This window comes from Hemicordylus capensis, chromosome 1, assembly GCF_027244095.1.
Source record: "Hemicordylus capensis ecotype Gifberg chromosome 1, rHemCap1.1.pri, whole genome shotgun sequence".
In the NCBI taxonomy this organism is placed as follows: domain Eukaryota; kingdom Metazoa; phylum Chordata; class Lepidosauria; order Squamata; family Cordylidae; genus Hemicordylus; species Hemicordylus capensis.
The window spans coordinates 323,070,932-323,215,110 of record NC_069657.1 but is presented as its reverse complement, the minus strand read 5'-3'; the positions used below and the strand labels follow the sequence as shown (position 1 = coordinate 323,215,110).

Sequence of the window (144,179 nt, the reverse complement as noted above, 5' to 3'; positions counted from 1 at the left end):
CTTATATCCGAGCTCTTGTGTTGTTATTGTTGCTGCACTGTACATTAGTTGGTTTGTTTCTTGTAAATTATTGGTTGTTATTTCTGCAAGTGCAGCATTGACATCTTTTAATGCCTGAGTGAGTTGTTTTTTGGCAACTGTTTTTAGAGCTGGAAGTCGAAACCTGGTGGTTTTTTGGTTCATGTGCTCAGTTATTTTTTGCTTTAGTTCTTGTTGCTTTCCTGTTAAATGGCATTTGGATTTTTGAGGTGAAGGCAAAGGGGCGGTTGCCTGGTTTTGATTTTGAAACAGTTCAGTATCAGTGGCATCCTCGATTTCCAACACCTCCTCCACCTGCGCCTGAGCAACCTTTTCAATTGGTGGTAATTCTTCTTCCATATCTTGAGCCTGTGTTGCTCTTTGCAGTTCTTCCAGCTCAACTCCTGTGAATACTTTATTTCTGATTATGTATCTTCTCTGGTCTGCTAGCCTTTGTTCTGTTATTTCTGTATCTGGATGCTTCTCTTTCCAAATTTGGTACATTCTTTTTAAATAACCTCTTCTAGTTGGACTAGACTTGTAATAGCAGATCATTATTTCCTTGTTGGCAGTTTTCGTATTTTTTTTTTGGTTAAGCGACGTTTCTTCCAGTAACTTTGCAGTCTCCAGCCCTGGTTGCTCAACTGAAGATCCTGAGTCCTGTTGCCCACTTGCCACCAGATGTCCAGGGACTCTAGCACCTGGCGCGGTCCTTGTTGACCTGGGCGACGACCGATCTGGTATAGATTTATTAAAGTTACATCTCACCATATTGTTGATGGGAGAGGCACTCTTTGTCTGGCTCCTCTGGTGAGACCTGTCCAGTATGGTTGGACCTCTGGCATAGCTCTCACCTTCCTCAGAGCACACAAGCCCCACAACCATGCCAAGGTAGTGCCTCACTGGGGGTTGTTGTTGTTGTTGTTGTTGTTGTTGTTGTTGTTGTTGTTGTTATTTCGATTTCTATACCACCCTTCCAAAAATAGCTCAGGGCAGTTTACAAAGAGAAACAATAAATAAATAAGATGGCTCCCTGTCCCCAAAGGGCTCACATTCTAAAACAAAACATAAGATAGACACCAGCAACAGTCACTAGAAGTACTAGGGGCTGGATAGGGCCAGTTACTCTCCCCCTGCTAAATAAAGAGAATCACCATGGTAAAAGTTGCCTCTTTGCCCAGTTAGCAGGCATGGACATTCCTCCCTCAGGTCTCAGGAGCATCCCCCTCATTAGGATTGGTTATCTTCACGGGTGGCTGTCTTCTCAGGATTTGTTACCATTTCTGGATGCTCTGGAGTATGTCATATCTAGTGGTTCAATCTTGGGGTGCACCCTGCCTCATGTTCTGACATGTTTCTCCTTGAGGCAGTTCCCACGATCAGTGGGAACTGCCGAGATGGGGTTTGCAAGGAGCGTAGGCTTAGCTTAGAATCTTTCCCTGAGTATACGGTTTGTCTCCTCAGACATATATAGTATTTGGATCCAGAGGGGTTGGAGCTGAAGAACATATCAGGGGAGGGCTGGGGCTTTCCAGCATGCTTGTGTGGATGCTGTAACCTAGATACAGCAGCCTACATGATGAGGGAAACGACTCAAAATAGTCCCATTGAAATTAAAAGGCCAAATTATGTATTGCCTACCTTGTCCTTTTATTTTTAATGGGACTACTTTGAGTAATTTTCCACCTAATGTCAGCCAACATCCATAAAGATCTGTAACATCTGACTAGGGCTAAAAGTGTGGACTCTGAAAACAAATTTTGTATAATGGCTCTTTAAGAATGAGCTGAGAAACATATTTTTATATCCTATATACTTACTCTATGAATTATCTCTTTTTTTCCTATACGCTCTTTTTATTTTTGTACTTTTTAAGTTTTGCCAACCAGTGTGTCAACTCAGTGGTGATGGTAGGGTGGCTAGCAGGCAAGATAGCACTGCATAGATTACATATGTAGCCTGTAGTCAGATAACAGGGTGTGTCCCCCCCCCCCCCGAAGAGGGCTATAGAAGCTACTAGATCAGTGGTGAAAATGCATTCAGCTGGCAACAGTATATGGACTAAATTTTATAATGCTGTAAAGAGCCATTTTTAGACATTTTGATCATACCTGAAAATGGGTATTCTGTATTTTTATCCTTTTCATGAAATGTATCTGTTTAAATAAAATAGTAATACATTATGCTTTATTGTTGAACCTATTTCTGAAAGAATTACAGTACTTCTTTCTTTTTTCCCCTCTTTCTCCCATAGTTGTATGAATATTGCAATATAAGAAGCTGCTGAACATTTTACAGGCAGAGCACTAGCCTCTTATTTGTGCTAATTGTTATTCATGCATTAGCACCCATTAGTCTGCACTTTTTTGTGGAGGTGGGGGAAGGAGGTGAAATCAATCAGCATTCCAATCTTGTTTTCTTAGCAGGATGTCATTATTGTGGTTTTCAAAATCTGGCAAAAAGCCCAAGAAGGGACCCTTTTTGCCACCCGGACTGTCTAATCCAGACATCATTATTGATCAAACTGACATACACCTGCCAAAGTTGGTTGGAACTGCATTACATAAAAGACAGGGATCTGGAGCTGACTACTTTCCCTCAGAATCCTTATCAGCAACAATAATGGGGAAATCTGAATATGAAATCTAGAGAGCAAGAATACAGTCAGTAGTATACAGATACATCTAAGGTATGAATCTGAGTGACAACTGACAAGGGAACTGGAAAAGTGAATTTCAAACAAAAATGAATACAATCACATTCATTTATTTATCAAGGATTTATATTGACGGGCTAATTTTTAATCACTTATTTCCTACTAATCAATAATATATTCCTTCATAATATATGCTTAGGAAAATGTTAAAAATACATTTTTATAGCCTAGGAAATGAGATTTTAAAAGAGCAGACTGGAGCTAAAAAAGATGCTGCACTACACACATGGTTACCACTGAAAAGAGTTGCGGTGTGATTAGCTCCTTCTCTGTGACATTAGTAGAATTTACTTCATGTTGTAATATTAACTGCCTTTGGCTTGAGAGCAGCAACAATATGCAGAACGTGATGAGCTAACACCTTTTTCTTGTGGTGCATAGTTCAGCCTTATTTTGATTGTGAAGGAACACACCAGAAGACAGAGCATTACTTCTCCTAGACTAGAGCTGGATCTGTACCTAAACTGTGGACTGTATTTCCTTCCGAATATAAAGGCGATTCTAACCAAATCATAAGTTTATTGTTCCATGCAATTTGCATGATCATGCAATTTGCGTAGTTACACAAATGGCCTTCATGCATGTGCGGAGGTTTCTATACTGTTATTCAGCCTGACTCTGAATAACAAAAACTGTTTTGGGTTTGTTTGTTATTTTGTTTGTTTGTTTGTAATGTGATTCCAATTGGTTTGTTGGGGACCAAGGGCAGGGCCTTTTCGGTTGTGGCCCCTTGACTTTAGAATACCCTCCTAGAAGAGCATTGCCAGGTTCCCTCATATAGGATTTTTTAAAAAAAAGAATTTGAAGAATCTCCCATTTAGGTTTTAATCTTGGATTTAATTGTATGTCCGTTTTTAGCCTTATGTTTCCTTCTGATTTGTTCCCTAATTGTGCTATTTATTCAGTGATCTGTTCTTATACTGTTATGCTACCTATTCAGTGATCTGCTGTTGTTGTGAGCCAACCCAAACAGCACTGTGCTAGAACTGAGGGTAGAAATCTTTTAAATAAATAAATTATAACAACAGTAGTGAGAGCCAGTGTGGTGTAGTGGTTTAGCACTGGACTAGGACCAGAGAGATCTGGGTTCAAGCCCCCACTCAGCCATTAGGTGGCTGAGGGCCAGTCATTCAGCCTGATATACTTCACAGGGTTCTTAAGGTGATGGTAAAATAGGGGTGGAGGAATAACATTGTATGCTGCCCCGAGCTCTTTAGAGGAGTCAGTAACAGATAAAATTGTTTTTAAAAACTGCTTTAGACATTTCAAATACTCTAAGCAGGCACTACAAAAGGAAGTGGATTGCCAATTCGAACTGTGGTACAGAGTAATTATGAAACATAATTACATACAAATAATAAAAAGAGAAGGTGTATCTAAAATAAAATATACATGAGTGTGAGTGTGGCACTTCAGAAGTCAGATTTCTTTTGTGCATGAAACAGAAGTGTTGTTCTAATGGAGTAGTTAAACATAGAGTTTTGTGTTAGCTCACAATGGCACAGACTCAAAGGAAAAGAGAGAAGCAGGTATGTATCAAGACTGCATTACTTGCTATTTGCATGGTAACCCGCTTCTCCTCCTCAGAGTAGCTGCAATTTCTCTGCCTAGCCAGCTGCAATGGCTTTATTTTACAGGGCATCAAGTTACCCTGTGAGTATCACTATTTTAAGTTTCCTTTCAGTCTATTCCAAAACCCAAATGAGGCTAAGTTTAAACCTTTAAGTCTTTCTCTGTGTGGACAAAGCACCTATGCACAGTGGATGCCCCACAGAACATAAGAGACTGGAGCCCTGTTTTCCATCCGATGGTTCTCCAAGCATATCACTAGCCAATTATGAGCAAAAGGAATACTGCTCACATGTCAGATCCACATCTAGCCCACCCTCCTCTTAGTCAAGGAGTACACACAAAGGAGGGGTGGGGGGAGGAAGGCACAGGGCTCTTTTATGCACCAAAAGGATACCTCTATCCACAGATGATGCACCCATGCACTGAACGATTGTGCCCTTTGATACATTAAATGGAAGTAATACCTTGATCTCAAACACAGATACTTAGAAATAAATTCCACTGATTTCAAGAGAATTCACGTCCAGCGGAGTTGTTCAGGGTTGTGAGGGGATTAGTATCTGCCCCCCCTCCCTTGAAGCAGAATTTGGAGTCATCCGTTACCCGCTGTGATATGTTTAAAAAGTTTTTCGCAGATAAAATCCCTCGGATTCGGGCCGACCTAGATGGAGACTCCACAATTAATTTGATGTCTGAGCTGGAGGTGCCCAACGACTCCTCTTATGTGATTCGACTGGATCATTTTCAGTTTTATGACTCCTGAGGATGTGGACAAGCTGCTTGGATCAGTGAGACCTACCACTTGTTCTCTTGACCCTTGTCCAACATGGCTTGTTCGATCTAGCAGGGAGGTTGTAAACAGCCTGGTGAATATCATAAATGCTTCTCTGAGGGAGGGCAGGATCCTTGTCTTAAGGAGGCAATCATTAGACCTCTTCTAAAGAAGCCTGCATTAGATCCCTCGGAGTTGAGCAATTATAGGCCTGTTTCCAACCTCCCATGGCTGGGCAAGATAATTGAGAGGGTGGTGGCCTCTCAACTCCAGGCGGTCTTGGAGGAAACTGATTATCTAGAACCATTTCAAACTGGTTTTTGGGTGGGCTATGGGGTGGAGACTGCCTTGGTCGGCTCGATGGATGATCTCCAATTGGCAATTGACAGAGGAAATGTGACTCTGTTGGTCCTTTTGGATCTCTCGGTGGCTTTCGATACTATTGACCATAGTATCCTTCTGGAACGTCTGAGGGTGTTGGGGGTGGGAGGCACTGTTCTACAGTGGTTCCGCTCCTACCTCTTGGATAGATTCCAGATGGTGTCAATTGGAGACTGTTGCTCTTCAAAATCTGAGCTTAAGTATGGTGTCCCTCAAGGCTCTGTACTTCTCCAATGCTTTTTAACATCTACATGAAACCGCTGGGAGAGATCATCAGGGGATTTGGAGCTGGGTGTTACCAGTATGCTGATGACACCCAGATCTACTTCTCCTTGTCAACTTCTTTAGGAGCTGGCATATCCTACCTAAATGCCTGTCTGGAAGCAGTAATGGGCTGGATAAGGGAGAATAAACTGAAGCTGAATCCAAATAAGACGGAGGTACTTATTGTGCGGGGTCAGAACTCTAGAGAAAATTTGTATCTCCCTGTTCTAGATGGGGTCACACTTCCCCAAAAGGAACAGGTTCGCAGTTTGGGAGTACTTCTGGATTCACACATCTCCCTGGTTTCTCAGGTTGAGGCGATTGCCAGGGGTGCTTTCTATCAGTTCTGGCTGATATGCCAGCTGCGCCCGTTTCTCAAGATCAATGACCTCAGAACTGTGGTACATCTGCTAGTAACCTCCAGAATTGACTTTTGTAATGTGCTCTACGTGGGGCTGCCTTTGTACATAGTCCGGAAACTTCAGTTGGTTCAGAATGCAGCAGCCAGGTTGGTCTCTGGGTCATCTCGGAGAGACCATGTTACTCCTTTACTGATGGAGTTACACTGGCTGCCAATAGGTTTCCGGACAAAATACAAAGTGCTAGTTATAACTTACAAAGCCCTAAGCAGCTTAGGCCCTGGGTACCTAAGAGAGTGTCTTCTTTGTCATGAGCCCCACCGCCCATTGAGGTCATCTGAGGAGGTCCATCTCCAGTTACTGCCAACTCGTTTGGTGGCTACACAGAGATGGGCCTTCTCGGTCACTGCCCCGAGATTGTAGAATCCGCTCCCTGCTGAGATACAATCGCCCCCATCTCTTGCAATTTTCAAAAAACACCTGAAAACCCTTCTTTTCACCCAAGCTTTCTCAGCTTCCTAAATTGTGGGGGGTTTAATTTCTGGTTTATTTTAAAATTCAAAACCCGATTTCAGGGTTTTTAATCACTGTAATTGTTTAATTGTTGTTTTAAAATGTTTTTAAATTGTTAATTGTTATATTGTTTTTTAAATTTGTTTTAGCTCTTTACTGTTTTAGTGGTGTGTTTTAATTTTAAACCTCCCTGAGCCATTTTGGAAGGGCGGTATACAAATCAAATCAAATCAAATCAAATCAAATCAAATCAATCAATCAGTCAATCAATCAATAAAAATAAACCACCTTCTCTAAAAATGGGATTAAGACTGAACTGTATGGTGGTGTAGCTAGCTTAATGTTTTAGGCTGTACTGGCCTCGGTTCTAGACACACGTATGTAGATTTGCCACAGAAATCAGTGAGATGCTTCCTCCTCAGCATTGCAATTCAGTCATCTTAGGGCCACAGAGCTCCAATGAACACACGGAATTCCCAGAGATTCCCCATTCATTTCACTGAACAAATCAGAATTATCTGAAGGGATAATGTTTGTGCAGAGTTGCCTGCTGAATAAATGAGGAAGGCCTTTAGGTGTTTGAAGTTGGCGAGCAGAAGTAGTCTTAAGGGCCCATGGAGAGCAGATGCTGCTATGAGGCAGATGCTGGTTTGGGACAGATGCTGGTTTGTTATGTGCCTGCTTGCTCCCTGTCTGTTCAATCTATGCAGCTGTAAATAAGCAGAGATTACAAAATACCACAGCCTCCAGTACATTCTTCACCAAAGGAAACTGTCCTTTGCTGTCTTAGAAGGTACCACCACTTGGGGAAGCAGTACATAGTGCAGAAGGACAATATTGTAATTCAACAGTTTTCTTAGAACAAAAATATATCCAGGCTTAGTGGAGGAACACAGTCCCATTAATGTCAATGATGATAAATGACATTTATTATTATTGGCATGAAAAAAAATTAAAGCTCAGTGAATAAATCTTTTCAGTGGTACTCCTTTCTTTCTATGCCTCATTCACTCCTTTCATTTGCTGCTGCTCTAGTTGCGTTTTGTTTTATCTTAGACATCTGCCCCAATCCAGTGATTTCTTATTGGTACTAGTTCTGATGCACATACAACACTCCCCTGCCTGCAAAGGCTCTCACATTATTCTCACAGAGGAACCAGACTGACATATGCACTCACTGCACACACAAAATGCTTCCTTCACTGAAGCGAATGGGGCAAGCCATATAAGCAAGGATTCATATAAAGGAAAATGAGGTCTTCATAGGCTTCTCCTTTAGATATCTTCAGTTCCATTCCTCACCTAAGATGGCATGTTCAAAATGAGAATAGCTCTTTCTGCTACTATAAGGAGTAGTACTGTATATAACCCTATTCACACATTATGTTCAATGCACCTACAATCTGTGTGCAGTGTACATGTCTACAGATCTGTGTGCTAGTTGCACAGTTCTTTACATACTATGCTGAATGCACATACAGCAGTTGATTTCCTAACTGGTCCATGAACTTGCGCTTTGGACAGTATTAAAATATGATAGATAGATAGATAGATAGATAGATAGATAGATAGATAGATAGATAGATTTAAGGATACTTGTATCCAGGTTAACTTTTAAAATGAACACATGTTCATTTTACACACAAATACTGTATACATGTGTACAGACACCTGCATGCAGTTACAGCATAATGTGTGAATAGAACATCTGTGCATGTTAAAAATAATTGCCAACATTCTAGTACACTCTCTCAATATTCTATCACTTTAGTATGACTGAGGCTGCATAAAGTCACGTATGCAAATACGTGACTTTATGGGTGCAGGATGTTCCTGATCTGAGGTAAACTCCGTTTTTTCAACTTTATTGTTCAAGTAGTATATGGTAGAGTCTTTGAATCAAAGACTGATTGCCTTTTCTTCACTCCTCACAAGTTCAGGAGAGCTGTTTGCTTGGTTGTTTAAATACCTTGGATATTTATCTGACTCAATGAGGCTGTTCACACAAACAGCCCTACCCAGGCTTGGGCAGTGCTACCTGGGTGGGACGGCTCATGTGAAGTACTAGGACTGAGGTCAATCCGAGCGCTGCCCTCCTGGGTAGTGCAGGATTTTTACCCAGCTGTTTACTTGGGTAAACTTGGGCTGCATGAAGTCCAAGCAAACACAGAGTCAGCCGCCTAGAGCACCCAACTCATGGTGGGATCTCTCAATGCACCGTACTCGGCACACAGTGCATTGTGGGATACCTAGAGGTCGGGACGCATTTTCCTGGCCTCCAGAATGCCATGCAGCTCACAAAAGCACCATTCATGTGGGCACACAAGCGCGCAGCCTGAAGCCATGCTGGGTCATCTGGGAGAGGGAAAGGTAAGTGCTATTCTGCCCCCTCCCCACCCTCCCCAGTGCTCTCAAAGGTCGCGTGAATGACCTCATCATTTGTTTGATGCTTCATTAGTGTTATTCTTTAGTCTTTTAAAACACACACACACAAATTCTCCTTAAGGCGGTGGCTGCTTCAAAACTGACACAAGAGTCAGCCAGTCAGTGCTATGCACAACCTCTTTGGCTGCAAACTAGTGGGAAAAACATTCCCCTCAATTTGATCCAGGGAAGAAGGTTAGTTGGTTATGCCAGGCCAAAACATGAGTGCACTTAGAATACAGATTATGTAAATCTTTACATATTCTGCAAAACACAAACATGGATGATGCAAAGAAAGAAAGAAAGAAAGAAAGAAAGGGAGGGAGGGAGGGAGGGAGGTGATTGGGCACTTTGTTGTGGTGACAGCAAATCAGCTGACAATGCATATCCTAGCCCTTATTGATAGGGACCCTGAAACTTGTGGTATCCAAATCCAGGGTATTTTCGAACCATACAATTCTCACTTTCACACCACACCCATCAAAACAACAAGCTTATTGATATTAAATTGATATTCAAGTCTTTTTTTTTCTGGGTCTTTAAAACCTCTCACACAGTACTGCTATTTCATTCTTATCCTTTCAGTTGTTGTTGTCCTTACCATTATTATAATTGTTACTGCTGCTACATTGGCCCAGATAGGAAGAAGAACAAACAGAAGGAAAATGCCCCTTATGAGTACAACATCTTAGCCTGAAAAGATTAAACAAGCCCCACTAGCCAGTCATTAAATCAAATAAGAGCATTTCTTGTACTTTTAAAGCTCAAATTTACAGTCAGGCAAATTGTGTAAAAAGGCTGGTAAAACTGTGACGTCCAATGCCACTGGGCTTTAGAAAGCTGATAGTTGCTTTAAAATAGTCATTAAACAACCTCTAGGAGAGACTCATCAGCAGATGCCCCCAGGTGAAGGAGAGAGAAAGCTGAGAGAATGAAGGAGAATCTAATATTTTAGCATGACTGAATTAAACAGAGCGTATTATGTTGATTTCCAGAGTCAGCCCAGTAATTTAATTTTCATAGTGATTCCTTTGATTGTAACAACCATTTTATGAAACATTAATATTTTTATGTTGCACACATGCCTTTTCCATTTCATTAAGGGGGAAAAACCCAACATTTACAAATCAGCTGACCATTAGTTCTGTAAACGACAGAAATGGTCTCTCTGCATTGTTTTTAATACAAAAACACTGTAGCAAGTAGGCTCTGCTTGTCTTAATGCAAACAGGAAAATATATTTATAAAATGAGAACTATCCATATGCAGTAATGTAAATCTTAAACCGCTTCTACTAATATATGTTTGTGCATACATTCTTCTTTGGGTGCTTCATATGTGCGTGAATGTTGCAAGACAGAAACAAACGTTATTTTCTGCGGTTTGAAGAGCAGAGACCTGCAAGTAGCAGGGAACTCTTCAGAGCCGCTAAAGAATCCTGCTGAGAGCTGCCAACATCAAGGGAATCTTCAGAAGGAGCTTCAGTGCTGCCAAAAGAAGGTGAAAAATGGGCTCCAGAGGGGCTTTCAGAACTGTTTTCAGCACCTGAGAGCAGTGTTTCCTCTAAGGCGTGCGCACGTGCACAAGTTTTTTTATGTCCAGTTAATTTTAGATCCCATTCAGACTGAACCAGGAAGGTCCCACTCTGAATATATATGCACACACACTGCCTTGATACTGGCACCCAGAACAAATCTCATTCCACACACAGATGAAAAAAGTTAGAGCGAACACTGCCTGAGAGCATCAGATGGAATTAGGGGTGGCGCGAGACTTTGTCTGAAGAGAGCTTGAAATACAGACTCCCTTTGCTCAAAAGTGATTTAGCTGTACTGGGGAATTAGGGCTTGTGGATTTCATTAAAGCCTCCTCACCTCTTCCCCCATAACTGGAGCACGTCACTCTTTGCATAACTGTCGGTGCAACACTCTTGTACCACTCTTGTGCATATACCTAAGGCAAAGTGTATATATTCTATATATTAGGCACATTTGTGAATTGCCCTGAGCTATTCTGTAAGGGCAGTCTAGAAATCAATCAATCAAACAAACAAACAAATAAATGATCCATACAAAGGACTGAACACGTGGGCCCGGTTCATACATGACCAGAACCCGGAGGTCCTTTCACCTCCGGTTCCCGAACCTAAACGTATGGACTGGGGAATTACAGTTACAAAACAAACAAACAAAAAAGGACCCACTGTTTCCCTCCCAAAACTGCACTTTGTCCCCTTCAGTTCTCTCTAAGTTTCATCTGCTTGGCCTCCGGTTTGCCATGTCACATAAGAACACTGGCACTCAGTTTCACCTCTCTAAAACCAGAATTAAGGGAGGAAGCTCCTCCCTTACTCAGGCTCCTATTGACTGCACAGGCTATCCTTCAGGAAAGAAGAAAGTCCACACAGTCAGCTACACCGTCTCTCTGCAGTTTTGCTGAATAATAATAATAATAATAATAATAATAATAATAATAATTCAATTTCTATACCGCTCTTCCAAAAATGGCTCAGGGCGGTTTACAAAGAGAAATAAAACAAATAAGATGGCTCCCTGTCCCCAAAGGACTCACATTCTAAAAAGAAACATAAGACACACACCAGCAACAGTCACTGGAAGTACTGTGCTGGGGGTGGATAGGGCCAGTTACTCTCCCCCTGCTAAATAAAGAGAATCACCACGGTAAAAGGTGCCTCTTTGCCCAGTTAGCAAGGGGGATTGCAGAGAGAGTGCTCTCCCAAAAGTACAAACACATATGGGAGACCGGGGGTGGGTATGATCCACGCCATGGGGAGCTAATTCATAAAATCTCCCCACCCCACCCCTTTTCTTGAGAGAGAAGAATCGTGTTAACGTGCATGTGGTACAAGGCCTTCTCAGTTATTGCCCCCAGACCTTGGAATGCTCTCCTGGTGAGCATCCACTCCTCAGTCTCTATCACAGTTTTTAGAAAGCAAGTGGAATCTTGGCTTTTTACTCAGGCTTTTTAATGAATGTGTTTGCTGCTGCTATTCTATATTTTATGGTCATACTGTGTATATTTTTTAAAACTTTAGATTGTATTTTTATATTCCAGTTTAACATTTGTATTCTGTAACTGTTTTGTAAACCACCTTGAGATTGTTCTAATGAAAGGCAGTATAAAAACGTAACGATAAACAAACAAACAAACAAATGGTGAAGGGGTAAGCATGCCCAATCTCCTTCATGCAACAGGATTGTCAGCCTTGTAAGTATGTGAACCAGCCCTCCGTCAGTAGGGAAATCAATATATGACATGTATTAATTGAGGCAAAAAGGCTATGCACATGACCACTGGGGGGTGGTGGTGGTGGTGGTGGGAGACTGCACGAAACTTACTTCCCCCCCAGACAATCCTTCCTCGCTGGTAGGAAAACTCCCACACAATCCATGCTTGGAGCAGCATGTATCTGCAGAGGCCATGACAATGTATCCTGACCTCTGGATATCCCACAGTGTACCACGCAATGAGTGTGGTGCACTGGAAGAATCCCCGGGAGCAGAGCCGTAACTATAGGGGGGGCAGGGGGGGCACGTGCCCCGGGCGCCATCTTTTCTGGTCACGTGGGGGGCGCCGCCATGACCAATTTTCTTTTAATTTTTTTTTTAAATTTTGTTAATACAAATGTTTCCTGCTCAGTGCTGCAGTGCTGCAGCAGTCAAGGGAGCGCATCAGTGCCCCCTTCCCCACGAGCGGTCCCTTCCGCACTGCCTGCACCCCCCCCCATTGCTTTGCTGGCACCTGGCAGCCAGTCAGTGGCCTAGCTTGGCGGCGGCGGCGGGCGCTTGTGAGGAAAAACCTAAGTATAATGTGGTACGTTGGGGGGGCAGGGGGGCACATGGGGGGGGGCGCCATTTCAGTGCTTGCCCCGGGCACCGTTTTCCCTAGTTACGGCTCTGCCCGGGAGACAGGCACTCTAGGTGCCTGACTCTGTGTATGCTTATGACACACATGACCCTGGCACACATGACCCTGGCACCGGGGTTAAGGGCACGCTTGTACTCATAACTCTGGCTAACGGCCAGGGTGAAAAGCAGGAGTTGATGCTGCGGCAGCACCAGGATCGCTCCCCATCCTGGCACTGCACACAAGGAGCCTGAACCAGCCTGGGCTGCCTTCACGTAAATAGCCCTAAAATCTTTTGTGTTAAAAGGGTCACTCAAATTCAATTGTTCCCCTCACATTTACCAAACAAATAAAGGCAATATCCTTTATAAACTGCAATATCTTAGCCTCAAATGGTTCTGAAGCAATATTGTTCATAATAATTACCTGTATCATTGCACTGGTGAGAGAATAGAATATACGTATATACACACGCGTATGTGTGTTTTAAAGTTCAGTTGGTATATAGACTATAATCGTAATTGTAATCGCAACTTTCCTCTTAGGACAGTCGCTGCCTGTTTAAGCAACCTCTGCAATGAGCTACACTTTCTGACTTCATTAACCATATCCCTCTTCAGGATAATTGCTTTCCCATAGAACAATCTCAGCCAAATACATATCAGTTCAACATATACAGGTGGTAGAGCAACCTCTTGCATAGAAAGCATCTAGCGGTCTAGGCCTAGCAACATTATGATTTCAAAGCAGGCCTTATCACACTTCAGCTATGTGAGGCAGTTCCAGTCCCGAAACAAAGCTGTGCGATCTAATCTACAAGTAGTAAAGGAAAGGAAGTAAACTTCTTGTGAAGGTGGGATACTTATCAACCTCCCCCCAACCCTTAATAGTCCTACTACTATTTTAAATGCTGGAGTTATGAATACGTTCACTGGACCTGAAAATGACTAGTCTTAAATCTTTTGGTCCAGAGTAATAAATAATTGAAGCTGATAAGAGTAAACATAGACCCTAAACTCGAAAATCACAATTACCTTAAATCCCAATTATTTCAGTGAGTCTTAAATGCAACTAACTTTCTTTGGATTGAGTGCCTTGTCTATGGGAAATTCAAACAGTATTTACATAAAGTTTTTCCACCTGACAAACTTGGGTACATCCTCTAATTACATCAAACACATTAACCCTTTATCTTCCATTTTAATTAGTGGATTTAATTAGTAAACCAAATTGATTTCCCCATAAGTAAATTAGAAAATTCACACTGCAGTCTATAAAGCTGTAACACTTTTGCAAATGAGAGCAAAGCAAATGTTGTGAAAGCCATTTAAATGTGGAGAGTATATTCAGAATGAAGAATAACACAGATGGGATCCCTCTTCAAATGGGAAATTCTGAATAGAGATTCTTCTTTACATAAAATTATGTTCCTTGCTTGACTTGGGTAATGCCACTTTTTTTAAAAAAATTAAACAAATGATGTGAAACTTAGTTTTTTCTTCTTTGATTTATGGTTGATCTTTTATATGTATGTTTTAAAAAGAGGTACAAAATATAAATAAATACAAATATCATAATGTTCAGAACAATTAAACAATGGAAAAACTAATAACCGTAACCAATGCAGGTCCCCTAATCTTTACAAAGTGCATTGAGCCTCAATGCTAAACAATAAACAGTATTTATCATCAAGATAAGCTATATTTGAGATAGTCAGTGAAAATTGACTTCGTATTTGATTTTAGGCATAATGCTACCGTTTCATAATACACAATTGTGAAGTTTAAATTCTACTGAAATCAATGTGCTGAACTGTAACAATAACATGGAAGCGCCACTGAAATGAATAATGTTTCAGCTTCGACATATTGTGTTGGGGATGTCAGTTTTCTTATGCCAAGTTCTCGTCTTTCCTTTCCATGGGTAACAAAATGAGTAAGTCCTAATGCCAGGAAGTCAGTTGCTGGGCTCTGCTTTCTCTCAAGTTTGCTGGTTTGCTGGTTGCATATACACACACACACACACACACACATCTGCTGGCCTCAGTATTTTCTTGCGGCATTATTTTTGATCGAAAACTTTGTGGATGTTTGTGATACTGCTGAGAGCCTATTGGCAGATGAGCATCTCTTGCTGTAGTCTCCATCATTATTTGCCTGTCTTGTCTATTAACGAGCACTATCATCCCATCGTAGGATGACAGCTGCAACACGTACTCAGGCGCAATAAACAGCTAAATGAGGCGCACAGCAATTTCACTTGTCACCAGAGCCCTCGGCACGACTGGCTGCACAGCTTGATGCATAAATTCATGAGGCTGTTGCGTATGATGGAGTACGCCTGGCTGAAAGAGGTGATGGATAGCAGGGCAGCTAAAAATGGCCATCACCTTGACTGTGTCAGGACATTTTTTAAAACTACCCCATCAGCTCTCTTGCATTCTTACTTGTACACTACCCCCAAGCTAAATGCTTCCTTAGGGACTGATCAGTGACTTTCCCTTAATATAAGCCTTAAAAAAAGTCCAGAGTCAAGTTTCTTCTAGCCACAGACTGAGTCCAGTCAGGCCAGCTCATAATAAGACGTTTCAGTTATGATGATGAAACATTTATTTGATTTTCTTCCAGGCAAATCAAGCATAAAGCCGAGTCCAAAGGTTGCTGGACAGTCACAATTGAATGTGTCTCTAATTTGCAGTGTGTGTCTGTGTGTCTGTGTGTGAATGAAATGAGGAAAACAGTTAGCTTCAAAACAAAGAGAATCAGAAATTTAACAAAATTGAGAGATTCAATATGAAATGTTGCTTTTTTGTCATTTAGAATCACACAGTTCTAAAGGACACAATTCTAAAGGGCACAGTTAAATAGACATTGTATAATTATACAGGAACTTGTACTAGAAATTTTGAATTTTAAGCATCTTAGATATCCTGATAGCAGCAGTAAACCTTCTAAATAACACATTGGTGGATAAAGGTATTTATTTTATATTTATTGTATGTATTTATATCAGCATTTACAGGCTACCTTTCTGCTCCCTCCCTCATAAGAGCCTCATGGCTGCTATAAAATATAACAATGAACACAGTAGTAGTAGTAGTAGTAGTAGTAGTAGTAGTAGTAGTAGTAGTTTATTTATTTATTTATTTTATTATTAACATTTTATATCCTGCTCTTCCTCCAAAGAGCCCAGAGCGGTGTACTACATACTTAAGTTTCTCCTCACAACAACCCTGTGAAGTAGGCTAGGCTGAGAGAGAGGTGTCTGGCCCAGAGTCACCCAGCAAGTCTCATGGCTGAATGGGGATTTGAAATCGGATCTCCCTGGTCCTAGTCCAGTACACTAACCACTACATGTTGTTGTTGTTGTTGTTGTTGTTGTTTTGCCCTATCTCATGGTATGTGTAAAATATATGTAAAAGCAATATAAAATCTTGATTTTATAACAACGTATTCAGAAATGTGTTAAATTTTAAAACAATTCTTTGTGTGTTTAATCATGGCCTTAAGCAATACAGCCTCAATCTCAGAATTGTGAGGAATTCCTGGAAGCGCTCCCTGCAAACCAGAAGTGGGTCCTCAGGGGCCCACTTCTGGGTCATGTTGCAGGGAGGGCTACCAGGGTTGGGGAAAATCAGCTAAAATGCACCAGGGGGCGGTCCAAGTCTTTTTGCTGCCCAAAGCAAAGGACGAGATTATGCCCCCCCCCCCGGTCTGTGGGCAGGTGCTTACTATTCTCAGGCTATGCTGCTGAGGCAATGGCACAAGCACTCTCAGACCATGCCACCAAACCAGGAAGTGGCAGCAGGGGCATTCCCAGCTCACATTAGGGGGGAGGAGAAGGTAAGAAGAGGTATGTCCCAGCAGAGCAAGGAGGGGAAAATGGACAACATGCCTCAGTGATGTGACCCCAGTGGGGAAAAGGTGGCAGTATGAGCCTGTAAAGTGGCACCTGTGGTGGTGGGGCTTGGTGGCTGCTGCCCCTGCACCGATCCTCACAGATGCACCAGAAGCAACCACCTTGTCTCATGGAAGGGCCACCCCTGCCTTTTCATACACCAGTTGCATGCACTGCTAGGCTACAGTGCAGAACCAGCAATGCTCCACAGTGGCAACACTCCTCATGAAGCACAACTGTTTGTCTGATTTACCCCAATTTCTGATTTTCTGATTTGTCTGATTTCCCAATTTGTCTGATTTACCCCAATTTCTTGTCTGCCTTTTTGGACATATTGCCCAACTTGCCCTACTTAAAAGCAATTAGGGAACACGAATGTGTACATCCTACTCCTGCTCCTGGTGTGTGCTGTTGCAGTTTTCATAATGACATAGGAGGGAATTAAACATGCAGTTGAAATGCTACTTTAAGGCTACTATGAAAACTCAAACAGCACACTGTAACAGAGAGCAGTACATGTGTGGTGTGTTCACATTCCTAATTATGTATAAATGGACCCATTTGAAATACATTGTCTGAATCAGCCCAGTTTCTTCTCCTTCTCCCTACTTGGCCTTTTCTAGACTCCTATCCTTTTGTGGCCCTTATTTACCAAATTCTGACCATGCTTTACTTCCATCAAGTAAAAATCAGTGAACTCTTGAGAACTGCTGATTTAACTCTAGCAGATCCTCATGTTTGAGCCCAAGAATAGGTACATGGACTCTGTGGTCCCCCCTCCCTATTTTCATTACTGATTTGTGATTTTACTCTATCAATTCTCCTTGGTAGCTTCATACTAGAATGACTTGGACTCAGGTCTCTATGTACTATCAATGAGTTGCATCCTAAGATTTCCTTTCTTCAAAGCAGGAAACACATTCCCACGTCAAAGAAAAACCTTAGAATTTAATCCATTGTCCAGTCTTTCAAGGGCATGGGTTCAATTGTTATAGAAGTGGAAAACTCATACTTTCCATTTATGCTCCCGCTTTTATAAACCACCAAGGAAAAACAAGTTTCATGACTGTGCTGCAGTCGTGGATAATTCATATCCATGGGCCCTAATTAAACTCTGTACACTGTTGGAAATAACAAGAATCAGATATAATTGAAATCACAAGTTTTGACTCAAAACTCCCACTGATTTTAGTGGCACTGGATTGCAGTCATTACATATTGCAAGGTGGTGATTACCATGGGACACTGGATGCATTGTATGCTGCACTGACTCACTCTGAATCAGCTCCACAAGTTGGGAGTTTAAATTTCCATTTTGGGAGCTGATTCACCTAATAATGCACCAGGAAGGACATGTCCCTCCTGGTGCTTAAGGGAGTGAGGCAGCTCCAAAATCGAGGCATTTAAACGCACTGCTTTTGGAGCTGGCTCACTCTCTTATCCACTGGGAGGGATGAGAGCGACATGTCCAGGAAGGGTGGGAGGCTCGAGAAGGAAGGAAAATAAAATAAAAATACAGTCGCATCTTTGCTTCCACAAAAAAGGAGGGGGTGTCTGTGTTGGGGAATTGGCACCAGTGTGCACCAATATTTTTTCCATAAGTGTGCCTCCAGATGAAAAATGTTTGGAAACACTGGACAACACATCGCACAATGTTATGGTCACAGAAGGACACTGAGGAAGCACAGTATTCATGCATAAAAGAGATCCACTACATCAGGAGCTCACGTTCCTGACTAGAGTTTCCACTTGTGCAATTGCAATAGTGCAAAAAATAAACCAGCACTAATGTGGTGCATGACCTGTGTGATGCAGAAGAACAGTGACCAGGCTCTGCTTGCACAAGATACGTTTTGCAAATTTTCATTGTTTGGATATCTGGACATGACACACTATGTTATTGTCTTGCATTTGTACTTTTTAATGGCTTCAGCAAATTTCCCTCTTTGTCCTGCATTTTGTAACATGTCAGCCACTGTTTTTGATACAGAAATTGGGAACACTTCGTTTTCTCTGAAAGAGTTTAACTGAGGAGGATTTTGTTTCTTAAGTCTGCAAGATCTTCCATCCCAATTCCAGAAAAAGTTCTTTGGTATCAGAGAAGGGTTTGAAGACATAATTGTCTTGTTAGTACAGGAAGCTGGTGTGCATGTCTCTCACAGCTTAGTAACTCTGGGAGATCTTCCAGGTCAGCAAAATACACCAGAATTTGGCAACTCCAGATTCTTGTTTGACCAGGCCCAGAATCTAGAAGGTAGCATTTATTTGGTTTCCAACACTCCCAAACATCCACCCCCCCAACAGTGCCACCATTTTGACTTTGCATGGAGTACCCAAGAAAAATTGAGGCAGTTAAGGATTTTCACTTTAAGTACCTTCTTTTCCCAGGTAACAGGAGGCTAAGAAAGCACTTTGGCTGAGGGTTCCAAAAATCCAGTAGGCACTGTTCAGGTTCATCCCAGGTGTCCCATCATAGTCCTGGCCATTCCCCTAAATAAATGAAATTGATCCAGGCCCATTAGGTGATCCTTTAAAAAACAGAGCTAGAAAAAGGAATACTCCCCAGTAAAGAAAGGTATGTAGTGCGTACCTGTAATGTGTATCATTTTTTATTCTTATGCTTATTTGGGACTGTGTTGAATTTTAGCTACATATATGTAAAGATTTAACCAACTGCTTGCTTAGTTTACAAAATGAAAACCAGAATTTCTGTTTCCACTGATGCAGTGTTTGCTGTCCTGGGGAAATGCATTATGCACCCTCCATCTATGTTACTGGAAGTCACCTAAGGAAGACAAATATAAAGGCAACAAAATCAATGAGGCAGTTTCCTGCAAAGCTTTATGCATTAATCTCTATCACACAGAGAAATATACACCACTATAAGGGAAGGAAGTCACTTGTTCTCTAATAAAAGAGAAAACCCTTGGTAATAAGCAATTAATAAAGTTGTCGTGATAGTTATGCAATTATGAATCAATGTTTACAATAAAAATGATAACTTTCATGGCTTTTTTCATACCTATCATTCAATCACACTGGAAAAGAATGGTCTTTTTTATTTTAGAGTTTCATAATTATGCTGTCTATTCTTAGAAAGTTTTTATATAGCAATGGAACAAAAGGAATTTCTGCTGTTTTTGCTGGGACATCTCTGTAAGCAATTTTCCACTTTAACTTATTGCTGTTCGCATTTCCTTTTTCCAGCTCAAGTCTAAGGTCTATATGTTTTCCCCCCATTTAGTTTTGTTGTGGAAACAAGCGTGTTTCCATAAGATTTATTATATTAAATTGACATCTCAAGGCCATTTGTGGATAGATAGTTTCTCTCTATGAGGAGGAGGAGGAAGGCACCAATTCCAGTATTTTAGGGGATTCTGAGTAAGGGGCAAACAAGGTGTGATGGGGGTTTCAAAGCCTGAAACCCCCTAAAGACTGACTGTGTCTACTGTATCCAGACCTACCTAAGCTTTAAGATCTTATCTCAGGCCTTGCTGTCTGGCTGGCCATTCAATCATATTTGATTGTTGAGAACCAGAGATAGAACCTTCTTATAGGAACTTCAGTAGCACTGAAGTTGTGGAATTCTGTTCTCAGGGGAACCTATTAAAAAAACCCCACACCCCTTGCATTTAAGCAGACCTTTAAAACGTTAAAAGCTTTTTAAAAATAATGATTGGCACTTCTGGAGGTTTGCATCCAGTGCTGTGCTGTCACGATTCTCTTGCTGTTGTTTTTTTTACTGTAATCTATATATATAATTCTCCTGGGTGTGCCCAGGGAAAATGCGTCCCGGCAGCCCAGCTGATTGGCTGGGCTGCGGAGGTGCCTGATTGGCTGGTGCACCCAGGAGAATTCACTGGCTGGGCAGATGCAAGGCGAAGGCTGGCGGGCCCAGCCCGGACGCAGATGTGAGGCGGCGGGGGCAGGGGCGATCCGGCTGCAAGGTGGTGGTGGTGGCGGCGGCGGGCCCAGCCCAGCCGCAGGGCGAAGAGGTTGTGGCGGGCCAGGCCCGGCCGTGGGGTGACAATGCGGTGACAGGTCTGGCCGCCGCGGCGGCACTCAGCCCGGCAGCCTGGGATCGGCCCGGCAGCCTGGGCTTGGCACTTGGCCTGGCCGGAGTGGGGCAGGAGGGAGTAGGGGAGAGGTAGCCGGCCCCAAAGAGCGAACAGATGCTCTGTGCGGGGTCGGCTTGTTTTGTATTATTGTTGGTTTGCAGTTTTTATATTTGTATTGTGTGCTTTTATACTATTTTACTTTAGCCACCTTGGGAGAACAGAATTCTAAAAGGTGGGATATAAATCTGTAACATAAGTAAATAATAAATCAATATGTCAGAACTGGGCTACTGTTGAATCCCTATACATGGGAAGTTTTAAAGTGATGTGAGGCAAAGTGAAGTAAGCATTGGACAGTCCTATGTCTAGTTTTTTTCTACTGAAATTGCTTCTGTCCAGCTATTTTGCTCCTGGTGCATGCTTTTCAAAGGAGAAAAATGGTTCAAGAGTCGCAGGGGGAAAGTGGTTGGTTTATTTATTTGAAAAATAATGAAATTATTTGAAAAATATTTCCATTCCTCCTTTCTTCCCATATGAATTTAAGGTGGCTTGCAACAAAAAATTTAAAAGACCAAAATAAGACAAAATAAAACCTAACAGCAGTGGTGGCTGGTGAGGGCAATGCTTGGGGGTGGGGGCAGCGATGAGAGGTATCTTTTAAAAATGATTACCGGCTTTATTTCCTTTCCATTATATATTTTAGTTTGCAATTTTTAATGTAATTTTTGATTGTAATTTTTAATGTTACCTTATTTACATGTCACTGTACACCGCCTGGAGTCTTTGGAGTGGGTGGTATATGAAATGCTTCTAATATATAAATAAATTTATACATACATCATCATCATACTTTATTTACAATCTTTGACCAAAAAAGAAATAAAAATAAAAAACCGGAACAGGCAGGGTTTACTGCTGGTAGGTCAGTAATGGATCACTGCATCGTATTACAACACTTAATAGAAAGATACGTGCATAAGAGAAAAACACCCCTCTATGCAGCCTTCATCGACTTTCAAATGGCTTTTGACTCTATATCTAGAGGAATTCTCTGGGCCAAGTTATGTAAAACTTCAATTGACAAAATACTATTGTTACTAACATATAAACTATATGAGAACTCAACCCTCTGTATACGGCTTAACTCTACAGGTCAACTTTCAAGGAAGATACCCATAAATAGCGGAGTTAGACAGGGTTGCACCTTAGCTCCCTTCCTATTCAACTTTTATGTGAACAGTTTAATCCAGCAGCTGCAAGGTTCGGACATACATGCACCTAAACTGGCAGGCAAACATCTGCCTATACTCATGTATGCTGATGACGCTGGAATTCTATCACAAACTAGAATAGGTTTTAAAAGAGCTTTGGGTGTTTTGGTAAGCCATTGCAAGAAGGAACAATTAGTAATAAACTATTCTAAGACAAAAATTCTTCGCTTTAGTTCTAAACATCGGAATTTTAACTGGTCAATTGAAGATCACAATGTAGACCAAGTGAAGCAAATAAAATACCTTGGGATAGTGTTTCAATTCAATGGCTATAAAACAGGCCATATTAGATTGGTAGTTGATATGACCAAACGTAGTATTATAGCCATTCTGAAATTCTTCTGGTCCCAAGGAGGGAACTACATTCCTGCTGCCATTAAACTTTATAAGGCCAAATTGATTCCCCAGCTCCTTTACGGGACACAAATTGGGACTGTATACCAACTTTAAAGAGTTGGAAAAAATTCAAACTGTTTTTTTAAGAACTATATTTGGTGTACCCAACTGCGTTTCCAATTCGGTGATACGCATGGAGGCGGGTATACTGAAATTGGAAACCAGGGCTTGGCTCCTAAGGATATTTTATTGGCTTAAACTTCATCTGCATCTGTTAGGGCTAATTCCAAAGCTTCTTGCGGCTGAGCCTCAGGCATCTTGGTCTAACAAAACGATAGATAAACTTTGCCAATGCGGCCTATCACCCACTCTATTATTAGAGAGCGGTGGGAACACAGCCCGCAGTCTAGTACAACAGAGATTGGTCAATATAGACATTCGGGAAGAGAAGGCTTGTTGACCATCTTTTTATAAACAAGTATATGCTAAGACGGATCTTGCCCCAGCAACGTATTTATTTACGATCACTTTGAGTAAATTCAGATGGGCCTTCTCCAGGGCTAGGTTCAATGCTTTCCCATCTGCAATGCTGTATGAGAAATATCTGAAGCTATTATATGAAGAACGGAAATGCCCCTGTGGAGAGGTGATCGAAACCATGGCCCACATACTTTTAAAGTGTTCAATATACCAAAACTTGAGATCTCAGTTAATCAGCCCACTGTTAAATGATATGAGGGGACAAACGGAGGATCTTGATGTAGCATATTTATTAGCAGATAAAGATGCAACTATTTCATACGTTGTGGCTAAATTCTGTTATGTGGTCTCCAGATTAAGAACTTCAAAAGAATAGAATACAGCTTTGGCTTCCTTAATGTTAATTTTAAATTATGCCTATACACTTACGCCTTTCCAATGCCGTTACTTTATTTTATTTTTACGTGTAATTATTATTAATCAAAAGCTGCTAGTCATTTATCTGTAACTGACTTTCTATTAATATTTTTCCTTTTAACTATGTAAAGATTTTTATTTCTTTTTTGGTCAAAGACCGTAAATAAAGTATGATGATGACATACACACACACATACATACATACATACATACCACCGGCACCTGCAAGCTGCTGAGAACAATGGCACCCTGCCTGGCATCCCATGAGGTGGCTGCCGGAGCCATGGCAGCTGCCACACAGGATGCCAGGTGGGGTGCCATTGCAGGGCGCATGTGCGGAGGCTAGGTGAGCACTGGAGCCATGGCAGCCATTGTGTGGGATGCTGGGCGGGGTGCTGCCACTTGTAGCAGTTTGCAGGTGCTGCTGGTACTGCCAGTAATCAGTTTTAAAAGGGACCTCTCGCTGCCATCACCCAGGGCTGCCCACACCAGCTGCCACTGCATAACCGCCTTTAAAATAATAGAAGTGCAGAAATAAAAGACAACTATTAAAGCAGGGCACTGAAAGAATATAGAGATAGATAGATAGTTTGGGAAAGGCCTGCTGAAAGTTTTAAAAAGTCTTCAATTTTCATTTAAAATTGAACATGGAGGTGGCAAGATTAAGATCAAGGTACAGTAAATTCCAGAGTACTGGGGGCACCACTGAGAAGGGGCCCCTGTGTCACCATCATACCTCCAAAGAATATACTGAACCTGCAATAGGATATACTGAAACGGGGGTCAATGAACAGTGCTTGTGCTAATCTCACTGTGGCATAAAAGAAAATGACTATAGACTGGCTAAAAAATCTCAAAAAAAGAGAAAAGGCCTATCCAATATTCTGTACCACACTCCATAATGCATTGCTTGAAATCACCAATATATAAAAATGCCCTTCATTTCACAGGTGTGTGGTACTAGAGCTGCCTTGAAATCCTCCAGAATAGTTTCAGAAACATTCTGAATTTAAGAATACAAACCTGGCTATCGAACTATGCAATCTTGCTCAACATTTAGACATTTATATGTGCCTGGACATTTATATGTGCAAATGTCTAATTATTTTAATGGTGCTCATCTATATGTGACTGTCTATGTGCAGGATTGTAGCCTTGGAACTAACTCATCTTTGCTGCTACCAGCTGTATAGCAAACATTTCAAGAGTGTCCTTGCACTGTGTCCTGAGCCAACACTTGGAGTTTTTTCCTCCTCACCAAGAGATTTGAAGATCAAGCCTAGGGGCCAAACTCTGCTCTCAGTTACATGTTCACCTGTGTAAATTGACAGCAGCACTTGCCCTTGGGACTTTAAACTTGATCTGATATTTGATGGGCAGTCAGTACATCCATCGGAACACCAGAGTGATGTGCTCCTGTCAACCTGTGAATCACAGGAGCTGCCACACTTGTTTGAAATGAGGAAAAAGCAGCATATAAATAGCTCTTGAAAGCCATCTCATGCCTGTCTCGTATCTGGAATGTGCATCCTTCAACAAAACAGACATAGAAGCTCAGGTACCAATAATAAAGATGTTGAGCAGTCTAATCCTAATTCACCGTAGTGGAGTCTGGTGTGCAAACGATTGGATTGGGCTGACACACTGAAGCAGGATTCCATGCGTAGCTAATAAGGCAGAGCTCATAGGTCCTACCCAATGTCCAGGTAAGCCCTCAACATCATCCTTTCTACAGATTTTCCACAGGATGCAGCAAAGGGTACTGGAAAGTGTCCTGCCTGCCTCCCTCCATTCTTTTCACTAACACCGTTCAGGAGGCAGAGCAGCACTGCAGCAATGGCAAAGACAGGTATAACAGCAACAACTGCTTTTTCTGTGCTGATGCATATGGACAAAGCTACCTAATGGTGCAGTGGGGAAGTAACTTGCCTAGGGAGCAAGAGGTTGCTGGTTCAAATCCCCGCTGGTATGTTTCCCAGACTATGGGAAACGCCTATATTGGGCAGCAGTGATATAGGAAGATGCTGAAAGGCATCATCCCATACTGCATGGGAGGAGGCAATGGTAAACCCCTCCTACTAAAGAAAAGCACAGGGCTCTGTGGTCATCAGGAGTTGACACGGACTCAACAGCACAACTTTACTTTACCTTTTGCATATGGAGAGGCTGCAGCACCAGTGGGAAGAATCAGCTACAACTTCAAACTGGACATACAGCCCAACGATATGAGTGAGCTATACCTGTAAAAGGTTGGCTTCATTCTGTTTAGGGCAAGATGAGAGATGGACTGGAGCAGTGGAAGAGGGCAGAAAGGCAGATACAAACAAGAGATACGCAACCCCACTCATTTATAATGAGTCCCCCTGCCCTTTTATTGGAATTTTGTTTTTCCTCAGGACTCCTTCAGATGTTGCATGTGGGGAGGATCTTTCAAAATTGCCTCGAATTTCACGTTTAGGTGTAACTCTAATTAAAACAAATGAAGATACAGTAGACAGTATCAATGGCATTCAGGAGGGGTTTTCCATGTTCATAATGCTCATTCAGACCAGAGAAATCAAAAATCTAAAATCTTCCTGTTGGCGGCTTTGACATAAGTCACTATTACTCCTGGCTTCGACTCGGAAATTTCTGACCCTCATTTTGAGAAAATACAGAGAAGTTTGTTGCTATCCCTCTAGTGATCTCCTTGAAGCATCAGGCTGGCCACTATTGGAAACAGAATACTGGGCAAGATGGACCTTTTGTCTGATACTCAGGAATCTTATGTTCCTAGAAAAGTGGAGTGCTGTTAGATAGCTGTCAGTGGAAAACTGTATTCCTGGCATATTTCAGATTTTAATTAAAAATCCGGATCCTGCTTATGTTTTTCCTCAGCATGCACCTGAAAATAGATCACATTGTGAAGGGTAAGCAACCTTTCATACTGGACATTTTCTACACTCAGTACAAGATCTCTTGTATGTTTCTCTAGAGTGCCAAAGCCTGTTTACATTCCTTGCCAGTCTGCAACAACCATGATAGAAGAATCCAGAAGGGCCTTGAGCATTCTTGCTATTGTGATAGACAGGAACAAAGCCTTGTGGGGGTAAGTAGTGGATGGAAAGTAAATAGGTTCATGAGCACTGGGAGCACGTGTAAGTGCTGCAGGCAGAGGAAGCAGACAATGTAAAATAAACATAGCTAAAGAGGAGGGAAAATATATTTACTTGCCTTCCTTTAAGCATTGTACTGCTCAGTGAAGCAGTAAAGGTAACCTTCAAACATGAGTACAGGAACCTTCCTTCCTAGAAATGATTATCTTGATCCCACAGAAGAGATCCCAAGCTGACTTCATAAGTTGAAGATAAAACCAAAGTCAGCACCTCAGCCCTGGGGATGTGCACAGAACTGGTTTGCCCAGTTTGGTTCGAGTCCAGAACCAACTCGAACCAGATCGGGCATGTTCAGTTTTAGCACTCCGAACAAGGTTTGGGCCCAGTTTGGGGGTGCCATCCACATTAAAATGTGTTTAGAAAAGCAGGGTTGACTTACCTCTGCTGAGGGCTTCAGACCCCTTGTGGGTCTGCTACAGCCATGGGGGAGTCTCTGGCAGTTCTCCCTTCCCCCGCTGGCCTCCCCCTAGTCTCCTACAGGCTGGTTTGGCCGGCCCATTTCAGGACCATTTTGACCTTCTGTGAGCACATGGCAGCCATTTTTAGGCCACCGTGCATGCCCAGCCATGCAAATGGCCCATGTGCACGCACTGCAGCCTCAACCACCCTGAACTGGCCCGTAGAAGACCGGGGGAGGGAAAACTTCCAAAGGACTTCCTCGCGGCTGATGCAGCACCCCCAAGGCCATGGCGGTAAGTCCACCTTTTTGAAACAAATTTTAATGTGGATGGCCTCCAAACTGGGCCCGAACCTCGAGCCAAACCAGGCCTGGTTCAGCTCAAGGCTGAGCCCTCAAACCAAGCCGATCCAAGGTCAAGCCAGCTCGAAGTTGAGCTGGCTCACACATCCCTACTCAGCCCCCATAACCCATGGTGGGGGGAACCAAAGGGTGGCACTGAGCAAATATGGTGGGAGCATTTACCTTGCCACATCTCAACAAGGCATAATTTTAACATTGAGGGTTCACTAACAGATACATTTCTAATATGGAGAACTTCCAAGGAAGTTCTAAACTTCATCGATTACTCCACGGCCAAACAGTTATGGAGTTCAGCATAACAAATAATGGGATTACTCTTGTGTAAATGTGTTACACCATTTCTGCCATTGCACAAGGGCACAGTTGTCGAACTGTATGCTTGCAATGTTGCAACATGTATGCTGCGTTGTATGGTATGTGGGCCACTGTTTCTGATGTATTGCTGCACTAAAAAGGAAGGCAATTGACAACTGGCCTCTAATGTGTAAGTAGTATAGCACATTAATTGTGAACAGTATTTGTCACAGAATATTTGAACTTCTTTTTTGTGTCATATCAGTGCAGAGGAATACTCCAGAGCTGAGGACTAGAGTCACCAGAGTGATATTCATGCTTTGTTTTGCTGTGATTACAAAACACAGTCGTGGCTGCTGCTTTGAGCTTAAGACTACTAGGGAATGTCTCAGGACTCACAAATCTTCTGGATGGGAGCAGCCTTGAGAACCAACGCAGCGAGCGTGGAATTCCATGTGGAAACGGCAGCCGCCAGTTTAGAAGAAAAGAGGGAACTGTTAATCACTAGACAGAGCACGAAGGTGTTTCCTGGAACTTCTGTATATTCAGAAATTGCCTAAAATATACAGGCTATATTATTTTATTCGAGGCTATTGCTAAGAATCATTTAAACAAAAATATGAAATAGGACAGAAAAGAAAAAAGATGTGAGAGGAAAAGGTGGAGCTGTAGAAGAACTGGGTCAATTGAGAGACAAATCTAAGGGGTTTCTTTTGGTTTCCTGTAGTAGAAATGCAGAACATTTTGTACAACTAGGGAGCTGTTCTGATTTTTCCTATCCGACATTTCATATTCTTCATTGCATTGTAGAATACCATCATGTCCTAAAGGCACCTGCCCTCTGAGAATCAACTCTGTTTTGCCTCTGCCATTATTAGAGGCCTAGTGTCTCTGATACGTGATTGAGGCCTCACTCATAAATAAGATGCACTATAAATTTAAGTCCCTGCCTTGTTTAATCCCCCTTTGCCCACACAGCTAGGAAGCTGAACAGAATTTATTGCCTTGTGTATTCTCTCTGATTTATGCAGTCATGAAGCTGCTGCATTTCCCTCTGTTTGACATTATTTTACATTTCATAATAAGTTTCTTCATCACATTATAGCAGCCACCTTTGAAGATGTGATACTTTATGCCTTGTTTGTTTATTTGTTTGTTTTAATATCTAGACTGTCCAGCTCCTCTGGGCAGTCTGGCTCTGGGTGGGAGACATTATATAAAATATGCATTTAAAAAGCCAAATTAAAATTTGACAGAAAATACAAAATGTTACCACCCTTGTCCCAAGCTTCCTTTTAAGTTTGCTCTCCTTCCACAGGGGAGGCTATATTAATCTTCTGTAACCACTTCCAGCCTCTCCACAATATTGGAACAATGATAAATACCTTCCCACCCACTTTTGCTCTTTTTAAAATTATGCCGCAATGAGTCCTTATCCTCCCTATCCCAGTTCTTCCCAGAACCTCACAGAACCAACAAGAAACGTATTGATGTTAGTAACTTAAATCATGGGCTCTCAAACTAGAGTCCTATCATGTTGGACTACAACTCCTATCATGCCCAGCCACAATGATAGAAAGGCACTGTAATTGAGGAAGATAGGAGCCATAGTCCAACAACATCTGGGGGCCCAGGTTTGAGAAGCCCAGACAGAGCTGATATTAAATATCCACTTTCCAGCCTACTATATCCCACTCTAATAAAGAGATACTGACTGCTACCACAACTTGAAGAATCTCTCCATTAGTTTTTAAGCAGCCCTCAAATATCTGGTAGTATTGTGTATGGCATCTTCTTGTATAATGTATTCCAACTGAAGACATCATCGTATAATAATTATTAGCTATTTGCATAACAAGGACGAGATCTACAGGCTGCATAAGGATGCTCATTCTCTTCTTCTTCACCCGTCCAGTTAGCTGGAACCAAATTGTTATTAAATCTATTATAATGATTCTTCTGATTTAGGATAGCTAGTGCCATCTGTTAACTTTGCAACAGCAAGACAGGAATGGGCCTCTGATCAGATGGAATCATAGCCAATCATGGAAGTAGTTAGAAGAGAATCTTTATTTTTCATTTAAAATGCAAAAGAAAAAAGACAAAGGTTTTAGCCATCATGAAATACGGAACAATGCACCTCAATATGACCTGAACTTTCCTATGGAAAATAAAACTAAAACCAGCAGGTATCCTCATATCTCTGTTTGTCTGAATTATTCAGTTGCATTAAGCATACTTATTTACTTATTGTTACATTTTATACTACCTTTCATTAAAATAATCTCAAGATGGTTTACAAAACATTTAAAATCATAAAAACTGCACAATAAGCATTAAAATGGAATCTAAAAGTTAATACTTGCCACCTTCTAGTAGCTGCTAAAGGTAAAGTGTGCCATGGAGTCAGTGTCGACTCCTGGCGACCACAGACTCTCAGTGGATATATGCACCCCAAATCCTAAGGCCTGACAGATAAAGCAGCATGAGGGTGGAGGGATAAAACCGGAAAAATAAACTTAACATCTGAACAAGACTTTAGCCCACTGACAGACAAGAAAAACAGCAGAAAGGAGTGAAAGAAACATAGCCTCTGAGGAAATAGGATTGATATAAAAAAGAGAAGACATATTTTTTTTAAAAAAACCCACATGTAGGTAGTTTGTCCATTTATTTTTTTACATTTATATCCCACTGAGGAGTACAGAGTGGTGTATATGGTTATTTTTATGCTCACAACAACCCTGTGAGGTAGGTTAGGCTGAGAGATACATGACTGGCCCAGAGTCACCCAGTGAGTTTCATGGTTGAACGAGGATTCGAACTCAGGTCTTCCCAGTCCTAGTCCAACACTCTAACCACTATGCTATGCTGCATTGGTCTCTCCATGCCCTTTCACTCATGAGAGAACGGTACGCTCTGGAATAATCCCTCCATTAACTGAAGACAATGCTGCTCCTGCTGGACGGTTCTTCTCATGAGTAATGCCACAGAGTGCACACTTGCACCCAAGAGGAAGGGCTGGGCCCCCTTCCCCCAACTTTATTTTACAAAAAATAGAGCTAAGCCATTCAAGAATTCCTGGATGAGGCTGCCTTTTAAACCCAACCCCTGGTATCATTTCCATGCCACATATTATCTTTGCAGCGATCTCTTCAGGGTGCCCAGTTTATGATGCCACTGTGACGGCATGTGTTTGTGAACAGACTTTATAGTCAATTCATTTTCAGAGAACAAAACACATAGTGCCCATCTTGCCTTCCTGTCCCCTTTCTCTTTTGATTGCCAGAAAGGGGCAGGGGAACAAGGGACACAGTGGGAAGCGGGCATCCCCCCCCCATTTGACTTTTTTATTTGACAGGATTCAAAGCTGGGATGTGGCAGCATCCCTGTTGCTCAGCAATAGCTTGAGTAGCTCAGAGACAGGGGGCAGGGCAAGTGCTCATAGAGGGGGCCATCAGGAAGTGTGGCATGCATGGAGCAGGCACGTTCCTGGGTGAGTCTGGGCTGCCCTCTCTATGACTTCAGTTCCAGAAACAGCACAAAACCATGGTTACAGTGTTGTCTGCATTTGGATGTAACTCTGCCACCGCTAAACCTCAGGTTAGTATGGCAAAACTCACTACAAACTGAAGGTTCAAACTGGAGTTTGGCAAGGGAAACCACAGGTTGCTTTGGGTATGAAGCCATGGTTTCATGCGTTTGGACGTACAGGAATTCGGGCGTACAGGAATTACACCCTCTAGCCCATTTAATTGTGGGTTGGTGTTATGTGCGAATGGGACCTATGAGAAGAAGCCATGGGATCATATATTCCCTCCTACCCTCCTCTCTCTCTAGCATGAGAGGAGAGTAAAAACGGTTGTTTGCACTTTGAAACAGTTTTGTGTTACACACAAACTCAAGGAACCGTGGTGGTGGTTATAGCGCTTTTTGAGAACAAAAGGCTCACAGTCTGAAAGCAAACAGACACACAAAGGAGAAACCAGCAATAGCCACTGGTGAAACACTATGCTGGGCTTAATAGGGACCGTTGCTCTTACCTCAGCTAAATGAAAGAAGCACACCATTTTAAAACATGCTTTTGACTGGACCCCAATTAGCAGGAGTTATCTATAGTTAACTAATCTTATCATAACTATTTTAGACATCAAACTAGGTTTTTATCCTGGCTTGTTCTGTTAGTTAACAAAACACAGATTCCAGATTTGTGCAAAATGGAGAGCTGCAGTTTGTTCTTAAAGTAAAAATGGTAGTGTCCACTCTCTTTATCCCATGTGCAAAATCGACAGGGAAAGGTGAAGTGTGTAAGCCTGTCGCTCACTTAGGCTTATTCACATATGGTTCAGCACCACATCTGAAGAGTTATAAGTTGCAAACCTGTTGCAATAAAATCCATGGGAGTTTTGCTATAGCCATCAATGTGAGGTGGAGTTCTCTCCTCCAAGTGAGATAGGAGCCCCATCCAGACATTACTGAGGACAGCAGCACTCACAGGTAGAACTCTGAAAGCAGGGAGGAAGTTCCACCCCACCACTGTCACTCACCTCCTCCTGCCAGGTGCTCACGGTTACTTTGCCATTTGTGTGAATGGGAAGTGCCATAACCATGAGCAACAGCCTGCATTGCCCAAAGCTGCCACTCACAGAAGTGCTGGCAGTAATCGTTATGGTGCTTCCTCCTTCACACAAATGGCACCATAACTATGAGCTCCTGGCAGAAGAGGGTGAGTGACAAACTCACTTTTGGAGCCCGAATATTGAGTGCTGCTGTGCTCAAGAATGTCTGAATGGGGCTATGGTTTTTTGAGCATAGAGACAAAACATGTTGTGGGGCTACATGAACCAGATATGGTACATAGACATTTTGATAGCTTCAAGAACGTTCCTCTAACATAATTTATTCATGGTCCAACTGAACATATTAAACACTCTTTTCTCACAGGGCAATCACAACTGTTTCATAAGCATGTATGTTTCTTTTGCATTATGACCACAGCATGCACACATAATGGACGACAAAATGGGCTCTGAAAGCAGGGAGTAGAAGAATCTCTAAAGTGAATTGACTGTGACCATATAATATTCTTTGGACAAAGCCAGACACTCCTCAATATGTGTTCTAAATTTGTCCAGAGGCCAAATCTTGAAAGATCCTCTTCTGCTTGCAGATAACACCTAGAGTTTCTTTTAGAATGAGCAAAACAAAATTCTGAAGTTATTCATGACTCTTTTCTACCTTATTTTTGTTTGCGCTACAGAGATTATCCTTTTATCTCCCAAATCCTATGCAATCATTTCCGTTAATGCAGTGATAGCTCCTGGAGAGTGCAGAGATCATCAATCACAGAGTCCCCTACTGTTTCTCTCAACCAGCATACTAGTCATACCCCAGCCACTAGTCATACCCTGCCTTTTGAAACTCTAGAGACTCAATTCTCTCCCAGCCAACGAGCTGGTGTGCGTATGATCTGATCAGTCGGTTTGACAGACTTTCCAACTGCAAACTCCTCTTAAGAAACATTTGAATATTGTCTCAGTAAATGGGAAAATGTCTTATTTAAAGGGTGAATAGAATCACAGCAAGAAAAAGAATTATTCACTAGAAATATATGGGACAGATGACTTGTGCTATTATCTTTGGAAGCGCCAATAACCTGTTTGGAGTCTAAATGCAGACCCCCTGTTGTATTCTATCTGGCAGTCCTTTATGTTTTGTCCCAGTGGGGATCCTGTAGAGAGTGTGAGGGGTGGAGTCAGAAAGAAAAGGAAGGGAAAGGAGAAAGAGAAAATGGAGTTGTTTCTGGAATAAGTCTTAGTTAAACAAATATAAAATTGCTATGTATTTATGAGGGAAGCAGCTGTGAAACACCCCTTCTCCTTTTCACTCTGTTGGAGGACTTGAAGCTTTCAGGGTGCTCTCAGAAAACTGCCTTCCATAAGCCTCTTCCTACCTGCTGAGCTCAAGAGAGTCACTCCACCACCACCACCACCACTGCCACCACCACCACTACAAGAAGGCCATGGGTACAGAGGTGGTCTAATGGATAAGCAGTAGGTCATTTTTAGGGCTCTGGGTTATAATCTTTAATATCAAGCCATTAAAACCTCAAAGATTGCCAGAAGTTCAGGTAACCAGCCATGCCTGGACTGCAAATATGCCACCAAGAAATAACACTATTCCCTATAGAGTGGTGCAGTGGTGGGAGACAACAGTGGCTATGCCCCCTCCTTAGAGAATAGAGCCAGTCTCAAGCCAGCCCTACAGAACAACCCATAGGGACATACATGTGAACAGGTATTTCACCAGATATTTGCCTCATCTGCTGGCTTCAGCATAAGAAAAACGGCATCCCTCTCACCCACGTAACTTTCATCATTGTGGGATTAGCTGGTTGCTCAATGGGCAGGTGACCAGAACATTTTCACTCTTTGCCTGACTGGTGTCTTGTGTCTTCATGCTTGGTGTGTGTGTAGGGTTGCCAACTCTGAATGAAGCTGTTCCTGGAGAGTCCCACCCCCCGTGGCAGTATTTCCAATATTTTTCATAATAGTAAGCCATTAAAACCTCAAAGATTACTCTCAATAGTCATCTGGATTGATGCTAATTCCTGGAGACTCCAAGCCAAGCCTGAAGGGTTGGCCACTTTATGGGAGTGGGGGAAACAGATGATCAGCACTGTCAGACCTGACAGCACTACAGTACTGTGCTGTGTAGGAGCGTAGAAAGGTTGGTCTCACCGCACTAGCACTTAATGGCCACCACTGCCTTTGTGCCCCACCACCTACCTCTGGGAGAAGGATGTGTGGTGTGTGCATGCCCCAGTGCCAGCCACAACATCGCCTGCATCAATGTCAGATACACGCCAATGCAGAAGATGTGGCTGGCATTGGGGCACACGTATGCCGCCATCATTTGCCACTCTCCCAGTCAGTGAGTAGTTCCTTTATTGGAACATCAGAACATGAAAGTGCCAACTGCCACTCCCAGGTGGTGAATGTTTCATTTGCTGGCTATGTGATCGGGCAGCAGGGTGTGTGGGGGGGGGGGAGAGGGAGAGAGAGACTTAGGTAGTCCCTGGACACTGGTGGCCCAGGGACATTCCCACCTCAGTCCAATAGTGCCTATGCTACTGGTGCTGTGATTTGTGATCCAATATTGGAAACCAGACACTGAAGTGCTGGTTGCAATGTTCGAACCACAGAAGCCATGCATCTGACTGTTTTGCTTCCTTGCTTGCTTGAGATCTACATTTGGAAACCTTTCCCCACAGGGATTACCCTTTCTGGATCAGGTGAAATTAAGAATGCTAATAATAAATGTTACAATACATATTTCTTACTTAAGTACAATCTTTTAAGAAATCTTTAACAAATGTGTTTTCTGAACAGTTGTTTAAGGATTAGCTAATAGATATGCTCCAAAATTACTGCACTTTTGTTGATGTGAATCAGGCTTAGAGTATTTTGAGATGTACTTATGAAAAAAACTCTACTACAGTATTATAAATACCATCACTTCTAAATGCACTAATTTTCCCTGACTCACTGTGGGAGGGAAGGGAAAAAAAAGAATGCTCTGGATTTTGAAGTTTACTACAAATCATTTAACAGAATGAGTCAAAATTGAAGACATACATATATGAAATTATTTTGACAATGCTTTAGTTTTAATGAAATGAAACGTGATTTAATGACTGTTCTGTTGTTAAAAAATGCCTGTAATTTACAGAATTTAAGAATGGGCAAAATTTATACAATTGAAAAGAAATAGCACAATGAGATCATTTCTTACTGTACAATCCCTGATATACCATATTCATATCTTTTTCCAGTTGCAAGTAAGGCTACAAAATGAAGTATATCTTACTTGGATGTAAATTCCACTGAAATCTGTGGGATGTGTTTCTACATTATTGTATTTAGGACTGGGGTTCTAGAAAGTCAAAATTACTCAATTAACCATACATTACTGATTTTATTAGGGAAGATATACCCATTAGATTTGTGGAATGTCAAAAGTCCAGTCAGGCATTATGTTGTACCTCCATTCAGGTGTCTGTACAAATGTGGATATTTTTGTGTGGGTGACTGTAACTGTGTTCATTTTTAAAATTAATGTGGGTGCAAACCATCTGAAATGAACAATAGGAACTGCCCTGTTGTGTCTGCATTCATCCTAAAAATGTGCCAGTGGAAGAATGTTTTCCATTGCACAAGGGGAGGGGGCAATTTCCAGCAATCTCTTCTTCCCCCTGAAGTTGCTTGTGCTCCTTGAAAAACATAGGCATAGATCTCTCAATTTCCACGGGGGGGGGGGGGGGTGACGGCGGCGGCGGCACGGGGCATATGGTAGCAAGCATAAATTCTCCCCTATGCTAAGCAGGTTATACCCTGGTTTGCATTTGAATGGGAGACTACATGTGAGCACTGGGAAGAGCACCTGCATGCTTGCATGCAGAAGGTTCCAAGTGCCCTCCCTGGCATCTCCAAGATAGGCCTGAGAGAGACTCCTGCCTGCAACCTTGGGGAAGCCACTGCCAGCTGGTGTCAATAATACTGTAGACAGTACCAATGGTCTGACTCAGTATAAGGCAGTTTCCTATGTTCTTCTGTTCCTATAGCTAAACTCGGGACAGGCTCAGGTGTATTGATTGATTGATTGATTGATTGATTAAGTGCTGTCAAGTCAGTGTCGACTCTTAGCAACCACATAGATAGATTCTCTCCAGGATGATCTGTCTTTAACTTGTCCTTTAAGGTCTCGCAGTGGTGCATTCATTGCTGTCGTAATCAAGTCCATCCTTCTTGCTACTGGTCGTCCTCTTCTTCATCTATATGTATTGATCGATATGTATTAATTGTTCATCTATACGTATTCATTACTTATGTTTCTAGAAATCACTCTTCATCAACAATTGATCACATAGTTTTAAAAAAACGGAATATATTTTCTTCACTCTGTAAATTGAAGCCCACAATCTAAAATAAAAATGAAGAAACATTTTACATGAATTAAAACAAATTTATTATAGCCAAAAGCATTGAAAGGTAGCTAACTACAGAGGGCTTTGACTTTCCCAGGTGTTTCCCCTTATTAGGAGAGGCCCATCCTCCAGGAGTAACTCATAAGGGACTGCTCTCCTCTGAAAACCCTTAGGAAACCTAGGAAACATAGGGCCTTTTTCCAGGGACACAAACATAAGTATTCTCGGTTTCTCTTACCTCTCTGCAACAAGGAAACAAATGAACATCTCCCACTCTCTCCCCCACACCACAACCCAGCAAAATAAGAATTCCCAGGATGGAACACACACACACCCGCCCACCAAAATACACACACACACACACACACGACACCTATCAACCAGAGCAGCTGCTGGCTGGGAATCAGACTTTGACCTACAAGTACAGCAGGCCAATCCAAAGCCCAAAGTGTGTTTTGTTATTTTAAAAGAGATAAAACAATTGCTTACCTCATGCTCTCCTCTAGCTGTGCCTTGCTGTGGATCAGGCAGGCACGGCTCATGAACTCACCTCCGGTGTGTGTGTGTGGCGGGTGGCTTCTTTAACTGTAAACAGAGCCGGTGCTCTGTGCCACCCAGCAGCCCCCACGGTGGGGAATCACCACTCACCTGGCTCCCACAGAGGCGAGCCCCCCCCCCCCCGGGGCCAGGTGAGTGGCGGAGGTGATTTCCCACCATGGGGGCTGCTGGGCGGCAAGGAGCACCAGCTCTGTTTACCGTTAAAGAAGCCTCCTGCCACCCCCCTGGAGGTGAGTTCATGAGCCGCCCCTGGGAACAGGGAAGGGCAACATGTAGTCCAAAGGATCTCAGTTAATCCACAGGGCTGAAAGTAGAATCCCTCCCACATTCCATAGGGAGGGAGGAAACATGGGGGAAATTTGCATCCCAATGATCATTGAAAGACATTTGCCTGGTCATTTCAAAACTGGTCAAGCCAGTTTCCACTAGCTCTTCTCCTTGTTATACGTATAATCATAGAATCATAGTGAAAGGGCACCTGAGAAGTCATTCAATCCAATTTCTCCCAGCTCATAACAGTTTGAGTTTCTGACCTGGCAGTCTGTTGAACTGAGGCCCTTTCCCACAGTCCAGAAATAACATAAAAAGGGGTGGGGGGTGGGGGTTAGCACAATTCAGGGGGTATTTATTCCCTCTAGAGGGGTGTGTTAGGCTCTTTGCTCATGCTCAAAACATTTCAGCATGGACACAGTACAATAAACAGTCTCCCGTGTGAGGCAACAGTACAAAGATAAATACCTAGGAAACCATTGCAGAATAGGGTTTCCAACACTAAAACTCCAGCTGCAGTAAAGAAGTTCTCCAACCCAACTATTAACAAGCAAAAAAGAACTGTCCTTCTGCTTGCAGTGCAGGCCTGCTGCTGAGGCCCCTTACTGGCAAATGGAGAGGCAAATTCCATGTTAGGGATCATTAGGAAGATGCCTGAAAATAAAACTGCTAATATTAGAATGCCTTTATACAAATCTATGGTGCGCCGTATCTGGAGTACTGCGAACATTTCTGATCACTGTATCTTAAGGAGGACGTGGCAGAACTGGAAAAAGTGAGGGCAACCAAGATGATCAGGGGCCTGGAGCACCTTTCTTATGAGGCAAGGCTACAGCATCTGAGGCTTCTAGTTTGGAAACTATGCAACTATGGGGAGACATGATAGAAGTATATAAAGTTAGGCATGGAGTAGAGAGAGTAGACAGAGACAAATTTTTCTCCCTCTCTCACAACACTAGAACCAAGGGTCATCCCATGGAACAGAAGGCCAAGAAATTTAGGACCAACAAAAGGAAGTACTTTTTCACACAGCACACAATAAATCTATGGATTTATCTGCCACAGGATGTGATGTCCACTAGTTTGGGCGGCTTTAAAGGGGGCTTGGACAACTTCACGAAGGTCAGGTCTACCAATGGCTACTAGTCTGGTGGTTATAGGCCACCTCCAGCCTCAAGGCAAGATACCTCTAAATACCAGTTGCAGGAGAGCAGCAGCAGAAAAGAGGGCATGCCCTCACCTCTTGCCTGTGTGCTTCTCAGAGGCATCTGGTGGGCCACTATGTAAAACAGGATGCTGGACTAGATAGGCCTTTGGCCTGATCCTGCAAGGCTGTTCTTATGGATTCCACCAGACCTGTTAATCATTCTTTCCCTCCTTCCAAGCTCTTTATTGTTTCTTCACAGGTAGTATTACCCACTGACTGTTGACTATCTTTGCTTTATGGTTTGTCTTATCAAACAAAACAAGCAGCTGCCTCCTGAGGACTTGCTGAATTGCTACAAAGACAACACAGGACTGAATGATGAGCTTGACAGCATGAGAGCTTGCTACCTGGCAGCCCGGTGGAGGGAGGGGGCCTGAGTCCCCACCCCCAAAGTTTATGCCCTTTCTGAAAAAATATAGTTCTAAGGATTCCCCAACCCACAGGGACATATTTTGGCAGACACAGGAACTGCAGAGGGGAAAGGAGATTCACAAAAAACATCCTCACCTTGTACAAAAAAGTCTCTTCTTTCAGATCATTGTAAGTCTAGATGTCAGCCAGTATCCCCAGATTCAGCTCTACACTCCTCAGACAAATGCTGAATCTAGGGATGTGAAGGACTGTGGTTAAGTAGCACATTGGCACTGGGGGTAAGGTAGCTCGGAATTTTCTCCCATTCCCTGTACTTGGGCACAGTGCACCCACTTTTTGAACAAGTGAACAGGGCTATAGTGCTATATGAAGAATATTCAATTATGTAAACTGGCTCACACAATGCAGGTGGTTCTGAACTGCCCATGCCATTGTGGGTGTCTAAACAGTGCCTGCGGTGTTGCAGAACAGGGCTGCTGTACTACTACTTATAATTGTACAATTGCACTTCTGTGATTATTTCCAGTGGCATTAGATCACAGAAGTGTGATTGTGCCATTTTAAGGAGTGGCACCCTGTTCTGCAACACTGTGGGCACTGCTTTAGTTGAACAAACTGGTGCAGGTATTTCGGAACCACTGGCATTACTTCATGCAGAATGTCAGCCTATGAAGCAATACCCTGGAGGCAACTCATCATATGTAAAGTATTCCTCATTCAGCACCAAAGTAAATGGTACCTCAAAAACAAACAAACAAACAAACAAACAAACAAACAAACAAACCGTATAATCATTAAATGTAAGGTGGGAGGAAGAGAAGGACTTTGCAAAAACAGTTGGTCTGGCGGAATAAGTGAAGATTGAGAGAGAGGTGACAGATCATATTTACTTGGGCAAGAATAACCACCATTTGTGTCTAGCCTAACAAGAAATGATCTACCTCAATTTGTGGTGGGCACTGAGGAGAGTTGTGAAAGGAAAAGAAGTATGATAAAGGACATGATAGAATCTTATTAAATTGTGCATATTGTGGAGAAAGTGGAGAGAGTTGTTTTTCTTCTCTCATAATACAAGAACTATGAAAACTTATTAGCAGGAAAGTCATGACAGACAGGAGAGTGCCATATCCTATTTGACAGACAAGAGCCCACAAGTTCTGGAAGGAAGTGAGGCAAGGTGGGCTGCATTACTATGGAGAGCTCCATGAGACAAGTTGCACCAACCGCAGTCAGGGGTAGAGTCAGAGGTTAAATATCTCTGAGACCAGGCTATCCCTCCTGGGTTCCACCTCCTTGCCTGAAGAGTGGAAGCTTTAAAGGGGCAATCTTTTGGCCTGGAGTCTATCACTCCTCTTCTCTAGCTGATACTACGTAGCCTGTTGCCAGTGTTGGTGTAGAGGGGATGCTTCAGGGTGCTCCTGCACTGTGCTGTTTTGTGAGGGCTCTAGTTCTGGGGTTCTTTCAAGCTATGGCCGGGTGTCAGAATCTAGGACTTGGTCTATTGATGGTCCTGCCTCCTCAAGGTCACTACTCAAGGAAGGAGTCATGACATGAAGTATTTCTCACACAGGGCATAATTAATGGAATTTGCTGTCACGGGGTGTGATGATAGCCACTAGATTAAATAACTTTAGAAATGGATTTGAAATATTCATTGAGAGGTTTATTACTGGCTATTAGTCATGGTGGCTATATGGAACTTCCACGCTTCTGAGGCAGCACCAATTACCTTGGTGCTTTAAGCCTTGCTTGTGGGCCAGCTAGCTGATCACTGCATGAAACCAAATTTTTGACTTGATGGACCCTTATCCCCATCTAGTCAGACTCTTCATAACCTTATTGTCTTATTCTAGCTCCTGACTTAGGTGCTCTTTTAATCCATCCATTCTGTAACTGATATCGGCAGTGACTAGAAGGTCTTTTTGCTTTCCATAATTTTAGGCTCCAAATAAAAAATTTCACTCACACTGCTCTTCATTCCAATACATGTTATCAACAAGGGATGTTATATGTTATAAAGACAACAATACAGACAGTGATATTATTAGATAAGCCTCTTTTGGAATAATTGAGGTATTGCAAATGAGAGAAGAAAGTCATTGCACTACCATCGTCCCTTCTTCTTCAATCTTTGTGACAAGAATGAATACACTCTATACCATCATCTGTTTCCCCAACCATTAAAGATTGTTAAGAAAATGCATGTTTCCAGATCTCATTACTATCTTATTATGAACCAGGACCTATTAGGAAACTATTCCCACATCTGCAGTGAAACTGAGAATTTGTCAAACATTAACATACAATGGAAAAGCCATAGCAAAGACTGGAATTTTTAAAAATGGTATGGCATATATGCATGTTCAAAGCAATTGTAAGATTGTTTTTTTTAAGCCGATAATAAAATGATAGAATGCAGAGAAGGAAATAGTTCAGAATGAACCTGTGATCTTAAAGATAGCAATTTTATTTCTTAACTTTGAAGAGCAGCAGCATTTAAGATGTATTGACTCCTGCAGAATGAAAATCCTCTTCTAAGCTTTGCCTGAGAAAGTTAAATTCCTGGTATGACTTTAGTGACTTAACTGTCCCTCAGAACTGAGCCAAAGGTTTTATACAGGTGTTGGGGTGGCCGTGTGAGGAGAGAAGTTTAGAATGTTCTTTTGACATAACTTTGAAAGTTGACTATATTTATGAGGCCATGAGGAAGGAGGGGTGGGAGCAGTATTGACTTCAAAGCAAAGTAAAATATTACAGCATTGTGGCAATGAAAGAAGATAAAGATTTCCAGAGAGATTATTTCTGACATGCAGCGATACCAAATAAATAGGAATAATAAGAGCTGTGTGTACTGATTAATGATGCTGAATGCACACAGATTTTGACAGCTAGTGTGGTTTAAGAGTGAGGCAGTGGGACTTTAACCTGTGAGGCCCAGTTTCAAATCTCATGAGAGTATAAGTGGACAGGCCACCTGTAAATCTCAAGGATGGAGCCCCTTAAGAGGCTTCAAAGGATTCGGGCATTCAAATTGGTCCTGCAAGTGAGAAGGGCTAACACAGCCACATTCCCAATGGAGTGGCTAAGAGTGCCAATTATTGCCATGTGTGAGAGTTTCCTCCTGATACTGAATTAACTACCATGATCAAGTCCATGCCCTCATGGTGTCAAATACACAGAGTGCTGCATCCCTATTTTTCTTCCCTCTCTCAGAGAATACCCATAATTCCAAGGCAGATAATATCTTTGGAAGCAGATGACCCCAGGTTCAGGTGGGTTTGGACTTATGAAGTTTCCTTATCCTGAGACAACCATTGGCCCACCTAGATCATATTAGTTTATGGTGGCCAGCTGGATAGGAAAGAGGAGAGGTAAAGGCACTAGTAGCACAGCATGCAGTCAGCTGGTCTGAACTGACTACACTCCACGCCATTGCTGTGTTCCACCAACCCCACCAAGCAGCCCATTTGGAGATAGGAATATAGGAAGCTGCCATATACCAAGTCAGACCATTGGTCTATCTAGCTCAGTATTGTCTACACAGACTGGCAGCAGCTTCTCTAAGGTTGCAGGCAGAATCTATCTCAACCCTATCTTGGAGATGTCAGGGAGGGAACCTTCTGTATGGAAGTATGCAGTTGCTCTTCACAGAGCGGCTCTATCCCCTAAGAGGAATATCTAACAGTGTTCATGCATGTAGTCTCCTATTCAAATGCAAGAGTCCTGTTCACTTCATTGCTGCTTAGTTTTTTGTTAGGCTCGATACAGGTATGTGTCTTGGGTTGAACAGGTACATGTGTCTTGGATTGAACATACAGGTATGTGTCTTGGGTTGTCTTGGGTGAGGGATGACCATGGGGCAGCTATATCAGTGGTGATGGGTAAATCGACGAAGCTATGGCATTGGTAGACCAATGGGTCATTATAAGGGAAGGGAATTTAGAAATTTAATTGCTATTGCCCCTTCCAGCAGGCCTATCACCTCTGTGACCTTGGAGAGCAATATCAACCACCCACAGAGCCTCACCTTATTACTCTGTAATGCCAGGTCGGTTCACAATAAATCTGAGATAATGCATGACTTGATCATGGATGAAGGAGCTGACTTGGTATGTATCACAGAGACTTGGTTGGGAGAGGCTAGTGGTGCAGTTTGGTCCCAGCTTCTCCCAGAGGGTTACTCCATGGTTGAGCAGCTGAGAAGATGTGGGCGGGAAGGTGGGGTGGCTGTGGTCTATAAGAATACATCTCCCTTACCGGGATCGCGGTCAGGGATCTGGCCTATGTCAAGTGTGTGTACCTAAGTCTATGGACCAGGGATAAATTGGGACTTCTGCTGGTGTACCGATCACCCCACTGCGCAGTGGAGTCCCTAATAGAGCTGACGGACCTGGTTGCTGAGTTGGCATTGGGGTCCCCCAGGTTGTTGGTGGTGAGGGACTTCAATGTTCACTTTGGGACCGAGTTGTCAGGAGCAGCTCAAGAGTTCATAGTGGCCATGACGACTGTGGGTCTATCCCAATTGGTCTCTGGCCCGACACACGATGCTGGTCACACACTTGATTTAGTCTTTTGCTCTGATCAGGGTGGTGTTCCGTGGGTGGGGACTCCTGTCATCTCCCCATTGTCATGGACAGATCACCTTCTGGTTAAGGTAGAAGTTACAGCCTCGGCCCACCTCTGTAGGGGTGAAGGTTGGTCCGCCTGAGGAGGTTAGGTTGGTCCACCTGAGGAGGTTATTGGATCCAATAGGATTCCAAGAAGCCTTGGAAGCATTTCAAACTGGCTCTGCTAGTGATTCTGTTGACACTCTAGTGCAAACATGGAATAATGAATTCACTAGAGCAGTAGACGCAATCACTCCTAAGCATCCTCTCCAACCTGCTTTGAAGAGAGCCCCATGGTATTTGGATGAGTTATGGGAGCTGAAGCAGCAAGGTAGAGACTAGAGCACAAGTGGAGGAAGACTCAGTGAGAGTCTGATCAGGTACAACACAGAGCACATTTGAAGATCTATGCTCTGGCAGAGCAGAAGGCAAAGAAGCAGTTCTTTTCCGTCCACATTGCTTCTGCAAACTCACGTCCAGCTGAATTGTCTAGCATTGTGAGGGGGCTAGTATGTACCCCTCCCCCTTGAATTTAAACTTGGAACCATCAGTTACTCGCTGTGACATTTTAAACAACCTTTTTGAGGATAAAATTTCTCACATTCAGGCCAAACTGGATTCTACAGTTATTGCAGGGTCTACTGTGGAGGTATCCAGCAACTCCTCTTATGGGATTAGATTGGATCATTTTCAGTTTGTGACTCCAGAGGAAGTGGATAAACTGCTTCAGACTGTGCGCCCTACAACCTGTTCTCTTGACCCTTGCCCAACTTGGCTTATCTCATCTGATAATTATCAGAGAGGATCTGGTAAATATTATAAATGCTTCTCTGAGGGAAGGCAGGATGCCTCCTTGTCTTAAGCAGGCTATTATTAGACCACTTTTGAAGAAACCTGCACTGGGTCCTTCGGAGTTACCTAATTATAGACCTGTTTCTAACTTTCCATGGCTGGGCAAGGTGATTGAGCGGGTGGTGGCTTCTCAGCTTCAGGCAGTTCTGGATGATATGGATTATCTAGACCCATTTCAAACTGGCTTTTGTATGGGCTATGGTGTCAAGACTGCCTTGGTCAGCCTGATGGATGATTTCCAATTGGCTGTCAACAGAGGGAGTGTGACTCTGCTGATCCTCTTGGATCTCTCTTTGGCTTTCGACACCATCAACCATGGTATCCTTATGGACCACCTGAAAGAGGTGGGATTGGGTGGCACTGTTTTACAGTGGTTCCACTCCTACCTCTCTGGTAGATTACAGTTGGTGTCATTTGGAGACTCTTGCTCTGCAAAGTGAGAACTGAAGTATGGAGTTCCACAAGGCTCCATACTGTCTCCCATGCTCTTTAACTTCTACATGAAACTGCTGGGAGAGATCATCAGGAGGTTTGGTGCTGGGTGTTATCAATATGCTGATGACACCCAGATCTACTTCTTCAAGTCAACTTCATCAGGAAATGGCATAATATCTTCCCTAAATGCCTGCTTGGAGGCAGTAATGGGCTGGATGAGGGATAACAAACTGAAGTTGAATCCAAAAAAGATGGAAGTACTGATTGTGGGGGGTCGGGACCTGAGAGATGGTTTAGATCTGCCTGTTCTGGATGTGGTTACACTCCCCTGAAAGATCAGGTACATAGCATGGGAGTGCTCCTGGACCCCAAGCTATCCCTGGTTTCTCAGGCCGAGGCATTGGCCAGGAGTGCTTTTTATCAGCTTCAACTTATACATCAGCCATATCCATTTCTAGAGGTGAATGACCTTAAAACAGTGGTACATATGCTGGTAACCTCCCAGCTTGACTACTGTAATGTGCTCTATGTGGGGCTGCCTTTGTACATAGTCCTGAAACTACAATTGGTACAGAATGCGGCAGCCAGATTGGTATCTGGGACAACACGAAGGGAACATATAACACCGGTTTTGAAAGAACTACACTGGCTGCCGATATGTTTCCGGTTGAAATACAAAGTGCTGGTTATTACCTATAAAGCCCTTAACAGCTTGGGACCAGGTTATTTAAGAGAGCACCTCCTTTGTCATGAACCCTGCTGCCTGTTATGATCTTCTGGAAAGGTCCAGTTATGGTTGCCACCAGTTGACATAGTCTACCTGGACTTCCAAAAAGCTTTTGACAAAGTTCTTCATCAAAGACTCCTGAGGAAACTTAGCTGTCATGGGATAAAGGGACAAGTACATGTGTGGATTGCTAACTGGTTGAAAGACAGGAAACAGAGGGTAGGTATAAATGGAGAGTTTTCACAATGGAGGGAAGTAAGAAGTGGGGTCCCCCAGGGATCTGTACTGGGACCAGGGCTTTTTAATTTATCCATAAATGATCTAGAAGCAGGGGTAAGCAGCGATGTGGCCAAATTTGCAGATGATACCAAACTCTTCCGGGTAGTGAAATCCAAAACAGATTGTGAGCAGCTCCAAAAGGATCTCTCCAAACTGGGTGACTGGGCAACAAAATGGCAAATGCGGTTCAATGTTAGCAAGTGTAAAGTGATGCACATTGGGACGAAAAACCCAAACCAAGTATATGCTGATGGGATCCGAGCTGTCAGTGATGGACCAGGAGAGGGATCTTGGGGTTGTGGTGGACAGCTCGTTGAAAGTGTCAACTCAATGTGCGGCAGCTGTGAAAAAGGCAAATTCCATGCTAGGGATCATTAGAAAGGGGATTGAAAATAAAATGGCTAACATTATAATGCCCTTATACAAAACTATGGTGCGACCACACTTGGAGTACTGCGTACAATTCTGGTCACCACATCTTAAAAAGGACATTGTAGAACTGGAAAAGGTACCAAGATGATCAGGGAACTAGAGCACCTTTCTTATGAGGCAAGACTACAACACCTGGGGCTTTTTAGCTTAGAAAAAGGATGACTGCGGGAAGACATGATAGAGGTCTATAAAATCATGCATGGTGTGGAGAAAGTGGAGAGAGAGAGATTCCTTTCCCTCTCACACAACACTAGAACCAGAGGTCACTCCATGAAATTGATTGCCAGGAGATCTAGCACCAACAAACGGAAGTACTTTTTCACACAACGCGTGATCCACTTGTGGAACTCTCTGCCACATGATGTGGTGACAGCCAACAACCTGGATGGCTTTAAGAGGGGTTTGGATGACTTCATGGAGGAGAGGTCTATCAATGGCTACTAGTCGGAGGGCTGTGGGCCACCTCCAGCCTCAAGGGCAGGGTGCCTCTCAGTACCAGTTGCAGGGGAGTAATGGCAGGAGAGAGGGCACGCCCTCAACTCCTGTCTGTGGCTTCCAGCGGCATCTGATGGGCCACTGTGTGAAACAGGATGCTGGACTAGATGGGCCTTGGGCCTGATCCAGCAGGGCTGTTCTTATGTTCTTATGTCTTGTGCCTACTTGGGATTGGGCTTTCTCTGTGGCTGCCCCAGGGATTTGGAATATTCTCCCTGGTGAAATAAGAGCATCTCCTTTTCTATTTGTTTTCAGAAAGACCCTCAACACTTTCCTGTTCTCTCAAGCTTTTAATTAGAATTTTAATAATTTTAATAACTTGTTTTTATTGTGTTTTATGTATTTTAACTTGTGATTTAAATGTTGGTATCTGTACACCACCTTATACCACATATCAGGTGGTATAAAAGTATGAAAAACAAACAAACAAATAAATAAAAATAAATAACCAGGGCAGACCCTACTTAGCAAAGGGGACAAGTCATGCTTGCTATCACAAGACCAGCTTTCCTCCCATATGAGGAGAGGATGAGGTCAAAGAAGAGGGGCAGCATTGTTGTCTCAAGCACCAAGATGTCTTGGGTTGCTAGTGCATGAGTTTCCCAGTGGGCCTCCCATCCAGGTTCTGACCAAGTGCAGACTTACTTAGCTTAAGCAAGTGTCCGGCGAGGCCGGCTGTTCTTACCTCCGAGGATAGAGTGGTGAGGAGGTCCGCGGAGGCAGGAATGGGTGGAAGCTGGGAGAGAAGCGGGGGAGGGGCAGAGCCTTGAAAGGGCCAAAGGGGAGGCGCATGAGGATAACATCAGCAGCACGCCTCCCAAAGGGAGGGGGTCTGAGCAGGAGGAGGGAGATGAGGGAGAGGCATTGGCAGCAGCTGTAAAGGGTAGACATACAGGGAATAAAGAGGGGTGTTGGCCCTGTAATTGGGGGCAGGGTGATGTGGGGTAGAACCTGTGAGGAGGCTTTTATTTATTTATTTATCACATTTTTATACCGCCCAAAACGCTAGTTCTCTGGGTGGTTTACAAGACAATAAAAACCAATAAAAAGATCAACACATTAAAATTTAAAATGTTAAAACTATTAAAACACAATTAAAACACAGTTAAAGCAATCTATATATTTAACCCTCCTGGGTGCACCTTTAGAATGTGCGTCCCGGTGCCCAGATGATTGGCTGGGTGGCGGAGGTGCCTGATAGGCTGAGGCAAACCCAGGAGGATTGGTCATCACGGTGGCCAGGCTGTCCCGGGTAAGGGGGAGGAGGCAGCAGTGGCGGCAAAGCCAGCCTGGCCGTTGGAGGTGGTAGGCGGCGGTGGGAAAGGGGGTGAGTGGGAAACGGGTGGTGGAGCGCAGCCCCGGTGCCCGTTGGAGGCCAGGGCAGGAGGGAAACGGGTGGCGGGACTTCCCTGTTGGCTGCCCAGGAGTAGGAACGGCGGTGGCAGGGCCCTTTTCGGCCACCCAGTAAGGAGGGCCTGTGGCAGCAGTGAGATCCAGCTGAAAATGTCTGCCTGCCACCAAGTGAGGTAAAATGCTCAGTGCACGGGGGGAGGGTGGGCAGGAGGAAGGGGGAGGGAGGGCAAGAGAGTGTGTCAGGAGGGCAAGAGAGAGTGGGGCAGGAAGGGGGGAGGGAGAGTGGGGCAGGAGGGTGAGGGAGAGAGGGCAAGAGAGAGTGGGGCAGGAGGAGGAAGGAGGGTGGGAGGGGGAGAGAGGGCAAAAGAGAGTTGGTGGGAGGGAGAGGGAGGGCAAAAGAGAGTTGGGTGGGAGGGGGAGGGAGGGCAAGAGAGAGTGGGGCAGGAGGGAGGGGAGGGAGCAAGAGAGAGTTGGGCAGGAAGGGAGGGATGGCAAGAGAGAGTTGATTGGGAGGGGGAGGGAGGGAGGGCAAGAGAGGGTGGGGCAGGAGGGAGGGGAGGGAGCAAGAGAGAGTTGGGTGGGAGGGGAGGGAGGGCAAGGGAGAGTTGGGTGGGAGGAGGACGGAGGGCAATACAGAGTGGGGCAGGAGGGAGGGGAGGGAGCAAGAGAGAGTGGGGCAGGAGGGAGGAGGGGGGCAAGAGAGTGGGGCAGGAGGGAGAAGTGGGGCAAGAGAGTGGGGCAGGAGGGAGGGGGGAACAGCCGGCCCCAAAGAGCGCACAGATGCTCTGTGCAGGTTGGCTAGTGTCTAATTAAAAGCCTGGGTGAACAAATGCATCTTGACTGCGTTTTAAAAAGTTGTAAGAGATAGGGAGACTCTTATTTCAGCAGGAAGTGTGTTCCAAAATCTCGGGGCAGCAATGGAGAAGGCCCGTCCCTGAGTAGCCACCAGATGTGCCGGTGGCAACTGCAGATGAACCTCTCCAGATGATCTCAATGGGCATTGTGGTTCATAGCAAAGAAGGCATTCTCTTAAATACCCAGGACCCAAGCTGTTTAGGGCTTTATAGGTTATAACCAAAACCTTGTACTTTGCCCGGAAACATATCAGGAAAACTTATATGCCTGTGAGGAGGAATATAAGGAACCAGCCGGGGATGAGAGGCTGGCTGGTGGCGAGTGTCAGGAGCCTTGGACGGAGGAGGCACAGGGTGACACTCAACCCCCTCCCTGTCCCTGCTGGACCCGGTAAGCCTAGCCAGGCTTGGTAAAGGGGACAAGGACGTGTAGCCGGACAGCAAGGTTGCTGTATCATGGGCCTTCAGACTGTGTGCTGCTGGTCCCTGGCCTTTGCACAGTTCCCAAAACAGAAGGGTAAATCACATGACTCTGAGCATGCATTGCCCTTGTTGGATTGTGGGGCATATGCACTTGCCTTATGACTCGAGCATAGACTTTATTTGTTGTGTAAATATGACTAAAATATTGCTATGGAGCGTTGTCCAAGCCATTTGTGAGCCCATAAAGTTTGATTGATGGTTGCTGGGGAAAAGGACTGAAAGATCTTGTACCTGAAGATGATGTACTGAGTGACTCATGATAGTTTATGATGATGTTTAAAGCCTTAACAGCACAGCTTGTTTCTATGTAAGAACTGATTTTATTACTTCGACCAAAAGACACTGACATTTGGATTCCATAAAAAATACCTGTATCCATCGCAACAGACTTATTTTCAGAATATCAAAAGTCACATTTAGCCATGTATGCAAACATTGTTGAACTGATATAAAAATGAACATTTTTGCAGGAAAAAATAGATTATCATTATAGAGTGGGGAATGCAGAAATGACCAACTTGCAAAGTAATACTGATTAATCTTATCATTTGTTACCTTTAAAAATAGGAATGGGTTAATTTAAAAATGCAGCTATGAAATGCATTGAAAAATGCAAGTATTTTAAAATATTTTCAAATCCATTTGAAGTTGAAAATACCAGTACTGAAAGCATTTTTCACATTTCAGTAGAATAGTACAGGCATCATGTTCAACAGTAGGAGACCATACTGTAAGTATATGGAAAAAGCTGTCATACTGGGGACATTAAATACATAATAGTAACAGCAACCAATCTGGAACTGCTTTTACAGTGCACTACTATCCTAAGTATTTCCATTAGGCAGGGATAGCAGATCTTAGTCATAATTCTGTGCTCACTCATAGGTTCCACAAACACTTTAATTTTATGCCTGCCAACACCCACCCACTGGAGTCAATGGAGAGTCCATGAGTGACTGTTCTTTTTGCCCCCAAAGCTGCATCCAATGATAGAAGTCCATCTAACAGTGTTTCAAGGTGTAGAAATAGTGCCTCCATACCATGCAGTATTCCTATTCCACTGCATGGGCACTGCTGTATTCCATACAGTATTTTATACCATGGGCACTGCTGCAGCTTCAAAATGTACATTGCACTAGACCACACTTGCATAAACAATGAAATTGTGAAAGGGAGTTGTGCGATTGCGTGGTCCTTATTTGCATGCTGTGCAATCACACAAGTCCCTTGCAAGATGTTGGCATTTGTGCAATGGTGCTCTAGCATAACTTGTATTTGGAGTCTCAGTAGTGCCCATGGTGCACAAGACACTTGAAGAATGCTGCACCGTATATCAGCCATTCTGTTTTAAGATGGAAGATCTTGCCGCTTTTCTACTTGGTGTACAGATGATAGCCATCATGCAAATTTGCAGAGACATCTGCTTCCCATTTGTTGCTAATCCATTATGAGAATCAAGGTTTTGTCTCAAAGCCTTGATTCTCATCATGGATTGGCAGCAAATGGCCAACAGATTACACTGGAACTCAGCAATGGTCAAGAGCATCATCTGGACACTGAGTAGAAAAGTGCTAAGAACTTCCATTTTTTAAAGGAGCATTTCTCCATCTGGAAACAATTTAATTCTGCAGCCAAGCATGAAAAACCAGTGAAACCATTAGGAAGGAATATGCAAGTCCCAGCATGAAACATGTCCTTTTATCCAGACTCACATGGCTAGTCTGCTTCAGACTTCAGAATGGATGGGGAAATCTGGAATTGTTGTTGCAGTGTACTTGAATATCAATCACCTATTAAAATAACTGGACAGTGGGATGTGTTAATGAAAGCAATGTCACAACATGGATTAATTTCATTTAGTTTTCTCCAGAATAATCACATCAGACATTGATTGCATCTCCTCTTGCTAAATCGTCATCCAACGCTTGAAAACATTGTCCTTGTAATTTCAAATGTGGAAGTGAATGTCATCCTAAGACCACAGAAAAAGTTGTTTCTAACTGCAGTCTTCTCAACAGGGGCCCTGAGGATTTTGAAACAGATTATATATAGCTAAATGTCTCCATTCGTGTGTATACCATAAAGTCCTTGTTACAAGCTGCTTTCAGTTCTGTTCGGCTATACACTCTCCCCCTGTCCCCCACCCCCCACCCCATCCCCGTTCTCAGGAGACCCACTGCTCATTCGGAACTGTGTTCCAGGGAGATTGGTCCATTCCTGCATCAACTCGTTATTTTGTAAGTGCCACTGAACAACTCATTCTGTATCATGTAGCTGTATTTCCCCCCCACTACATGCTGTTTTTAATGCTGGCCAAAGCCAGCTTGTTTTGATATCACTCATACTCAGTGGGCAGTCTAATCAAGATGGTTGATGACTCCCATGATTCTAGTAGCTCCCACTGTGCTCAAGGTTGCAGTTTATTAGCTTGAACACAAATGTGAACTTGAAAGTATGAGCGAAGTGTTTATGTAGATAATACATGTAGATGCACTTATATACATTGCCTATCCAAACTTAGTGAAACAGCTTCTGTTGCAATAAATGGATGCACATGACATAGACTTGGAATTACTGAAGCAATTACTATTTAACATGCCTAAATTAATGTTGCTGTGGAGCCATGTAGGCTTCAGTCCAAATATCCTAGCTTAACCAACTGCTGCCTCAGACTGCAATCCCTTTTAAAATTCCTATCCTTATGAACATTTGTGGGATTGCCCAGGATGGGGTGGGAGCAGACAATCTACCCTTGGGCCTCAGGGACAACGAGACTCCTCAAAGAAGTCTTCAGGAGGTGAAGAGGTAATCTAGCCTCAAAGCCATGTATTCAGGGTTGGAAAGGGCTCAAATTCTCATGGGGAGTGATGGGGCAAAAAATGGGTTATGGAGAGAGAGATATTTCAACATGTGGGGCAGATTTTCAGCAAGTTTTGAAATCTCACTCATACAGCCTATTTTGGGATTTATTCGAAATTAAGGTGCAAAAAGAGAGGGAGGAAGGGGAGAGGGAGAGAGGTTTATTTTAACAATATTTATTCTGGTTATACTTTATTAGGCTTGGCACAGAAATTTCACACAAAGTGAAGTTTGAAGTGAATTTCAGAATTCCTTCCAAGAAGGAACAACTGATTATTTTCAAGGGAAGCCAAACAGGTTTCTCTAAGACAAGTGACAATTCTCAGAGGGCTTATACACTCCTAGTTCACACCTCACAATAATTGTAGCAACATTATTGACATGGATAAAAGAGTCATCCTTAATTTATGATAAAAAGGACTTTTGCCTTTGTTGTACATATGGTACCTACATTGTTCTTTTCATTTCCTGAATGGCAAACCCAGGGGCGTAGCTAGGGGAGAGGGGGCCCGTGTTCATCCCTCTCCCTGGTGGCCCCCCAGGGTGAGGATGATAATGAAAATAGGGAGGGATGGAGCTAGAGGGCCCACAGGAGCTGGGGGCCCGTGTTCTTTGAACCCTTTCGCTCAATTATAGCTACCCCCTGGGCAAACCCACTCATTGGCTGTTCTCTAGTCATCTTATTTGACCCTTTTCAATTTGCTCTCTTTGGCCCAGTCAAAGCTATTAGAGGTGCAAATCTCTTGCACAGATCCAGAACCGTAGTCTCTGTATGAGATCTTCCAATTCTAATGGCCTATTGGGTGTTGCCAACAATTTCTACCTTGACTTTTCACAGACCATAAGGATGGCACTGTTGATCACTGTTCTGCCTCCATTTGTGATGGTGCAGAGTCAGGGAAGGCCTTAGTGGTGGGCATGCTGGGCGGTTACCTCACAGTGCCTACCTGAAGGGGGCGCCAAGCTGAGCTTTATGCTGCTGTTTGTGGAGTGTATTGTCTGAAGTTAACGAAGGGAGAAAACTGAAGCGGCAGTTGCAGAAAGTCTGTGAGACCTCTGAGGGATTCCAGAAATGGAGCAGCAGAGCACTGGAAGCAAAGTAGTAAATTGTTAAGAGGCAGCTCTGGGCCCTTTCCATGAACATAGTTGGGGAAGCCTGAGAATAGTAGGGCCAGTTCTATTCACTAAGTTTTGCTAAACTGCACAAGTCACACAACTTGACAATGAGCCCCACCTTCCATTGAGATTATTCGGAGAGGTTCGTCTGCAATTGCCACCAGAAAGTCTAGGGGATACAGATGGGCCTTCTCTGTTGCCGTCCCAAGACTTTGGAATGCACTCCCTGCTGAAATAAGAGACTCCCCATCTTTGACAACTTTTTAAAAGTCTCTAAACTTATTTTTTTTCACCCATACATTTTAACTGGACTGTGGTTTTAAATTTTTTTCAAGATTGTCATTTTTAATCTGTTTGATGTTGTTGTAAACTGCCCAGAGATGGAAGTTTGTGGTGGTCTACAAATTTAATAAATATAATAAAATACTAATAAGCTAACCAGAGGGAAAAGGTGCCAAGGCATTCCTCACTCAGGACACTATTTATCCTAGGTTTTCTCGTTATAGTGTGAGCCTTTTGGGACAGGGAATATATCTTATTTCTTTTTCTATGTAAACTACTTTGAGCACTTTTTTAAAAAAAAGGCATATAAATTTCTGAAAAAATAATAATAGGGCCAGTCTTGTGCAGAGCCTCTTTTCTAGGAGCACTGTGCATAGCCATAACAGCGGGGTTCTCCATGGACAAGCCCTGCAGTCTCACAAGTCACCAACACCTCAGTCCTAAGTACTAGTACCTTGAAGTGAACCCCATTCACCTGAATGGAATTTGTTTCCAAGTAGAGTACTTATATGTACTTATAAATGTAGGCAGATTTAGTCGTTAATAAATCCCAGTGAAATAAATGCATTTCCCCCCAGAGTAAGTATCATTAGGGTTGTAAACAAATGTGGTTGAGTACTATTCTAAAGAAAGAAATGGCAATGTTAAATAAAGACAATTAGAACTCTTATCAGAGATGAAGGAAAAATATTTCTACTACATATAGCTTTAAAAATTGTTGTTTGGGTTTTTCCCCCATTAAGAAGAAGAGATTCAAAATGAAACCAAATGCTTTATACTTCTGAATATATATGTCTGGGAGATCAATTTAGATAATTGTTATCATCTCCAGGATAGCAGATCCTTGAAATATAAAATTTACATTTCTTCTTATTCAGAGTCCCTGATCTTTGAAATATCCTTGTTTTCAATGCCAGATCTCTTGTGTCCATTTGCCTTCCTAAAGAGAAAAAAAGGAGGCAACGTTGTGATTTTTGAGATATAGCAATGTGACGCAAAGTGACAAATGGGGAAAAGTGCCACAGTGAAACATGATACATTACAGCATTATGCAATGCTGATACCTAAAGAATCTATAATAGGATTTTTTTTACTTGTTTTCCCTGTACTTTAGCCCAGACTCTTTCTGCTAGATTAAAAATCCACAGAAATGCACCTACCAACTCTTAAGAGCAAAATATTATGCTTTATCCCTTTTCACTTGCGCCCTGCTACAGAGGTTTCTGCGCGGCTGAATATTTTTGTATGCAAATTAATTAGCTCTCCTGCTCTTGTCTCTGTTATTACATTAGACTATTGGTATCTCTTGGTTCAACACAATAGAAATAATGAGAAAGCAAATTGATAAAATCAAGAGCATCAATACATGAGCTATCAGATAATATGTCTAGCTATCTGTACTATAAAATGTATGCAAAAAAGAAGAAGAAGAAGAAGAAGAAGCAACATGACAAAAATAGCATCAGTGCCTAGTTAAGCAAATGAAGCCCAGAAACTGTCAGTGGCCACAACCTCTATCTAGACTTGCTTCACCCATATTCACACCCACTTTGTCCTTTGTTTCTGCTGCAGAAGCTCCCTGGCAGGAACTATCGAAACAACCGTAATAATCAAGGTGTGCAGTATGTCATACAAATGCAGAGGCAAGAACCTCAACTGCCCATCAAGAATGCCCCTGAAACATCAGCATACAATGTACATGTTGATCATGCCTCTAAAATATCTTATTTTATTTCTTTAGCATATTTATATACCACCTGATCTATACATCTGAATGTATAACACTGAATGTATATTCATGGCATTCCCAGCATCTGTTTTGCAACAGTGCTGTGTAGTGTGGGTGCCTATGGCTATTGTCCATCTCAGAATCCAAGGGGCTCTGGAGCACTATCAAGAAGGTTATGTGTGGATTTAAAATCAAGAATCAATTTTTAAAAGAAAACATACAACACAGGACATTTCCAAGTTGTACTAACAACATGGAATTTATCTGCACAAAACAGGATCCCCTCATTCCCCATGAGGAAGTAATCTGTATCTCATCAAGATAAATACCAATAGCCCTGTAATAAATCCCCTGTATGCTGGAAAAGAACACATAGAAACTGATCTCTCTTATGACATATATCTCCTCTTGTGAAGAGGGATAATTCACAAGTGTCGTAGCCACAAGTGAATTATTATATCTCTTCTCACAAGTGAAGATAAATGTAATAATAGAGATAAGCAATCATGCTCACATATCCTGCTTGTGTGTGCATTTCTCTGTGTGTTATATTTAGGAAGAGAAAATATATTAAATACACAATTAATGGAGGTACACATTCTGCTTCATATTTAGAGCTGTGAACTTCATGCAGGATTCATGTTTAGAGCTGTAACATTTCAGAAATAGAAGATTTCAGACATTTATGTAAGGAAAAAAACCTCCACACTTACAGCTAAGTGCTCCTAACAATATCTTACTATATCACCCATAAAACAAAAATAAAGATAGTGGGAAGATACAGGTATTTGAAACACACATATTACAAATCTATATTTTGAATTCTTTATTTTTCTCCCCCACCCCGCCCCACTCAACTCCCACCTCACATGTGCAAACACAATTCTACTTGAAAGTTCGTCTTCACTGAAGAACAGTGGTGCAGCTTGAAAAAAAATGTAAAAAGGCAGTTTGGGGGGTGGGGGGCAGGCAGAATGGATACCTGTAAAAGCAATAAGTTGCCTTCAACACCAATTTTAGCAGAGGAAATAAATGAATATGCAGGGTAGTGAACACAGAATGCTACATCAAATCTTTTGCAAGTTTCTGCCAAAAAAGCTGAAGGCGAAAGTAGCAATGTGAAGCCTGTTAAAATCCAGATTGATTCACAACAGAACTCATCATGAGCACAATGAGCTGTAATGCTTTCACTGCTGCTATCACTGCTTATGGTGCCAGCATTCTGTCTTCAGCCCAAGATCAGAAAGATGCACTCTGTCCTCATGCAGGCAACTCAAGCTTTTATCAGTCTAGGTGTAATTTCATGCAATCCACATAAAAATAGCAGAACAACACGAAGATGCTGGTGTGTTGCAAAGTGGGAATTTCTTGTACCACATCCACAACTTTCTGCATGAGGATATGACAGAGAAATAAGAACAGAAAATGGAAGTGTCTTCCTGATTTCCACATTTCTACTTCTCAGTAGGATTTGCACCAACAATTCACACAAAATGAAATTCAAAGGAAAGTTTAGAGTTCCTTCTAAAGCAAAACATCTGAGGATTTTCAAGGGAAGCCAAATAAGTTTCTATAAGACAAGTGAAATTTCTCACAGGGTTTCTGCACCTTCCCATATCAGAGAAGCGTGAATAGTGTGGCTGAAATTTTTCATACAAATGGAATTCAGTATCAATAATAAACTTTGACATCCAGTTGGGTCAGATATCATAGAATTTGGAAAACGGACTCAACAACTTCTACGTATAGAAGTTTCTGTTTCTTAGTGTAGATTCTTGGGTAGCAAATGAGATTTTCAATGACAAGCCATGAATCCACTATCATATGCTTCCAGAGAATCTACACTCAAAAATCTGAGAAACAACAGAACCCAGTACCGCATGGGTTAGCAACCCATGCAGGTGGTTGGCACCCTATGTGACATCTTACTCACATGTCAGACTTGCTGCTGCCCCAGGAATACAAGTCAATTTCTGAGGAAAACAGAGTTGATATGGGGTACAGGCTGCACCCAGAGTTTTTGTTATAGGTATCACAGAATACATTCCCATGTGAACACTCAGAAACAACTTACAAATTGATGGAATGTATAAACTTATGTCTTGATCCTAGATTAGCCACAGCCAGACTACAGAAGCTCTAGTGCAGTAAACACATAACCCTCAGGGACATGTTTTTGGGAATCACAGTCAGCTTCAGAGTGAAGGGGAGATCAACAAAAATCACTCTCCCTCTAAAACATGTGCTGCTCATTTGCTGCATAAGGACTTCCTTAGTCTGGATGTTGGCCATTATATGAAGTGTGGCCCATTTACTTCTATGAAATTAACTTCAGTACATCTTGTTTAGGACTGGGACATTCGAAAGGTTCAGCTAAAGAGTAACAAACTGAAATGTCAATGCTTAGTTTCTCAACTGAATTCCCACAGGAAATTACATCATCTACCAGCATGGGTATAATTAAAAAATAAGAATTTATTTTAATAGGATTGTGTTGCTGATACTAAATCTTCCCACAGAGGAAAATACATTTAAATAATCAATATTGGTTTAATATAATTGTAACTGAAGTTCCTGAAGATATTATTATTTTTAATTGGTACAATGTTTTGTGCAAGGGGGTTAAGTGAAGGAGCAAGGCTTCATTATCATTCTTGCCACCCTATCCAACCACATTCTCAAAGCATTTCCATTGCTATTCTTCTAGGACCCTATTCATGGCCACTGCGGAACCTAAAATAAAAAGAGGCCTAAAAGAAAAGGTATCCTACTAGGTACCTAAGCATCCCATCTGCTTCTGGAATTACCCAGGCCAGTGAGGCACATGAAAGGCAAGAAAAGTGGGGGCAGGGAGTTTCTTTAAAATCAAGCCTCAGTCAGCAGACTGGTTAAGTGTACCCTCTGGAGTGAAAAGGGAGTGTGGCAGCCTGTCCCCTGCTACACCCAGTTACAGGTAAGGAGAGGGGGGGAGGGGAGGGGAGGGGAGGAGAAGGCAGCGGACAGTCTGACAGAATGTTGGAATTCTACAATAGTAAGGAGGGGCTGGCATCACCTCCCAACAGCACTACTGTCAAGTTGTACTATACCCTGTTGGAAGCCAATGGGGGTATTAATGGACCCAGCTCTGCTTTTGGAAGCTCAGGTGGAGGCAGTAACCAGGGGTACCTTTGTACAGCTTTGGCTAGTGTACCTGCTGTGTCCCTTTCTCGAGAAGGCAGATCTGGCCACAGTTACCCATACCTTAGTCATGTCACGGTTGGATTACTGTAACGTGCTCTACATAGTGCTGCCCTTGAAGAATATTTGGAAACTGCAGCTAGTGCAAAATGTGGCAGCTAAGATTTTATCTGGAGCTGCCCATTGAAATCACATCACACCCATTTTGAAAGAGCTGCACTGGCTACCAGTTTGTCTCTGGGTCCAATTCAAGGTGCTGGTTTTGACCTTTAAAGACCTTAACAGTTTAGGCCCAGGATACCTGAGGGACCGCCTGCTCCCAAGGGTTGCTCCCCGTTTGACGAGGAGGCTCTGCTCCAGGTGCTGACAATGAGAGAGGCTCGGCTGTCATGCACACGGGACAGGGCCTTCTCTGTTGCTGCCCCCAGACTCTTGTATTCCCGCCCCCCCCGGTGGCTATTCACTCCTCGGTCTCCATCACAGTTTTTGGAAAGTGTGTTAAATCTTGGCGTTTTACCCAGACTTTTATATGATTGTCTCTACTGCTGCTTCTTTGTATTTTGTACAGTTCTTACGCTTGTATTTTAAACCTTTTTAGTCAAATTTGTTTTATTTTAGCTTAATATTTTAATGGTGTCATCTTTATAATCTTGTTTTTAATTTTTGTGTGAACTGCCTTGGGATTGTTTTAATGAAAGGTGGTATACAAATTTAACAATAAATAAAATAACTAACTAACTAACCCTGCCGGTGCCGAAACACCCCCAGTGCCAAAATGTTTCGGAGGCCTTCATAATGGCCTCCGAAATGTTTTGGGCACATCCCTACTAAATATGTCTGTGTGGCAGTGCAACTGATGGAACTGTTTCATCAATTTTAGGTTTTACTTGTTTCCTTTTCAACTTTCTGATGCCTTGAAGCATGTGCTCATACTGGTGGAGGTTTAAAGGAAGTAGATCAGGGACTATAGTCCAGAGCATTGGGATGAGTCCCAAGGCACTGGCTGTGTTATAGGTGATCAAGGTATCACCACTAGGTGCAACATACATGGGCCGTATAACAGCTGTGTCCTGGAAGGTAAATTGTGCTTGGAACATGCCACACAGAGGCAACAGAGTTGAAGTTGCATAGGTTGTACATTTTTATGGCATAAGTTGCACATTTTCATGCAGCAGCAGCGTCTGACAAAGTGCATTATAGTCACACTGGGCCATCACATTTGCAGATGTACCTGTATCAATTAAAACACAAAGTTTGTGTCCTTTGAAAACACAGCGATGAGGCAGACCCTTATGGTCAGAAGTAGTTGGCACTGGAGAACAGTCAATATAGATGTGTGAGTTATCTTCCTTAGGAAGATCAGCCTAAAGAGCACGTACCTGCTCATGACCCTGCTGGCAAGGACACAAGGTAATCTATGAGGACCTGCAGACTCCTGCATAGTTATTCTTTTCCCCACAGCATGGCAAGTTGTGCCCCTGGCAGGGCAAACACCCTCGTGGTGATAAGATCTGCCACAGTTGAAGCAAATTCATTGGGCTGTCTGCTCAAGCACATACTGCATGGTTGACGATGGATGGGTAGCTTGAGAAAGTGTTGGCTGTTTGCAACTGGGGTGTCTCTGAAGCTGTTGTATAGTTTCCATTCATGGGGCATAGCTGCCTTGCTCAGTCAGTTTGGCATGTTGTTCAGACACTTCATTTGCTCAAGAAGTGTCATCTGGGGTTCACACAGAATTTGTCTCCAAAGCTTGGCTGAGGAATATCCTTGTATTATCTGTGCCCTTTTCTCATTGTCTGTGTTTGTGTGAACTCACAGGACTGTGCAAGGTGATGAAAACGGGTGCTATATGCACCAGTTCTTTCTCCTTCCTTTTGATGTGCTTGCCGGAAGATATATTGCTCAAAGCCTTTGCCAGGCTTAAAATACTTGGTGAGTGCAAGCTTTGCCTTTTCATAATCATCACCATTTCCAGTATTAGGTAATGTTTTGAAAATCTGATGAACTTCACTGCCTGCGAAATGTAACAGCACTGCCCACTTGGTGGTGGGCCAACTAATTTTCCTTTATCACAAGAAACAGATTTTCTATTCTTTCAAGCCAGTGGTCCCATGTAGGTCCCAATGCTGAGTGGGAATCATGAATAGCAAATTCAGGTAAAGCAGGAAGCATATTGATAACAACAAAGGCAGAAGCTCATAAAACTGGAAGAAGAACCAGTCTTTGAGGAGATTCTCATGATCAGCAAAAAGCAGGCTAAGGGAGCCTAGCCCACTTTTTGCTGATCTTCTGCTACCACAGGAGCAGCGCGACTCCCGGCAGCAAACCCTCCTAATTTCCCCACCCCTTAGCCGAGGTTAGTGGAGTGAGTGCTCTGCTAACCCCATCTTTTAGATCATGAATTGCCGCGGCGCAGCTCCACGCCACAGCAACACACAAGGAGACCCCCGCTGGGAGACTGAAACAAGCCTCCTGGCCCTGGGGGTCTCTCCAGGATGCCCTGCACAATCGGACTACTACAAAAGCCTTTGTACACAATATGTTATCTCTATGAAGGAAATCCAGAATTCCAAGTGAGGAAGAGACAGAAATATCTGGTTAGAAGAATGGTGTGCCTTGGTTTCTGTCCCTTGCGTTCCTTTTGCCCTTTCTGTGTTTTGTAGGCCTTTTCCTCTCTGTGTTGCTTTCTGTTTTTGAGAAGGGAGTTTTGTTGGTTGGTTGGTTGGTTTATGGAAGGGGTCTTAGCCATTCTTGTCACCAGTACAGAATCCAGAGGAAAGAGTTGTGGCATGCAAGGACAAGGCAGTGGAGTACAATTAGGAATATTAATGGTTTATTGAAATAGATATCATTTACAGAGAAGCAAGTGCAATCTGCTTTCAGTTCTCTTACTGCTGCCTGTTTGTTAGGGATGTGAATGAATCTGTTTGGAGGCCCTTTTATAGGCCTCTGAACAGGTTTGAAAGACCGGCAGTAGAGCTGCTTCGAAGCTGGTTCAAAGGTCTTGTGAAAGCCGGGTTTTTCTGGTCACTTCCGGTACGAGGAGGCAACATGGCAGCCCTGACTGACCATTTTTAAAGAGAGCACTGGCAGGGGAAAGCGGTGGGTGGGGTGTAAGTGCACCCTCCCCAGTCCTTAAAGTTATTCCCCCCAGCCCAGGCTTCAAACCAGCAGGCGCTGGTTCCATGCGCACCACGACTATTTGTTAGTCCCACCTTTACTCTAGGACAGGAATAAAAGTAACTAAAGCACCATTCAAAATCTGGCCTGGATCAAGGAACTGATTAACCAAAAACAACACAGCAAACACGCTACTTTATTGCTGACTGGGTAGAGAGCACAACTGAAACTAAAAAGCAAAGAAAGGTCCAAGGGGTGGGCTTCTAGACCATAAAGTAAACTCTATTCACAGGTATCCAACAATTATCATATGGTGCAAATGCAACATTTCCTTCATATTAAAATTCAGTTAAAACCTTCCTTTCTCTTCATTCAGCCCTGTAGCTACTACCCCGTCCCTACCTACAGCACTGCTTCACTCCACCTGGGTTTGTGGTCGGGTGGATTGGCTTTTTAATTTGTGGCATGATACAGACAGCCTCTATTTACAGAATGACAGTTTGTTTTAAGAACAGTAACAATTGTAATTCAAAATAAATTACAAGTGGTGTTGGTACTGCTTCCAAAAGTATAGTAGGAGGACTCCAAAAGTCTGCTCTCAAGATTTCCCCTCCACTTAAGGTGGATTTTTCATGATCACATTAACCCTGTGATTATTTACTTATTTATTTATTTATTTATTTATGAGAATTAAATATCAGAACTACCCATTTATAAATCTTAATAGCTCCTCATATGTTTTGTTGATGTTCCAATGGTAGCTTCCAAGGCAGATTTCCCATAGAGCCAATATAAAAACTATTAAACTGGGCACTTAAGATATCATACTAAAGGCATATATAACTGTAATGTTCTATAATATAAAGTATCCTGGAAATTGTAGTTTTGTAACCCCCAACCCCAGCAGAGAACTGTAGTTCCAAGACTTTGGTTAAATGATATGATAATACAGGGTAGAAATGGATTAAAATTAATAGACATATCATCACTGCAGCACTGGTTACACTAGAAATGAAGACCTAGATATTGTGATACAGATAGCATCAGTCAAAATTATACTAGCCTAGAAGCACAATTTAACCTGCATCAACTTGGGATGTGGAAGTCGTCCTTGAGGGGTTACATTAAGCCATTGAGCTATGTCATGGGTTACTAATATTATCAATCTTTTTGTTTTAATACTTTTTTTAAAAGCTGCTGTGGAGTACTAAGATATCTATTTGTAAAGGTGTTTCTATTATTTGACCACTTTACATATCCTTTTTATTCTAAATTATCCCTATCAGCTCAATAATTTCAATTTTTGTAAACCATACTATTGAAAATTAAAGATGCAATCTAAGCATACTTACTAGGATGTAAATCCTATTGAATTCAACAATGTTTGTAGTGGTCCTGTTGCATTCATACAAAGCATACGTAATTAAGAACAAACTGTTAACACAACCAAATGATGTTTTAAAACTGAACTGCATCCTTTTGAAGAGTAATTAATATTCTTCTTTATTATTCATTATACAAGTTTTTGTCCTACGGGGCCTAGATGAATCCATAAGTCCACAACCTCCAGAGGGGTGGGTTGGTGGACCCATTTTCTGTGAATGCCATAATATGGTTTTATGTGGCTATGCTAGTTCAGATTGAAGGTTGGGAAGGGGGGGAGTTTAAACAAAAAAAGACATGCTTTATGTTACAAATTTCTGTGGCAAATACAGAGGAATGTGACTTAAAATGTCTAGGAAATAAATCCCCTGAAAATAATGTTTAGAATGGAAATGCAGACAGACATTTAACGAAAGCAGAAGGAGCTGGCACTGCTGTAATAAAAGGACTTATATATATCAAAAGTATGCTTCACAAAAGCATGTGGATTCTAGGGTGAAGCTATATGCGGAATCAATGTAAAGACGCATGATAATGTTCCTGAGTTATTATGATGCATGGGTGTCAGCTGCAAAGAATTCAGAAGCTAAGATATTTCAGATAAGTAGGAATGAAGTTAAAAGGAAAATGCAAAGAGCACAATCCAGTCAAAGTATCTGTAGGTCCCATTGATTTCAGTAGAAGAAACAGTGGCATTAGGAATGCAATGTTTAATCAAAATCCTTTTGATCAACCAGAAAGATACACCCAATTAATCAGGCAAATGATTTTTAAAAATAAAACAATGTTTGAATAACTCCTGAACATGGCTAGATTCAGCTTGTAAATGATTTTTTTAAAAAAAGTAAACATAAGCAAGTGTACAGACATTGGCTGATCTACAGATCAGGGACGCCCTGGTGCAATGAGAGAGCAACCTAACAAAACCTCCCAGCTAACTGCACCAGTGTAGTGGGGAAAGGGCAATTTGTGATGCCCACCCCCTCCCCAGGAAGCCAGTGCTGCACAAGCCTCAGGGACATATTTTTGGGTGTCACCGTGGGCTTCCTGGGGAAGGGATCAAAAATTCCTATTCATTCTGAATGGTGTTAAAACTCCCTTTATTCTTTCCGTGCCTGGCAAGGTGACCACCATGTTTTACTTGCTTTTCTCTAGCAGACACAGTTCTGAGATAACAGCCAGTCACTTTAATATTTCTGCCTCCCAATAATAATGAAACAGGTTCGCCTCAAATAACTCCACTTGGTACTCCTTTCATGTCTATTTGGCTCCTGAGTCAGTTTTGTAGAGCACTGTCTGTAGGGAAAAGGATACAAAATGGTGGGGGAAGCATAAATGTATGTGTGTTCTTTCTTTCTGCCTATAAAACCGAGCCCAAACTGTCAAGGTGACAATCCAAAACGATAATCAAAACCACTTTTTGCATTCCATCTTGTAACTGCCGCAGGCAAGTTTTAAAGGAGATGCTAACAAATCCCAAAGAATACTGTGTATTAAATATTTGATACACAACCAGTAATGTATACAAGAGACATCAAACTTATGCTGTATATCTCTGTAATTTTTATACCATAGGTAAACAGCTGTTTACCCTTCAAAATATGTAAGATATGCATTTGGAAGCCTGCATTACATTCTGTTTACATTTTAGAAATGGAAATTGTTGCAAAAACAACAAAGAGGAATTTACCAGGGATGTTTTCAAAACTCATTTTTAAACATCTTGCACCTCTGGACACATATGTCTTTAAAAATGATTTTGTATTCACAATACAGGCTTGTTTCAGAAACCTGAAGACTACTGTGACCTGTGCTTGGGTTAGGGGGATATCTTGTCTATCTAGGTTTAGCATTGCCTTTGAGGAGGCATGAAAGTGGAAGACCAATTTAGCAGTTAATTTTCAGAAGGTCTCCCCACCCCACCTACCCCTGCCTGTTGCTATCAGCAACAAAACATTTACAGACCTCCTCAGCCTTGCTCTCTCCATCATGAAATCATCTGAGTCAGGGATAGTAGAGCAGTGGTGGAGCAAGGGCACCAGCGGCGCTTATTCAGCCCGCTGTCGGTGGTCCCTGCCACCCAAGCCACAACCCCAGCATCTGACAGATGTACATGTGTCAGACATCAGACGCAGGGGGCATGGCCACATTAGCAAATGGGGCCACGCACTCCATTTGCAAGTCAACTTTGGCCAGTGCCACATTTGCAGCGCGGCCGGTAGTGCCTCTCCCTGCATGCAAAAGCAGAGAGATGCATTCCAGGCCAGGCTGGGAGCCCAGTGCTGGCTGAAGCTTTTCAAAACCGGAGCCACACGGCTCCTTGAACCTACCCCCCACCGCGCAATGGTGGCACTGCCCCGTGGTAGAGGCTGAACTTTGTGCTCACAGCTTTGCTGCGCTGAGGCCTCATTAGGGCTGCTGCCAGTTCTCCTGCTGGGGCAGAAGAAATAGATCCTGGAGGCTGCTACCTCCTCTGGGTGACTTCTCTCCCTCAACTTGTTTCTCCCAGGAACTATTTAGCAATAGCAACAGCACTTACATTTATATACTGCTCTATAGCCAGAGCACTCTAAGCGGTTTACAATGATTTAGCATATTGCCCCCCCAACATTCTGGGTACTCATTTTACCGACCTCGGAAGGATGGAAGGCTGAGTCAACCTTAAATTTGTTTAAGGCCTTCTCCTCTAGGTCGTTTTCCAGATTACATGCTACAACAGTGTCATTACTTTCAATTAAGTGTGCTTTTGTACTGCCTCTGTTTCGATACCACAGTCCCTGCGCTGTCAGCAAGATGCCGTTCACATTTCTGATTCCTTCTTTCAGATTTTATCCTTCCGTTTTAGTCCTACAACGTTTCATGTGTGTCGCAAATAAATAGCTGTATTTTCCCATTGTAGGAGGGCTGCACAAGCTATTTACGTTTTCAAAACGATCCTGCCAAGCTGAAGCATTTTACTGCTGAACAGAGTCTAATCTGGAAAATGCCCTGGCTTGGCAGTCTGAATCTGCCAAGTCTCAACAGCCTCAATCTCTACTTCCAGGAGATAATTTTTATTTGTGGATGCCTTAAAAGACATTATAGAGAATTAAAGGACATTCAGGGAATCCCCATATCAGGCTGGAGGCAGCTCTTCCATGAAGCGAGGTGATGCGGTTTTAATAAAAAATAAACTCCTCATATAGGAACAAGCCTTTTCAAATTATATCTGGAAAACAGGAACACAATTTTAGGATTCCCAAGCTATCCAAGGAGAAGGTGAGACACATACACGGACACACACACTGAATGCCTGTTGATCTTATAAACTTACTTTCCTTAAGGAAAGAAGGCTGATAAAGATGAGGAGGTGGAGGAGGGTGAGTAACTGAGAGGAGGAAGTGCAATTGGCTCCCCACCTAGGCATGCTATTTCTTGAGCCACCACTGAATCTGCCTATTGAGGAAGACCTATAAGACTTACTGTGCAATATACTATTGGCAACGATTTCAAATAGCTTGATTGACACTGATGCTTCCTAGAAAATATTGTTCGGTTCTCACAAAAAGTGATTACCAGTCACCTGGTTTTGTTTTGCTTTTTGCTGAAATCTGCTCACATGACGCTGAAATCAAGGCTTGAAATGCCTATTTGACCATGCCCCCACCCAAACAAGCAGCAGCCATGTTCGCTCTCCTGTCTCATCATTGCTGCTCTTTTTCTTTAAGTCCTAGTCATTCCAAGTATGGGGAGTGAAGTTTCCAACAGTAATCTGACCAAAAACAACCAAGAGAAAAGTTCAGTGAGAAATCCCTATTGTGTGTGTGTGTCAGGACCATTTCAGTGTTAGTTCAAAAACTATAACATGTTGATTATCCTCCAATAATATATTGTATTTATTTTATTTTTCTTTCCCCTGGCCCTTTTTACAAACAGGGGGCAATTGTACATAGGAGTGCCTGTTTCAGTGCCTGTTTCCTGCTATTTTTGCCTTTTACCCTAACAGCAGAGAATAATTTCTTTCAGTAGTGGTAAAATCTCTTGAAAATAAAGGACAATCATTGTTACACTTCAGTGATAGGTAGATTGGGCCTGTTGCCCTAACTCTGAGGTAGATTGGGCCTGTTGCCCTATATCATGTAGACCTCAACTGCTTAATAGTGGTAGTGTTGCTGCTTCTGTTTGACAGTGGCCCTTCCTGTTGCCTCAGAACTGCTAGGCTCCAGAACTCCTATCTGGCTTTTACAATCCTCCAACTTTGTAGCTCATAAGCAGAAAGGGCTGCTGAGTTCCTTGTACCAGGGCCAGAGCGTGCAGGACCATTAACCGCGGCATGGCAGGCAGGCATCTAACAGCTACAAATTTACCTACCATGAGGATGGAAGCAGTACCTGTTGATATCTGGCCTGTACTTCAGCTGCACAACAGCCATAAATTCAAATGATTAATTTCCATCTCCAGATTCTCAGAGAAGCTACACCTACAAGTCTTTGCCTATCATTCATCTGTTAAACAGAGATGTGCAGATATGACAGATTAAAGAAAGGTTTCAACTACAAAATTACAATATGAAGAGAACATTAGTAATAAACTCTGGACAGAAGACCTTAAAGGGGGAAAAATATGTAGAAATGTGTGATATCAGTTTCTAATTATGTGAGTCCAAAGGGTATTGTGGAATATTCAGGTTTAGCCATGCAGATCTTGCCACTATCAGATCAAGTCTGAATCTCTGTCAGTTTGTTTGTAGTTTGCTCCCCCTCCCCACCCCAATTCCTGTTTCAGAAGTCTAATAAGTAGATCACAACCCCCCTTGCCCCTTGTAGAGCTGCCTTTGGCCAAGGGGTATGTGAATGAGCCTTTTTCCCCATTTACCTCAGAGACATGTTAAATCATTCAAGTGCAATAATGGTTGCCCTTTATTTTCAAGAGATTCTCACAGATAAGAAATTATTCTCAGCTGTTAGTGAGGTGAAAGACCAAAACAAAAAGCAGGAAACAAGCACTGCTCTCCCCACCTTATCTTCACATAGCTGCTCCCCTTCCTTTAAAATAAAGGGGGAGGGTCAAAAATATCTTCCCCCTATACTGGCATGCCATGTAAGAGGGTAGATTTGGGGAGGGGAGATTTCTTTGAATTATAGAACCAGTTCTAATACTAACCTTATGGTCTTCACTCTCATCATCTCCATTCCTATGTAATCTTCATTGCCAGCAAACAAACTTGCTTCCATGCAGGAATCAACAATGGCAAACTTCCTGAACTTCCTTTCACAAATCATTTTTCAGTTATTTTAAGGAATCAGTGCAAAACAAGTCACAGATAGGATTTATTGATGCTTCTAGGCTACCCTGAGCCAGGAGGTTGAGCAGCACTGATGTCATGATCACCTCAACCAATGAGAGAGCATTTTTGCTCTGCCAGTGAAACTGTTTTTTTTAAATAATAAACTACTTCACAAAGGACAAAAAAAAGCAACACTACCTTAGCAATACTAATGATGAGATGCTTAATAGATTAATACTACTAAAAAAGACTGAGGAGACAACCCCATGACATGATATATAACAGGGTCCATGTGGGTGATGATTACTGCTCTCTTTTAAATCCTTCTCTAGCAGCATATCCCTAAATACAGTTTCTGGGAAAGCCAGAAAGAAACCAAAATTTCTCAGTTACTTTTCTAATATATTAGTGAAATCGCTTCAAAGCAAGAGATGTACAGAAAGTGAGTGAAACATCTGCCACTGGTATCCCTATGTCAATATAATGTTATTTTGTCTGTGTTTACAAAGAAAAGTCAGCCACCAAGGCCTTTGACTTAGTAATTCCAACATGCTCTCTAAATGTTGTCTTTTTAAATTCCTTATGAATGTATGTGATGTTGCAATGGGTATAGCATAGCCATATGGTCATTTTTACTTTCATTCTTTTTCTCTATTTGCTGTTTGAATCTTCATGGCCCAATGTGTTTCATTTGGCCAACACATTTTCCTTTTAATTCACAAAAGTGGTGTGCTGCTGTTAGAGTTCACCAAGATGCTGACTGAGGGAAGACCAATTTGAAGGAAGAGGGGTTCCTCGTCTCGTCTTGGTCCTCACAGCTTCCCGGAATCATCAGAACTGGAGCAGCCAGAGACAGCTACTCCCCCAGAGGAGTCCTAGAGCACTGAGTACCCAGTGCCCCCTGGAGGGGTTCCAGCTTCCAGTCCTTTTTCTGTAGCCCCCTCCATCACCTCTGGCTCCCCAGGATCAGAGGCTACTGCAGATCAGGGCAGAGCTCTGGCTCCGAAACTAGTTGCTTGGGGCCTCCCTCCCAATGGGTCTCCTCAGGAGGAGGGACAAAACTGGTCTTGGTGCCTTCTTGGGAGGAGGGCTGACCTAGGAGTTCATGAATGAAACAGGTCATCACAAGCCATAAAGACCTTTAGTCACTGTTGGCTCCAATTAGAGCTTCTACCTCAAGCTTGGCTCACTGTCTTGCCTGGCTCAGGTTCAGGCATGTGCATACTAATTACATAATGCTGGTACGCTAATTGTTGGGACCTAGAAGCAAAACTAAGAGCCTCTTTACAATTTCAAAGAAGTGTGTACGTCGTCGCACAAAGAACAGTGGTTACACTTGCCCCCAGGCCTGCCTGCTCTGCCCCCAGCCAGGTAATATCTGATGCATATAAGTGTTGAATCCAATGTGTGTACTAGCCATATATTTATACTGGTTTTGCGGGGAAAGCATTAGGTATATACATATATGCTGAGTATGGGCCTCTATATCACTTGGAGGTATGGTGAGCTTGGGGGTGAGACTTCTAGCTCTGAGGGCAAAGTGCCACCATTTCACTGCCTCAACATGTGCTAAATATACCTATTTTCACAAAAGTGTGAATAGGTCGATACTACTTTTTTTTTCTAAGGGTGCCTTAAAAGATAACTCAGGCAAGTATAATTTTGTGTTTCTTGATGCATCAGCTCCCTGTTTTGTCCCTTTGAACATTATACTTGGATCTGGTTTGGAGTTCCAAGACCATTCCAACTGGATAGCTAGCTATTTTCCAGATTTCCATCGCCTGGAGCCTTTGGATGGGGCGGCATAAAATTGTAATACATATATACAAACATAAATCTAGGCATTTCATCTGGTGCCCATTTGGACCAGAGCCAGCTTTACTTCAAAGAAACAAGTATCTCTGGCCTTTATGGTTTCTAAGATACAAGGGGAAATGTGTATCAAGTATTATGTCCTGTTGCTTAGTGAGAAGTAGTAATGGGTGACCTCCCCAACACTCAAATTGTATTGGTTCACATTAAGCTGAATTCCATCTTACCCCACTCCACCACATGGAAAGTTGTTAACTGGAATCAATCAATCTAATTTGGTGCCATGACCCCCATCTCACCCAGTCAACCAGTCCCCAAGCATCCTGTTTCCAACCTCCCAGACCCCAAACTAGTGTCTTCCTATTTTTCAGGCTTCCCAGTCATGTGTATGAATGCCATGTGCCCAATTGTAAACCTGCAAACACTTGGCGTATTCTTACAAGTCCACATTGTCCAGGAGTGAGTAAGCTTTATGCTGAACTAAGTGTCATTTCCACTTGCTCATCTTAGTTAATGCTAGGTGGAACATGTTATGGAAGATTGCACTAAGACTCTTCTATTTTAAGATGCAGTGGGAAATGTTAGCTAATGGATCTATCACAGTCTTAAAGTCTAGTTTTAGAATAATCCATGGTTGATTTAAAGGCTATTATAATGCAGCCCATTGTCAAACCTTTTGGAATTTAATTTTCTAACAGACTTTTTTATACAGTCTTGACCATCACTAGACTTCTAGAAGTTACAATAACAGTATAGTGATTGAACTTGGAACAGATGAATAGGAATTAGGATATTCTGTTCACACTATGTGCTTTCATATAACTCCTTTATAGAATCCGAAACTGCCACCATTAAAGATGGCATACTAGTCTAGATAGAGCCACAGTAAGATTTTTCATATTTTGTGTTCAGATGTGATTTACCATATTTGTGCTTTACCATAACATTTGGCAAAGCACAAATATGTTGTGCTTTACCACAACAGGCTTTAAAATCTGGATTTTAAAGCATGTTGATTCATACATTTTAAAAACACAATTTAAAATCTTATTCTGGGCAAAGTAGGTATATAAATCAGAAAGTAATAATAGCTAATCATGGAAAGTCAAAGAACTTTAGTGAGACCTTTGATAACCAATCTCATAATGAGGAATGAATTTCATTTTCCTCTGGTAAAGCATGTCTGTCTGTCTGTCTAATATATTATATAACAATGCGGTCCAAGCTCAAAATAAGTAGATTTCCTAATGAACCTCCTACAGATGTTGCTGTCACCTAAGGACACTAGTCCAAAGTTTCAGCAACTTTATTTTGAACTTCAACAATCCTCAGAATTCATTAAGCTGTTCCCTTGGCCTGCAATCTTTATTTAAATCACAGCTGTGTATTCCTGAGGAAGAGACCACAGTTTGTGAGCCCTGCTACGCAAGTGATCCTGTCATGCCCGTGAAAAACTAGTTTGGAATATTAATAGTAACAATATTCTTGGGACTGTGGAACCCTCAGTGCCATCCCACTCTTTCTCCAACTTGTTGAGGGGACACAGTGAGGAGGGCTCCCAGGAAATGCTGCATTAAGGGCCAACCTGGCACCAATTCTGATGGCGAGGAGGGCTCTCAGCAAGTGCAAAGAAGTCTCCAGGCTCTGTTGCTCTCTTGATAACATTCTCAGGAATGTGCAAAGGTCTCTATCACACCAACTGAAATGAAATCCACATTCAAACTAGATTCATTTTGGACATCTGGTCTAGCAGAAATCCAAATTAGTTTGATTTAAATGGATCCATTCAGAATTGGAAGCAAGGTGGGAGCTGCCCACCTATCTCTAGGAGTGACTAGTGTAGTTGGAGGCATGTCAAGAATGGCTGTGTACCCATAAATGCATCACTACTTTAATTCCCATTGCTTGGGAAGATGTTACCATTAGATTTTAATACTTTTGTTACTTTTGTAGGTTTGGTTCTGTCAATCACTATGGCTGAAATTCCCCGTGCACAGCTACTTGGGAATAAGCACCATTGAAAACATGGATTTTTTTCTGAGTAAACATGCATAGGATTAAAAAATAACAAAGAGCCTTGTGGCACCTACGAATGAACTTGAATGGATTACAGATTTCTTAACAAGACTTGTCATTTTTGCTGCAGCAGACTAACATAGCTACCCCTCTGGAACTGCTTAGGATTGCACTGTATGTGTGTGAGAAAAAACATTTTTGTTGTATTCTGAAAAGTCGTTTCCAACTGCTGCATTCAGCTGATGGGAACTACAAAACCAATGCACAGTGGCTACATGACAGAAGCTGGAATGTCTGTAGGAATGAGAATAAAACAACAATTGTGACAAGAAGAGATTGATAAATACATGGTGCCTCTATTAACATTCTGTCTATCAAAACTTCAGATACCTTTCTTGTGTATAAGCATTTTAAGCTTCAGGGCACAAGCAAACAGCTAACTTAATGTGAGTTAGGAAGAAGCTTAGCCATGGGTGGGTTATTCCATAATTGCCTAAGGCAGGGTTTCCTTGTACTCTCCTCTAAAGCAGCTGGATCATCAAAAGATGCTAGATTAAATTGATAACTAGCCTTATGCAGTCAGAAGACTCAGATGTAAATTAAATACATCTTTGCTCAGCAATGTGGGTTTCAAGTGTAATGCTTAGCTATATACTAATAATCCCTTTCCACAAGTCTATGCAATGCTAGTCAACTTTCCAAGGCTGTAGAGGGGAATTTTTTCAAAAAGGCACTATCTACAGATTTACAACATAGTCCCTCACCAGATATGTGTTCCAAAAACAGAGGCGGGGAGGAGGGACTTTTAAAAGCAAAAAGGCAGTCTTAGAATAAGGAAAACTAACAGTGGAGTCAATCATACAAAGAATTATTTTATTAAAATAATTTGCCATACTCCTTATTGATGGGTGTGTGCTGAGCACTAAGGTTAGGGTTATCACCCCTACTGATGAGGAGTGGGGAGCAAGAATAGGCAAGAGAAGCTAACTCCAATGGAGACCCAGCAGGATTGGATCTCAGATCTCACTCACCTTTCTCTCTGCCCTCAGGGGAGGAAAAGAAGAGGGGATCATTGTTTAAGTCCTGATTAAATCCAGAAAGATAACAACACAGACCCTGCTCCACTTTCTGCCTCGCTTCTGTAGCATCTCTTTACACATTCAGGAAACAATGTATTGCTTCAAAATGACACAGGTAAGAGCTAATATTTGAATGCTCCCGGAACTGATGTTGCATTTTTCCATATGCAAGGAAAATTATCCCATGGGAGCATTCAAATATGCAACATCCCACTTCCATGCCAATTACACAAGAAGTCTGTACCTTGTCACTTTTCTATGGGTTGTCAGAAACAACCAGGTGTCCACACCAGTGTTCCCTCTAACAGTGATTACCAGATGTTGTTGACTACAACTCCCATAATCCCCATGCAAAAACCATTGCAGCTGGGGATTCTTGGAGTTGTAGTCAACAATATCTGGGAATCCCTGTTAGAGGGAACACTGGTCCCCACTATGCAAACAGCAGCATTTGGGGGCTGCCATGACAACATTTTGCTTTGCCACAACAGTGCTGAAGGTAGCTTAAAGATCCTAAGAGAGCTTTGGAAAACTTCAACATGACATTCCATAGTTTGCAACTGGACAATTCTCAGTGAGGTGAGTGCGTGAATTAAGTCTTAGATCATCTCCAATTTTATGTGAAACCAAATGTGCAGGAAATGGTTCATTATTTGTTTGTTATTTCTCTGTGTAAACCGCCCTGAGCCATTTTTGGAAGGGCGGTATAGAAATTGAATTATTATTATTATTATTATTATTATTATTATTATTATTATTATTGAAGATGGAAGCATTTGGGTAGCGGTGGGAGGGGTTCTTCCCTGTAAATTGTGCCAATTGCATTGCCTTCACATTCCCCTGGTCTGTTGTGTAGATCGGCAGAGATACCAGCACAATGTCTATGTTAGAGTAGTAGGAATAAGATATACTGAATCAGCAATTGCCTTTTAATATGGAGAAAGCTTTTTCAATATGATAATCATATGCTTATAATCTGTCATCTTCCCCAAACTACTATACTAATCTCATTAGGAAGCACAGTTTTCCAGTCAAGGCTACTCCAGTCCATTTGGACAATTGTGTATGTGTGTGGCAGGGGTGCGTGTGTTTTCCAGGAAAACAGAAATCCTTCCATACATACACATATGTCTCATTACACAATCCATTAATTTCGTAATCTGTGCCTTTTCTTTATGGTATACTTTTATCACAGAATTAGAATTCCCTACATTTTACATCAAGGTTGCAATCCTATAGGAGTAAGTCCCATTGAGTTTATTTATTTATTTATATTTATAAACCACCTGATATGAGCATCTCCAGGCAGTTTACATACAGTTAATGTCTATATTTAATTTCACTATAGTTTAAACTTCTACATGCATGATTATACAGCTAAGTTTAAAACAGAGTTATATTACTCTCTGTATCGTTCGTGTGTGTGTGTGTGTGTGTGTGTATGTATTCAAGTCAGGTATTCAAGACAAGGAAAACATATTCAAGTTTCATTTGGAAATCTGAAATAATATTAGATTGTCTTTATATAATGTTGAATTTAAGACTATGTTATTTTTTTACTTTCCCCCAGACATTCAAGTATGACCATTTTCAGGGTGAGAAGACAAGACACCCAGAAAAAAGGACAGCTTTTTACCACAATGGTCTAAAGTTAAAATATTATTATATGCCATTTTTGTGATTTATTTTATTATATTTGTACACCACCCCAAATGTCTGTCTATGGGCAGTTTGCAGCAACATCAAACAAATTAAAATAGACATTAAAACCTTAAAACAGTTTAAACTCACAAGTCTAGTTAAAAAGCAAGGGTGAAAAAATGTCTTTAAAGGCTTTTAAAAAGTGGAACTTAGATCTGAGTAAACATACATGGATTGCGTTCAGAAGTAATGCCAAACTGGAGTTAAACGTGTCCAAGCTTGGAACTCCAGCCTGAATGCACGAAACTGCGGTTATGGGCTGAAAGCAACCTCTGGTTTGCCTCACCGAACTCCAAATTTAACCTTTGGTTATCTCTAAGGTTTGCCACTGACACCTGAGGTTTTGCCGCCAAAGAGTTACGTTCAGCTCTGGACGTAGCCATAACTGTGGTTTCACACCAATTTTCAAACTGCAATCATAGAGGTGGCAGGGCAGACCTGCCTGAGGACGTGGCTGCTCCAAGCCTTCAGTGCTGGCAGCCTCTCAGAGAACCAGCCCCACCCCTCCGGGTAGCTATACAGCTATGGGGTTGCCAGGCAGAAGGGATACCATCATGCCCCATCCTGGACTTGTCAGCCAGTGAAGCTGCACAGTCGCTCGGGGCATTCCCTCTCCCCACTCTGTCCCTTGCTTCCCCCCACCTGGCAAGCAGTAAGGAAAGGACATGGGATGACAGGACAGGCACTATGTGCTTTTCTCTGTGAGAAGGAAGTGACAATGATATATGTTTACAAACAAAAACACTCCAAGTGGCAACGTAAGGAGGACACTTCATCACAGTTCCAGGAGAGGAGCAAATAACAGTGGGGAGGGGTACACAGGGTTGGGTATAAAAGGCAGACTCAAGTAGGGATTCTCTGGCAGCCAATTTTTTCACAGAAAGGTTGAAGGAGAGGTCCTAGCCCCTTCCCCTTGGCAGTTTGTACTCCCTAGGCTTACTCATGAGGAGAACCATCTGTGAGGATGAATTTCAAATGCACACAAAATGGTATTCTAGGTGCACAAGGTGGTACTCATGTTGTATGCTGCTAAGTACCACATTATCCCACAGACTGCTCTCTCATGAGAGTGCCTTTCTCTAGGGGACTCGATACCAAGCTAAGATGCTCCATTAGAAAACCGCAGGGATGGATACTTGGGCAAGTGCTGTCCCAGACTTGGCGACTGCCACAAAGCTGCTGTCAAACCCTGCACCCTGCTAGCTTGCCCCCCTCCATGTGCACATGTGCACCCTTGACCGTGGCCCCGAAGGGCAAGCCCACTGTCCTGGGATTGCTGGAAACCAGGGCTCTCCTCTCCCGAGAATTCCTACGCTGGGAGATCTGCATACAGTGCCATGCTGGACCAGACCTGGGAGCTTTGGACCGGTTTAAAGGTCCATCCATCCCAGAACCCAGTGTCTCCCCCATCCACGCAAATGGCTGTGTGTGGGAGGTTTAAAATTTTGCTCCAGCAGGGATTCCCAAGCAGCCAAGTTCTATTCTTTTCACAGAAAGGTTGGGGAAATGGCCCCCGGCCCCTTCCCCTTTGGTGGGTTCTTGCTCCCTAGGCTCACTCATGATCAAGGCCGGTCACTGGGTCGGTAATAGTAAGCTGAAATCCTTCTCCAAAGATCTGGCCACCCAGCCAGGGGTGCACTGCTCAATCATGAGAGCAAAAGGCCACAGGGACACCCCCACACAACTCATGAGTAGGACCATCAGAGGAGAAGGGAGAGAATTGCTGAGTAAATTCAGTCATGATGCCTGATCATGATGCCTGCAAAGCATCCTCTTCTCCCATGGACACTTCCCTCACAAGAGTGTCAGGCCATTGTGGCTCTAAATATTATTTATTTAATTGAATCTAATCTATCTATTTATTACACTTCTATACTGCCCTATCCAAAGGCACTGGGCGGTGCACAACAAGTAAAATTCAGCAAACACTATTTAAAACAAACAAGTTAAAACAATATGAAAACAAATCTAACACAGTTCAGAGCCATTTAAAGCCAATTAAAAATACTTGAAAGCAATTTAAAAACCTTGGAAGGCCAGGCCAAACAAGTAAGTCTTTAGGGTTCTCTTGAAGGACAACAACAAGCCCAGACTACGGATATGTGCCAGGAGTGCATTCCATAGACCAGGAGCAGCTACAATGAAGGCTGGCTTCGAGTCGCCCCCAGACGTACTGGCAGTAACTGGAGACGGACCTCTACAAATGGAACAGCAGCTCCTCTCTCCTGCAGTTACCCACACCCACAGATCTGCATACAGTGTGATGCTGGACGGTGACCTTGGGTTCTGAATGGGTTTAAAGGTCTGCCCCAGTGTCTTCCCCCTCCCCTCCATGCACATATCCAGGCCATGGCACATGGAACATCTAGATGTCCTCTGGGTGCATGCAAGGCTTCAGACGGATTTGGGGTGGGAAAGGTTGCAGATAATCTTTTCTATTTTTTAATCAGTGAGAGTTGGTGGCTCCACACAAGCAGGGCCTCCTTGGTTGCATTGGTGGGTGGGTGGGCTGGCTCAACTAGTGTGCTCACAGTCTGTGGGTTGGGCAAAGCCCTTATATGGGCACATCCTTGTACCTCTCATGAGAGGGCGAGCCTGCTTGGTAGAATGCTCCCAGATTGCAGATTTCAGTAAGGTCTGCATAGATTGCTTTGCCAAGGTTACCACTCAGGACAGATTCCCAAGTTATGGTGGGACAGACCCCCCAGCATCCTTTGCCATCCCTCATCTGCATACCTCCTCCTAGGAAGTTTCAATGTTCCCCTTCTTTCCCTTAATTAAAGCAGAATTTAAAAAACCTGGACCCCTCCCCCCGAGGATTCATATTTGTTGGGGGTACAGGGCTACTTGGGGTGCAGCAATGCCATCACCGACAGAAGAAGGCAAGCACTGCCATGGCATACCAGGGCCTTTAAACTGGTTTAAATGCCCTTTCCATGCTGAGGGCAGGAGAAGCACTCTGAAAATGCATGATTGTGCTTGGAACACCCCCTTCTAGATTGTGGCCAATCTCAGACACCCCACTGATGTGGCAATACTTTGCACAATCTGGCCACGGAGCTGGCTGGGATCAGCAGCCTCAGAGGCCGAACAGCAGGGAGGGGCTCCCCTCTCCTGCAACTGGAGTTTGGCAGGCTGCGATTTGGTGAACATCTGCAGTGCAATTTAGAGTTACAAATGGAATCCTTGGCCACAGTTACCTCTAGTTTGGCGTTACGTGTTAATGCAGCCATGGACTGGGCCTCTGGTCTATTACTAAGCAATCTTGTTCTCATCAAACATACATTATACATTACAACAGTCTTATTATCTAGCCATGGTAACAGAACATGAACCTGCATCATCAAAATATTTTTCTTTCCTCCCCTACATCCTGACTGCTATTTATTGAGGTCACATTTTAGGGACAATCCCTGGCCCAGAATTGACAGTCAACAGTTTCTGATGTCAGAAATGTGAGATTTAAAGCCCTATTCACATGCTATGTTCAACATATGTACAATCTGTGTACAGTATATGCATGTATAGATCTGTATCTAGGATCTATATCCTATCTGTACCTGTACTGAGATAGTCTGTGTAATGACTGCTACAGTTGAGAGACAAAGGTGGACCCCGTTATCCACGGGGTTCTGTTCCTGCAGGTTTTCATGAGTATTGAAACCACAGATAACGAGGCATTGGGGCAATGGGAATCACGGGGGTTAGGTTTCTGAGGTTGCGAAACAGGGTCGGAAATGGCAGAAATAATCAAAATAAAGTGCCCTGCTGTGCTTCATGGGTTTGCTGCTGTACTGAAATGTCACCCAGAAGTCAAAAATCTACCATTTTACCGAGATTTTTTTGCAGGGAAATCTTTTGAGAGGAAATTGTGTGTGTGTGTTTGTTTGTTTGTTTGTTTGTTTGTTTGTTTTTAATGAACCACAAAACGGCTCCTTTTCCCAAAATAGTGGCCAGAAATGACTCCGAAGGTCATTTCTGGCTACTCTGACACTGCGGATATGTGGAAAATAACCTTTCCCCCAACATATGCTGAGGTCGGATGTCAATTACCCAACCTTGGATACAGGCCCATAGCCAGCTGGTGGCATGGTGTGTACCTGCCACACCAAAAACTCTCTTTCCTCCCCAGCCTCACTGACTGTTTTCACTGAACATTTTATAACCTGCCTCCTCTGACTTCTGCAATCCCCCCAAACAAATTGTTTTGAGGCTGGTTACAGACCTGCGTGGATATATGGAACCACGGATGTCGGATCTGCGAATATCAGAATGCAAATTTGGAAATGAACCCTGAGACAAGTCAGCAGGAAAGGTGGAGCCTGCTTGATTGTAATCAGTTTGTGTAAGCTGTTCTCCATTCACTTCAGTATTATTCACTCTGCAACAAAGAAGTGTTCTTTCTTGTTCAAGTGCCTATCCTTGTCTGCAACCCCAAATAATACACTGTGTACCTAGGTTCACTTTTAAAATGAACACATGTACAGTCACATATAGTCATTCACGCAACAACATGCACGTTACAGACATCTATATGCACATACAACATGATCCCTGTTTAGAAATGGCTATAGAAACTAGGAAAACCAGCCAACCATAGGTACCACACTACCAAACCACTGTGTTTGTATAGCAATATAATCTGCTGAAGTACCATTTTGATAGCATCATGTAAAGCCAGCCATAACACCTTTCGGGATATAAAATATGCAGTGACTTATGGTGGAGCTACATGATGCTGACAAGAGGTTATAGTGATGCTTAGCAATAACAGTACTGCTAATTACATTGCCATAATAAATAATACTATTAGTTCCTCTCTAGCATAACATAGCCTTATGGCACTGTAAACACAGATAACACAGCCAAGCAAATTTCTCTTCTGACACAATGTGGGGAAGAGCCAGCCTTGGACACAGCTAAACCATAAAGCCTAAAACAGTCTCTCAACCACTGCTACATTATCTTAGAGGTTTACACAGTAGCTGAAATACTTTCTAATTACACACACGTCACAGTGTAAATCACCATGTCTTGCGAGTATCAGATTTATTCCAAAGTAAGTTTCCACAACATTTGTTAGTCATTTTATAAACATCTGTAAAACAAATCAGCCTTTCAAACATGTCAGCTGTATTTTTAAACTATGAACTGCCTTTAAACATTTCATACCATTTTTTGGCACATGTTGAAGACAGTTTACAAAAGCATCTGGCATGTATATTTAATGAACTATGTTTATAATCAAACATGATATCATATATATATCCTTAGATGACTCAACAGTCAGCATATGTCAAGCTCATTTCTGTTTGTGTGTGTCCAAAGATGCTAATCATTCTGTCATCCCTTGATAACTTTTAAGGTATCCTGACCCATATCTTGAGTTCAGATACAATCTTTTTCATAACCCTCTCGATTGCTTCCTCTAAGTGTATACTATTGATCACCTCAAATTCAATGATATTTCAGTGATTAATCCACACAGGTTTTTTCAACAATAATTGTGCTACTAACTATCCTTCCTGATGTTGTTAGGCACCTTACAAAAATAGTTGTAAACAAAGATTCACCATGGAGATATCTAAATTACCATAGCAGCGCTGCTGATGAATGTAATCAAATGAGTTTATTTTGTATAATCAACCCCCGCCCCAATATTACAGGGGGGTGGGCGGCCTGCATGAAGAAGTTTAACCAGAATTTTTTTTTTAAACGCCTCCCTATGTGTGCATCTCCAGAGAGGATCCAGAAAGGGTTAAATAAAATCAACCCTGACAATAGTAGAAACAGTTCTTCAGTGTGTGTTGGTTCACTGCTCCACGGGGCATAGCAGATGTTGTGTCTGGTAGTAAGAAGGGCCCAGGAGGTGTGAGCTGTCAATCACTATTTCTCTAACTACAGACTGTGCTATGGATATGAAGCAGGACTAAAACAATCTGTCTCAGCTGGGGTGTGTGAGGTATCAATAACCCTTGGCAGAGGTGTCAAGAGCCTTGCTGGAATCAAACTACCCTGCTGACCAGCTGCTTAGCAAGTTAACAAGCTAGCATTCACCATTCCGTGGCCTCCCAGTGCAACAATTAACACAACTGGAGAATGACTCGGCTCAAATCCTTATGAATAAGCCTTGCCAAACCTCCCCGTTAGACCGATTACAGAGTACAGGCACACTGATATTTTTCATAGATAGATAAAGGATTGAGTTGCAGCCGGCTAAATGAAAGCCTAAATCTGAGTCTTAAAAGAGAAGAGCAGTTGGAGTGTGGTCGATATAGTGAGAAAATGAGGACAACAAAAATGTTTTCACAGGTCAGCACTGTTGAGATCTGGCACAACAGAAACTGCTGTCAGGAAAGATCTAATGCAGAAGCTAAACTGTGGACAGTTAAAGACAAATCATTAAATAGGCCAGCTAATCTGTTAAACAGAATGCTACTTACATAACTTGATACTAGCAGTCTTGGCTGTAGTCTTGGGCGGCTGATACTAAACAACAGGCAAGGTTGTGGAAATGTAGATGTTTCTCCCATTATGCATCCGTCCTAAATTCTATTTGCATAGATTTAGACATTCTTTCATTAAAATCAATAGATTTAATACTAACTATGCACTGTGACATCAGCTGCTTTTCTTTTTTTCTGTATGTCTGTTGCATGAAGTCTTATAATGTTATAAAAATTCTCCATAAGTACTTACTTTGCACATACCGTATATTTGTATGAATGGTGCCAGAAAGGAAACATAACAGAAGAGAAAAGAATGCATTTGAATATTACATCCAAAGATGCCCTTCATCTGGATATTCACCAAGGTACGGTACCTCAGTATTACAGGAAAGTGTTACTTAATCTTTCTGCTGTGCAGACTCTTAAACTTCAGCATCTTGAAAGTGAGCACTTTTCTTGGGTCTCCACACTACTTCCTTTAAAAAAACACCACCACCACAATAATTATAATTGTTCACCTTTATTTGGAATGCTAACTGCTTTATTTTTATAATTTGTTCTCATGGACTAGTAGGCAGAATTTTTTAAAAAGCAAAACTATTACCTGTAAGAGAAATGCAGAGGACAACACATTCACTTTAAGCAGTGTAATATTGTTTATGCTTATTTTGACATAAAATAGTGTCAGTTCCCCACAAGATCTCTTAGAGCAGAGCTTTTCACCCAGCAAAAGCTGTTTTCGACTACAAAAGCACAGCAGCTGTGGCTCCTGCAGATACTCTTAAAGGGCGATATAATAAAACCCTGGGAGGGAGTAGGTCGAGACAGGAGCATGAAATGGACGAGATGAAGATCCTTTGTCACAGTCAAACAGGCTGTAAAGTTACTATAGTAACATCCAGTATTAAGCTCCAGGTGGATTGACTTAATGTTGCCTAAACAACAACAACAAAAGGTTAACATAAACCAAACCAATAATTATTACCCATAATCTACCAAAATGTTTGCCAAGATGCTATTATTTCTTCATTTAATCAAGCCAGAGAAAGCAGGGTGCAGATTGCTCTCTCGTAGTAGTCCATAGCTCCTCAGTGTTTATACTAGGAGCAAATTCTAAAAAGAACAGATCTCCATATTCCTGTCATGAAAAGAATCACAACATTTGGATGTCACACTGAAACAGAATCATACGGTTCTCCTTTATTCAGACAAAGTTTGAGATCCAGAATTATTTCTGTCTCCTAGGTAGGATGAAAACCAGATTTTGAAAGTGTTTTCAAATGTCTGAAGTAATTCCACATTACAACTGCTTTAGCAGTTATTTGGGACCAACTAGGAACTTAATATCACATGGAAATAATACAGGCCCTACGTTCTTTAGACTGAACAAGACAAGGCTTCGGGGGAGAGAGAGAAAGATCAGAAACTGACACAGGACCTGCCTTGCAAAACAATGTGAAACTGCCACTCCACACAACAGAACAGATCCCATTGTCTTGTGTTTAATGCATATATCTGTATGCCATTTTTTAAAAAAGAAAGAGAAGCAAAGTACTCATTGGGGTGGCTCACATAATTTAGACTTTTTATTTCAGGTGTGAAAATGTCTAAGGCCATTCCTGCATACATGAATAGTGGGCATCAGGTAAAAGAATTCAGTGGCACTAAAGGTGTCGGTAAGATGAGTTCGTTCACAAGAACAGTATCCCAAGGAAGGATTTTCGAAAGCCAGGGAAGTCTTGTAGGCCCAGATGATAAACTGTCCTATGAGAGACTGCTTTGGAAGGAAGTATTAGAGTTCAGAAAATTAAACCAAAAGCAAAGACCAAAAAAAGGGAGGGGTTATAATCCTGGTGCTGGGTCCAAAGTTCTGGTGTGTCACTGTCCTTTTCTGAGAAAGCAATTATATTTGTCTAGTTCAATGGGAATGTAAGAGTGAAGCCTAATTAATATTTGCGCACAGGGCTGTTGTGCAGCCTAATGAACTCATGCTCCTAAAGTGGTGAGTAAATCAAATAATGTTCAACTTCTTAATAGCAAACATTGAGAAAGAAGCTAAGCTGGTAGCAACTAGCAATATCACCCCACCTCACCCCACCTCACAAATAGTTTTGATCATTTAGATCCTGGGACAATGTGATCTGGTGATTTGAGGAGAATATTCTTTTTAAAACAGTATTTTATGAATATTTTTTAAAGGTATTTTGCAGATTTTAGAATAATTCCCAGTTCTATTTATCAGGCTATGCAATTTCTTTAACTAAAAAAAAATCAATTGAGGGGTTTTCCAACTTGCTTTCTGTTAAAACCATTAAGGTTGCAGTGCACCCTCTAAAGGGGAATGGGAGGCATAGCCAGTGGATTTATGCAATTTAATGTCTAGTGTCTCTGCTTCAAATATAGCTGCTGCCGTTGTTATTTCTCCAATTCCCACAATGATCAGGAAGTTTCTCTGTGTGTACATATGGTGCTGCTCTTAAGGTATTATGTAGGTTAGATACAGAGTTCTTCAAACCACTAGAGATGGTTTGCAAATAAGAATTTGCAACATTACTTACATGCAAAACCTTTATAGATTTAAAAATTGTTGCTGTATTTTCAGATCTGAGGATCCTGCTGAGATGGGCTTGTTAAAGCTAACAGTCCCAAACATTCCTGTGAGGGGGAAAAACAGGTCCCTGAATGTACCTCCTCCAAAGCTAAATAATAATAAGAGGGCATCATGAATGCATACACGTTACTGTACCTAGTCACAAAGCAGTATAAGCCAGTGCAAAAATTAATACTGATCCAAAGAAGAGGCCATAGCTCTGTAGAAAAGTGTTAAGTTATACATGCAGTAGAGAATACTTAGTAGAAAAATATATGTTACACATGTCCCAGGTTCAGTCCCTTGCATCTCCAGTTAAAGGAACTCAGTTAATTGAGCTGGGGAAACCCTCCGCCTAAGACCCTGCAGACACTATTAGACTAGATGTGCCAATGGTTTGACTCAGTATACGACAGCTTCATATGTTCGCTTTGTATTTCAGTCCCACCTAGGGGTGAAAAACCTTGGGTTAAACTCAAAACTGCAACTTAGAATTTGAAATCCAAGAATAATTAAGGAGGTCATTGCAAATGAAGCTTCTCATTTAAAAGTTGAGAATTGCTAAGGAACTAGGCAACAACTGCTCATATAATAGCCCAAATCTTTATTCTGCAATTCAGTTAAGAAGTTTGAGAGCCTAATGCTGAAATTTTAAATATGTCAGCTCTGACAAATCCCTGAATCTGCAGTTGAATCCTATGCTTCCTTTAAATTCTTAACTTCATCTTTAGTATATCAGTGCCAGATCATTGCTGTTAATCATGTGAGGTGCCTCTGCCTCCCCTTGCTAGCCTCATCTCCACCTCCTCACCAGCCCATCCCCAATTCTGCCCTCCCTTAGAGATGCCTCCTGCGGCACATTCCTCTGTCATCAGCCTCAGTTTTGGTGCCCGCTGCTGCTTGCTGTCTGCATGCTGAAACAAGGAAGCATGCAACAGTCTCCAGCAGTGCCAGCAGGCCTTTCCTCTTCACCATTGAACTGCTAAGTCAGTCTTCTACTAAAGGCATTGAAGGGATGCTATCAATCTCATACATTCCAAAAGACATACAGTGCCAGTCTAATTAATAGGATACCAAGTCAGTGAAACTCCAAAATACTCTCTTTAGGACACAGAGATGCATGACTGCTGCCCTGCAATACAGATTTCTGCAATTCCCAGAACATCTATTTCTTGAACTTGTGATATGAACTCAACAGCTCCACATGGAATCAGTGAAATAACCGTGATGAGCTTGTACATGTGTGTTTCATTTTAAAACACAGATATTTACCTTCTATAAATTAAAATAGATCCAATCACAAATCAAAGTCCTATTATATTAGCCACTGCCAGTGAAAAAAACAAAAAATGCAATCCTATGCACACTTCCCTGCGAGTAAGTCCTATTGAACTCAACTATCTTCATTTAAGAGTAAGCATCCACATAATCAGAATGAAAAAGGGGTGAGACATTGCCCCAAGAAAGAGTACATTTAAAGCCAAGAGATTGCTCTAATGATCGAGTCTAATTTAGATTTTAACATGTATATAAATATTTGCTGAAGCTATCTATGCTGTTTATATATGGACGGCAAGGACACTTACAGAAGAATTCTTTGTTAACTTCTCTCCAGTTCTGAAACTTGATTCCTCCAGAAGTCCAGCAATACCAAAGCTTGAATTGAGAAACAACTGGAAGCAATTCAATGTTTCTTTTTTAATTTAAGCAAGTGGTTACAGTGCTGGACTAGGACCAGGGAGACCCGAGTTCAAATCCCCATTCAGCCATGAAACTAGCTGGGTGACCCTGGGCCAGATACTTCTCTCTCAGCCTAACCTACTTCACAGAGTTGTTGTGAAAGAGAAACTCAAGTATGTAGTACACCACTCTGGGCTCCTTGGAGGAAGAGAGGGTTATGAATGTAAAAAGAAAAAAAAGAAAAAAAAGAGCTTCTTTTAGTGATAGACTTCATTATTAAATTTTAAACAGAGCAGGGATGCAAAATCCACCGTACACGGTGCTTGGGGAAAAACAAAAAATTCCAGCTCAGTCACTAGCATGAAGCATGGCCTACGGGTTACTATAGAATTGATGAGGAAGGAGTTGGAGTATAACTATTTCTGGGTCTTTCAAAACATGCAACTGATTGATTGATTAAGTGCCATCAAGTTGGTGTTAGCGACCACATAGATAGATTCTCTCCAGGATGATCTGTCTTCAACTTGGCCTTTAAGGTCTCTCAGTGGTGCATTCATTGCTGTAGTAATTGAGTCCATCCACCTTGCTGCTGGTCGTCCTCTTCTTCTCTTTCCTTCAACTCTTCCCAGCATTCCTTCCTTTATTGAGAGCTAGTTTAGAGCATCAGACCAGGATGTGAGGGCTTGGTGGGTGTGTTCAAATGTCCACTCAGCTGTGAAACTCATGGGGTGACCTCTGTCCAGTCACCATCTCCCAACTCTACCTACCTCACAGGGTTGTTGTGAGAATGGGGATTTCTCCATAAATCTCATATAGCATTTTTAGCAGTATTAAACTATTAAGCAGCTCACCATTAGGTAGCGTTGTGATATGCAAAATTAAAGGGTTAGTATAACAATTTCCAGAATTTTTACTCAGCAAAAAGATAAATGGAGGTTGTGTTACAGACTTAGTTTCTATCATTTATTCTTGCAATATGCTTGTAATATGGAACATATTATTCCCATCTCACAGATTAGAATTAGAAGAAATGGATTACTCAGCCATGGCTGCTCAGCAGGGGTGGAGCTGCAGTAGTGCCGACAGGTTCAAAGAGCCCATCGGGCCCTTCATTGGGAACCACAGAGCCTGCAGGAGGAGCTGCAGAACTCCCCTCTCCCTGAGGCCGGGACTTCTGCTGTGGCGGCCACCGTTTGCATTCAGCTCGTGCCCGGCAGATGGAAGGAAGATGTACGCAGCTGGACAAGCAGCTGCCATTGCTGTTGCCACAGTCAGCCACCTCCTTAAACCACTTGCCTGGCTGATTTAATCCTCCCTCCATTGGCTGGGTGCCCGGCTAATGGGACATGGATGAAAGCAACTGGGCAAGCAGCCACCCCCATCCCTGCCTCCTTCAGACATGCTCACCGGGCTGTGTTCATCCTTCTTCCATTGGCCAAGCCTGAAAGGAGGTAGCTGGAAGTGGCAGCCACTGCAGGTGGTCAGCACCACAGAAGCCCTGGCCTGGGGAAGGGGGAGTTCTGTGACTTCCTCCCGGAGGGAGTGAGAAGTGGGGGTCCACACATGCCCAAACACACACCGCGAGTGGGAGGGCCACCCGTGTTTTGGACACGGGCCGCTCTCCTCTCGTTTTGCCTCCTCTCGGTTTAGCTGAGTTGAGAATTGAACATTAGAGATTAAAGCATTAAGCCTGCACTACTCACTACAGTATACATATAAGCAGCTCACCCTAACAAGCCAGCAGGGTGCCAAACAAGGCACATTTTGTTGTGCTTCTCTCTCCTATCCTGATTCACCGTGTCATTAATGAGAGCCATGCTGCCTGCAGGCTGGTCATGCCTCTGGTCGAACTGCGTGGGCTGGTTAATCACTGACCAGCTCACACAATTCTACCAGATGAGTGGCCAGCCTGCAGGCAGCATGGCTCTCAATAACGCCAGGTGGAGCAGCATAGGAGAGAGAGGCGCAATCCAAGAAGTTGGGAATTAGAGGCAGCTGCGCCACGTTTGGTACCCTTCTGCCTTGTTAGGGTGAGCCACTACTGATTAGCCGAGAAACAATTTAGCAGAAACAATTTAACCGATTAGTAGAGAAACAATTTAACCAAGCTTGTTTCTACACTAGCCTTTGTGCTAGAATTGCCATCTTTTGTTCACTTGCTTTTTATGGAGAACAAGTAAATTTTAGCCCGTTGAATAACGGGTGCTAGGAAGGGAAGGGGCCCAAATTCGCCCTCCTGCTCGGCTCCGGCGGCATCGCCGTTGCCTCAGCCGGCTTCCCCCGCCGCTTCTCCCCCCCGCCCGGCTTCAGGCCCCAAATTCTCCCTCCCGCCCAGCTCCGGTGGCGGAGCTGCAGTGCCGCCAGGCCTCGGCGGCGGCTCTGCCGCCGCCTTAGCCAGCTTCCCCCACCGCCTCTTCCCCCCTCAATCAGCGGCCAGGCGGACTCTGGGGGCGCCGCTGCCGGCCTCAGCGGCAGGGCCGGCCCATTCATGGTCGGCTCTGTGCCGCCGGCCGCCGCCGGCCTCCGCTCCGTCCCCCGTCTTCTGGGCCTGGGCTCCGTCTTTTTCGCCCGAGGCGGCGGCTGTGCCGCCGCCTCGGCCAGTTTCCCTTGCCGCTGCACACCCGGCCTTTTCGGGGCGGCCGCTTCTGGCCGCCCAAGATGGCCACCGGTCGTGTCTCCCTTGCACTGTTCTGGGCATGCGCTTCGCGCATGCCCAGTACAGGCCAGGGAGGCACGAACACACACCTTGGTGTCCGTCCACGGACGGACACCAAGGCTTTTATTATAGAGGATTATGCAGTATGTTTTGCATTGTGATCCTGTGTTCTTTCAGACATCATTCGTGGGTGGATTGTTGTTATTTTGCAATAAATCACAGTTGTAGCACCAGCCTGTCCAGTGTGGATAGGCAAAGCATTATTGAGGATTTGAAGAGCTACCATGCCTTTAATTAAAAGCTTTCTGTTTTCAATTCTCCCCTATTCTTCCTATTCAGCCATCACTGGGAAACTGGAGATGACTTGCCCACTGACTAGTCAGATTATGTTCTTGTGGCTCACATGTTAATTACTGATTTCTCTGCATGCCCCTCCTTTATTTCTTTATGACTCTTCTGTTAGGTGTCCAGGCTTCACCTTTGTTGAATACTTCCCTTGGGAGATGGTACTTTTTGCAGGCTGCCTTATATTAAAATCAGCACCTGAGATTTTTCACAGGAAAGTGCTCTACATACTGAAGCTATCAGTACTGAAGCTATCGAGCTATATGTTGATAATTTGCATATAGATTTCACAGAAAAAAGTGGGATAAAAATTGATTAAACAAACAAATATGACCAAAGGCCCCAAAGAGATGTAAAGGGCAAGTGCAGCAATCAATAATTGAATAAGCAAAAATGCAAATATAGAGTTCAGGAACATACATATTTAAATGAAAGACTAACTGAAAACAGTGTACAGATGACCTGTATTCTATCTCAAATATTGCACCACCAAAAGATAAGGAGGGACTACAAAGGTTATGGTGAATGGTTAGACAACCAAATTATCTCTGAATGCTTCAAAGAAGGAATTAAAGTAACAATTTCAAAAATGCAGCAATTCTACATGAAACAGCTGTGAGTCATAAGAACATAAGAACAGCCCTGCTGGATCAGGCCCAAGGCCCATCTAGTCCAGCATACTGTTTCACACAGTGGCCCACCAGATGCCTCTGGAAGCCACAGGCAGGAGTTGAGGGCATGCCCTCTCTCCTGCTATTATTCCCCAGCAACTGGTACTCAGAGACATCCTGCCTTTGAGGCTGGAGGTGGCCTTTAGCCCTCCAACTAGTAGCCTATGATAGACCTCTCCTCCATGAAGTTATCCAAACCCCTCTTAAAGCCATCTAGGTTGTTGGCTGTCACCACATCTCGTGGCAGAGAATTCTACAAGTTGATTGTGCATTGTGTGAAAAAGTACTTCCATTTGTTGGTACTAGATTTCCTGGCTTTCATGGGATGACCCCTGGTTCTAGTGTTATGTGTGAGAGAGAAGAATTTCTCTCTATCCACTTTCTCCACACCATGCATGATTTTATAGACCTCTATCATGTCTCCCTGCAGTCGTCTTCTTTTTTCTAAACTAAAAAGCACCAGGTGTTGTAACCTTGCCCCATAAGAAAGGTGCTCTAGGCCCCTGATCATCTTGGTTGCCTGATCATCTTCTGAACCTTTTCCAGTTCTACAATGTCCTTTTTTAGATGTGGTGACCAGAATTGTACGCAATACTCCAGGTGTGGTTGCACCATAGTTTTGTATAAGGGCATTATAATATTAGCCATTTTATTTTCAATCCCCTTCCTAATGATCCCTAGCATGGAACTGGCCTTTTTCACAGCTGCTGCACATTGAGTTGACACTTTCAATGAGCTGTCCACCATGACCCAAAGATCTCTCTCCTGGTCAGTCACCAACAGCTCAGATCCCATCAGCGTATAGTTGAAGTTGGGTTTTTCCCAATGTGCATCACTTTGCACTTGCCAACACTGAACAGCATTTGCCACTTTGTCGCCCACTCATCCAGTTTGGAGAGATCCTTTTGGAGCTCCTCACAATCAGTTTTGGATTTCACTAGCCATTTGACTGAAAAGGGAAAAATAAAGAAAAGTTAAAGTCAGCTGTTTGTTTAAGAAGGGCAGTTTCTGCTACTATGGAGGAAGACAGGATGGCACCAAGTGTAAGAGTGAAGGAGGTGGAGACCCTAAAGTGCTTGGAAAACAATTCATTACCCAAGGCATTTTGAATACTGAAACTCTTCCCTGGGAGTGACTCTGGTACTGTTCTTCCAAAGAAAAACCAGAAGTATTTTTCACACCATCTCAAGATGAGATGAGATGCTGTAGAAAACATTTTTAGCCTTACTGAATCATAATTGCTACTTAGGAAGAGTTTTAATACTTGAAACACATTCGGCAACAAATTGTTTTCTGTGCACCATGTATTCTATTTTATGTTACAACACAGAACTGATTCAGGTGATCCTAGCCAGCTGATCTAAAAGTTGTAAGAAAACTAGCTTCATTTGAGGACTGTCTTTTGAGAGGGTTCTTTTAACAATAGCCTTTTATCAGAGAAGATTACTCTCTCCTTACCACACTTCACTTAAAGGCCCATCTTCAGACCTTCAGACTTGCCTGAGGATGCCTGGTCCCTTATCCCAGAAAAGGCAACTACTACAGGATCTGGGTAGTTCTATGCTCTCTAAAGGATAGCCCAGGATAATCCTTTCACCACAATGACTTGTTGCTGGGGGGCATAAGCACGCATGCAAGATGGATGCTGCTGACCCATTTATCACGGGACTATAACAGCAGACTACACTAAAAATACTCCTTGAATGTCACTCATCTTCAAGGATAAGCACAATGAAAATAATTAACTGTAACAAGCAGACCTGTGGGCCAGTTAGCATTGTCCATGGCTCCATAATTAATTCTTCTGTTCTATTATATGTTTATCTTCCAGGTACTCCATGATGATGAAACAAACAGGAACTAAGGAAAGGTTTGATTGCCTACACAACACTTGAGTTCAGCAAATGGGGTGAACCAGAGCCAACCAACCCTGCAACCAAATCTCCTATCAGTAGTGACAACTAGGGCTGTATTTTCCCCCACAGTTATCACAGGCTTCATGATTTATCTTTGTGTGTGACACAGCTATTTCTCTATATTAATACATATTTTATGTATAGTCATAAAATATCTATATTTTGGACAATATGATGTGAAATATGTAAAAGGTTTATTATGAAATATGCATTTCTTTGTCACCAGGAGAGAGAAAAACAACCCAGAATCTTGCATTAGGCCTTAAAGCTTACTAAGCCTTGTCCTAACCAGCAGGATATATCAAAAGGGTCAAATCACAAAGTTAAAAAAAAAGGTTCTCCATGCAATCCTATATCTGTATATAAGATTGAGAGGAAAAACTTTAGTACAGTAGTGTGTACATATGATTCCCATGATTGCAATGTCCTCCAAAAATGCCACTGCGGTTGCAGAAATTGCCACAAAGTAAACATACACACTCTCATACAGAGAACACAAGGAAATGATCCAGTGGGGAAACAAACTATTGATCTGAGCAGTTGATAAACCACTCATAGATGTCATGCACACAATTCAAAAACTTTGTTCTACCCAGTTTTGGGAGCTGTGTTTGCTTCCAATTTTCAGTTATGTGAAAGCCAAGTAAGAGGAAAACCTGGATAGAAGTGATTGTGTGGAAGCAAGATAGGAGAAAAACTAACCAGATTTTCCTCCTACCTTGCTTCCACACAATAATTTCTGCCCAGGATTTCCTCCTACCTTACTTCCACACAACTGAAAATTGGAAGCACACACAGCTCCCAAACCCAGGTAGAACAGTTTTTGATTGTGTGAATGACCTCATAGTTTACCCCCACCCAAGCAGACTGTGAGGCTATTCCCACAATCAGGCAACATCGGGCTAGGGGAGCCTAGCCCGATTTCACCTGACCGTGAGAACCACCAGGCTCGCAGGCGAGCCCGGGAGACTCCAAGGGTTAACCTGCTTAAGTAGCCCTCTCCTAAGCCCAGGCTAGCAGAGCGAGTGCTCTGTTAACCCGGGCTCTACGATCGTGAGTTGCCACACTGTGGCAACTCACGAATAGACCCCCAACTGGGAGGCTTAAAAACAGCTTCCCAGCTCAGGGGTCTCTCCAGCACGCCCTGCACGCTCGTACAGGGCATGCTGGAGCTTCTGGGGGCTGCACGGCCCCCGATCCCTCCAGCATCCGCCAGCTCCATAATGCAGCCAGCAGTTGTGTGGGTGGCCGGTTCGGCCGCCCAGAGCAGACTGACAGCTCGTCTGCGGGGAGAGCAGGATTAGCCCGCTCTCCTTGCAAACCCCATCCAGCTCTTCTCACTGATCGTGAGAAGAGCCTCCATGTTTTGTCGTAGTGATGATGAAACTGAGGCTAGCAGGCCACATGTGAATTATGAATTATGGTTTACTATTATTTTCCATGGCACCACCACTGACCCTTGCCAACCACACTATGGAACTGGGATAGGCTAAAGCCCACTTCAGACATTACTCACTCCGGTGGCACTCACAGTTACAGCTGCAAAAGCATGGAAGAAGTCCCACCCATGAGCTGTCACTCACCCCCCTCCTCCAGGCACTCATGGTTACGGAACTGTTGTGTGAAGGGGGAAGTGCTGTAACCATGATAAACAGCACTTCCATGAACAGCAACCTTTGAAAATCCAGATTGCTGCTCACAGAGGCATCAGCCATCAAGGTTACAGTGCTTCCCCCTTCACACAAACAGCCCCGTAATCATGAGCACCCAGCATGAGAGGGGGAGTGACAGCTCGGGGCGGTACTTCCTCCCCACTTCTGCAGCTGTAAGTGTGAGTGCCTTGGGGATGAGTCACATCTGAAGAGGGCTTTAGCAAAAAAGTTTATTATAAGACATAGAGGCGGGTCTCACGATCAGTGAGACCCGCTTTGTCCAGGTTTGCAGGGAGAGCAGGCTAAGCCCGCTCTCCCCGCAGATGATTGGGCAGACCTGCCTGGGCGGCCGGATCGGCTGCCCACATGACTGCTGGATCCGTGGCAGGGGATGGGGAGTTCGGTGGCCACAGGTCATACTGGAGAGACCTCCAAGCCGAGAGGCTGCTTTTCAGCCTCCCGCTGGGGGTCTACCCGTGAGTAGCCACTGCGCGGAGCCACACCATGGCTACTCACAATCCCCAAAACCAGGTTTGCGAAGCGCTCGTTCTGCAAACCCAGTTTAAGGGGCAGGCTACTTGAATGGGTTGCCTGCTCAGGAACGACTGGGCTCGCAGCCGATCCCAGTGGTTCCCACGGTGGGACAAAATCAGGCCAGCGGAGGCTAGCCCGATTTTGTCCCATCGTGTGAATAGCCTCATACAATTTGGGATGTCTTAGAAATTGTGAGCTAGACAAGGCTTGGGGAAGGAAGAGAAGGTTGGCCAGAGACTTCCTTTGAGGAACAGGAAGAAGATAGTGCTATGGTGAAGCCGGGGGGAAAGCACTGGTGAGTGGCTGTTACATGTTCACATATATAACAGTCCTTCAGCAATGATGTTTTTATATGGAGTCACTGTTGGTTGATCTATCCCACGACTGTCTAACTAGAAACAACTCTAGAATCTCAGAGATAGAGAAATATTCTAAACCTAAATTAGGTCACTAAAATGGGCTCCAAATATGCGCAGAGGCTCAAACCAGACTGGAGAAGGCCTGAACTGGGCCACAGCCAGTCTGAGCTACTCTGGCAGGGGTGGAGGGAGCTGCCAGTGCTGTCAACCATTGAAGTAGCCCTGACTCCCCTCTCTGACTCCTCTCTCCTCTAGTTCTAGGAAGCTCCCCTGCCCCTTTACTCATAAAGGGGAATAATCAACTGAGTAGATTCCTGAACTGATCAGAACTGGTCCAGTTTGAAGTTCTCGGTCACTGCCCCGAGATTGTGGAATGCGCTCCCTGCTGAGATACGAAACTCCCCATCTCTGGCAATTTTCAAAAAACACCTGAAAACCCATCTCTTCACCCAAGCTTACTCAGCATCCTAAATTTTGGGGTTTTTAAAATCTGGTTTATTTTAAAAATTAAAACCTGATTTTGGGGTTTTTAATTACTGTAATGGTTTAATTGTTGTTTTAAAATGTTTTTAAATGGTTAGTAGTTATATTGATTTTAATTTGTTTTAGCTCTTTACTGTTTTAGTGGTTTGTTTTAACTGTAAACCGCCCTGAGCCATTTTGGAAGGGTGGTATATAAATCAAATAAATAAATAATAATAAATAATAAATAAACTGCCCCAGTTCAAGTTGAACCGGGGTTCCAACTGAACTGTTTCACACATCCCTACACAGATGACAATGCTTCCCTTTGTGAATGTAGTTGCATCTCTGGGTGTATGTCTGGCTTCTTGTGTCTCATAGTTCCTACACACATCAATGCTTTGCTCAGGAGAGCCTCTGCCAGCTATACACTGGGAAAAATATTATCCCTCACTACAATTTCTGGAAGGCAGGTTCAGGTGAATATTGCCCTGCATATGTTAGAACATCAGACCTGAACACACCTGCCCTAATGTCACTGGTGGATGCGCCAGTGCATTCTTGGCATTTTATTTATTTTATTTCTTGTTGAATTTCTATACCGCCTTTCATTAAAAACAACCCCAAGGCAGTTTACAAAAGTTAAAAACATACAATAAAAATGACAATTAAAATATTAAACTAAAAATATAAAACAAATCTAATTTAAAAACTATAAAATACAAGCATAAAAACTATAAATGAGTAAAAACACATCGAAGCAGCAGTAGAAACAGTCATATAAAAGCCTGGGTAAAAAGCCAAGATTTAAGAAGCTGTCTAAAAACTGTGATGGAGTCTGTGGAACGAATGGCCACTGGGAGAGCATTCCAAAGTCTGGGGGCAGCAACAGAGAAGGCCCTGTCCTGAGTGCACAACAGACGAGCCTCCTTCATTGTAGGCACCCGGTGCAGAGCCCCCTCAGATGACCTTGTCAAGCAGGCAGCAACCCTTGGGAGCAGGCAGTCCCTCGGATACCCCAGGCCCACACCGTTAAGGGCTTTAATGGTCAAAACCAGCACTTTGAATTGGACCCGGAAACGAACTGGCAGCCCTTGCAGCTCTTTCAGGATGGGTGTGATGTGCTCCCACAGTAAAGCCATATCGTGTGAGAGGGATGCTCATCGGAATCACCCCTTTACATGCACTTTCTGAAATGGCCTCAAGTGTTGATCAATGGCTGTACACATTGCTGTACTACTTACAGGCCTACTTGTCTTTGGTGCAGTTCTCCTACAGCTTGCTTCCCAAGGGCAACATTCCTTGTCAGTGGGTAAGATGTTTCTGCATCACAGCACCATCATATTTTCAGACCAGTGTTCCCTCTAACAGGGATTCCCAGATGTTGTTGACTACAATTCCCAGAATCCCCAGCTGCAATGGCTTTTGCATGGGAATTCTGGGAGTTGTAGTCAACAACAGCTGGCAAACCTGTTAGAGAGAACACTGTTTCAGACCATTCTTTTTTGGCTTGCTTAGCATGTTCCCCAGAAAGGACAGCATTTTTGAAACCTGTTCATCAACTACTGGTCAGGCCCAGGAATGTAGCTGTATTGCAGCTTCTGCACAAACAAGGTCCAAATACCTGTAACAGTTGCCAGCTTGGCAATCACTTTTCTTGCCTGTCGTGTGACTTTCTAATCGAACCTTAAATTACCTGTGATCTCCTCAAATCATCTCAGCTGCATCATGGTTCAGAATAGGAAGACTACAAATGTACTGCCCACAGCCCCTGCAGCACTGCATGATTGGCATTAAACATACTAGTCAGGACCAGCAGGCCAAGATATGCTTTCAGTTCAGTTAGGTCAAAGTGCTTCCATCAGAACATAGGAAACTGCTGCCTACTGTGTCAGACCGAAAGCAGCATTGTCTACTCTGACTGGTAGTGACTCTCCAGGAGTTCAAGCAGTATTTTGATTCCTCCCTCGGGGTTCATGTGCCCCCTGCACCTGCCCTTGGTCTCAGATTGCAGGAGAGGGAGTTGCTTCACTCACTGCCGCCTCCTGCTCAACTAAACCTCTTGGTCTACTGGACTAAACTTCTCTTGGTCTGGCCTCCCACTGGAGGACCCAGGCCTCACCTCACCACTGTGCAGTGGGTGAGTGATGGACTGGTTTTAGACCACCATTTTTGCTTGTCATGTAACCCATTATCTTGGTACCTTGACTGGCAGGTAAGTAAGGTTCATCAGACTGTTCAGTGCCACACATGCCACATTTACAGTACATCATCTTGTTCTTGTCACCTGAAACCAAGCTCTAACCCGCACCCCTTCCGATGCTTCCATATGCTTTACTTGTTCCAAACACTAGGAGCCTGTTCCCACACATACCCTAACCCAGGCTAGGGAAGCCCAGCCTGGGTTAGGCTGCATGTGAGAAACACCAGGATCAGGCTGATCCCGTCAGGGCAGCATCACCTAGCCCAGTTTTGTAACCTGGATTTTAGCTGGGGTTAAAGGCCCGAGTGAGCCCTTAATCCAGGGTCTGGGGTTGTGTGTTCACTGGGTGTTCAGCCCAAGAAAGAAGAAGATGTAGCAGAACCAGATGAAAGGCAATATTGCACTTCCTTATCTTATCCTTGTTTACTCTCACAGGGATCCCACTAAGAAAGATATAAAGATTCTACACAGATAAAAGTAAAATGTAGAAAGAAGGTGGTATACATCAGATTTAAGGTAAAGGTAAAGTGTGCCATCAAGTCGATTTTGATTCCTCGTGCCCACAGAGCCCTGTGGTTTTCTTCGGTAGAATACAAGAGGAGTTTACCATTGCATCCTCTCGCACAGTATGAAATGATGCCTTTCAGTATCTTCCTATATTGCTGCTGCCCGAGAAATTAACAGTGGGGATTCAAACCAGCAACCTTCTACTTGTTAGTCAAGCATTTCTCTGTTGCGCCACTTAAGCTTACCCTATATATCAGATTACAGAGAGGATAAGACAGAAAAAAAGAACCAATTTCAATGAATATGGACATCTGGGACACCTTCTCGGGACCCCCCCCCCAATTTCCTAGCAGTGCAGTCCTAAGCATGTTTTTTCCAAAGTCCCATTGAGTCCAAGTTGGTTCAATGGGACTTACTCTCTAAAGTACATTTAGGAGTGCAGCCTAAAAGCCTACTTGTTTTATAATGCACCTGCAGACTGGAAATCTACAGTATTTCCAAAAGATTTCCAAAAGTAAATCTACAGTATACAGTATTTCCAAAAGATTGAAAATTAAAGTCAGTAAATATTCTCAATGAATTATAAGCTTTTAAAATTTTGCTGAGGCTCAGTTCAGGCATGGAAGACAGCATACATTTGTCTATCACAACTGCTGCGGTTTGATTTGGAACAACAGCAACCTTTCTTATTTTCCTGGGATTTTATTTTATTCTTGCAAGCTTAACATCCCATTGCACGAACAAAGAAAATATCAGACTGAAAAGGCTCCAGGCTAGCTCCTTCCAAAAGGATTCGACCTTCGGAATACTATCCATATCAACCCTTACACCCACATGGTTAGCACTTTTTAATACATTCGCTGAAAGCCATTAATAAAGCAACAGTCATAGTCTGGTTCTTAACCATGTGTCACACTGAAATAAGTTCATGTAAATCTGTGAACTGCACGACAATGATCAAATTAACAGTCATTTCGGGGGGGGGGCGGGAATGCCCCTCAGGCTGAAAAATAATTAGTAGTCTCTCACTCTTTTCCTACTAATAAAAATCACGATATTATTGTTGACTGCGCTAATAAAACACCTTCTGTGACCCTGATGTAGCGGTGCAAAATACATGGGCGACTCCATTGTGCAGACCTCACACCTATTTTATTTGACATTTCTTCTGTCCCCCACCCCCGCTCCCTGGTCCTCTGGTGACGTCTAATTGTCAAGAAGCAATTCCTTTGCTTTCTTTCTAATAATGTGTACCCAAAAGCAAATCTCAGGTTTTTATCATGCTTTTTGTTCAAATTGCTTTTATATTAATAATTGTGAGGAGAACTGTTGATGGGGAGAGCAATTGTTTATCCTACGCTCTAAGTGAAAAGTTCTACCTGCCCCAATAAGGACAAACTAGAGTAATTTTCCTGTGTGAAAATTACTAATAACAAGTACTAATAACTAGCATAGCATGGCATCACATCCTATAGATGTTGACCACTATGAGAACAGAGAGGAGTTTTTTAATGAAACAACAAAACAAGAAACTTCTTTGTTTTCACAGTGGTCAAGCTCCGGGATAGGATATTATTATGCCATGCCATGCAAGCTAGCACACACGAAAAGTACTCTGGTTTATCCAAGTTTAGCCTACTAACAATTCTATTTCAGATTTATTTAGGGCAAACAAACTTAGGGCCACCTTACAAATTATTCAGAAGCAAACCCAGGGGCCATTCACATGACCTACCAGGCAGTTGGGTGGGGAGATGGCTTCCCAAACCCTGGCTTTCCCCCCAGGTGATCCTTTGTTGCTTGGTGGGACTGCATGTTCCACACTCCCTCACAATCAGCCCTGCTCCATGCAGTGTGGAGCAGGGTGAATCGCTCTGAGGCTGGGACAACAAGTTCCGACCTCTGAGAATCCCACAGCGCACTGTGCACCAACCACTTTGCACTGGGAGATTCCCCCATGGGATGGGTGCTCTAGGCACCTGTCTTTGTCTCACGGACAAAGATACACGGTCCCTGCGCTGGGCTCTGGTGCTGGGTTTAGCACCACAGCACTGCCAGGATCCATGCAGATCTCGGCAGTTCTCACAGGCAGTCAAGCCAAGCCTTGGCTTCTTAAGCCTGGGCTTGGCTGCTCTTGAGAACAGCCTCCTGATCTTCTGCCAATCATCTTGGAACTGATCTTCTGCAGAGATTCTTCAGCCCTGTTCAGGCATTATAAATATGATGCTATTCCAATGGGGGAAACAGGAACCAGCTGGGCTAGCCCTGCCTCCTGCAGCAACACACTCTTCAGCCATGCCCTTGTCCTTGTATCCAGTGCCTGCTTCTGCACTGAATCCAGGGACAGCAGCTGGGGTGAGGGAGTGCATCAGAGCGAGGGACAGAGCCAGTCAGTTTAGACCAGGGGTTCTAATTTAAATTTCTGATTTAAAACGCCAGGACTGTAGAGATGTGTTACTCAGAACAAAAATGTGGTGGATGGGAGCCACACTGTGGTAATACATTCCACCTCTTCTGACCTACATGCACTCTTCTGAGTGAACACTTGCCTTTGAGTCAAATGAACACGCAGCGTGCAGGATCAGAGTCTGCCACCGTGATACTACCCTCCCACACAGTTGTTCGACCTGAATAGAATGTCTGTAATGGAGCCGCAGATGACCTTGTAAGATACTCATGTTTGCAAATGTGTGTTCTTTGCATTTAGTGTACCATCATCCTCTGCAGCAGAGGAGGAGGAGTTGACATCTTCCACTTCTCCCCCCAAACGTTGGTGTCAATTGCCTTTGGAGAGCAGAACCCAGCTCCTCTCCCCCCACCCCCTATACAGCCCTAGTGAGCCTCCTTTTGCTTGGACTTCTGGGAGTGATCCCTTCCAATGTCAGGCAGGCTCTGCCTTGCCTGTTCAGCCTGCGGCAATCTTTTCTTGACTACATCCCATTGTGCAGCTTTCCAGTACCTGAGAAAGAAGTCACAAGCAGGTGTCCAGTAGGCATGGCTGAACACTGTCATTCTCAGCAGTGTAGTTATAATTGAACAAATGTCCCCGGGCCCAAGAGTAAGAGGGGCCTGACAGCTGAGCAGCAACTTTCTGTTCAAGCTCCCCTTCCCAGCTCTCTGAAGAATGGGAATGGCAGAGGTCCATCTTCACTTCTTGTCCCAGGGCCCACTCCAAATTTGCTGCACCCCTACATGTTCTCCATCTTGGACAGGAGATGAAGCCCCAGATGATTCTGTGGTATCCCTCTCAGAGAATCATTAGCATCTGCCTTCCCAATGTTGTGTAGGAAAGTTGAGTTCTGTAGGACTCAGTTGGTGGAAAAGCCATCTCAGAGTAAGGACCTGGCATCCCGAGCCTCAAGTAGAGTATGGGATGCAGTGTAGAAGTACCTGCAGGTGACTCATGAAAACAAGGCAGGCACATATCCTGCTGCAGGGAAGTCAAATGTTTGACATCTTATTCAGCATGTTAATGTTTTTCAGCAGTTAAATATATAGCAGTAAGTAGGACAAATTACTCAAACTTCTAGACTAGAAAGTCAAAGTTCTAACAGCAAAGAAGCTGCCTATTGGCCTATCTAACCAGTACTTTTATAAGGTGCCATAGTGTATGTGCCTTAACCTGGGTCTTCCAGGAGTCAGTCTCTGGCACCTCACCTTCTGGGCCACCACATCCTTACTCATCAACAAGCCAAAAAGATTAGAATATTCATGGATCAAAGGTACCTTCATGGGCAGCATTATTCAACTTTGGGCCTCCAGCTGTTGAAAATACAACTCCCATAATCCCGGGCCACAATGGCCAGTAATCAGGTACAATGGGAGCTGTAGTTCAACACCTGCAGGAGGGCCAGAGTTGTGTAGCCCTGCTCTAGGGTGTGATGCTGGGTCAATTGTGGTCAGCTGATCCCTTGAACCTATTAAAAATATTGCCTCTAGGCCAGCAGTCTGAAGAGTTAAGCATATTCCCTTGCTTTGTGTACTCTGGTACCTGACCCGAGCCCAGCCCAGCCCAAACTACATTTGGTCTTCTGCTTATCTCATCTGATACTTGATCTTGTTCCATCACCAACTGCATCTGCGACCTGAAATCTTCTGCCAGCGCCTGAGCTACTGAAACAGTCCCAGTGCTTAGCCTAGGCATAAGAACTTTCTACTATGACTGGCAGCAACTCTCTAAAGTAACAAGTATAGGTATTTCCCAGGTGTGCTACTGAAGATCTTTTTTGGACTGGAAATGCCTGGGACCTTCTGCATGCAAGCCACACGCACTCCCACTGGGTATGGCCTCTATTATCTCACTTGACGGAGATTAGCATGCTGAGGATTGCCATTGAGTCAGGAAGGGAATACTAGGCTAACAAATCATTATCAGGGATTCGATAAATTTTGTAACATTTGCCCAGCACATTCTTAGTAAGCACAGCATTCTGTCCACATTATTTCTGTGAGGTGGGTATACTACAATGAAGAGCTCACTCATATGTTTTTCTATTAGCCACTATCTTGCCAGGCCTACAGAATGTGTATCTCTTAGGATCAAGAGCCTCAGATATTCAGAACTGTGTCTCTGTAGCCACCTGCCAGTTACTTAGCATAGCATTTGGGTTGTGCTTAGTCTAATTGCTCAGGATTAGACCTCTGAAATAATAAGAAATTCACATGTTTCTCTGATAAAGCTTAGAACACTCCAGGCTCTTTTCCACAAATAGGATTTTTAAGTAATTTCCATCTTTCAGGCGTTATCAGAAAACAAATATTAGTAAACAGCAGGTAGTAGGTAAATGGCAGTGGGGAAAATATCTGTTTAAATTCTATAACATGTTGGGTAATTAATGTAGGTACAAAATGAGAAAATGTGAATTGCACAGAAGGAAAAGGGAGCAGAAAAGTAATTGCTTCACTTAAGCCTCAAAAGTACTCTTCAAGAATGGAATAAAAAACACTCAGATTTTTTACTCAGTGGGAATTCTTGCAAATAAGCCTTGCATCTTAGAGAACTGTTCCTAAAACAACCAAAGAGGTGTGTGTGTGTGTGTGTGTGTGTGTGTGTGTGTGTGTGTGTGTGTATGGTGGCAATCCTGTTTACAGAAGGGAAGGCAGGCAGTCATTCTTAAGTTGTACATGTGCAGAATGAATTTTGTTCTGGGCAACAGTATCAAGGCACTGTGTGCGCACATGTATTCAGAATGGGGCCTTCCTGATTCAACCCGAGAGGGATCTAAAATGAAATGAGCGGACATCCCAAAACGTGTGAGTGCGCGCACATGCTCATGCCTTAAAGGGAACAATGATGCCCTCTAGATTTTCATCTTCATATCCCCTTTGAAATTGAGAAATTCTAGTGGCACAGTTGTGCCAGTATAGTTAAGCTGAAGAGTGTTTTTAATGATCCACCATTATGAGCCCTGAACCTTCTATTGCTTATAAAATCAAAGCCATTTGTCACACCTACCTGGTCATCACACATTCACTAGGTGACAAGAGACACCTCCTCTGCATATATGGTGAACATCCATTGGAAAATGGCTTAGATAGAACAATTTAACGTTTTTCTCTTTTGAACAGGGGCTTAAAGCAGTGTTTCTCAATGTTTTTGGAGTCATGGACTGGTACATTCTTCGTGTGCAGTTTCCCAGACCAGCAGTTAGTATAGGGGTCACACACACACACCCCATCCCAACCCCAGATCCCTAAAAACAATTTTGGGCCAGTAGGGGCCACCACCGGGAGCTTTCCGGAGCTCATTTCCAGGCAGCCCTCGTTGCTGGATAATGTTCATCTGAGGAAGCTAAATTAACGTTATCCAGCAATGAGGGCTGCCTGCCTAAAAATGAGCTCTGGAGAGCTCGCCCAGGCTCCGTGGATCCCAGGCCCCGCCCCTCTACGTGTGAGGGACCGGTACCTTCACAGACCAGTACCCAACAGCTCATGGACTGGCACTGGTCCATGGACTGGTGGTTGAGAAACACTGTTTTAAAGGGTTGGCAACATTTTTTTGGACTGAGGACGTGCTATTTAAATGATTTTGTAGTCCATTTGCATTGTTTAAGCCTGCATGCCAGAAAAGTGCCTTTTGTATATCCCCCTGGAACCCAATTGATTATTTTACATTTGATCCTCAAAGTTGGGATTTAAGCAGCAGAAACATGCATTTTTAGTGCTAACAGTGTCTGTGCATTAGCAGGTTTCAGGTTACAATGTCCATAGCACTGCCCACAATAAACATGGTGGCTGACTCACCGTTGTACCCCTGCAGCTGCTCTGACCCTGCTGCCAGGGTCAGGATTAGAAGTGTTCTGGAATGGTGTGTATGTGTGCCTTTGTGTGTGCACGCCTGTGTGTGTGTGTTTGTGTGTGATTGAGTGTGTGTAGTGATCAGCCTCCCCTCCCTCTAAAGAATTAACAGGGAGTGAACCCTTGTCTCGACTGACAGGCTGATGAACTCCAGAGCAGCCAATTAGTACACCAGGTGGGTGGGACCTAGAGAGCGGTTGCTGGGCCGTCTGGGAACAAGAAGGATGGTATGTGCTGGAGAAGCGCGTGTGGTAGGGCTTAGTGATGGGGCATGGAATTTTTGCTCCCTCATGGTCAAAACCAGCATGGAGGTTTCTTACATGGAATAACTGAAGATCCGTGAGAGACAGGATTGCAGGAAAATTGATTGTCATCAGGTTTGGGGTGAGTTTTCAAGGAAAAGGGGATTTAGCACAGGGAACAGTTTGTTAGTCAGATTTTGCGTTATAAACTTATATTTGTGTGCGTGTATGCTTTGCATATTCCTGATACTGTTCTATTATTGTTTATCTGCAATATAATTAAAATAAGATACTCTAGCCCAGGGATTCTCAACATTGGGTCCCCAGATGTTATTGGACTTCAACTCCCATAATCCCCAGTCCAGTGGACTTTGGTTGGGGATTATGGGAGTTGAAGTCCAATAATATCTGGGGACACAACATTGAGAATCCCTGCACTAGCCTACACTCAATCCATCTAGGGCATTGCAAAAGACTCTGTGAACTTTTAAGCATGCCTAAATGCAACCTGAAATTGCAGCCTAAGACAACCTATTTTTGTAACCTACTACGTTTTTTTTTTTTAGTGTATTTGAAACCTAAAAGCCTCAGATGCGAGCAGCAATCGAATAAAACTGTTTCTTTTCTTTTTACAAGTCTCTCAGAGTTGGTTTTTAACTCAAGAAAAAGTAAGGTGGAAAGGGGATTTCTCTGGTGCAAAAGCATCCTCAGGTGCTCAGCCGCTATCAGTTTTCTCATCCCATGTAGGCCAACACATGGAAGGTGTTGTTGTTTTTTAAATTTGCCCAATACCCAGTTACAGAGGGGCCTTGGATTAAAGCACCCAATCCACTGGTCCGGTTTTCTGCAAGCTTTAGGGTGCTTGGTAGCAGCATTTTAAATCTTCTGGAAATATAGAAAGGTTTTATGAGAAGCCCACCCAGCTCAGCAGAGATGACTCAGCATTTTCTTTCCCTCATGTGAGTTAGCTCTGAGACAAAGGCTTTAAGTTGTTACAGTGTGTGCGCCTATGCACATGTGACTGTGCATCTCTGCATCTGTGTGTGTTTGTGTGTGCCTGTGTCTCTGTGTGTGAATGGCTACATCACTTGTGTACAACTTTTTCACTTTTTTGCTGATAACACCATCCTGAAGGAAATCCAGTAGGACAACTGTGAGGTTTATGGGAAATTTCTGATAATATAATCTGTAGTTTTGGACACAGTTGTTAAAGCATTTGTTATTTTGTGTGTGTGTGTGTGTGTGTGTGTGTGTGCTGTTGCTGTTTTTAAGAAAAAGGAAAAAATGAAGTACAGATTTAAACACAAATTACCTGCTTCTTGTTGTGTCCTTATTCACTGCTGAATAATCATGAGGTGGAATCACACTGATTTACTTTAACTTGATCAGATATACATCAGGCAAAAATTCATCAGGGGCATCTTTAGGAAGTGATTAGGGAAACTGTACATGTTAAATGTCTGCCTGAATGCATCCCTCCCAGCCGAAAGTCTAACTGAAAGCCAAGGCAAAGTGTGAGTGCATGGTACCTCATTTCTAAAGCCATCATCATATACCAGACTGTACAAAGTCTTTATAGCTTATTCTACACAACCCCCACAGCACGTTAACATCATCTGAGGAGGTCCGTCTTCAATTACCAGTCGCACGTCTGATGGCAACTCAGAGGCGGGCCTTCTCTGTAGCTGCTCCTGGGCTGTAGAATGCACTCCTGGCAGAAATTCATAGTCTGAATTCATTGCTGGCCTTCAGGAGAGCCCTTATCTATTTGGCCTGGCCTTCCAGTGTTTTAAAACTGTTTTAAAACTGTAAAGGTTTGGCCTGGTTTTCCAGGGTTTTAAAAATTGTTTTAAATTATTTAATAATGGTTTAATGTTTTTATAGTGTGTGTTTTTTTTTTAACAGTTAATTGATTTTAGTTTTATTTTACTGTAAACAGTCGTGAGCCATTTTTGGAAGAGTGGCATAGAAATCAAATATATAAATAAATATGTGGCGCTGAAGTTAAGATGGGCAGTCTTAACTTCAAATCTGGAAATCTGCAGTTTCCATTCTTTGTAGAGCATGAGTGAAAATGTAAAGCTGATTAACTCTCATTTTAAACTGAAGCTTTTTGGATTACTGAATATATTAGATAAAAGCAAGGAGCTGCTTAATGCTAAATGTGAGAGACCAATATGATCCTTCTTGTCCTGCATTTTCAGTCTTGACCAGGGGCAGCCTTCTAGGGTCCTGGCTTTGCTCCCTGAGACCCTTTCATAAATGACAGGAAGCTGGGACCTTCTGCTGGGACCGACTACTACTGCCCAAGTCGAGGCAATTCACACCAGCTAAAGCCCCTGTCCCAAAATGAGTGATTAGTGACTGTCAAGAAAATTTATCCAGCTTTTTCTGTTGGATTCATGTTGGATTTGTGTATGTATATATGTATGTATGCATGCATGTCTGCATGTACACAACAGACAGACACACACTCAAATACCAGAAACAGACAATTATTGACTTTAAAAGGAAATGCAATCATGATTCTAGATTCTGCTAACTGAGTAAAGAAACACCTTTTAATGCTGTGGCTCTCTTATATTGAGCATGGGAGAAGCAATAATCCTGATTCAGACACAGCACGGCATTCCTCCAGTGGCTGTTGTTGGTGCTTCCTTTGTGCTTCTTTTTAGAATGTGAGTCCTTTGAGAACAGGGAACCATATTGTTATTTTTATTTTCTTCGTAAGCTGCCTTGAGAACATTTTTGTTTGTTTGTTAAAAAGCATAAATAACAATATGCCTCTGTAGAGTCTGGCTTGGCTCATTTTCTTAAGCAGCCTGCTCTGCTAATCCCATGAGTGGCAGCTCTTGTGAGGCTTAGATCAGATGCTAGTCAATTGAAAGATATGAAAGACAAGAAGCTGAAGAATGAAAACACCAAACAGTATCTGATCCAAAAATACCACCTAGATTCAAGGAAAATTAGAGAAGTCCTGGAAATAATAAAGCAGCAAATAACAGCAGTGTCAAAGAAGATTAGCAGATATGAAGCCAGAATTACACAACACAGGCAGAATCTCCAACTCCAGTTGAATCAGAGACGTTTCTACCAAAGCATAGAAGGAGAAACTGCAAGAAACATCAAAACACCAAATAAAGAAGAAACAGTGCAATTCTGGGGGAAATTATGGGACAATCCAATAGACTATAATTAAAAAGCAGGTGTGAGGTGTGAAAACAGTCATCCATGTGTGAGGCAATGAATCAAAGGTTTTCTTGTAGTCAATCCATGCAACACTTAGATTTGTTTTTCTTCTCTTGCAATTTTCTAAAATCATTTTGTCAATCAGCAGCTGGTCTTTGTGCCTCTGGTGTTCGGGCAATTTCCTTTCTGTCCAACTGGAAGCTGTTTGTTAGTTAATAAGTGTTGCATCACTTCATCTGCTATTATTCCAGTTAATAATTTGAACATGGTTGGCAAGCAGGTGATCATTATTATTGTTGTTGTTGTTGTTGTTGTTGCTATTATTATTATTATTATTATTATTATTATTATTATTATTATTAGTGAACAAAGTTCCTAATCCTAGCTGAACAACTAGAAAAGCCTCTTTGGGTGACCCAAGTTCTTTGGAGGAATGCACTGCATGGGCAGCCTGTGCCTCCTGATTGTGCTCACTTGACTCCCCATTAGATCTTCCTCTCCCCAGCTTTTCAAAACATTCATTCCAAGAAGCACAAGTTCAAGAGAAAATTCTACAGGCAGATGCAAGGATTAAAAGTTAGCTGCTTTGCAAGTACACCTGGATTAGCAGAAGCTCTTTTGTGCTGATGATACAGGAGAGAGACCAAATTCAGTACATAAATTTATACAAAAGCTTTACCATTATTATTAAAGTAATTGCAGGGAGCTACACTACACTGCTGCTATCTATTCCTTTAACAACTGTCTATTAAGCATGGTGTATGTGTAAAGCAAGTGCTGGAACAATGAAGATGAATGAATCATGATCTCAGGTGAAATATGACATGAATAGCTCTATGTTAATTTCAGGTTACTTTGATGTAATTTGCTGGCGTTATGGTGGGGGGAGAGTTTAAGGAATCCATAGTTTTAAAATGACATTGGCACACATTTATCTGCAAGTCCCAGTGAGATAGCTTAAAAATAAAAGGATACAAAACTGTACTGACATTGTCTGTCTGTGCTTTTCAATTTGTCTCGTATGTCTAGGGGCTCATCCACACCCCATCTCTAATCATTATGGATAATAATTTCTAACTGTTTTATGATCCGTTTTCTTTTAACAGCAAAATCCACAAAGGTAATTAAGCCAATTTGAAACAATTATAGAAAAACAATATTCAATAACTGAATCACCAAAATTAAAAGTTTTAGTGTACCCTAAGGATGTAGGGGAAAGGGGAAAATGTGCATGCACAGCAGTAATATTATTCCGTGTGTTCCATTCATTCCTGCAAGCTAGCCAAGCTCAAATTAATTGTACTGACTAAACTTTTCTTCTTGAAGAAAATTAAAGATATGCTGTTGTCAACACTTGAGCATAACCTTGCCGACACTTAAACGCAGGGAAGGGTGTGACATCCTGCCCTAGCTGCCTTGCGCTAATTAATCACTCTGGTATTTAGGACCATTCAAGCAGACAAATTAATGGAGAATAATTAGTGTATCTTTGTTCCAGCTCAGCTCTACACACACCGCACACTCTCTGGGAGAGAGAGGAAGCATGAAGAAAGTGAGCCATTAGCATGCGCATAGTTTCGCTTCTGTTCAGCGCATTCTGCAGAGATTAAGAGAAAAGCCAAATTAGCAGTCGTGTGACTGGGGTTAGGGCATCTTTGTGCAAAGAGAGCCCTCTGCTTGATGCCAGCTTTCAGAAGTAAGTTGTTAATCCTGAAGTTAGATTTCACAAAGCACACTGTCCTCCTTTCTCTTTTGCTGACACATACACATAGAAGAGGAAGTATATGAAAGAAAGAGGGGGGAAATCAGATTTTTTTTTCTTTGTCATTAAATGGATTGTTTTAAAATTGAGCCATAGTCATGGAGCATACCTTTCCCTGTTTTCTAGACTCTTTCCCCCCAGTCATTATCTTTGATGGGCAAAACAGAATATACTACAACACACTACAGCCACCATTTGATTATCCCTTTGGTCATCCACAAAGCCTTTCATTATTGTACATGTCTCCCTCCCCCATCATTTTAGGTAGACCTTCACTGAGCATGTAAAAGTGCACTTTCCCCACCAAAATTACAAAAAGCAGCAAATAAAAATGGATTGCTAATGGGAGGGGGGGGAACCTCAAGAAAATTCTCTGAGAGTAAGGTACAAATAAATGCACACAGTACTTACCACTAACAAAGTAGTGGGTGTTACTGTTCAAAATGTATCATAGGCACTTTCAACTAAATGGCAGGTATTTTTGTACATAATCTTTAACTCTCTCCTGACAGATTTATAAAGTGCTGGGTAAAACAATGCTGAGGATCTATAGTGAACTACATGGGGGTTCATGCCGGGGCCACTCCGACCCATCTGTCGTGTGTGCTGCCCTTGAAAACTGGAAGCTTGTGCTAGTGCTGAATGCAGCCAAGTGCTCTGAACAGGAACAGTCCACCAAGAGCACATTATATCTGTCCTCTAATGTGTGCAGTGGCTTCCTGTTCTCTTCCACATTCAGTGTGCTGGTTGAAGAATGTATAAAGCTCAACGCTGCTTGAGCCCAGCATTATGAGATTGCCTTCTCTCATGTTTCATTACAAACTCTGAGTTCGAGCAAGGTAACCCTGTTAATTGGTCTAGCAAACTGAGGACAAATTTACCCTTTTGCCTGTTTGATGCTCATTTCTTTGTGGCACAGCAACAGTCTTTACACTATTCCTCACCACCTTCACTGAATACACCGTGTACTTTGCATATTTATTTCCTCCTCTTCTTAAAAATGGATGTGAGCACCAAACTGGGGCAGGAGGAACAAAACCACAGCCACTAGCCCTGCCCCTTGACACGCACACGGTGATTCTGTGATCAAGAGCAAAGAAGTGTATTCATGTATTCCATGGAAGCAGAAACCCTCAGGGCATTCAGATATACCCCCTTGAGTACAAACGCTGAGCATGAGACCACCGGAGGTGGCATGTAAGTGGGTGTGTTGGTGTCACATTGAAGCTAGGCAGCATGGTCCTGTTCCCTAACCGGAACAGTTTACTGAACAGTTTACAGAACAGTTTACTGAAGATGGGAAACATTTTGTAATGAGAAGACTAATATCTTCCTTAAATGCGGAAGGAACCGAATGCAGTTTGATACATATGTTTAGGACATAATTTGCTGCTTGAAGTTTACATACCAACTTGAGCCCTCTTTTCAAATGGGGATGGAAGGAAAATACAAAGTAAGGTCATTCTCAGGGCCAGCCCTCTCTGGGTAGGAGAAGGTTAAGCCCAGTACAGAGGCTTGTCTGGAGCCACAGCAATGTCTCCTACTCAACTGGTTAGCCCAGTTTTTAAACCCAAGTTTAAAATGTGATAGGAGAGAAAAGGACCCTCTCCGACCTTTTCATTTGGGCTTTTGTGCCTCTGCTACTGTTTCAAGGGCTCAAAGGGCTGGTGACAATAGAGTCCAGGGGAGAGTGAGGCCAGGGAGAGGCGTACTGCTGCACCTCTGATTGCATGGTGCATTGTGGGATACAGGAAGTCTTCTTCCTCCCAATCCCACTTCAGAAGTCTGCTGCTGAATTGGTTGTGTGGGCACAGAAGCGGTGGAGACCCGAAGACGCTCCAATCATTTGAGGGGTGGTAGGGAGGATCCTGCTTTCCCCCCGCCCAGACCACCCTTCTTTGGTTGTGAGAATGACCTCAGTGTGTCGTAAATACAATATCTACCTTGAATACAGAGATATAAGCATAGAAGATGTTTTATCATTTTCCATTTCAACCTCAAACCACACAACCATATTAAGCAAGCTAAGACACCTGTACATGTCAGGGCTGCTCTCACAATGATGAATTTAGTTTGGGAGCTGTGCACACTCCCAGTTAGCCACTGTGACAATTCTATGAGCAAGGTAGGAGGAGGGGGAAATGCTCATCTGCAAGCTGGTTAAAGAGGCAGGAGGTGTGGGGAGTGCTTCCCCTCTACCCTCACTCAAGCCAGGTACAAGTTCTGGACTCGCTGCTGCCACCCATCTCTTCACCCAGCTCACAGACAAGCATTTTCCCCTCCTCCTACCTTGCGTGTAGATATCTCATGATGGCCAATTGGGAGCGCACACAGCTCCCAAACTAGGACTTTTCCTACCCTTGTGATCATTGTGAGAACAGCCCTATACACATGCTATTCACAAGATGGCCAAATTGAATAGTTAGCTAAAGCCATTGAGTTCAGAATATGCCAGAGTTAGCATCTCTTCACCTATGGAATTGTCCACACCATGGGAACGCATTCACTTGGACTTTGTAGGACCCTTCCTGGGTATCAATTTTTTTGTGGTGATGGATGTCTATTCCAAATGGCCTGAGGAGTTGTGTATGTCATCCATAACTTCTGCAAGTATTGAACATGTTCTCTAGAGCCTTTTTGCTAGAACTGGACTGCCTATACACCTGGTCAGAGACAATGGATTGCAATTTGTTTCTACAGAATTCCAAACCTTTCTGAGGCAAAATGGGGTCAAATATATGACTTATGCACCTTATTACCCAGCTATGAATGGATTGGCAGAACACTTCATCCAAACTATGAAGCATGCCTTGCGAGCTGCAGGGGACACATTGAACACAAAACTGTACACCACCACTGTCCTCACTGACTCCACAGACACCATGCTTGCAAGACTCACCTGGTGTCCTCGATGCTTGAGAGCCAATGTACCCTCCTTGGCCATGAGTGACCAAGAAATCATTCAGCCATGTTGACTCACAGCCTTCTTCAGAAATTGCAGTTTCCAACCCCTACACAAAGGGTGCAGTTGAAGCCTCAGCGGTACCAAGTGTTATCCTGTTTGCATGAGAAAATTGCCTGGCATACTCAATCTCTAGCTATATTCTTCCTGTTCTTGATTCCAATGTGTTAGTTGTTATTCTGTTTTAGGACTTCAGTATATTTTGCGGGGAGGATGTTGTGTATGCTCTGCCAAGCCAAGCCTCTAGGGGGCTTCTGTTGTTGTTTCACTTTAAGAAGCTGCTGGCTACCTGTAGGAGCCCTCTGTTAATTAAAAACAACAGCAACAACACCTGTTTTTGAGAATGTTGTCCAGTTGTCTATGACAGACGTACTTAGCAAACATGAGCTCAACTGCTGAACCTATTTTTAAGGAGCAAGGAAATACTTAACAGTTACTCTTCCCCTCTGAAATATAAGAAAGCCATTACTTTAAAAAGTGATTCTTTGCCCAATTCACTGGGGCTTCCCCAGTTAACAGGAGCATTGATCCCTGCATCCATTTGCAAGAAGGCCAGGAAAGCAGCATTTTTCTAGATCATTGAGAAATCATCACAGTGGAGCTTAAAAACAAAATTATCTATTAGAAGTTTGGTTCCCACATTGATTTGCAAGAGGAGAAGAAAAGGTGCAAAGTGAATTGCAATGAAAATGGAATAAACACTAGTCCAGGACACCCTTCTCAATTTCAGATATGAATCCAAGCTCAACCCTGCAGCCGTTTCTATCTATCTATCTATCTATCTATCTATCTATCTATCTATCTATCTATCTATCTATCTATCTAACCATATTTCTATACTGCCTGATATAGACATCTCCAGGTGGTTTACAAGGTAGTTTATGCATGTAGGGGACACTTTCCTAGGAAAATGGAAAACACACTCTTAACAATATTTCAGATTTAAAGATCTGGAAAATCTAACCACAATGTTGGGGAAACTGTTTCTTTCTCAGAGGCAAGTTACATAGTATAAGCCAATCTGTCTAATGCAAGGCCTTATTTATTTTTGGCCTTTTTGATGGCCTTATTATTTTTTAAAAAGCATCTTCAGGTGGGGGTCATTTTGCATGGCATTGTGCATTAGTGTAGGATGTGCCTAACTCCTTATAACCATACTGGTTTTCTAATTAGGCTCCCAAATTGCTTCCATCAAATGCTGCAAGACTCCAGTTGTGTTCTGCAGTCCTGCAGGCAGGCAGCATACAGGGTGAATTTCATCCAGAAAAAGGGAAGGAAAGGGTTAAGCTGCCCCATCTCATTCAGAATTTTCCTCTCCCGAAGTTGCCTTTCATTTTTTTTAAAAAAGGCTGCAAGATGGTTCTTATTTATGGGTGTGTAATCTGTAGTTTGCCCCTATTTCACTGACACATGAGATCCTCCCTCCCCTCCTTTGGTTTGTGAGGAGGCACAAGATGGTGATACCAGAGTATAGTCAAGGAAAGTACAGCTTTAGAGACCACACAGTGAGATATATTTGACCATGCCAAAGGAAACTGTAGCAGCTCTATTTTAAAAAAATGGATTCATGTTGAAGGGGATGAAATGGTGCTGCATACCTACAAAGCTATGCTAGGCGTGCCTTACTTCATTCCTCTTTATCTTTAGCACAAATAGAGAGTGTTCACACCAGGCGGCTGACATGACAGAAAATATGGTTGTAACATATTTGGCTGTAAGGCTTCTTAAAAACCTCATTACTACTGTACATGAGGTTCGTGCATTGGTGCTAGCAGAGGAGGAGAGAAAAGGAATGTAGTGGCGTAGAATGGAAGAGCCCCTACAAAACATATTTTTAAAAATCCGTATTGGATAATAACCCAGAGCATGGAAGAAATTCTGCCTTGCCCCATCACACTAAATGACTGGCTGGGAGAAGCCAAATGCCATTCAAAGTGTCCCTGCCCTGGACTCCTCCTAGATATCTGAAGGGGCATAATCCTCATTTAAAGGCAAACCTTGATCACGGGAGGGGCTGCACTGACATCAAGGCGCCTGGCCATGACTAAAAGAGCTGGCCCTTTATAAGGCAGCTGCTGAGCAGCAGAATCTAATTTAGCCACACCAGCGGGAGCAGAGGTCAATGATTTTATATGAATGGCGATCACTACGGTTCTAAGCTGTGGCGCAAAGCTTTGCAATAAGTGTTGTACGAGGCAGCCAAGAGAGTCCAGCAGAAGGAAATGAGCTGTGTCACTGTCTCCTCATGCCTAGCAGCAAGCACTGGGGCTCTTAAAAGCCGCCGCAGATGTAAAGCCCTCAATCTTCTATAAACAGTTAACTGTCTACCTCTTTTTTAAAAGGCTAAAGTGGAAGCTGTAAACGGCAGCAACAATGACAACCCATTTCTCTGGTTTGGCTTCCTGGCATTAGAATATATACAACTCATCCAAAGGCAAGCTGGCAAAGAGCTGTGGGGCGGGAGGGTGACTGAACGGTAGCACATTTCAAGTGGCTGGAAGTCTTTTGAAATTAATGATTTGCATCCAACAATATTGTTTCAATGAATTTGTTTGTTTGTTTGTTTGTTTGTTTGTTTGTTTGTTTGTTTGTTTAGATGTATTTGTATAGCGCCCCAAATGCAAGTCTCTGGGCGGTTTACAACAAAACAATAAAAACGACAAGTAAGAAGGTTAAAACCTGACAACAATTTAAAATTTAAAACAAGACTAAAACTATTAAAAACCATCAAAACTATTAAAACAGTATCTAATTAAAATGAATTGCATGGACAATAAAAATCTGCACTCAAACATAGCAAAGATTTGTTTATCAAATGTGTATAATGGAGGATGATGAGGATGATGCTCAGTGTTTCTTGTTTGTTAAATAACGTGTGCAGAGGGGGGCAATCCAGATCTGAACTGCAGTGGGGGGGAGGCACCATGGGGGGGGGCTTTTGTTTATGGTTCAATAGTAGCCTCAGGGTAGGGGTGATTTGCACTGGTATGGCAGTGGTTCAAAGGATTAAAGCCTCCTTCCTATACCACAGTCCAAATACAGATCAGGTCCCTACTGTGTGCTGGATACATATGCTTCGAGAAATTCTTTACTTAGCCCTAGCATTATGCAGTAGTTAAAAGAATGAGTTGTGAGCATAAATGTCTCCAGTTCAAATTTTACCACAACCATAAATCTTTTGGTAGGCTTGGACAAGCCTCTCTTCCTCCCTCCCTCCCTGTCTGTGGGTTCCCCTGCCTGTTCCAGGGGATAATACAAGCACCCCAAGACTCCCTTACGGAATTTTTGTAAACATTACTGACTGACATACTGCAAAGATTACATGTGCATTGCAAAACAATGGTTGCATGGTTGTGCAAGAGTGCTGCTGCACTAAACCCAAGAACTGCACAATTAACAAAACAAATATTGGCAATATTGGCTGTCAACTGTGTTTCCACAACTCGCAGGTCTGTTCTATCCAGGTTTGAATCTAGATATTGATTTGACCCTGATAATGTTGATATTATCAGTGTTATTTCTTAAGCACTGCATCATGACACCTTACATTTTCAGTGTGGATCACATGTGAAACAAGCCAGTAAGGTCGTTCACATGACTGAAATCCCTAGATAGCGCTGGGGGGAAGGCAGAAGTATACCTACCTTCCCCCCACATGATCTTCTGTAATCTTCGGCTGTGTCACGCTGCCGCACACGCGATCACCATTGTGGTGAGCAGCGCAGCATTCTGGAGGCTGGGGAAATGCTTCTCAGCCTCAACCTCCAGAAATCCCACAATGCACTGGGCAGTTGTGGGACACACAGTGCAATGCATGGCACATTGGGGGATTCCATGTACCGCTCTTGGTGCCTGGCTCTGTGTCAGACACAACTGGGATTCCTGGTAGAAAGACACACTTGCACCCTTCTCCCTGGGTGGAAACCTAGGGGAAATTCCTGGGCTATGCAGCAGGGCAGTGGCGGGATCAGGGCTGCTGATGTGAACAGCCTCTTTGTGTCTTAACTCCAATCTGTGATCAGTTCAAAGGGACATCCTATGCATATGAGAAAGGTGAATGTAAGAGAAACAGAAACAGACACACGCACAGCTCCTTTCAAATAGATCTTAGTCCCTGAACTTGGCTGCCACAAAATCACATGGCCACTTCTTTTATATTAGTTATTGTGCCTGTTCATTGACTAATAATAAATGAGAGTGAAATGCTATTGATGTTGGACAGAGTGCTAATTAGATTGATGTTCAGGACCATCACAAAGAATAACAAGTGCATTCAGATAATAGGAACACTATTTCAGACTCCATATATTTCATGGCAAACACACACACACAGTGAAGAGTTAGGGCATAAGCTTAGGAAAAATTAAATGCCCATGTACAAGGAAATGCTTGCCCTCAAAGGCCAGGATAAAAATCTTTGCCACTGTGTGGCAACATGAGGTAATATATGAGCTGATAGTTCTGTTTGTGATGTGAGAACAGTAGCACACTTATTCTAATAATTCAACTATTTATTGTGAAAGGCCCAAGGCAAAAATTGTAAATTCATAAAAGAACAAGTAAAGTTTATCTGAGGTCTACTACTACAACAAATACACACACACACACACACACACACACACACACACACACACCACTTTTCAACAAAAGTTCTCAAAGCAGTTTACACAGAAAAGTGTAACTAAAGATGGCTCCCTGTCCCCAAAGGGCTCACAATCTAAAAAGAAACACAAGGTAGACACTAACAACAACCACAGGAGGGATGCTGTGCTGTGCTGTGCTAGGACTGTCTCTGATGTCTGTCAGTCAGTGCCTAGAATTTTTAAAGCCCTGTGGGGATAATATCAACTCAACCTTTCGCACGGATCTCTTGTTGCAAAGGTAAAACTGTTTCCTCCAGTTTCTCATGGTCTTTCTTACCATGAAGCCTTCTCAGCCTGCCTCTTGAAAGAAGAAATACATGAGATCTACAACTCTCTGGATGTGCCAGCTGTAACTGAAGTATCATCTTATATGGTAAAACATGTTGAACCTATCCAATGCAACCTATGGATCAAAATCTGAACTTTCATTTGGCGTCCCTTAGGGCACCATATTGTCTCCAATGTTTCACATCTACATGAAACCAGTGGGGTAGAACATCAGGAGATTTGGTGCAGGGTGTTATCAGAATGCTGATGACACCCAAATCTATTTCTCCATGTCAACATAATCAAGAGAAGGCATAACCTCCCTAAATGCCTGCCTGGAGACAATGATGGGCTGGATGAGAGATAATAAACTGAGACTGAATCCAGATAAGACACAGGTACGTGCGGGGTTGGAACTCAGGGGATGATTTTGATCTGCCAGTTCTGGATGGGGTCACACTTCCCCAGAAGGAACAGGTATGCAGTCTGGGGTGCTTCTGGACACAAACCTCTCCCTGGTGTCCCAGATTGAGGCAGTGGCCAGAAGTGCCTTTTATTAGCTTTGGCTGATATGCCTGCTGTGTCCATTTCTTGAGATAAATGACCTCAGAACAGTAGTACAACTTCTGGTCACCTCCAGACTTGACTACTGCAATGCGCTCTATGTGGGGCTGCCTTTGTACATAGTCCGGAAACTGCAGTTGGTCCAGAATGTGGCAGCCAGGTTGGTCTGTGGGCCATCTTGGAGAAACCATATTACTCCTGTTTTGACAATTTCTGAGCAAAATACAAGGTGCTAGTGATAACCTACAAAGCCCTAAACAGCTTAGGCCCTGGCTATTTAAGGGAATGTCTTCACCATGAGCCCCACTGCCCATTGAGATGATCTGGAGAGGTTCGTCTACAGTTGCCACCAACTCGTTTGGTGGCTATTTGGGGATGAGCCTTCTCCTTTGCTGCCCCGAGGCTTTGGAATGTGCTCCCTGCTGAAATAAGAGCTTCCTCATCTCTGACAACTTTTAAGAAGTTGTTCACATTTGTTCACCCAGGATTTTAATTAGATTCACAGTTTTACTAGTTTTAACATTATGTTAATTTTTTTTTAAATTATTTTTATTTTAATTATTAAATTTATACCCCACCTTTCATTAAGAAAATCCCAAGGCGGCTCACAATAAAATTTAAAAACAAGATTATAAAAAAGACACATTAAAATGTTGAGCTAAAAGATATAAAAGCAAATCTGATTTTAAAAAATTAAATTAAAACACTAGCATAAAAACAGTACAAAATACAAGAAGCAACAGTGGAGACAATCATATAAAAGTCTGGGTAAAAAGCCACGATTTAACATGCTTTCTAAAAACTGTGATGGAGACTGAGTTGCAGATACCCACCGGGAGAGCATTCTAGAGTCTGGGGGCAACAACAGAGTTTTAATTTGGTTTTAATTTGTATTTTATTGTGAATTACCCAGAGTCATAAGTTTTGGGTGGTATACAAGTGTGTTAAATAAATTAAATAAATAAACAGACCAGGAGACATTAGGTTAGGCCAGAGACATTGTGAGTTCAACAAGCGGTGGCAGTAAGGAGATCAAACCAGCAGAGTTGGATCTGAAGCCTGGAGATAGGACCTCAAAGTGAGACTGGGAAGATGAATAGACAGGCAACTGAGGCCTCTCTATACACCGAATAGATAGAAATCCATGGCATCCTGGCTGACCTGATGTGCAGCAGTATACAACCAGTGCACACTGCATCAGGGCTGTTGAGGATTCTTAAGGCCGCCCCAATACTGTAGTGATTGAGAGTCTGCACAACCAGCACTTCCACAGTTATTCTCATTCCATAGGATGGAACCAGGCTGCCCCCAGCCCACGCTGCTGCCGGGGAGCACTGGTGGAGTTTAGAGGAGCCACTGCCACCACCGCAGATGACTATGACAAAGCCAGTAAGGTGCCTCCTCACCACACCCCCAGTCGCTGAGACATTAACACCTTTAAATGATTCCTTTAAAATACTTTAACACTTTTAAAGGATTCCCCTACCCTTTTGCTTGTAAAGGGGAATCCTCACCAGATTCCCCTTTACAAGCATAGCCCTCGAACTGGGTTGAACCATGTCAAACCGTCATGTGAACCATCAGTTCAGTTCAAATTGGGTTCGAATTTGTATAGGTAGGATTCCAATTATTTCTGAATGGTATTTGTAGGGAATACTATTCAGAGATATTCGGAGTCCTAACTGTTCAATTCTGTATTCTATATTGGATGGCTATTCAGATTTAATATCACAGAATCCTAATTTTGCACAACTCTAACCCATAGGATTCCAGATGAAAAGCCAGAGGCAATTGTGTTCTTTCCCCATCCTCACCAGAAAATACTCAAGAAAAGGGCTAGAGCCCCTGGTGGCGCAGTGGTAAAACTGCCGCCCTGTAACCAGAAGGTTACAAGTTCAATCCTGACCAGGGGCTCAAGGTTGACTCAGCCTTCCATCCTTCTGAGGTTGGTAAAATGAGTACCCAGAATGTTGGGGGCAATATGCTAAAATCATTGTAAACTGCTTAGAGAGCTCCGGCTATAGAGCGGTATATAAATGTAAGTGCTATTGCTATTGCTATTGCTAGTTCTAGATACAAGTGCAAGGAAATCAGTTCTGACTTGCATGAGAATTAGTATCCTGAGTGCTCAACTACATATGGTGTTGTGTTAGCAGAGTAGCTCACAGAACTGGATCTTCTTTGTGCACACAGACAAGTTAGAAAGGCCTTTGCTTTTTTACTTCCTTCCTCTCTGTCATTTTCATCTGAATAATGGATTGTAAGATAGCCATTAACTCATTATTGCTTTGAAAGGATGAGGAACCCATTGCTCTGAGGAGAGAAATAGGAGTAAACAAAAGCACAAAGCCAGCAGTCTTTAAGTTCAATGGGAGAGTTTTAAGCATGTGCTTAACTTTCCCACTGAAATCAGTGGGAATTAAAAGTCCTTAAATATGGCTGGATCATACCCTAAATTGGAAATCTTAAATCCTGGCATGTAACTAATCTTGCAAAGAAAAGCAAAAGAAGATATTAGGTGGTATTTAGATTGTGAGCCCTTCGGGGTCAGAGTTCCATCTTATTTGTTTGTTATATCTTTGTGTAATCTGCCCTGAGCCATTTTTGGAAGGGCGGTATAGAAATCGAATGAATGAATGAATGAATGAATGAAAATTCAATAAATAAATAAATAAAGCCTAAATTCCATTTGCCAATATTACAGAACTTTGATATAATGCAAATTGCTCGAGTGTAGACTTCAGACTGGACATTATATACAACATCCCACTATCAGACTCTGCAACAGATAGATTAAGCATCAGTCATAATAGTCCAATCATCTGCATTTTTATACATCTATACAGTATCTAGTATCTATATCTAGACAGACCGAGATTAATTGTCCAAAACAGTAATAATACAATTACTAGAATTAATCTAAAGACATCAAAACAGGCCCCAATGTTCTTAACAGTAACAAGAACTAAAAGACCACAAACAGAGAAATGTTCTAGTGAAATAATCTACATGTTTGTGCTATTTAATAGAATGATTTAATGTCACTTCTTCTGCTGATGGCATTTTTATAGGAAAATTCTGCTTTAAAAGGAATTGTAAAAAGCTAGAAGATTTTAATTGTGTGTACTGTAGTATACTTTAGATAAAAAGATTACTCATAGCTACTTGCAATGAGCATCACAAAGCTATATCAATTTCCTGCCTTGAATATCCACTTTTGAAATAAACAAATTGGCTAAATTTTTCACAAAAGCAATCAACTTTTTGTATAGACAGAAAAATGGACCTCCTATAATAAAAGTGTATGTGTGAGAGGGGGGTGGGGAGGGAGGGAGAGTGAGTGAGATTCCTGATGCATAAATACAATGATTATAGAATGATAATGCTTGGAAGAATGAAAATATTGCATAAAGGCAGAATATGAATGAAGAGCTATCTTGATGCTAGCCTCTAAGCTTTACTAGCCTGCAAGCGCCATTGAAATGAATACAGATTGAATAGAAAGCTGTGCATGGTGACCATGCCTATACAAGTGCGGAACCAATAGTGACATGTTTTGTGTGAAATGCACATAAAAATTCAATAGTGGCCTGTCCATTGGTTAATGCCTCCAACTGATGCCTCCCAGGGACCTAGTTTGAATGGAAAGCACACCAGCAACCATTTCCCAAAAGATAGCAGCTGGCATACTGCATAAGGCGACATGGGTGGCTTGAACACGCAGCTACATGATGCTGTATCCATTGTACCTGGACCAAATGAAGACACAAGACACCAATGTGGAGTGAAATAGGGTCACATCTTTATTAATAATAAACAAGAGAGAGGATTGGTACTCCACGACTCCCTACAGTGCGGTACTACAGACTTGCTGTTTATGCGCAAGCCCAACCTACAAAACACCTAGGATGAGACACTTTGGCTCCAGGCAGCATCGACCCTATGGCCACCTGTTGCCCATCTTAGCCCCACCTACTGTGCAGGCACCTGCAGTAGGATTCACCATTCCTAAGCTGCCAAGCCTTAGAGGGTGTTGATTAGGAACATAGGAACTTAGGAAGCTGCCATATACTGAGTCAGACTCTTGGTCCACCTAGCTCAGTATTGTCTACCCAGATTGGCAACGGTTTCTCCAAGGTTGCAGGCAGGAATCTCTCTCAGCCCTATCTTGGAGATGCCAGGGAGGGAACTTTGGAACCTTCTGCTCTTCCCAGAGCGGTTCCATCCACTAAGGTGAATATCTTACAATGCTCACACATCAAGTCTCCCATTCATATGCAACCAGGCTGGACCCTGCTTAGCTAAGGGGACAAGTCATGCTTGCTACCACAAGACCAGCTCTAGGGATGTGCACAAAACCGAATTTGAACTGGGTTCAAACCAGGAGGGGAGGTTTTGGTTTTGGAACCAGGAAGGGGAGATTTTGGGTTTGCTCGAAACCCCCCTGGTTCGGTTCAAATTTGAACTGGTTCAAACCTCCCAAAATGGGTGGGGTGGTAGTGGGCACCCATGGGTGCCTACCACCCAACCCCCAAAACAATCAGACACTTGTATGATATTTTTAATGAATTTTTGAATGTTTTTATTTTTTTCTCATAGGGTATAATGGGACTCATAGGGTATAATTGGGCAAAGGGCTCATTTTAAATTGATTTTTTAAATGTATGCATCTTTAAGCTTTTTCAATTCCTTTGAAATTATTCTGGTAGCTTCCTTACCCTCAGTGGGCACTACCATCCACCCCACCCCCCTCTGGTACACCCCGGTCCCCCTGACATGAAGCTATACATTTGCTGGAATCCCCATTATTCCCTATGGGGAATTCAAAAATACTTTAAAAACTCACCAATAATCAGAGGAGTGTCTGATTGCCTTGGGGTTTGGTGGGTGGTAGGCACCCCTGGGTACCTACCACCCACCCCACATTTGTACTAGGTACTCCACAATAGGGAATAATGGGCTGGTTCGAATCCCATTATACCCTATGAGAAAAATAATTAACAATATTTCAAAAATTGGGTGGGTGGTACTGCAATAATTGGCTGGTTTGAGTCCCATTATACCCTATGTGAAAAAATAAAATAAAATTCAAAAAATCATAAGAAAAAAAGTATGAGTATCTGATTGCTTTCCCCATGTGTGCCTACTACCACCCCACCCACTTTGGGAGGTTTGAACCAGTTCAAACTGGTTCAAATCAACCCCCCCCCCCAAGTTTGGTTCGAATTCAAACTGGCAGCTCGAACCTAATGGCTGGTTTGGTTCAAATTTGAACTGTCAAACTGAACTGGCTCAAATTCGAACCGGTTTGCACATCCCTAACCAGCTCTCCTCTCCTAGCTGGGGGGAGTACCCTGGATGGCGGCAATGGTGGTGCGTGGAGGAGGAGCTGGTACAGACCTGCCCTGCTCCACTTAGTAGCAGTTTGGAGTACACTACCAACCAGTGCTCCCTGAGCCACAAAGCCTTTAGGAACTGGCAATGACTCCTTCCCATGCCAGATGTGTGCCTAAAAGGTGCTCACCAACCCTAAATTACCCCAACAAACCACACTTATCTTCCGTTGTGACCAAATTGACTAACTAAGGCCTATAGTGCAACGTAGGGGAAAAAGGCCCCCAACCAAAGCCAATCTGTCAGGGGTCAAAAAAATCCCTACCTGGCTCCCTAATGTGCAACCAGATGAAGGCCACACTGTAACAGGAATGGAAGGGAGGGTTGCTTCCAACAAATGGACTGAGTTTGGGACAGGCCTGCAGCAGCTTTGACAGCCAAGCCCTGCCCCAATCAGGCCCTCTGAAAGCCTCATGCCTCACTCTGAGGCCAGGGCAAAGAGCCCACCGCTCATACATGCTGGGGGGAGTGGACAATTATTTCCAATGTGAGTCACATCGTGCAACTACATGCATGGAGCACTTACCTCCAAGTGCTGCTGCCCTGCAGCACTGCCCCTTTATACAACCTTGAACAGTATATCAACGTACAGTAGCCAACGTACATAGTGAGTCCATGGGGAGACAAGTTTCTTCCCTGTTTGCCAATGTTGTGAAGAGAAGTTAACCTCTATCATGCTTCCCCAGCTTGTGGAAGAAGTATGGACCATTGGTAATCTCTTGCTCACCCCATGGGCAGAAGCTACTGGCTTCCTACAGATGACTGGCTTCCACATCACTCTGGGCTCACTCTGGTAAATTGTCATAAGATAAATGTCATCTGGAGACACAGTCTTGATGGCTATTCCTCCGTTTCAGAACTTACTTCCTTTAAAGGCCTAATAAAACTTGAGTATTTCCTGGAAACTACGTAAGACTTTTTCATTAATGAATTAGTTGTCATGGAGACACATCACTGTCACTAAGGAAGTGGAGGAAGGCAGCTAAAAGTGACTCATAGGGCTGAGAGAAATCTGGTAGAATTGGGACCCAGGGGAGGCCAGCTGAACTTACGTGTTGTGGCAACAAAAGGTACATCTGGGGGCGGAAAAGCAGGGAGATTAAGCAGGGTGAAATACTGAGAGAAGGAACAAATGAATTATATAGTGTGCGGGCAGTATAACAATCAGGTTGGAGAACAGTCTAAGATGATGGATTTCTGTCCCATCAGGAATGGTGGATGTCAGAGGAGATCACAACACCTGTCATCTCCCTGAGCCCTCTTGTAGGCTTCCTTTGTTCTGATGGTTTATCACATTCTGATGTGTTACCTGGTGTCTTTTGGGTGTAACATAAAAAAATTGTATCCCTCTTCAGAAGAGTTCAAACTGTGGTGAGTGGACTTCCAAAGTACAGGGTCAGCTCTATCTTTCATAGGGCACTTGATCAACTAACCCACACATGTCCTGTCCTATGCAATTGAGAGCCCAAAAGAGTCACTTCACACCACCATATGAAAGCTGTGGGGACAGAGGTGGCTTCTGCTCTCAGCAGAAGATCCTTCTGATTGTCTAGGACCCTCAGCCGTCATCTCATAGTGCTGACCTCTGATGCTGGTCCTGCTAGCGGACTGGCAGTGGGGGGGGGGGAAATGAAATGCATGATAGTAAACAGACAAATGAACAAAAAGGCTTATTGTACAATAAGGTCATAAATGGTCTTGCCCCAAAGAATCTTAAACAGTCCTGCTATGCTGGAGCACATTTTAAAGACTCATTAAGCATTTTATTAAATGATCACCATAAAATTGGAACATGGATATAATCCCATGATTCTTGGTTCACTAGTCTTAAATGAATTAGCACACAAAGACTCCTGCCTCTAGCCTGCAAAATAAATAGTCTCTACTTCTAAGAACATGGTGGTTGCAATTAAGATCCTGACCCGACTCTTATCCAAATGAATGGGAATCTTTTGACAGTCTTCAAGGGGAGCCGATTCCAGACACTGCAGCTGAAAGTCTCACCTACTTAGCACTCGCTCATCTGTCCCAGCTCAGAATTTCACACTTAAAGCCACTTAACCACTTGGCACTGGCTGAATGCATTCCCATTAAGAGAACATTTTACAAATGTTGTCCGATTAAGCAGTAGTGTTGCTATTCATTATCGTAAGGGATAAATCAGATTCCTGGGAAATGTGCCAATAAAACAGTTTGCACTGTACTTACATATTTGACTCTGGATAGATTTGGTGAAAATGTCCTCATGTTAGTATAATAAAAGCCCATTATCAGTTTAACAGCAGAAACCTGTATTCATTTGTCAAGAACATAGGAGGTTCAAACACCAGTTGCCTTTTCAAATAAAGAGCCACGAGTAGGTAATGAAGAAATCCACTTGTTATCAAAAGAGAAGAATGCCACATTGCAAACATTTTTAAATGTAATTTATTTTCCCAACTAAGACAGCAGGTTTGCTACAATAACTCACCACATTCATTATTAGAAGATATATTCAAACTCTAACCAGAACAGTTGTTTTAAAACCGCATGGTAAGAGATTTTGAATTTATTACACAATTTTGAAAATAAGTTATCCCTGAGTATCATTAGTAATTATTCGGGGGGGGGGAATTTAGAGGTCATTTTCATGACCTCATGCCGCTGCTGGGGAAGTCTGCGTGGAAGGTAGAAGCTCACCTGCCTTCCCCGGCAGACGAGCAGCAGCATCCTTGCCTTTGCTGTGCCGCATCCCCACATGAGTGGTGGCAAAATCTGGGAGTGGGAGGACTCTCCCCTCCCACATCCCCGAGTGCCCTGCACCATGAGTGCAGTGGCAGCTCCCATTAGAACAGCCGCCGCACTTGGTGTGGCCACTCTTTCCCCCCCGGCTCACTGCTGGAAATGGTGGCAGGCTGGGCAGAAGACTTTTTACCAAGGGGCAATTGTTCACACAATTGCCTACTGAGGTAAAACAAACCACAGGTAAAAGGCCAGGTTAAAAAATTGGGCTACCCTCTTCTGGAGCAGCCATGAGCCCAGTGTTCCAGACGACACAAGCTGGCTGGGATAACCTAGGCAGCTTGCGTCCTGAGAACAGTCTCTTAGTGTCCTTTCATGACACTAATTGATAAAGCATTTTCATTACTATATATCCACATTTCAAGTGGTATTTCTTTCTTTTATTCTTAAGAGTATCTTATCCAAGTTACAGCCCATTGCTAATGGAGAGTTCCTTAACTACTATGCTAATAGTCTCCATAGTAGGGTCCCAGATAAATTGCTATCTTGAGTGTTTTGTAGATTATGGTTGTGAGAGTCTTAATAGGCATCTATTAGGCAGCACCTGTGACATCACTAATCGCAACTTCTTTCAACCAGCTGCATCATTTTGTACACCTGATCAAAGTTTTATTTTTAATATCTCAAATTGCTAGAAATCGAGCACTCTCCATATTTAACCCATTTTGCCCTTTAAACGTACAAAAAAAAGCAACCATCAGCAAACTGTCTCTTCTCTGCAGAATTACTCCTGCCATTCACATAATTTTACTTTTTAAAGTGGGGGGGGGGACATTGATGTATTACAACTTTGGTCTCCTCCCTTGCCAATAGCATACAGCTCTCTCTCTCGCTCTCTCTCTCTCGTCAGTTTCATATCCCTGTGCCTGATAACACAAGTGGCATTTAAAAGTTCCACAGAAAAGCAAAAAAATTAAAATAAAATGCAGTTTGAATATGTTGTGCAGAATCATCTAAGTGATCACTGAGCAGTCAAGGAAGTACTGCAGAGGTGAACTTCAGGGGCGTAGCTATAATTGAACAAGGGGAGGACAAATCCCGCTGGGCTCCCAAGTGAGGGGGTCCCACTAGTTGGGTGACAGTTCACTCTTTGCTCTTCACAGTTGATGTCGTATGAATATATGAAGTGATTGTAATATGTTTCTGGACCAAGAATGTGCACCAATGTATGTATGAAAATGTCTGTGTGCATTGGAAATATGTAATATTATTTGTATGGGAGCGAAAGAAAGGGCACACAGAAAATATGTTGTTTTTCACTATGCCTTACAGTTCTTCTGCAGCAAAGACATGGGGGTGGAGGAAGAATAGAAGGCAGCGGTGGGAGGCAAGGGACCCATCTTCTTGTTTCAGGGCCCAATCCAACCTTGCTATGCCCCTGGTGAATACTGAAACAAATTCAAATTCAACCAGTCCCCCACCCCCGCTGCATGACAGAGCATGGGCACAGAAAGTGAAGTACTTTTAAATCCTGTGTGCTTTTCATCCTTAATATCTGGCTGCATGATGTCCCACGTATTTTGCAGCTTGTTTGTTTGTTTGTTCATTGCTTGCATGTTTAGGGTGCTTCTCTTCTTCAGAGCCAAGGCAGGGTAAAAAGATTTGAAAAACCAAAGTGGGGGGGGGCAACCCTTAAATCACAGCTGAAACAGCCACAGGAGCACATAAAACAACAGCCTCTAAAAAATCACCTAAAAATTCTCTCACAGGCAAAAGATCTGGAGGAAGAGTCCAATTCATAAGCCACACCTTCTGCACATTCAGGCTAGAGCAGCTCTTACCAGCAAGCCTGTCAAGTCTACCCAAAAGGTAACACCTACTCCTCACCTGCTGCAGTCATCTGCTGCAGTCCTTCTCTGAGCAGGCCTACTGCCAAGGCTCATCAAGGAAGAAGACCAAGCACACAAAGACAAGCAGGTGGCATGATGTTACCCAGTCCTCTGTCCTGAGTCCCTCCTATCACCAGGGCTCAGAAACCAAAAACAAAGGAGCAACCAGTGTCCCCTGCCCTTGTGGCCACCTGACGTCTTCTGCTGCTGCTGGGCTCCGTTCTACAGTAGTGAAATGCTCCTGGGAGAACAAGCTGCAAGGATGTTAACAAGCATCCAAAGAAGCCAAACAGTGTAGAGGAGATACAACTGGGTGTTTTCTGCATTACACGCTGCAATAGTTTCACAACATGTCCACTAAGTATTGCCCATGTTTCGTCATTGCAGTTGCTGCGCTGTCAGCAGGATGCCATCCACATTTCCAATGCCTTGTTTGGGGTTTTATTGATGCATTGTAGCCCTATAATGTTGGATATGTGTTGCAGGAAAGGAGGTGTATTTTTCCATTGTAGGAGGCTTACCCCGTCGTCTACGCGTTGCAGTGTGGTGTGGTGTGATGTGGACAGTTTAAATCGTGATACAATGATTTATTGGTCTTTACAGCCCCTTTCCATCCAGTTCATGAAATAATTTTTCCATCATGTTCAGGAAAGTTTTGGGGTTTTTAATTTTTCCACCCAGGTTTTTTGTGCAAAGGTGCAACCCAATTTTCATCTGCTTTTGCATTTTGATCGAATTTGCATTTGTTTTTAATCAGACTTAATTTTCAGACACATTCATGTTTCCTTTTTTGTGTGCTGTGGATTGGCTGGCTCATTCAGCAAACCCCTGTAGCCTGGTGTTTGTTTGTTTGTTTGTTTTGCTGGATCACTTGTGGAAGGGTGCAGCGCTGCTACTAAATTCTCATTTTTAAGCAGTGCTTTCCCCATGATTGGTTTTGTTGTTGTTGTTTGTTTTGTTTTGCTGGATCGCTTGTGCAAGGGTGCAACACTGCAACTAAATTGTTTTGGAGCGGCGCTTTCCCTGCCATTGCTTGTTTTTCATCAGACTTATTTTCCAGACACCTTCATGTTTCCTCGGAAAAACATGTTTCCTCTGACAGGAAGTGGCCTTATACAGAGTCAGACCATTGGTCCATCTGTTATCAACCCCCACGTGTTCCTGGTGCTCATGCTAGCGCAAAGCAGAGCAAATGGAGCTGTGCCCCTGGTGGCGACTTTGTGCAAAGGCACCGAGATTTTTTTTTTAAAGAGTTTGTCGCGTCAGCAGTTCCCCGCCCCCTCCGTGGCCCTATTGGCCTGAAATGGAGTGGGGGGCCAATGAATGTGATTCAGGTGGAATATGGACACGCCCTGCCTGGAAAACCTGCTGTAGTAGTTGGCAATATGAACGGCCAAACTCTGTCACGATGCATTGAAAAATGCATAGAGAAATGCCGTACTCACGGTTTCATGCCACTGCCTCTTACCATCACACTTTGCAACACTTTAACCTGCGCAGATATCTTAATCCAGAAAACGTCGCGTAGATTAAAGGGGTAGTGAATAAGAATAGCTGTAGCTGCAGGGCAAGGAGGAAGTGTTTTCAAATTCTTTAGTATAGCAGGCAATATTCAGTGCAGAAACAACAGCTGCCACAGGTTTGAGCAAAAATTACAGTACAAACAAAATGCAGGAGCACAATGAGTAAGTAATTCTAGGCTATCCAAGCTAAATTGCTATGGCAGGCAGGCCTGGTAATACAATACTCTCAAGGGCTATGTTGTATTGAAATGTTTGGTGCCAGGGAATGGGACTCATCAAGGGAATCTGTATTACACTTCAGTGTTTTCTGCAGGAACGGAGAGCCACAGAGCTAACAAAAGGGAAATCATACAAACATAACAAACCCCCCAGTGCTCATTTTCCCTGAGCCTGCCTTGTCAAAAGGGAATCAACTGTTCACATAAAGACCTGCTTAAATTAAGTAGCAAAACAGGTGAACAGATCCTTAAAAAATGGAGGTGATGAAAACAGAAAGTCAAATTGTCTTTTTCTTTATTTATGAGACAACCAGTGTTTGAAATGCTCTCTCCCTGGAGGTATCAGCAGAATCTATCTTATTAAGCTTGTTGAGAGAGGGGAAATGGACAATTCCTTGAGCACCAATGATTTTGGGGGGTGCATATATTAAGGTCGATGCTTAATTATGGAGCTTCTTACCCAAATGTATGTAGTTAAACTGCTTGGATTAGTTGTCTGGTCAGACCAGTGAAGGCGCAAAGATTTTAGAGTGTCATTGGATAATTACTTCCAAAAGCCTTCCAAGAACAAGGACGTTGAGATCCAGCAAAACAGATGTCTTGAGGCTGCAGCAACAGAAAGTATTGGTCATGACTGCAGCCTAGCACTTGCACATTTACTGCAAGTGAATGCACAGGCATATTGATCAGAAAATGCTAACTAAAAGAGCCACATATGTTCCTGAGTTGTAAAACCCCTAAAAGTTTCTAAAACTTGGGGCACATTGATTCAACCCTTTCACTTCTCAAAGCAAAATTGGGACAGCTTCTATTTAACAAACTTCCAGAGGGCTAACTGTATTTGTCAGCAGCCACAAAAATAAAAGGGAGTCTTGTGGCACCTTGAAGATTAGCAGATTTCTTGTAGCATGAGCGGATTGTAGTCTGCAAAAGCATTTGCTACAATACTTTAGTTAGTCTTTACGGTGCCACAGGACTATTTCTTGTTTTTGCTACTGTCCAGTTTGGTAGAATTTTGTGTTTGAGCATCGGAAAAACAAATGGGAGTTCTATTTAATCAAGCACTCCCTTTAAGCAATTTTTGTGAGGGTGACTATGAACAAAACTAAACGTTTGTCCTAATCAGAGTCAGGAGGAAGCATGGCTATTGCTCTGAGTTGGCTATGTGATAAAGATATGATCACAGTCAAGACATGATCTCCAGTTGGCAGTATCACAAGTTTTGATGACAACAATAACTTTTTAAAGACATTGTAGCTGATTGAACCAAGAGGCAATGAACAGCTGTAAAATGTGGAAAAGGGTATGTTGTTTGGTCATGACTGCAGCCTAGCACTGACCTGCAGCCTTCCCAATAGGGGTGTGCAAGCCAGTCTGGTTTGGCTGATCTGAGGTCGAACCACACTGGACTCTCACAGGCGGGATGCCAATCCAAGTTTGAACCAGACAAACCTCAGTTCTAAGTACTGGTTTGTGGGCTGGTTTGTGGTGCTTGTAAAGGGAAATCTTTGATTTGCCTTGACTGGCCATTGCACAAAAAATTGCCTCCACGCATGCACGGAGGCTTGAACCAGGTCTTCATGCAGGAGGTTGGCGGGGGGCTTGGAGGAGCTGCCTCTGATGTCTTCGGAGACACTCCTCCACTCCCACAGCCTGAAAATAGAAGGTAGTAAGGGCCCTTTTGCCCCCCCCCCCTTGCAGTCTTTAAGATTAGGGATTAGAAAATGCCCCCTAAAGGAGTCCCTTTTACAAGTATCCCCAAACCAGCCCGTGAGCCAGTTCCGCCTGGTTTGATGGCTAAACCAGACTGGACCCAGTTTGTCTGAGCCCAAAGTCGGACCAGGCCAGGTCAATTCAAATCCAGTCCAGATTTGAACCAAACCAGCATAATGGCCAGCTCGCACATCCCTACTTCCCAATGCCTCCTTTCAAGCACACCTAAAAATAATTGTGCTTAAACATTGTCAACCCCAAGGAATAGCCCCAATACTGAAACCACTAGGAATAGGCTTGTCAGCCAGGAGGTTAGTCTTCTCATGAGAGGGCCAGTCCATCGGAGAAAACAGAAACACCACTGGACCTCCCCTTCTCCTACCAACTCGTACAAAATAAAAAAAATTAAAAAATAGAACAATGCTACCAATACTCGAAGGGGCAAATCCTAAGTAATCTCAGCCTATTCCTACAAGTACCATCCACCAATCCATACATAAGCACTCATACATAGGATAGGGATGGTGGTCTAGAGGGAGGAAAAAAATAGAAATCCCTGGAAAAATGGGGAGGAGGGTGCATGCATCTCCTGACATATCTGCTGGAAAATGGGCTGGTGTGGGTGCATCACAAATGGCCATTGCTGTGAGGAAATGATTAAAATGTCTGCCCTGCTGAGGGTGGATGAACACTGCTGAAAAGGCACAATCGCGCTGAGCACACCCCTTCTAATATTGTGGCCAATGGTTGCAGCTTCACACTAACATGCTGAAGCCTTGCCTACAGTCTGGTGACGTAAGCAAAACAGAGCTTGCTGGGATGCAGCCTGGACAGACTAGGAAGTGGGAGGGATTCCTCTGCCCAGAAACCGGAGGTTGCCAAACAGCAGTTAGTCAATCATCTGTGGCATGATTCCCAGCGTCACCGATTAACTGCAGTTTCATTGACCCAAAGTTTCCCGCTATGTCAGAACTCAATCTGAATCCCTGTTGCTTGTTTGGGATATTTATCAATAGCAGTTATTGCATTATTTCTACTTTGAGAATCCATACATCTCCATTGTATCACAACATATTGTTGCTGCAAAAATCTTTGTTTCCACTAGCTAATGAGTCCATTGAATGATGTGTGGCATGTGGTTGCATGAGTGACATAGGCACTTATTGGATAGTGTCTGCGATATCAACAGCAATTAGTAACACATCTGCTTTACCATGTCTGTGCCCCTATGCAAACTTTTAAGTGGTTAATTGGTTGGGTGGTGGTGGTGGGTTTTTGTTTTTCTAAAAACTTATTTAGGATCTGAGCATTTATCCTCCGCATTACTCAAGTACAGAAACATACAGTTCTTTTTTATAGTATAAAACATTGGCCAGACAATCCATGCCCCTTGCAACTATGCTTTTCATTTTGTTGGCCTTTTACAAATACTTTGAGTAGTTCTTTGTAGTACTTCTTTGGGTACTTATCTTCCTTATCAGCACTGGAATATGTATATCCAGTGATTTTTGTATATCCAGTGATTTTTGTCTCGTTATCCATTCTGCTAACCTGACTGCATATCTTTCCTGATGAGCAAGGTCAAGTGTTAAACAAGGACTGTATCCTAAATGTCTTAGCCGCTAAGGCTAACGCATTAGTGGCATCTCCTTGGAAATCTACATTTGTACCAAAATTGTTAATTTTATACCAATAGGGAACCATATAATCATGCAATAGACTGCAGATACAATCAATCAGCCTAAAGGATTGGCAAAACCTGGCACTTTCTATGCAATTCAGTACCCACTTTTGGACTACTTGGACAAGGACTCCTAAATTTCACCTTTGCTACACTTATTTACTTATTTGCTGACTGTTCTTCATGTCATCTATAAAGACAGCCTGCCATTATCTGAGGGATTTTAATTTGCATCTGAATGCCATACCTCACCCACCTTTCCTTTTTCTTTGTTTTATTTCCCTTTCTTCATTTTCCCATTGCCCCCTTTATGGTCTTATTATTTATTTATTTATTTATGTTTTATTATTCTGACATACATTAAAATGGAATTTCTGTGCACTACCAAAAAGTGGGGAAGTAGGATGAAGCGATCAGTATTCCAGAGTGTCCCTGGAACACTGGCCCTTCCACCCCTAGGGGCTCGTCTTCTGCCCCATGGGGCCATGCCCCTCCACCTTCTCACCACCAGGCAGTGGGCCGGTTCCTGCTCCTTTGCGCTTGCACCCACCTGCCTCTTCTTATGCCCACCTGCCACTTGCCTCCTCCTCTGCTGCTCCCACATGCAGAAGCAGGAAGCCCTTGCAAACAATGCATGCAGGCAGGCAGAGGAGGAGGAGGAGAGGAGAGGGAAAGAGGTGGTGTACAGGCAAGGAGAGGAGAGGTGGCAGTGGGCAGAGGAAAGCAGGTAGAGGAGGTAGCAGAGGGTTAGCATGTGCTGCTCCTGGGCCCCCACCTATAGCTACACCAGTGCTACTATAGAAAACACAGCTCTTCCCATCATTATGTGAGACTGAAATGCCATGCAAGGCAGTCTGGATTTGGGCTAAGTTTAGCAAAATTATGAGGGACATTCTGCCCTTCCTTTGCACGAGCCCTGCATGTGTAGGTTGGGAGCCAGCAAGGGAAGGGAGCTGCTAGTCCAGTGAGGGCTGGCCCTTGAGCAAATGGTGTCCCTGTAAGAGTATTGTTGGTGCTTTCTCCTGTTGTTCAGCTTTTGTGTCATATTCATAGCCCCTTTGAGAACTGATGCATAATCTATAGGCATGATTTATCCCTTTCATAGGAAATCATATATTTTCATGTACGGATCTCAAAATCAAAATCTATGCTATATATGAGCAAATATCTGTACAGTACTGCCATTTGCATGCTCAAAAGCAGCTACACAAAAATATACAAATATATCCAGGTTCAATGGCAAAAGGGGGAAAGCCCAGACAATTAAATTAAATGTTGGAGCCACTTAAGCATTGGAAAAGGATTCTCAATGGTAGCTTGCTTCTTCGGAAAGAAAGAGGGAAAAATGCCAGTAACCATATCTGGACCTACCTTTATTGGCAACACTGTAGGATCCTCAGAGCATTAAATGTCCTTGCAGAAGATATCATTGTTCATAAAGACTGTCAGGGCTGTTAATTACTCAGGTGGAGTTAGCATACAGCTCATTAAACCATGTCAAAACTTTCAGTCCTACTGTACTGTATCATTCCCTTTAGGGGCTCTCCTATCAGTATAATTTGATCGTTAAAAATACATCAATTCATATCATATGTTACACATAGGGAAAAGGAAAAGGGGAGGGGGAGAGAAAAGAAGAAAAAGTGGGGGAGGGGGAGAGAAGCAATTGTTACAAAGAGGTTTTAATTTTATCCAAAATACTACTGCTGTGAAATCAAGTATAAGTAATTAACTTACAGTAGTTGCATTTTTTTGCAAGGTATGCTGGTAAACTCTTTTATTGCTGGTTAGCTTAACTATCAAAATGCTGTACAAGAGCAAAAGCTAGAATTTTTCAAATTATTAACATTTCAACACTTGTTTGTTTATTTTTAACCCAAACTCCTGGCCTTTCCCAGCACCTGCTTGACCAACCTCAGCAGCAATCCTATGCATCCTTACTTGGGTGTAAAGTAAAGGTGAAGTGTGCCGTCAAGTCAATTTCAACTCCTGGCGCCCACACAGCCCTGTGGTTTTATTTGGTTTGCCATTGCCTCCTCCCATGCAGTACGAGATGATGCCTTTCAGCATCTTTCTATATCCCTGCTGCCCTATAGAGTGCCAGCGGGGATTCAAACTGGCAACCTTCTGCTTGTTAGTCAAGCATTTCCCCAGTGCACCACTTAAGATGGTTACTTGGGTGTACATCTTATTAAACTAACATCCATTGGATTGGGCTCTTCCAATCCAATGTAAGCCAGCTGAACTGGGACTTAGTTGTTTATGAGTATAAGCCCCAGAAATGTTTGGCACAAATAAATGTCTACTAGTAGTAGTAGCAGCACCAGCAACAACAAAAAATTGGCATTTTTCAGCCAAAGTTAAACACTTCTAATCCTCATTCTGTTCAATGGCATTCATTTATACATGTGGTTAACTGTCCCATTGAAATCAATGAGATTTAAATTTGTTTAATATTGCATCCAGGTTCCAAGAGCATGCATCTATTTCAGATGAAGAATCAAGGATTTGACCCTCCTTGACTCTCACTGGATCAGAACAGAAATCCATGAACAGATTTGTTTACAAAAGTGGCCTGAAAGTTTGCAAGAGGAATTGAGATGCCATAATCTCAGCTTAGTCTAGTAAATTTTAACTGAACAACTGAACAAGTGGGTGCCTGCTAGTGAAATTCTTCTCCTCTGCTCATTCTTTTCCTCTTTCAGAAGATGACAGAGAAACCCCCTTCCCCTCCCTTCTTTTTTGCCAGCCAAGCTAGTCTGTATCAATAGAAGATTCTATCAGATAGCGAGTCTAATAACCTACAGATTTCTCACAGCCAACTGCCAGGCGGGATCATGCATCTTCAAAAGTATGAACTTGAGCTATTAAACATTCATGCCGCCCTGCCACAGAAGAAGTGACAAAGAGGCATACACTCTCGGTAAGAATGACCCATAAGTGTTTTCTCCACACACACCCTCCCCCACAGGAGCAGTTAGTGTGGTGTGCAATGAACCGGATCAACAATATGATTCAGGCTGTCTCTGCAGCTCCATGGTGAAAGAGAGGATAAACTATAAACTACCCTCCTACAGCTCTTAGTTCTTGCTTCCCACACTTTAACATCCTCTGTCACCCCTGGCACTGTTACTGACCCATATTAAGCTAAACTAAAGGATGATAAGTTTGCTGCCTTTGCCCTTGTCCTAAGGGGCTGCACATTATCCTATCAAGCATCAGAAGCCATTTCAGTGGAGGATTTGTCAACCTAGGCCGTCCTTTTTAGATCAAATGCAATGGGCAGCGAATTAAAAAAATGTCAGTCTCTAAAGGAAATGGATGAAGGCTTTTGTTCCCAGTAATAAATTGGTGCCATGGCCTGATAACGCTACAGTATTTTTGATATTATATTTGACAGAGTTACTATTTCCAGTTCATTTAGGAAATAACAAGGGGGGAAACTTTTTAGGTCATTTTAATAAGAATGATTTATTTTTTAAAAGATATATACAAGCAATAGAGTAGCAGATTAGGAGAAATTGCAACCTCCTTGTTGGCAGTGATTAATTAACAACTGTGAAGTCATCAATTTTCAGGAAAGAACATTACCATACAACATGGTGTGGATGAGAAAGTTTTAACCCACCTTTCCTTCCTACCTTCCTTCCTAGTTTTTAGTACTTTGTTATTTCTTTGAGTTTCTTGTGTTTTGTTTCTATTTCTTACACAGTATGAACATACTGCCATGATGTGTGTGTGTTTGTGTGTTCACATACATACATACATAGCTTGGGCTAAGGTCAAGGAAATGAATTTGTCACTTCCTGAAATAAATGCCTCAAAGCAAATCTTCGGTATTTAGCAGCAGTGAACAGAGATCAGGGGATGACCAACTCCCAGGCTCCAGAATAAGTGTGTTTTAATATTCTCCAAGAATTACAGTTATGAGCCAGCGTGGTGTAGAGTGCTGGACTAGGACCCCGGGAGACCTGGGTTCAAATCCCCATTCAGCCATGAGACTTGCTGGGTTACCTGGGCCAGCCACTTCTCTCTCAGCCTAACCTACTTCACAGGGTTGTTATGAGGAGAAACTTAAGCATGTAGTACACCGCTCTGGGCTCCTTGGAGGAAGAGCGGGATATAAAATGTAAATAATAATAATACAATTACATTCCTGTGTGACAAAACAAATGCAATAAAAAGTAAATATATGCAGCCATGCAGACAATATACATTTATTTATTTATTTATTTATTCATTCATTCATTCATTCATTCATTCATTCATTCTACATTTTAGATCCTGCTCTTCCTCCAAGGAGCCCAGAGCAGTGTACTACATGCTTAAGTTTCTCCTCACAACAACTCTGTGAAGTAGGTTAGGCTGAGAGAGAAGCGACTGGCCCAGAGTCACCCAGCAAGTATCATGGATGCATGGGGATTTGAACTCAGGTCTCCCAGGTTCTGGTCCAGCACTCTAACTACTACACCATGCTGGCATTTTATAAATACAGAAAAACACAGACACACCCCAAATACTGAATTGAGATACATTCATTTTAAAACACTAGATATTCTTTGATGTTGGTATTGTTTGTTGCTCTCGCCACACAGAGGACTTCCTCTGCCATCCTGAAATTTCTCTGGGCCAAAGGAGGCCACTACATCCCTGCGGCACTCAAATTATTTGAAGCCAAGTTACTGGCACAGCTCCTCTATGGAGCACAATTGCCCCCGCCCCCCCGACAGCTTTGCCCCTTTGGAACTGGTACAATCCTAATTTGTAAGAGCTGCCCTCCAAATCCCACTATGCATTTTAAATGCCACTCTCCAACTAGAGACAGGAATGATGACGGTGGAGGCTAGAGTATAGCTGGCCATCCTTATCTACGGGGTAAAACTAGCCCCCCTGATTCTCCAGGACTCCTTCCTATCCTCATGGAAAAAAGCTATTCAAACCAAACTACCGAGCTTGGAATTTTCCCTCCCACTCTTACTAGCTGTGGGATACAACCAGGCCAAATCTGTGCTTAAACAAAGGATAACGGACATAGAATGCCAAACCGACCTAGGCAGGGTCCCAAACTTTCCTACACCAGAAAGTCTGAGATATCTCCCCTCTCCCGCTGCATATCTGTCACTACTGGAAATCCCAGCCCACAGGAGGGCATTTACTTTGGCACACTGCCACACCCTCCTGTCAGCCATTCTAGAAGGCCCGGTTCAAGAAGATCCCACTTGCAGAAAGACTATGTCTTTGTGACACAGGGTAGGTCAAAACCACAGCACATGTTCTCCTCTTCTGCCCCTTCTATAGAGACAGCCATGCCAACCTCATCTCACCAGTACTCCACAGGCATCCTGGTCGCTCAAGTAAATTTTGTACCTTGCTGCTGCTCTCAGATGAAGACTCCACTATCATGCACAACACTGCAAAATTCTGTGCTGCGGCATGCAGAGTCTGCAGGGCCCTGACAGCTTCCGCCTAGAGGGACTGCGGGCTGAGCCTACATAAATCCAGTCTCAGCCTCTGCTCTCACATAATTTATTGTAACCTCCATTTAATTGCTTACTTTTAATCTCTTCTATGCACTTTTATGTACTTCTATGTACTTCTTTCCCATAGACAGCCTTAGTAATGTATATATTATATATTTTAAATTTTTAAATCTACTTTCATTTTACTACTACCCTAGGCTTTATAGCTCAATAATAGTAGTTTTCTATTTTATATTTTATCTTGTATTTCCTACCCCTTGCCTGTATCTTATGTCTTTTTCCCTTCTCTTTTAAAAATTGTTCTTAGGCTGGTCTAAGACCAAAATAAAGATTGATTGATTGAAAGATTAGTTGATAGGTATTGTTGTTGCTATTAATAATTTAAAAAATTCATCTCATACTTTTCAACAAATGCATTCTCAGTGCAATTTACACAGAAAGGTTATAAGAAAACAGCTTCTTCTCTCAAAAGGCTCATAATCTAAACAAAACAAAGGAGACACTAGCAACAGCCAATTGAGAGATTTTAAGTTGGGCTCAGTGGAGACAATTGTCCAGGTAGCAGGGATATATTTATGTTACTTTTGGAAATTGTTTCATAACGCAGCAACTGAGCGTGATAAGGACCTGACACACTTTACAACACCACTTGTTACTGCGGGCTAGTTGTGAGCCTGGGTCTTCCAACATTTATTAAATTTCCATTTGACAGGCAACAGTTGATGAGTATCAGCTCATCAGATGTGTGGCAGAGGAACTGATTACCAAGCATTAAAATAATGCCTTTTATATGGAAGTTGTAGAAATACCTATCACTTAAGTTATTTCATGTGTGTCCTTATTGACAGAAGCAATTGGATACAAAGAGTCCTATGCATTTTTTTCTCAGAAGTAAGACCATGGTATTCGATGGCACTTACACCTAGGCAAATGTGCATAGGATTACAGCAGAGAATATGATAGTGAGTTGCTTTTCCAAATTGAATCTTTGGTGGACAACCAATAGGGACTTCAGAGAAGCATTCAGTTTTTGTTTATGCCTCTTTCAAGTGTTTATAGAATTAACTCAGGGGTTCTTAAGCAGGGGTCCATATGATAGGCAGGGGGGAGGGGTAATGGAAAATGAAATACATAATTAAAGGTAGATCCCCAAATCATTGTTTATAAGCAACTATGGTACATTCTTTATTTTACTTGAATGTTAATGCTTCTTCACTATTGACATGGTTCTCAAGAGACACCGGAGTGGAATTAACTATCCTGAGTATTTTTTCCTTTCCCTTTTTACTGTAGCCTTATGAAAATATTTATATAAAAAGGGTGGAGATCCATGGGTAATACTTGAGGTCCATATCAGCAAAAAGGTTAAAAATCCCTGACTTAACTGAAATGGCCAACAGCAAGTAAAGACAGAAAAATATGCTCCTGCACTTGAATACATTTTTTCAAGATACACACCAATGCACATTTGAAATCAGACATTGTCCCTTAGTCACCATTAGACAGACAGTGAAAAAGCCACTAACCTTTCAGGATAAATGGCCCCTTGCAGTGTCAGTGCATAAGCCCTGTGAATGTTAACAGGAGCATTTCCTATCAAAATGGACCCCATTTAAAAATCAGCTTCAATATTTCACAGGTTCATGGGCTTGCATAACTTTTTTAACGGAATCAGAATTTTAATGAACTTTCCTTTAAACTAAAGGAAAGTTCATTAAAATTCTGATTCCGTTAAAATTATGTTTTCTACATTTATGTCAAATACAAGGCAACGCTTTAAAAAGTGGGGTGGTTAGCCAATTCTGTTTTGCATGTTCTGGGCTTCCTTAATGCCCAAGTCTATGGGTAGCCATCAGCATAAAAAATCAGTCAGGCTCAGATAAAGAACAAAAGTGAAAAGAAAACCTTAAAAGAAAATGAAGAGTAAATTAAAGAACAGAACAGAAAACAAAAAGAAAACATACAACGTTTTAGCATCCTCCCAGTTAACCAAATCATAAGCTATGGTAATACTACAAAACCACACCCCTTCAGATATAATAGGGCAGCACCATACTAATACGTTTGTATGTCTATGGTGCCTCTTTGCCCTGCTAACCGGCCAAAGAGGCACCTTTTAAAAGTGGTGATTCTCTTTATTGAGCAGGGGGAGAGCAACTGGCCCTATCCAACCCCAGCACAGCATCCTTCCAGTGGCTGTTGCTAGTGTCTATCCTGTGTTTCTTTTTTTAGATTGTTTGCCCTTTGGACACGGGAGCCATCTTATCTATATAATTATTTCACTAAGCCAGTGTGTGGCAGTAGGAAATGCTGGGCCGGAAATGCATGTGAATGCATGGGAATGTGTGGGGATGAATGTGTGGGGATGTGGTGATGCGTGGGGATGTTTGGTGGGCAGAAATGTGGTGGTGGAGGCAGGCCCAGGCCTGGTCGCTAGGAGGGGGAAAAGAAAATCGGGGGGCAAAAGCGGACAGTGGTGAGGCAGTGGCAGCATGGAGGAGGCGGCAGTGGCGGTGGTGAGGAGAGGTGGCTGGGCCTGGCTGGGCAGGTGGCAGAGCCACGTAGGCCTGACCTGGGCCAGCCATAGTGAGGAAGCAGCGGTGGTAGTGAGGAGAGGTGGCTGGGACCAGATGGGCAGGTGACAGAGCTGTGTGGGAAAGAGAAGGGGGCAGAAGCGGATGTGGGGAGGCAGCGGCAGTGAGGAGAGATGGCTGGGTCCGGCTGGGTCGGCGGTGGAGCCATGCAGGCCTGACCCGGGCCAGCAACGGTGTGGAAGCGGCGGTGGCGAGGAGGAGGCAGCAGTGGTGGTGATGGTGAGGAGAGGTGGCTGGGCCCGGCTGGGCAGGCCCGGCCCAGATTGGCCGTGGTGAGGCAGCGGCTGGGCACCAGGAAGAGGCAGATGGCAGCAGGCAGCAGAGGAGAGACTGGGGCAGAAGGCGGGGGGAGGGGGAACCACCGGCCCTAAAGAGCGCACAGATGCTCTGTGTGGAGTCGGCTAGTTTTTTAAAATTATTATTTCTCTATGTAAACCACTTTGGAAATGTTTGTTGAAAAGCGGGATATAAATTTTTTTGTTGTAGTTATGTATATGCTTAAAATATTCTGGTATTCCTTCAAATAATCTACAAGACACAGAAAAATACAAAACAATTAAAACTGAACCTAAGACAATTGTAGCACAGAATAACAACCAAACTTTCATAAGGAAAAGCAAGAACATCAACTATCTACACAAAATCCCAATGGAACTTGAACTTGCTCTTAATCACATTAATAAGGAAGTCAGGCAAATCTTCAGGAAGTAATTCCATGATCTGGGCAGCACCAGTGAGAATGCATGTACTGTCTCATGTAACCATCCACCTCACCTCAGAGGCTGGTAAACCCCAAAACGAGCCACTAAAGATGATATGAGCCAATGGGCAGAAGAAGGGGGAACCCCTTCTTCATATGAGAGAAGGGGATTCTTAAGCAATCCTGACCCCAAATCATTTATTTAATGCAAAAATGTATGGAGAAGGGCTACTGTGGGCAGGATTGGGATTGACTTCCTAGTAGGTACCGCATCACAATTATTTCAGCCACCACTGAAAGGTAGTGATGTGGTGATTACCTGTTACAATGGGGTTGTAATTGATACAACAAGGCAGGATTCTCTTATCCAACTAGCACTTTCACAGAATGTTGCAGTGCATGCCCAGCTCCCAGGAGGAGTGCTCTTTTTCAAGGCTCCTACTAGTCTTGAGAAGAGGGGCGTAATATTGCAGGTGTGAGATCTGAAGTGAGAAGATCAGGAGTGGGGAAAGGAAAAAGAGACTTTTCCTTCCCACCATACTGAAACTTAACTCACTGTGCTACATAGTGCAAGCTATTACTTTGGATTCAGATTTAAGGCTGGTAGTCCCAAATCAGAGTACCTTATTACTTCATAGCATGAAGTAGCAGAGGAAATATTGAGATTGAGAAAGAGATCCTTTCTCCCCTTCTCACCCTAATGCCTGAACATATAGCAGCTGCATGTAATCTGGAGATACCGTAGATAGATAGATAGATAGATAGATAGATAGATAGATAGATAGATAGATAGATAGATATCCATGTGATTAGAAGCCCTACCTTTGCATCCCATCAGCCCCATTTTCACAACATATTCGCTTAATATATCACTCACCGGCATATCCACAGAGAGTGAAAATGCATAGAAGGTGATTTGCATGCATTCAGTTGGATATCTGCATATTGTTTACATGTACATAACTGCATACATGTAGGGCTCTCTCCCTATAATTGGGAACCAAGCTTTTCCAAGGTTCTAGATCAGGGACAGGGAAACTCTGCCCTTCAGCTGTTGTTGAACTACAACTCCCATCATCTCCAGCCTTGTGGCTGGAGGTGATGGAAGTCGTAATGCAACAATAGCTGGAGGGCCGAGTTTGCTCACCCGTGTACTAAATTGGAAGGAGAAAGCCCTTAGCATGTGTAGATTGTGAGAAAGGATCTGGCTCCATGATTAATCCTCTCTGCATAAGTGCTATTCATCCTGGTGTGTTGTGAGAATAGGACTCATGCAGGGCTCTGTTCAGACACTCCGAGGATCAGGGCTTGCCTAAGCAATATTTAAAGGAAAGATTGTGCTGTCAAGTCAGTATCAACTCCTGGGAACCACAGAGCCATGTGGCTTTCTTGGGAATGCCTAAATAAGGCTCAAGCCACCTAATGGCTCAGCAGGGAAATGACTTGACTAGCAAGCCAGAGGTTGCCAGTTTAAATCCCCGCTGGTATGTTTCCCAGACTATGGGAAATACCTGTATTGGGCATCAGTAATATAGGAAGATGCTGAAAGGCATCATCTCATACTGTGCAGGAGATGGCAATGGTAAACCCCTCCTGTATTCTACCAGGAGTCAACACTGACTCAACGGCACACTTTACCTTTAAATAAGGCTCAAGTCTCATTAAGAAACTGTAAAGGAACAGAAGTCTCGAGATACTGGCTGACATGATGTGCAGCCCACCCTCATTATAATGCGCCACCCTGGGGCTGCTGCAGACTCATAAGCAAACCCAACACTATTCAGCACCAGCAGCACATTTTCCCATTCACCTCAATGGGGAAAACTACAATAGCACTACTTGTGCAGCTGCTAATTCTGAACAGTGTTGGGGCTGCTTATGAGTCTGCAGAAGCTCCAAGGCAGAGCGTTATGGCCACGTAGGGCTGCCCATCATGTCAGGCAGTGTCAGCATAAGCATCCGGGCTTGGATTCACTGGGCAGCTGTTTGTGTGAGAGGCCTCAAAAATGCTCACTGCTGATCTCTGGACCACCTCTGTAATCGCAGACTTCATATGGTAGTGGGAGAGTGACTTTCTCAGGACCCAGCCTGGTAGGAGGGCGCCCATGGAGGCACTTTCCTGAGGGCTGCCTGGCACCTGGAGCCAGCCATGGATACTAAGGTAGAAGATTTTGACTGAAAATCTTTTGATCCTGGTGATGCTGAGTCATGGGAAATCACAATGCCTGAAGATAGGTCACTTCTCCAGTTTTGACAGGACATTCAGTATGTGCATTGGTGATGGAAGGCTGAGTCTTGGCAGGAACTGAGCTACCCAGGGTTGATTACATTTCTTTGAAGGGCATTATTCTATTAGTTTTGCGACTGTTTGAACATAGAAAGGCATACAAGTTTATACTACTTCATAAAGCTGTGGTGCCAGGTGCTTGACTACTCTCCTAAAGGCTATTTGGTTTGATTTCACACATGATCCTGTCTAGCTCTACTTGGGAATCCAATCAGCTGGACTGAAAAATCAAAGGCAGTTGCATGTGGAACTATCTACATTTTTGTCATCTACTGTTAACAACTGCACACTGGTGTGGCTTAATCACATCAGCATGACCGGCTGGAAAGGCCTTTAAATGTAATTTACTTTTGCCATTCTGTATTGAACTGTATTTTTGTTTTGTCCTTTAGGAAATTAATTGTGATCCATTAATGTCAATTTATCAGTGTAGACTCATATGTGTAAACAAATACAAGTGTTCTTTTTCCAAATGTTTGGCAGATTTGGTCAGTTGATCATCTTTCTTATAAATAAAATAATTTCTGTCAGATGAGTGAAAGGATATTAACCTAGAATGTAAATTATATACTGAAATAACATTTTAATATGAGAGAGAGAGAGAGAGAGAGAGAGAGAGAGAGAGAGAGAATCTTGATTGATAAGCCCAGTGGATTTGGAGGGCCTACTCTTTTGGACTTAATTACATAGCCTGCAGCAATGGAAAGGTGCAGACTCCAAAACAGGAGCAAAAGGGTCCAAAAGGTCTTCTAGGCCTGCTGCCTTCTGATGATGTAGTCATCACACAACAGAGTCAAAAAGCCTTCCTGAAGCCTCTCTTCTCTCTCTCCTGAAGCAGGGGCGTAGCTATAATTGAGCAAAAGGGTTCAAAGAACACGGGTCCCCAGATCCTAAGGGCCCTCCAGCTCCATCCCTCCCTATTTGCTTCATGATCTCCCTCACCCTGGGGGGCCGCCAGAGAGACAGATGAACACGAGCCCCCTCTTCCCTAGCTACGCCCCTGTGACCTGAAGCCTTCCTGAAGG

General features: G+C 42.9%; 2 long non-coding RNA genes across 3 annotated transcripts; one reads left to right on the top strand and one right to left on the bottom strand.

Annotated features, from left to right (window-relative positions):
• The first annotated feature begins 31,029 nt into the window (after positions 1-31,029).
• On the top strand, positions 31,030-74,975 carry LOC128341281 (uncharacterized). 2 transcript variants are annotated; one of them, XR_008314313.1, is made up of 6 exons: positions 31,030-31,157; positions 58,158-58,403; positions 60,446-60,559; positions 73,274-73,418; positions 73,795-73,882; positions 74,874-74,975. It is a non-coding gene; the product is annotated as an uncharacterized LOC128341281 (long non-coding RNA). The 2 variants fall into 2 exon arrangements; XR_008314312.1 differs by lacking the exon at positions 73,795-73,882.
• On the bottom strand, positions 54,474-68,456 carry LOC128341282 (uncharacterized). Its single transcript, XR_008314314.1, has 2 exons — positions 68,273-68,456; positions 54,474-54,661 (listed from the first exon to the last, which is right to left on the bottom strand). It is a non-coding gene; the product is annotated as an uncharacterized LOC128341282 (long non-coding RNA).
• Positions 74,976-144,179: the final 69,204 nt, after the last annotated feature.